The sequence below is a fragment of the Salvelinus namaycush genome, chromosome 31 (genome assembly GCF_016432855.1).
Source record: "Salvelinus namaycush isolate Seneca chromosome 31, SaNama_1.0, whole genome shotgun sequence".
Classification (NCBI taxonomy): Eukaryota; Metazoa; Chordata; class Actinopteri; order Salmoniformes; family Salmonidae; genus Salvelinus; species Salvelinus namaycush.
Genome location: NC_052337.1, coordinates 33,027,259 through 33,171,437, shown reverse-complemented (window position 1 = coordinate 33,171,437; position 144,179 = coordinate 33,027,259). Strand labels below are relative to the sequence as shown.

Here is a 144,179-nt window from a genome sequence, read left to right as displayed (position 1 = left end):
TTCATTAATCTGACAGTTTTATTTGTATGTAGATACGTGGCCTGATTTCAGGGGTATTCTTCACTAATTATACTCCACATCACTGGGGAATACATTTTCCATACAGTGAGGTCACCCACTACTGCACAAGTTACACTTTTTTCAACTAACTATAATTGACTTTGTCTGTCAGTTACACTGTGGATTGACTTTGAACTATAATAATAACGGGTGTAGACTAACAGTGAAATGCTTACTCCGGGTCCTTTTCCAACAACGCAGAGTAAGATACAATATATATTTTTTTAAATAGTGACACAAGGAATAAATCCACAGTGAATAATTAATAGAAATAACAAGTAAAAATAATGGCTATGTATAGGGATTAGGAAACAACATGGTTATATACAGTGAGTATCGAGTACCGAGTCGATGTGCAGGGGTACAAGGTAATTGAGGTAACTATGTACTGTACATAAAGCATAGATAGGGATAAAGTGACTAGGCAACAGGATAGATAATAAACAGTAGCAGCAGGGTATGTGCAAAGAAGTTAGTGAGTTACTGCAAAAAAGGGTCAATGCAGGTAGTCCGGGTAGCCATTTGATTAGCTATTTAGCATTTTGTTTAGAAGTCATATGCCTTGGGGTTAGAAGCTGTTCAGGGTACTTTTGGTTCCAGACTCAGTGAATTGGAACCGCTTGCCATGCAGTAGCAGAGAGAACAGTCTGTGGCTTGGGTGGCAGGAGTCTTTGACCATTTTTTGGGGCCTTCCTCTGACACCGCCTGGTATAGAGGTCCTGGATGGCTGGGAGCTTGGCTACAGTGATGTACTGGGTGGCATTACTATCCTCTGTAGCGCCTTGTGGTCGGATGCCAAGCAGTTAACATACCAAGCGGTGATGCAGCCAATCAAGATGCTCTCGATGGTGTAGCTGTATACCTTTTTGAGAATCTGAGGGCCCATGCCAAATATTTTCATTGTCGTGTCCTCTTCACGACTGTGTTGGTATGTTTGGACCATGATAGATCCTTAGTGGTGTGTACACCGAGGAACTTAAAGCTCTCTACCCACTCCACTACAGCCCCGTCGATGTGAATGGGGGCGTGTTCTGCCCTCCGTTTCCTGAGCGCCACGATTAGCTTCTTGGTCTTACTGATGTTAAGGAAGAGGTTGCTGTCCTGGCACCGCACTGCCAGGTCTCTGACCTCCTCCCTATAGGCTGTCTCATCGTCGTCAGTGATCAGGCCTATCACCGTTGTGTTGTTGACAAACTTAATGATGGTGTTGGAGTCGTGCACGGCCACCAGAGTATGTGAGTAGAGTTGAGCGGTCGGATCACGGATCAGTGCTCGCACACCGCTCCTGCGCTCCAAGTCCTTTCCAACAGCTCCGCTAAAAAAACGCTCCTCGCTCACATGAAAAAAAAACTGCCACTCCAAATTCGCTCCATTCATTAAAATGACCATTTAACCAACAACCATCCATTTTTGTGACTACCTGGACCTACCATGTGGTTTTGAAGTATTGAAACCAAACCATATGATTTGAACGAAAAACATTTTAATAAACATGAAAAGGTGACTGTAAGAAGCGCTCATCATGTTACATGTCGCATTAAACAGCATATAAACACTCTAAATAGGTAAGGAGCCAGACTGGTAGCCTAAGAAGGAAAGAAAATGCATTATTTAGCCTACATTATTAACCTATTATTTCAGTTATTTCAAGGCTATAGCCTACAAAGATATAAATTGGGAAGCATTTGATAGTGCGACACACTAGGCTGATAGGAACATTATAGTGCTAAGCATTTCAACATTTAATTGTGTTAAATCATTATAGTCTATAAATTGCGCACATAGCCTGTGCCTTACTTAGAATTAAATAAAAATGAAACGAAAAATGTCTTATTAGGCTCAGTGCCTTTGAATTAATTTTTAGAAACAGCAGTTTGGTCAGAGTCTGGCTCATGCGATGGTGCCAGCAGCGGAGAATATCCTCTCTGCGCTTGCAGAGCCACTGGGGATGCTTAACACCCTACGGGCCACTCTTGCCATGCTGGCAGGGATACAGAGTTGTATTTTTATTTTTATATAGGTAGGCCTAAAGTTTTTAGGCAAAATAACCCTATCAAAATGGAAAGTCTCCTTGAAAGAGGTAAGGTGTCAGACCTATTGGGCCAAAATCAATGATAGCCTATTATATAGATAATAGAACGAAAATGAAATAAACTTTTAAGAGATCAAATTTTTTGTTTCGAAATACTTTGCTACTATGAAACACTTTGCTAGCTACCCACCTCCTTCCTTTCTATTAGCATGTGCATGTAGTAAGTACACCATCATGCTTTCAGGATATGTGTAATTTCAGATTCCACAATGATTCTTTAATTCTGGACCCTACATCACCGCACTCCCTCTCTTGATCTTGGTACTCCTTATCTTTGTAAATCACATTGATTTTGCACCTGTGTGTTTTATCAGTTTCTTTATGCATGCTCGGCCCAGCATGCATTTGTAGTCTACTTGTGTGCTGCTTGAGCTACTGTAATCGAGTTCGCAAAATATTTTCATAAAGAAACTGATAAAACAGGGAGTACAGGAAGGGTGAACAGGGAGTACAGAAAGGGGCTAAACACGCACCCCTGAGGGTCCCCCGTTTTGAGAATCAGAGTGGCGGATGTGTTGTTGCCTACCCTCATCACCTGGGGGTGGTCGTCAGGAAGTCCAGGATCCAGTTGCAGAGGGAGGTATTCAGTCCCAGGGACCTTAACTTAGTGATGAGCTTTGAGGGCACTATTGTAACGACCTGGGTGTCGGGGGGTGTGAAGTCAGACGCAGGAACAGCAGAGCTTCAATACGTTGATTCTTTAATGCCCAACTGGCAAACAAAATGTCCAACACGGACTTACTGTGTGTCATAAACAACTGTCCAAAAACACGGGAGACAAACCCAGTCCACAATACATAAACCACTCCCGAAATCCAAAGCTACAAACGAACAATCCCGCACAAAGAAGCGTACGGGCTGGCTGACTAATAAAGCCACACTAATTACCAATTACCTAAACACAGGTGATACAAATAAACACATAAGGAGGGGGGAGGAAAAAGAGTCAGTGGCAGCTAGTAGGCCGGTGACGACGACCGCCGAGCGCCACCCGAACGGGAAGGAGAGCCTGCCTCGGTTGAAGTCGTGACAGTACCCCCCCTCTGACGCGCGGCTCCCGCAGCGCGCCGACACCGGCCTCGAGGTCGACCCGGAGGACGAGGCGCAGGGCGATCCGGATGGAGGCGATGGAAATCCCTTAACATAGATGGATCCAAAATGTCCTCCACCGGTACCCAGCACCTCTCCTCCGGACCGTACCCCTCCCAGTCCACGAGGTACTGCAGGCCCCTCACCCGGCGTCTCGAGTCCAGAATGGCCCGTATCGTGTACGCCGGGGACCCCTCGATGTCCAGAGGGGGAGGAGGGACCTCCGGCACCTCACCGTCCTGCAGGGGACCAGCTACCACCGGCCTGAGGAGAGACACATGAAACGAGGGGTTAATACGATAATAGGAAGGGAGTTTTAATCGATAACACACCTCGTTTATTCTCCTCAGGACTTTGAAGGGCCCTACACACTGCGGCCCCAGCTTCCGGCAGGGCAAGCGGAGGGGTAGGTTTCGGGTCGAGAGCCAGACCCTTTCCCCCGGTACAAACACGGGGGCCTCACTGCGGTGGCGGTCAGCGCTCCTCTTCTGCCTTCTAGTAGCTTGTTGGAGGGACTCCTGGACGGCCCTCCAGGTCTCCTTGGAGCGCTGTACCCACTCCTCCACCGCAGGAGCCTCGGTCTGGCTCGGATGCCATGGTGCCAGGACCGGCTGGTACCCCAACACACACTGAAAGGGGGACACATTAGTAGAGGAGTGGCGTAGTGAGTTCTGGGCCATCTCGGCCCAGGGAATGTATCTCGCCCACTCCCCTGGCCGGTCCTGGCAATACGACCGCAGAAACCTACCCACCTCCTGGTTCACTCTCTCCACCTGCCCATTACTCTCGGGGTGATAACCGGAAGTCAGGCTGACCGTGACCCCCAGACGCTCCATGAACGCCCTCCATACTCGGGACGTGAACTGGGGGCCCCGATCAGAAACGATGTCCTCCGGCACCCCGTAGTGCCGGAAGACGTGGGTGAATAAGGCCTCCGCAGTCTGTAGGGCAGTAGGGATACCGGGCAACGGGAGGAGACGGCAGGACTTAGAAAACCGATCCACAATTACCAGAACCGTAGTGTTTCCCTGAGAGGGGGGAAGATCGGTCAGGAAGTCTACGGACAGATGAGACCATGGCCGTTGTGGAACGGGGAGGGGTTGCAACTTCCCTCTAGGAAGGTGCCTAGGAGCCTTACTCTGAGCGCATACCGAACAGGAGGAGACATAAACCCTAACGTCTCGAGCTAAGGTAGGCCACCAATACCTCCCCCGAAGGCTCCCCACTGTCCTCGTCACCCCAGGGTGACCCGAGGAGGGTAGGACATGAGCCCACCGAATCAGTCGGTCCCGAACACCAAGCGGTACGTACTTACGGCCCGCCGGACACTGAGGAGGCGCGGGTTCCGCCCGTAGCGCCCGCTCGATGTCCGAGTCCACCTCCCATACCACTGGCGCTATCAGCCTCGAGGCGGGGATGATGGGAGTGGGTTCGGTGGTCCTATCCTCCGTGTTGTAAAGGCGGGACAGTGCGTCTGCCTTTACGTTTTGGGAGCCGGGTCTATAGGACAACGTGAACCGAAACCGGGTGAAAAACATGGCCCACCTTGCCTGACGTGGGTTCAGTCTCCGAGCTGCCCGAATATACTCCAGATTCTGGTGGTCGGTCCAGATGAGAAAGGGGTGCTTAGCCCCCTCAAGCCAGTGTCTCCACACCTTCAGAGCCCTGACCACCGCTAACAACTCCCGATCCCCCACATCATAGTTACGCTCCGCTGCACTGAGCTTACTAGAGAAGAAAGCGCAGGGGCGGAGTTTTGGTGGCGTACCCGAGCGCTGTGATAGCACGGCACCCACCCCAGCCTCGGACGCGTCCACCTCCACTATGAATGCTAAAGAGGGATCCGGATGCGCCAACACGGGAGCATCCGTGAACAGAGCCTTCAACCTGTTGAAAGCTCCGTCCGCCGCCGCTGACCACCGCAACCGCACCGGGCCCCCCTTTAGCAGTGAGGTAATGGGAGCCGCTACCTGGCCAAAACCCCGGATAAATCTCCGGTAGTAGTTGGCAAAACCCAAAAACCGCTGCACCTCTTTTACCGTGGTCGGAGTCGGCCAATTACGCACGGCCTTTATGCGGTCACTCTCCACCACCACCCCCGAGGTGGAAATGCGATAACCCAGGAAGGAGACGGCTTGTTTGGAGAACACACACTTCTCAGCCTTGACGTATAAGTCATGCTCCAGCAGTCTGCCAAGCACTTTACGTACCAGAGATACATGCGCGGCGTGAGTAGTTGAGTAGATCAGAATGTCATCGATATACACAACTACCCCCTGCACGTGCAGGTCCCTGAGAATGTCGTCTACAAAGGATTGGAAAACGGCTGGAGCATTCTTTAACCCATACGGCATGACGCAGTACTCATAGTGGCCCGATGTGGTACTAAATGCGGTTTTCCACTCGTCTCCTTTCCGAATACGCACCAGACTGTACGCGCTCCTGAGGTCCAGTTTTGTAAAGAACTGCGCTCCGTGAAATGATTCCACCGCCGAAGCAATGAGAGGTAGTGGGTAACTAAACCCCACTGTGATGGCATTTAGACCTCTATAATCAATACACGGACGCAAACCTCCCTCCTTTTTCTTCACAAAAAAGAAACTCGAGGAGACGGGCGAGATGGAGGGCCGAATGTACCCCTGTCCCAGAGACTCCGCGACATATGTCTCCATAGCCAACGTCTCCTCTTGGGACAAAGGGTACACGTGACTCTTGGGAAGCGCAGCGTTAACCTGGAGATCTATCGCACAATCCCTACCCGGTCGATGTGGTGGTAATTTCGTCGCTTTCCTTTTACAGAAAGCGATTGCCAAATCGGCATACTCGGGGGGAATGCGCACCGTGGAACCCTGGTCTGGACTCTCCACCGACGTGGCACCAATGGAAACTCCCAGACACCTTCCAGAACACTCCTCTGACCACCCCTGGAGAACCCCCTGTCTCCACGAAATATTGGGATTGTGCCGGGCCAACCAGGGAATACCCAGCACCACTGGAAACGCAGGCGAATCAATAATATAGAGACTGATACGTTCCCTATGATTCCCCTGCGTCACCATGTCCAGGGGAACTGTGGCCTCCCTGACCACCCCTGACCCTAATGGCCGGCTATCTAGGGAGTGCACGGGAAAGGGAGAATCTATCGGCACAAGCGGAACGCTCAACTTACGGGCGAGTCCGCGATCCATAAAGTTCCCAGCTGCACCTGAATCGACTAGTGCCCTATGCTGGGAAGAGGGGAAAAAATAAAGGAAAAAAATTGAGACAAACATGTGACCAACAGGGGGTTCTGAGTGAGTTTGGTGCTGACTCACCTGGGGTGATCGAGAAGCGTTCCGCCTGACATCTCGACTCCCAGACAGACCCCCCCAGCACCGATCGGCCGTGTGTCCTCTCCGACCACAGCTGGTGCAGGGGGGGCCTCCTCCTCCGGTACCCCTAGGCGCGGCCCCTCCCAACTCCATCGGGATGGGAGCCGGGGCGCTGGGTGGTGGAACGCACAGGACCCTCTCCGAACGCCCGCGGGCAGCCAGCAGATTATCCAGTCGGATGGACATGTCAATAAGCTCATCCAGAGAAAGTGCGATGTCCCGACACGCTAGCTCCCTGCGGACGTCCTCCCGGAGACTACACCGGTAGTGGTCAATAAGGGCCCTGTCGTTCCACCCTGATCCCGCGGCCAAGGTCCGGAACTCCAGCGCGAAATCCTGTGCGCTCCTCCTCTCCTGCCTGAGATGAAATAGTCTCTCACCCGCCGCTCGGCCGTCTGGGGGGTGGTCAAACACGGCACGAAAACGACGGGTAAACTCCGGGTAGTGCTCCTTCGCGGAGTCCGGGCCATTCCAGACTGCGTTGGCCCACTCCAGAGCACGACCCGTTAGGCAGGAGACGAGGACACTCACCCTCTCCGCTCCCGAGGGAGTGGGGCGAACAGTGGCCAGGTATAGCTCCAGTTGGAGTAAGAACCCCTGACAACCTGCTGCCGCTCCATCATAATCCCTCGGGAGCGTAAGACGGAGCGCGCTGGAGCCGGGGGATGGAGAGTCCTGGGGGGGGGGGGAGCCGAAGGTGGAGAGAGGAGCCCACTCCTCTCCCATCGCTCCATTCTCTCCATCATTTGGTCCATGGCTGATCCGATCCGATGGAGGACGGTGGTGTGGTGGAGAACCCGTTCCTCCATCGATGGGAGAGGGTTGGCTGCTGCTCCTGCTGACTCCATTTTAGTGGTGCGGGATTCTGTAACGACCTGGGTGTCGGGGGGTGTGAAGTCAGACGCAGGAACAGCAGAGCTTCAATACGTTGATTCTTTAATGCCCAACTGGCAAACAAAATGTCCAACACGGACTTACTGGGTGTCATAAACAACTGTCCAAAAACACGGGAGACAAACCCAGTCCACAATACATAAACCACTCCCGAAATCCAAAGCTACAAACGAACAATCCCGCACAAAGAAGCGTACGGGCTGGCTGACTAATAAAGCCACACTAATTACCAATTACCTAAACACAGGTGATACAAATAAACACATAAGGAGGGGGGAGGAAAAAGAGTCAGTGGCAGCTAGTAGGCCGGTGACGACGACCGCCGAGCGCCACCCGAACGGGAAGGAGAGCCTGCCTCGGTTGAAGTCGTGACAACTATGGTGTTGAACGCTGAGCTGTAGTCAATTAACAGCATTCTCATGTAGGTGGTCCTTTTGGCCAAGTGGGAAAGGGCAGTGTGGAGTACAATAGAGATTGCGTCATCTGTGGATCTTTTGGGGTGGTATGTGAATTGGAGCTGGTCCAGGGTGTCTGGGATGATGGTGTTGATGTGAGCCTGACCAGCCTTTCAAAGCATTTCATGGCTACAGATGTGAGTGCTACGGGGCAATAGTCATTTAGAGTGGTTACCTTGGCGTTTTTGGGACTATGGTGGTCTGCTTAAAACATGTAGGTATTACAGACTGGGTCAGGGAGAGGTTGAAAATATCAGTGAAGACACTTACCACCTGGTCAACACATGCTCTGAGTACACGTCCTGGTAATCCGTCTGTCCCTGCGGCCTGTTGAAAGGTCTTACTCACATCGTCTATGGAGAGCGTGATCACACAGTCTTCAGGAACAACTGGTGCTCTCATGCATGGTTCAGTGTTGCTTGCCTCAAACTGAGCATAGAAGGGATTTAGCTTGTCTGGTAGGCTCATGTCACTGTGGAGGTTGTGGCTGGGTTTCCCTTTGTAATCTGTGATATTTTGCAAGCCCTGTCATATCTGACGAGTGTCAGTGCCAGTGTAGTAGGATTCGATCTTAGTCCTGTATTGATGGTTTGCCTATCTGATGGTTCTTTGGAGGGCATAGGTGGATCTTATAAGCGTCCAGGTTAGTGATCTGCTCCTTGAAATTGGCAGCTCTAGCCTTTAGCTCAGTGTGGCTGTTGCCGGTAATCCATAGCTTCTGGTTGTGATATGTACGTATGGTCACGTCGATGCACTTAGTAGCCCTTTCCTGCAGTCTAATGATCAAAGCGCCTTCTAGTGGCCTCATGGGTGGATTGTTATTCATATTTTTCATAATTTCTTCATTAATAAACATGAAAAGTGTATTTATGTCAAACGGTTTTGTTATATTTCAGTCTTCTGTGATGTATATAAAGTCTTATACTGGAATGCAAACTCAAATTTTCATATAGTTCAACTCTATGTGTGACATGGTACAGGTGTCTTATTTTTTTTAAGGCCATAACCATGTGTGTGAGGTGTATACTTTTGTTTCGAAGTATATTTGTTTAAAGCTACCAAGAAACACTCTGTGACCCTGATTTAGCCCCCTACAGTAAATTAATGAAGCCGGTGACTGATGTGGTAAATACTGTAATGCCATCCATGATGTGCTAGCAAAACAGTCCTGTAGCTTAGGATCCACTTCATCGGACTGAGCGCGTCACTGGTACTTCCTGTTAAGAGTTTTTGCTTGTAAGCTCAAATCAGGAGGATAGAGTTATGGTCCAAATGGAGGGCGAGGGAGAGCTTTGTGTGCGTCTCTGTGTGTGGAGTAAAGGTGATCTTGAGTTTTGTATGCGTCTCTGTGTGTGGAGTAAAGGTGATCTTGAGTTTTGTATGCGTCTCTGTGTGTGGAGTAAAGGTGATCTTGAGTTTTGTATGCGTCTCTGTGTGTGGAGTAAAGGTGATCTTGAGTTTTGTATGTGTCTCTGTGTGTGGAGTAAAGGTGATCTAGAGTTTTGTATGCGTCTCTGTGTGTGGAGTAAAGGTGATCTTGAGTTTTGTATGCGTCTCTGTGTGTGGAGTAAAGGTGATCTTGAGTTTTGTATGCGTCTCTGTGTGTGGAGTAAAGGTGATCTTGAGTTTTGTATGCGTCTCTGTGTGTGGAGTAAAGGTGATCTTGAGTTTTGTATGCGTCTCTGTGTGTGGAGTAAAGGTGATCTAGAGTTTTGTATGCGTCTCTGTGTGTGGAGTAAAGGTGATCTTGAGTTTTGTATGCGTCTCTGTGTGTGGAGTAAAGGTGATCTTGAGTTTTGTATGCGTCTCTGTGTGTGGAGTAAAGGTGATCTTGAGTTTTGTATGCGTCTCTGTGTGTGGAGTAAAGGTGATCTTGAGTTTTGTATGCGTCTCTGTGTGTGGAGTAAAGGTGATCTTGAGTTTTGTATGCGTCTCTGTGTGTGGAGTAAAGGTGATCTTGAGTTTTGTATGCGTCTCTGTGTGTGGAGTAAAGGTGATCTTGAGTTTTGTATGCGTCTCTGTGTGTGGAGTAAAGGTGATCTTGAGTTTTGTATGCGTCTCTGTGTGTGGAGTAAAGGTGATCTTGAGTTTTGTATGCGTCTCTGTGTGTGGAGTAAAGGTGATCTTGAGTTTTGTATGCGTCTCTGTGTGTGGAGTAAAGGTGATCTTGAGTTTTGTATGCGTCTCTGTGTGTGGAGTAAAGGTGATCTTGAGTTTTGTATGCGTCTCTGTGTGTGGAGTAAAGGTGATCTTGAGTTTTGTATGCGTCTCTGTGTGTGGAGTAAAGGTGATCTTGAGTTTTGTATGCGTCTCTGTGTGTGGAGTAAAGGTGATCTTGAGTTTTGTATGCGTCTCTGTGTGTGGAGTAAAGGTGATCTTGAGCTTTGTGTGCGTCTCTGTGTGTGGAGTAAAGGTGATCTTGAGTTTTGTATGCGTCTCTGTGTGTGGAGTAAAGGTGATCTTGAGTTTTGTATGCGTCTCTGTGTGTGGAGTAAAGGTGATCTTGAGTTTTGTATGCGTCTCTGTGTGTGGAGTAAAGGTGATCTTGAGTTTTGTATGCGTCTCTGTGTGTGGAGTAAAGGTGATCTAGAGTGTTGTATGTGTCTCTGTGTGTGGAGTAAAGGTGATCTAGAGTGTTGTATGCGTCTCTGTGTGTGGAGTAAAGGTGATCTAGAGTTTTGTATGCGTCTCTGTGTGTGGAGTAAAGGTGATCTAGAGTGTTGTATGTGTCTCTGTGTGTGGAGTAAAGGTGATCTTGAGTTTTGTATGCGTCTCTGTGTGTGGAGTAAAGGTGATCTTGAGTTTTGTATGCATCTCTGTGTGTGGAGTAAAGGTGATCTTGAGTTTTGTATGCATCTCTGTGTGTGGAGTAAAGGTGATCTAGAGTGTTGTATGTGTCTCTGTGTGTGGAGTAAAGGTGATCTAGAGTTTTGTATGCGTCTCTGTGTGTGGAGTAAAGGTGATCTTGAGTTTTGTATGCGTCTCTGTGTGTGGAGTAAAGGTGATCTTGAGTTTTGTATGCGTCTCTGTGTGTGGAGTAAAGGTGATCTTGAGTTTTGTATGCGTCTCTGTGTGTGGAGTAAAGGTGATCTTGAGTTTTGTATGCGTCTCTGTGTGTGGAGTAAAGGTGATCTTGAGTGTTGTATGCGTCTCTGTGTGTGGAGTAAAGGTGATCTTGAGTTTTGTATGTGTCTCTGTGTGTGGAGTAAAGGTGATCTTGAGTTTTGTGTGCGTCTCTGTGTGTGGAGTAAAGGTGATCTTGAGTTTTGTATGCGTCTCTGTGTGTGGAGTAAAGGTGATCTTGAGTTTTGTATGCGTCTCTGTGTGTGGAGTAAAGGTGATCTTGAGTTTTGTATGCGTCTCTGTGTGTGGAGTAAAGGTGATCTTGAGTGTTGTATGTGTCTCTGTGTGTGGAGTAAAGGTGATCTTGAGTTTTGTATGCGTCTCTGTGTGTGGAGTAAAGGTGATCTTGAGTTTTGTATGCGTCTCTGTGTGTGGAGTAAAGGTGATCTTGAGTGTTGTATGCGTCTCTGTGTGTGGAGTAGAGGTGATCTTGAGTTTTGTGTGCGTCTCTGTGTGTGGAGTAAAGGTGATCTTGAGTGTTGTATGCGTCTCTGTGTGTGGAGTAAAGGTGATCTAGAGTTTTGTATGCGTCTCTGTGTGTGGAGTAAAGGTGATCTTGAGTTTTGTATGCGTCTCTGTGTGTGGAGTAAAGGTGATCTTGAGTTTTGTATGCGTCTCTGTGTGTGGAGTAAAGGTGATCTTGAGTTTTGTATGCGTCTCTGTGTGTGGAGTAAAGGTGATCTAGAGTTTTGTATGCGTCTCTGTGTGTGGAGTAAAGGTGATCTAGAGTTTTGTATGCGTCTCTGTGTGTGGAGTAAAGGTGATCTTGAGTTTTGTATGTGTCTCTGTGTGTGGAGTAAAGGTGATCTTGAGTTTTGTATGCGTCTCTGTGTGTGGAGTAAAGGTGATCTTGAGTTTTGTATGCGTCTCTGTGTGTGGAGTAAAGGTGATCTTGAGTTTTGTATGCGTCTCTGTGTGTGGAGTAAAGGTGATCTTGAGTTTTGTATGTGTCTCTGTGTGTGGAGTAAAGGTGATCTTGAGTTTTGTATGTGTTTCTGTGTGTGGAGTAAAGGTGATCTTGAGTTTTGTATGCGTCTCTGTGTGTGGAGTAAAGGTGATCTTGAGTTTTGTATGCGTCTCTGTGTGTGGAGTAAAGGTGATCTTGAGTTTTGTATGCGTCTCTGTGTGTGGAGTAAAGGTGATCTTGAGTTTTGTATGTGTCTCTGTGTGTGGAGTAAAGGTGATCTTGAGTTTTGTATGCGTCTCTGTGTGTGGAGTAAAGGTGATCTTGAGTTTTGTATGCGTCTCTGTGTGTGGAGTAAAGGTGATCTTGAGTTTTGTATGCGTCTCTGTGTGTGGAGTAAAGGTGATCTTGAGTTTTTTTCGCCTCTAGTTGCGCAGGTGAGCGTTGTATAGCTCAGTATTTGACATAGAGATTTACTGCACATTTGAAATGGTGTACCGCTGTCGCACATCACACTTCTTTTGGGGAAATACTCAGAATGATACTTCAATACTTCAAAGTACAGTATCTTGAAACAAATGCTGATCCTATGGCACTAGGCACCGACTGTCCAGTCCTGGCCAGCAACCACTGCTGCTGGTGATGAAAGCTCCTATTGAAAGCAGAGAGAGAGAGCCCTAACACCTCGAGCAGATCTTGCTTACGGGTCCACAGGCTTTATCTGTTTCTGAAGCACTCCAGTAAGGGTTGAATAGCCCGACAAAGAGGGGAAGAGGATGGACGAGAGGATGGGGAGGAGGGAAGATGGGAAAGGAAAAGAGAGCTTGGAGGACAATGGGAGCGGGAGGAGAGGAGAAAAAAAGGGTTCCAAAAGGGTAATTTGGCTGTCCCCATAGGATAACTTTTTTTGGTTCCAGAAATCCTTTTGGTTCCAGGTAGAACCCTATTGGGTTCCATGTTGCATACAGCATATCCTACTGTATATTCTTACTAATTTTGCTTTCTGAGCATCACTCAGGGCACTCTTTTATTGGAATGAATGAGGGACATAACATCCCCCAAATTGTAAAGAGATAGGAAGGGCTACCATCTCCTCCCACTGCCTTTACCTCTCTATCTTTCCCTCTCTCTTTCTGAGTTTGAAAGTCTCCTCCCTCTTCAGAGAATGGGAGTATGAGGGATTGCCTCAGTTGTCTTCAGAGAACATATGTACACCTCCCATTCTCTATGTGCCTGTCTATCTCACTCCATCTCCCAGTCTCTATCTCTCCTCCCTTCTCTGCCTCTGGACCCACTGCCTGCCTCTACCACTATTGCTCTCTGCCTGCCTGACCTGTCCTCGGGCTGAGGATAACTCATCAGGAAGAGGAGTTTGTCTAATAAGGGAACATCTACACTGGTGAAAGGTCAGTGTTTTGTTTTGACACTTTTGAGGACTCAGGAGGAGATAGTTGTTGGTGTTGTTGTCCAATGGAATGACCAGGTCTGTGTGGCCCTTGTGATGTTTTAGCTGTATGCCAGGGGTCCATACTGTTGATGTGGCCATGCATGAAAGTATCATCCTTTTGTTCAGATTTTCATGTCCACGTCTTCTAAATTCATTAAAATGCAAACAAAATCTTTGTAGCAAAATTTGCAGTTTGTTCAGAGTGTTACCAACTGGCATTTTCAATCAAACAATTGATTGAAAAAGTATGCCTTTCCAATGAAAGGATACATAGTTGTATTGTGTAGGGTGCTTTTAGTTGAGTATGCAGTGCATCTCTTTAAAGAAAACGCAGTTGATTGTTTTTGTTATTCCATTATTCAGGTGCGCATACGTTTTTCCTAATCAAGTGTTTTTATGAATAAATATTCTCCAGGATAGACTGATGAGTTGCCAGGGTGTATTAGGGATGCAGATCTGCACCTGCAGGGTTCCATGCTTTCTGTGTTCAGGGTCTTTGATGCTTGTCGTGGATGGATTCATCATGGGGAAGAAATGCTAACTTTTGTCTTAGAATAAAATACTTGCTTTCTTCTCAAGATTGTGTGACTATTTTATCATGAAAACATTTGTTATTTTGACTACACACCACATGGTCCAGATTTGCTATAAGAAGAAATAAGCTATTCTTCTTTCTCTAATCTTATCAACCGCATTGCAATGTCAATGTGAGTGTCTGCATGTGTCATTTCAACTGCATGTGTCTTGCTCTGTGTCATTTCATCTCTTCTCCAGTAGCTATCACCAGAGTAAGGGCTGGTCAGACCCATTGGTTCAGGTTGTCTGGCTGTCTAAAAGGTGTGTGAGACACTCCTAGTCCTGTCTGCAGTCATGACCAAAAGTAATGGGGACACCCCCCCGGCTTCAGATTCCCACACTAGGATGCAGCGGATCAGGGAGGGCATCCACATAAGGACCATGAAGGCCAAGAGGAAAGTGGAGGACATCTCTAAGGAAGATGTCCAGGCCTTCTTCAAGAAGAACGCCTTTGTGCTCTTTACTGTAGCGGCCGTTGTTGTAGGTGAGTGAACACACACACCTCCAATACCACACCCCAGTCCACTCACACACACTCTCCTCCGTATTTATTTAGAGAGTGAAGCTAAAATGTGTAAATTTGGCTCTATACACCAACATTTTGGATTTGAGATCAAATGTTTCCTATGAGGCAACCGCACTGAATGTCACCTTTTGTTTGTTTTATTTAAGTATTTGGAAAAATGCATTTACAGTGTATTCAAGTAGTCAAAGGTTTAGTATTTTGTCACATACTCCTAGCACGTAATGACTACATCAAGATTGCAGCTCTACACACTTGTTGGATGCATTTGCAGTTTGTTTTGTTTGTGTTTCGGATAATATTTTTTTGCCCGATAGGAACTGAACGATGAATAATGTATTGTGTCATTCTGGAGTCATTTTCATTTTAAATAAGAATATAAGATGTTTCTGAACACTTCTATTCTACATCAATGTGAATACTACCACGATTATGGATAATTATGAATGAATAGTGAATTATGATGAGTGAGAAAGTTAAAGGAACAAAGCTCACACCCCCCCCCCCGAAAAAACATTCTGTTTTGGGCGCATGATCTTTGTGCAGCTATAACTTTCTCACTCATCATTATTCACGGTTCATTCATGAGTATCCGTAATCATGGTAGCATCAAGATTCATGTAGAAATGCTGGAGTATAGTGACAAATTAAAAGTTTTATCTTCACTGTCCAAATAAATACGTAGGGGAGTGTAACATAGGCCTACATACACAGTACACAGAAATGGGCCAACATACTCACGCCAACACACCCACACACTTTGAAACCCATGCTCTCTTATTGTAATCCCAATCCCATAGGGAGGACTCACCTACAAACCTCATTCTAGATGTGACTGAGAGACAGATCCTGTCATTGTCATTTGCTTTATATGCAGTTGCATGTTCATGTTTCCAGCACACTGATCAGCCCTTTTGATTCTCCAGGTATAATCCTTGGCTTTGCACTGCGTCCCTATAAAATGACCTACCGAGAGGTGAAGTACTTCTCTTTCCCTGGAGAGCTGCTGATGAGGATGCTGCAGATGCTGGTGCTTCCCCTGCTGGTATCCAGTCTCATCACAGGTACACCAAGTCACTATACTGATGCCCTCCGCCAGAAGCAAATTTAGATATGATAAAGAGGAGGGGTAGACTTAGTGGTGTTTGAAAGACAGGTGTGGATACCCAGTGAAAAAGGGGGGATGCCAATGGAGCTCGAGGCACAACTTTTCAGGTACTGTAACTTATGCTTGATCCATGTGAAATTTCTTGCCACCATTTTTCTCCAGATTCCCTTTGGTCCTCTACTTTCTGGCATGGAGACAGTCACTTCATTGTGCTTCTTTGCTATTAAAATGAGGGAGGAGAGACGGAAGGATGAGGTAGCTTTCAGTCGGAAGCCCACTGCCTGTGGATCTGAGAGGGTGGCTTTGGGATGGGTACCCCCTTGCACTTCTACCTCCTGCTTCGCTTCACACGGATAAAAGCACGCAAAGTGCCCCTCCGCCTCTTCCTTCGTAGCTGTATTGTTAAGTGGAATTCCATGCCCACCCAGCACCACAATACCGTAAGTGGTTTGGAGGGTGGTGCGGTAAGAGGTCACGGCCCAGAAAAGAGGCACACTGCCCAGGTACACAAGTGGACATGTAACTATGCCATCTATTATCTGGCTGAGTCCTCCACAAGGTTAGGATCCACATGATGCACCCAGCTTGGTATGATGTGCAGCATGATCGTGAAACTAGACCTGGAGCAGCAAGCTCTAGTCCTTTCTCAAAGGCTGAGCTGATCTGTACTGTACTTCATTTTCTTTTTAAATGAACCTAATTTGTGTTAACACTCACTTGAAAGAAGTTGTGAATGTTTATTAAGTATAATTTGATTTGATCTCACTTGAAACACCTTAAAAACATGTTGTTTTTTTTGCCTTGGAAAAGTAGAACTGTGGAGAGAAAGGCAGAAAAGGAGAGGTATGTGTGGGGTACAGTTTTGTTTCATCCTCCCTCTTTGTAGTAACCCTTGAAAATAAGCCACGTGAGTCAATTCTTTAGTCCTGTGAAAGTGGTCACACAGGCTTGTTTGCAGTTTCCATGGCAATGCTGTTATGGGCACATGGCAAGTGGACAAGTTTCCCAGGACTGAGAGAGAGGATAGAGAGAGAGAGAGCGAGAGAGCAGCACAGTGGAGCAGGTGATTGTGGGAGAGAGAGGCGTGATGAAGGAGAGTGGAAGCTGAAAGAGTGAGAGGGTTTTGTCTAATGGCAGTGCCCCCAACAGGATTAAAAGAGCACATACATCTCGCTTACACAAACAAAATACTTACTCCATCAGCCCCCTGAATGGGGATAACACACCAGAACGGCCCCTGATACCTTGGAAAATCCAAAGCTAACTTTATTGCAACGCTTTGTGAGGTTTAGGTAATGGCTCGTTGTCCGTCTCTCTTCCCCTTGACCTTTTTGTAAGATTGTGAGGGAGAAATGTCAGTAGGCAGAAGCTAACCATAACCATGATCTATTTTCAGATGCAGAACATCATTATTTCACCTGCCTGTATGTTTTGCTACTAGCCTGGTTTGCAATCGCACTAGGACTTCTGTCAGATGACTGTCAAGCAGCCCATTCATTTGCACACCCGTTTACTCTTTGTATTAGGCTACATCCTCCAGCAGGTCAGCTTATATCTTATATATTTATCATGAGATGATAAATATCAAATCACATTTTATTTGTCACATGCGCCGTATACAACAGGTGTAGACCTTACCGTGAAATACTTACAAGCCCTTAACCAACAATGCAGTTTTAAGAAAATAGAGTTATGAAAATATTTACTAAATAAACTAAAGTAAAAAAAGAAAAAAAAGAAGACAATAAAATAACAATAATGAGGCTATATACAGGGGGTACCGGTTCAGAGTCAATGTGTGGGGGTACAGGTTAGTCGAGGTCATTTGTACATGTAGGTAGGGGTAAAGTGACTATGCATATTTAATAATAAGCGAGTAGCAGCTCGGGGGTGGTCAATGCAAATAGTCCGGGTGGCCATTTGATGAATTGTTCAGCAGTCTTATGGCTGAATTTTTTGGGCCTTCCTCTGACACCACCTAGTATATAGGTCCTGGATGGCAGTTAGCTTGGCCGCAGTGATGTACTGGGCTGTACGCACTACCCTCTGTAGCGCATTATGGTCAGATGCCGAGCAGTTGCCATACCAGGCGATGATCCAACCGGTCAGGATGCTCTCCATGGTGCAGCTGTAGACCTTTTTGAGGATCTGGGGACCCATGCCAAATCTTTTCAGTCTCCTGAGGGGGTAAAGGCGTTGTCATGCACTCTTCACGACTTTCTTGGTGTGTTTGGACTATGATAATTTGTTGGTGATGTGGACACCAAGGAATTTGAAACTCTTGACCCGCTCCACTACAGCCTCGTCGATTTGAATGGGTGCGTGTTCGGCCCGCCTTTTCCTGTAGTCCACAATCATCTCCTTTGTCTTACTCACATTGAGGGAGAGGTTTTTGTCCTAGCACCACACTGCCAGGTCTCTGACCTCCCTATAGCCTGTCTCATCATTGTTGGTGATCAGGCCTAGCACCGTTGTGTCATCAGCAAATTTCAAACTTTGTTGGAGTCGTGCTTGGTTACGCGGTCATGGGTGAACAGGGAGTACAGGAGGGGACTAAGCACGCACCCCTAAGCGGCCCCCATGTTGAGGATCAGCATGTCTGATGTGTTGTTGCCTACCCGTACCACCTGGGGGAGGCCCATCAGGAAGTCCAGGATCCAGTTGCAGAGGGAGGTGTTAAGTCCCAGGGTCCTTAGCTTAGTGATGAGCTTTGTGGGCAATATGGTGTTGAACGCTGAGCTGTAGTCAATGAACAGAGGTGTTCCTTTTGTTCAGATGGGAAAGGGCAGTGTGGAGTGCGATTGAGATTGCGTCATCTGTAGATCTGTTGGGACGGTATGCGAATTGGAGTGGGTCTAGGGTTTCCGGTATGATTGTGTTGATGTGAGCCATGACCAGCCTTTCAAAGCACTTCATGGCTACCAACGTGAGTGCTACAGGGCAGTAGTTATTTAGGCAGGTTACCTTCACTTTCTTGGGAACAGGGTCTATGGTGGTCTGCTTGAAACATGTAGGTAATACAGACTCGGTCAGGGAGAGCAATTGCTATTTCAAGTGTTATCATGCCACTACTATGAAGAAATGTTAGAAATACTGGATAATACTGTTCTTCTAAACAACATCTCCCCTGTCTCTCCCAACCAGGCATGGCAGCGCTGGACAGTAAGGCTTCAGGAAAGATGGGTATGCGAGCTGTGGTATATTACATGACCACCACCATTATCGCTGTCATCATAGGCATCATCGTGGTGCTCATCATCCACCCTGGGAAAGGATCTAAGGATGAGTTCATGAAACAGTCGAAGATAGAGGACATCAGCCCTGCCGATGCCTTCCTGGATCTTATCAGGTAGCTGCATGCTACTGTAGGAAGAGGGTCAGGGGTTTAGTGGAGGAAAGATGCACTGTATTTTGCCATTGTACTCCTGCCTTAATATTGGAGTGTTCATTGGTTGTGATGATCATGCTCTTTAATTTCAGAAACATGTTTCCACCAAACATGATCCAGGCCTGCACACAGCAGGTAAAGCATCTAATGACTTTGTTACTAAATTAAACAGATTTTCACATTCAATCAGCAGATAGGGAAAATGGTCTGCCAAATTCTGCCAAAGGAAATGCTTGTATTGAGAGGAAACTTTCTGGTTTTGGCATTTCTGAGCAGCGATAAATCATCACCCTAAGAGACATAGAAACCCAGGACTGAGGGGAGACGTTGACTTACACTGGAGGAAACATTCTGACCACTAGGAACAAATGACACAATCTGAAGAAGAAAGGACCAACTTCCAATAGTAGCATGGTGGGGGCAGGATGGTCCGGAAACGGAGATATAGAGGCTGCTGGGGCAGGACAATATAAGTAATGGAAGACCATGTCTACGGGGGGTTAAATGCTTTGTGGTCCAGACAGGGTCATCAGTGAGGCAGCTGGACCTTACAGAATACTGCTCCAGCCATACAGAGACGGTTGTTTAATTCATGAGGTTGAGATGAGTGGAGCAGGCGCCTTTAGACTTTTTGCTCTCTAGTCTTTCGAAATGGCACACGTCTGACTACAATCCCTCGATACCTTATCTATCAGCTAGGCTTTTTATGAGCTCTACTGAATAGATGGCTGAACGATTATAAAGTCAACATTATAAAAGGCAATATTTCAGTACAATTTTCACCAAAGGAGATGACATGCTATCATCACTTTAACAAGACAATGTTAACCCATCACTTACGACAACTGGCTCTTTCCCTCCAGTTCAAAACCAAATACGGGAAGCGAATCATCCATGTGACGGTGACAGTGAACGACTCTGTCTTCAACATGACCAACCTGACCGAGCAGATCACCAGGGAGGAGGTGATCCCCATCCCGGGCACGGTGAACGGGGTCAACGCCCTGGGGCTGGTGGTCTTCTCCATGTGCTTCGGCCTCATCATCGGCAACATGAAGGAGCAGGGCCAGCCCCTCAGGGAGTTCTTCGACAGCCTCAATGAGGCCATCATGAGGCTCGTCGCCATTATCATGTGGTGAGTATTTGGTGTGTGTTTGTGTGTGGGTGTTTATAAAGATGATGTCTGTGTTATGATGGTCCAATAATCCCCATCTTCATTAGGTGAGTGTGTATGTGAACCCCATACATCTGTTACAGATAAATCTTTCCATCTGTGCTTTGGAAAGCTAAGTCTATGGAGTCCCTGCAGAGTTGGGGCGGTACTATGTTTATCTCTCTCTCTCAATTCAATCAAATGGCTTCATTTAGCCTCTTGCTTGAGGCATTGCTGTGAATTCTCTGGTAACTCTATACAGGTGAGATCTGATATAGGTATTTAGGTCTACTGAGATAATTGCATGAGCACCACCTAATAATTGGCCAACACAGAACCGCCTCAGGACATAACTTCCTGATGCTAAGTGGTTCCACAGCTGAATGGCAAGGCTTTGCAATCAAAACCAGTGACATGTTCACTGTGCCAATTAAATCAAAATATTCCCAGTCAGATATTTGACATATATAAATCAAGTTGTTTATGAATTAAGGCAATTTCATAGCCCGTGCCTGCAGTCTCAGAAGGCACTGATGGTTTCACTAATCGTTTTCCTATTCAGGCCTATTACACAGAAAAATAAGTAAGATCCTGAGAATGTAGGGCCATTTGAACTGTGACCTTATCCTTCCCTGGCATAACCACTTCTCCTCCCTCTGCTCTACAGGTATGCCCCAATCGGTATCCTGTTCCTCATATCGGGGAAAATCGTGGAGATGGATGACATCACTGAGATGGGTGGTCAGCTGGCCATGTACACCATCACGGTGATCATAGGCCTTTCCATCCATGCTTTCATCATCCTCCCAGGCCTGTACTTCGCCATCACACGGCTGAACCCCTTCATCTTCATCATGGGGCTGGTGGAGGCCCTCATCACAGCCCTGGGAACCTCCTCCAGGTAGGTTCCCCGAACACTGCTGCTATTCTCCCTGGCCTACTCTGACTACCGACACTGTAGCCACGCCTCGCTTGGCCGACTCGTATCAAAGTAGTAGGGCCAGGTGGAGGTTCCTGCTCAGATTGTGTGGTTCAGAATAACCTATGAGGCATCATCATCCCCATTAGTAGGATTACTTACGTTTATATGGCGAATACGGATAATAGATTTAATAGAAACAACAACAACCAGTCAAACTCAAACACGACCTGTTTCTCTCCATCTTTATCTCAGCTCAGCAACCCTGCCCATCACCTTCAAGTGTCTGGAGGAGAACAACAAGGTGGATAAGCGCATCACACGGTTTGTGTTACCGGTGGGCGCCACCATCAACATGGATGGAACGGCACTATACGAGGCTCTGGCAGCCATCTTCATAGCCCAGGTTAACAACATGGAGATGAACATAGGTCAGATCATCACAATCAGGTGCGAATGAGTATCTAAGGTTTATAAGCCAAGGTTTATGTTTACAGAATCAAAGGGTGTTGATATGTTTACAACTAAATTACATGATTTATCAAGATTTATCAACATGTAATTTTCTGTTATCAAACAGCATCACAGCCACTGCGGCAAGTATTGGAGCTGCTGGGATCCCACAGGCTGGACTGGTCACCATGGTGATTGTGCTGACCTCTGTTGGACTTCCCACTGATGACATTACCCTCATCATTGCAGTTGATTGGTTCCTGTGAGTCATTTTTCCCATTTTCAGATTGAGAAATTAGAATAAATGAACTATATTTTCTTAATGATTAGGCTATTATGGTGCAAATCTACATAATACTTTTTGTGAAATACAATTTGTCTAATGACTGGAACTGAAACGAAAACCATTTATCTCTCATTTTAAAGGTCAAACTTTTTTATCAACTACAACCCTATTGACACTAGTTCACCAAAATTACAAAATTACATATTGGTTTCCTTACCCTGTAAGCAGTTTATGGACAAGGTATGACAGCAATCAATGCTTTGGTTTAGTTTCCCTGTCAATGTTTACAAATAGTAATATTTTTGCATTTGTGGCACAAATCCTATTCAAGTCATGTGATCAATATTAGCATTTCAAAAGTCCAAAAATATCTAAAATTGATTGTGAAGCTCAACAAAGTCACTTATAGATTATTTGAACATGATGTGTGAAAAATGCTAATATCGGTCCAATGACTTGAATGGGATTTGTGCCACAAATGCTAAAACGTTAGCATTTGGAAACAGTGCCAGGGAAACTAAACCAAAGCATGGAATCCTGTCATACCTTGTCCGTATACTGCTTACAGGGTAAGGAAACCAATATGTAATTTTGTAATTTGGGTGAACTATCCCTTTAACTACTATCCCTAGGGTCTTGATCCACTTTTTTTTTTGAATTACATATTTTTTTGCAATGAGTTTTAACATAGAAACATAATTAGGTTGCCCAAATTAATAATTTCAATTAGAATCCCCTTCACAGAAATTACACAGCTAATTGGGTAGTGAGAAAATACCCCACTCTCCTTAAACTAGGATGGACGGAATGTGCAGACAGAGTCAAAGCTTCATTTACTGAAAACATGGATGTTTCTCACAGTGATTAGAATATGAGATAGCCTATAGGGAGTGCTCTGACTACTCTTTAACAGTAGATGGTAAATATCCCTGTTGATAGCGCTGTGGCCTATTTCCCATCTACATTATTTTGCTGAGAATTCTAAAGAGTTTAGTTTATCTTTCATCAAAAGCAGAAAACAGGTGAATGTTTTGAGTTGTTGACTGTTCCATTTAACATGACCAAACGTCCCAGGGGACATAGTGTTTTATTTTCTAAATGAACGAATGTCCCGCAACCCTCTCTACCTCTCCTTCCACTGTATATGACTCCACCTGGTTAACCTTTTTCTTCTTCCCTTATTTCTGGGTTGCAGTGACCGGCTGCGTACCACGACAAACGTCTTGGGCGATTCAATTGGGGCAGGCATTGTGGAGTTCCTATCTCGACATGAGCTGCAGGCCAAGGATGTGGAGATGGGGAACGCTGTGCTGGAGGAGAGGAAGAAACCATACCAGCTCATCTCTCAGGAAAACGACTATGAGAACGCCAAACGCCCGGGCACTGAAACCAAGATGTAGCTCAATGCTCACACACATATATACACATTTTGGTTCAGTTTTATTTTTAATTCTTTGTCATATTTTTCCAGTTATTGCCACTGTTCCATATTTCCTTTCCTTTGTTATTTTGTCATTCATAAAGTCCCTTTTACAAACAAACAAATAATTATCTCCCTGAAGTGGCCCAATCAAATTGCTTACATCTGCTGCCGCTCTACAAGATAGATAGGCTTCCTGTTTTTGTGGTTTTTCTGGCTATTTCTGTGTTGAGTTAAGTCATCTTGGCCTAGAATAAGTACATGGTATAATGGTATAAGTAAGGAGGAAGTTGATGAGGGTGTTGATGTCAGAAAGGTGTTTTGTAAAAAGATCGAAAGACAACATATGTTTGAATGACTGGACAAGCGATATCCTTCACAAAATGCAACAGAGAACACATTTCATTTGATACTAATGAAATTAGGCCCTAATATACACTACATGGCCAAAAGTATGTGGTCACCCCTTCAAATTAGGATATTTTAGCGACACCCGTTGCTGACAGGTGTATAACATCGAGCACACACCCATGCAATTTCCATAGACAAAAATTGGCAGTATAATGGCCATACTGAAGAGCTCAGTGACTTTCAATGTGTCACCATCATAGGATGCCACCTTTCCAACAAGTCAGTTTGTCAAATTTCTGTCCTGCTAGTGTAACGGATGTGAAATGGCTAGCTAGTTAGCGGGTACGCGCTACTAGCGTTTCAATCAGTTACGTCACTTGCTCTGAAACCTAGAAGTAGTGTTGCACCTTGCTCTGCAAGGGCCGTGGCCTTTGTGGAGCGATGGGTAACGATGCTTCGTGGGCGACCGTCGTTGATGTGTGCAGAGGGTCCCTGGTTCGCGCCCGTGTCGGGGCGAGGGGACGGTTTAAAGTTATACTGTTACATTGATGCTGTTGACCCGGATCACTGGTTGCTGCGGAAAAGGAGGAGGTTGAAAGGGGGGTGAGTGTAACGGATGTGAAATGGCTAGCTAGTTAGCGGGTACGCGCTACTAGCGTTTCAATCAGTTACGTCACTTGCTCTGAAACCTAGAAGTAGTGTTGCACCTTGCTCTGCAAGGGCCGTGGCTTTTGTGGAGCGATGGGTAACGACGCTTCGTGGGTGTCAGTTGTTGATGTGTGCAGAGGGTCCCTGGTTCGCGCCCGTGTCGGGGCGAGGGGACGGTTTAAAGTTATACTGTTACACTAGAGCTGCCCCGGTCAACTGTAAACGCTGTTATTGTGAAGTGGTATGCCACACAAGCTCACAGAATGGGACCGGCAAGTGCTGAAGCGCGTAGCACGTAAAAATCGCCTGTCCTTGGTTGCAACACTCACTACCAAGTTCCAAATTGCCTCTGGAAGTAACGTCATCACGTGAATTGTTCGTCAGGAGCTTCATGAAATTAGTTTTCATGGCCGAGCAGCCGCACACAAGCCTAAGCTCACCATGCGCAATGGCAAGCATTGGCTGGAGTGGTGTAAAGCTCGCTGCCATTGGCCTCTGGAGCAGTGGAAACCGCGTTCTCTGGAGTGATGAATCACGCTTCCCCATCTGGCAGTCCGACTGATGAATCTGGGTTTGGAGAACGCTACCTGCCTGGAGAACGCTACCTGCATGAATGCATAGCGCCAACTATTAAGTTTGATGGTGGAAGAATAATGGTCTGGGGCTGTTTTTCATGGTTCGGGCTAGGCCCCTTAGTTCCAGTGAAGGTAAATCTTAATGCTACATCATACAATGACATTGTAGACGATTCTGTGCTTCCAACTTTGTGGCAACAGTTTAGGGAAGGTCCTTTCCTGTTTCGGCATGAAAATGCTCCCCGTGCACTAAGCGAGGTCCAAACAGAAATGGTTTGTCGAGATCAGTGTGGAAGAACTTGACTGGCTTGCACAGAGCCCTGACCTCAACCCCATCGAACACCTATGGGATGAATTGGAACGCTGACTGTGAGCCAGGCCTAATCGCCCAACATTAGTGCCTAACCTCACAAATGCTGTCGTGGCTGAATGGAAGCAAGTCCCCGCAGCAATATTCCAACATCTAGTGGAAAGCCTCCCCATAGCAGCAAAGGGGGCACCAACTCCATATTAATGCCCATGATTTTGGACTGAGATGTTCGACGAGCACATGTCCACATACTTTTGGCCATGTAGTGTAAATGGCTTCTGTGGAAATACAAACAACTTCTTATCGTGGGTTCAATAAAGAGTAATTGAAATAAAAAATACACAGCACTTGAGGATTGTTATTTATTATTTTCCCTTTTTTCATGCTGTCAATATGACAACTCCAATTTTCTTTTTACCTTATTAGGATTGAAACAATTTGGGAAGGTGGTGCTGTGATGCTGACAATATTGTTAAAATGTATATGAGATGTATCCAACAATCCCATTGTTATCACTATTTTGTAGCCGGCCCTAAGACAAATTAGTATTTGAAATATCCTTCACTATTTAGTATATAATTCTGTTAACATAGCAGGTGTATAAGATTTTTTTGACTGTAGAGAGATTGTATGAAACTATTGTGTAAATGAACTATAGAATACAGTTAACTTGATAATTGTTTACTTGAATGTGTTTTCTTTAATCTAAATGTTGAAAGACATTCATTTTCAGGGCTGAAATGCCACTCCAAAGCCTTGGAAAGTTAAATCAAGGAACACAGTGTGTGATAAATAACAGCATGTGTGAACTAACTCAAATAGAAACTGTGATTTTCTTTTTTTCCCTTTATGTTTTCTGATATTGTTGTTCACTTTCTGTAAATGCATCATTTGTGGTGAAAAAGGAAATAGACTGTGAGATTTTTCTTTGGTGAACACAATTTTGAATAAATGTTTTAAAGGAATCAGGGTTTGATTTGGGTTATTTGTATTCAATGACACACATACAGTAATAAACAGTTACATAACATTTGTTATATAAATTATAACTGTGGATATCATCTTACACAGCACAGAATATGACAATACAGCCATACTAATGGAGTAATAGGCCTAGGTCTTGATTTGAATTGGTTATGATGAGATAATAAAGACAGTTGTACTATGGTATGAACTACATGTCATGTTCTTTTCAATCAAGGGGTATATTTCATTAGTTGAAATGACCGGACACGTACAGACTGTGGCTTTAATAGGCTAATGTAATATACTGTTATGTAATAGTAATGTACTAGTAATGTAATGATGATCATACACTGAATAATCTAGTGGCATAGATAGGTATGTAAAAAGATCAAATAATATTTTTGATGGATGTAAGAAAAAAAAGTAGATTATTTATATCAATGTGACTTTTCTGGCAAAATAAAAGGGAGTTTGAAAGAGAAAGGAGATAGACCGCTGCGCCACTCGGGAGAATAAAGAGGGGGCTAAGGCACTGCATCTCAGTACTAGAGGTGTCACTACAGACCCTGGTTTGATTCCAAGCTGTATCACAACTGGTGGTGATTGGGAGTCCCATAGGGCGACGCACAATTGGCCCAGTGTCGTTAGGGTTTGGCTGGGGTAGGCCATCATTGTAAATAAGAATTTGTTCTTAACTAACTTGCCTAGTTAATTAAAGGTTAAATACAAAAATAAAATGAAACTGTTCTAGGGAAAGCAAGCTGAATCGTTTGTGGACATTTGCTGCCATCTTGTGGTGAGATTTGAGCAGCACTTAATGCAAACTTCTCCCTTTCATCTGTGGTGATAACTTTGGGGGACACCACTAGCACCCCTGGGTTTTTCATTCCTATTATGAACCTTTACCGAAACAACATAATGGTACTACTGTAGGCTATTTCAAGTCAATAATGGGTATGGGCCGGTGATAGCAATGTCACAAGAAATATGAGATCAAAATTCAACATTGGTGTTTTCTTGTCAAAGGTGTAGATACACAGAAATAAAGGAGCAGGGCAGGCCATCTACATACTATAGTTAAATATCTACCGGTATGTAGACTTTATCATAGCTGGCATTTAATTCAAATGTTGACCCAACTCTGGCCGATACTCTGGCTGACAAAGCACCTGCAGAAGGTAAAATCAGATAAAACCATTCATACTTACATGAAATTTACCATATTTCAACTTGTGTTTTTATATGGTAGCGTTATATAGTTGAAACCAGAGAGGAAAAGGCGAAGCCTCAGGAGATGCTGTTGCTGAAACTTTGGTTGGCAACGAGAATTATGTCAGACTCCACCGAAAATCGAAGAGCGCGACTTTTTCAACAACATCCTTCCCTTAATAGAATTATCGCGAGGACAACAATCTGACAGTGGCTACTGGCCAGGCTAGCTAGCGCCTAAACAGTTTAAAACTAGTTAGCTATCTGTATCTGGTTGCAAAATTGTTTTGCGGATAAATTATGAATGAACTTTGTTACTTGCTCTCAATGTCCATTTGTTAAACGTTAAATAAAAAGAAGTCCGTTCTCTGCTTACTTGCTAGCTAACGCGTTAGCTAAAGTTAGCTAATAACGATCTTACTGGGAGACATTTTTGCCAGCTCTCTAGCTAACTGTATTCACAGCAGGCCCATCCATGTTAATGGGATGCCAAGCGTGAGGAAGAAATCAAATAAAGGTAAGACAGAAAGTAAAAGTATTTATTTGTTTATTGATTTTCATAAATCAGACCTGTTCAATCAATTATGTCAGTTCGCACACTTTCGCTTTCTTCCACAAGAGAGATCAAGAGCTCTTGTTGTTTGGGCATGTTAATACCTTGATAGATTCATGTCTGTTGACTCCTTTGCCATTTTCCCTATTTCCATCAATGTTATGCTTATTAAATTAACTTTCTTATTGTTAATTATTTATCATAGGTAGAATGCAGTGTTCGGTCTTACTTGAACTACCTACCTGCCAATCAAAGGTAAGAGTGAAAGTGGGTGCTTGTGGGTGCATGCAGCAGGAGACAACACCAACATATCTGGAATTCTCTGCTACCATGGTGGTCATCATGCTTCTATTTTTTTAGAGAACCTCCATAAAGTAACTGTTCTCTGTGTGTGTGTGTGAGAGTTTTTGTTGATGGTTGTTGAGCCAAGCACTGATAGGTTTTCATGTCAGCCCAGATTCCAAATGTCTTTAAAAAAAAGTTTTACATCAAATAATGCAATTCATACACAACTACTATGTATGTATTTGAATTATCATTATGTTAGTTTTATTTTATTAACAGCTTACATTGGTTTAGCTGGTTGCATACTCAAGGATGACCTCGTCCTCCAAAATATTTACAGTAGCTGTGTGGAATGGATGGTATCGGTGTACAGTAGTAATGCAGAAAGCGGCGGGAGTAACTGGGTTGCTGGCTATGGTTGCTCCTGCTAGTTGGTTTGGCGCCGGTGGAGGGAGTTATTCCTGCAGCAGTTCTTCCGGTCGGCATTTTGTTCTGCAAGAGAAGGAGGAGAGTCTGAGTGGATCCCTTTTATCACCGCGTCAATAGTATTTCTGTTTTTCACATTTGATTGTTTTCCGAAACCCGTTGGAATTTAAACTCATCTTCTGCCGGTGTTGGGGATAAACCGGTGCAAGGACTGGTTATGGGAATGTTTGCCCCTCTCCAAGCATAGATGTTTGCAGTGAGAAGGAAGAACGAACCCTCCCGAACCGGATTATTGTTGTTATATTATTACTCGGAGGAGCTGTTCGAGCGATAGAACGGAGAGGGAGCTAGAGACACGGATCCAACCCCCTTGCAACCATTTCTTTTTATCAACACATCCAGAGGTAAATATGATTGTACAATATAGATTTAGGAGTACCATAACAAAACAATTCCGATTGGCTACACTGGTGTTGTTTATATTCAGTGAAACTGGATAGACGTTGTGGAATGCACCGATATGTGTTTTTAACATTTATGTTGCCTTGTATCCGCTCATATAGGCGTCGGGTCGGGGTTACGCTTCCTCAGGCGAGTCCGAGGTCCAGTTAGCAAGCTAATAGGCCGATGTAGGCCATTGAAACTGAAAATAAAATCATAATCCGCACGCGCAATCATGATAACAAACCAAAAGGGATGGTCATACGGTTGCAAAGGAATGATTATGTGTGGGCGAGTCAAAGCAAACATGGATTCGGTTGCAGTCTCGGTAGCTAACGTTAACTAGCTAGCCATAGCTAACTTTTGTTAGGTATCAAGGGTTAGAATAATATAGCTAACTAGCTGCTACAGTATGTGCGTAGCGTTACCTAGCTAGTTAACGTTACTTGTTAGTTTTTTGTCTAAATAGCTAACAAGTGCAACTTCAATGTTTTCTCAGCAGGGTAATGTTTTCTGACATTTTATCCTGGAGTCAGATGTTCTGAGAAATAGGCTCTTGCTATCCAATGCTACACACTAGCTAGTGGCTAGTATATTTTTTTGCAATGTCAACTAAACTGGTTTAAACGTTTGCCTAATAAACTGTGCAAGCTTGCTATTCACCGTTTAGAGGCTACCAAATTGTACACATTAAGCATAATTGACCTAATCGCTTATAAAGTAATAGCTGCAGCTTTATTATCCACCAAGTTATCTAGCTAGCTACAATCTATCAAATTGAATCATCAGATACACCACAGAGATTTAACATAATAATTTGTGATGAGACCACCCCTTGTCTAGTTGATAACATGTTAAATATACCTTTAGTTATTCCTTTTGCATTGGATTGGCAACTTCAACCAACTTAGATTCATTTGTTTACAGGGAAATTAGCAATCTATCCAATGTTGTAGATATTAATGTAACTTGATAAAGCCAATAAATATAGCCACCTTGCTAGGAAAGCTTGCTAGATCATCAGGAAAAGGGATGTGAAAAACTGGGTTATTGTAAAACACAAACATGAATAAATCAGGACTATGTTAGACTATTGCGTAGTTGATGAAAAGAAAGTTGGTGTTGGATGAGCAATTAGCAACCTACTGTATCTGACCAATTACTGTGTTGCCAGAGAGAGCGAGAGAGACAGATGTGCGGCTATGTTGTCAGCCAGAGCAGCAGAGAGAATAATCATGTCTGTAATCATGAATCCAGCTTGTCAAACGGTTATCCTTCAATCTAGGTGATCATAGTTATACTATAGATGAGCTAACTAACTATGTACACATCCAGCTAACATTACTCAAGGAGCAAGTCTCTGTTGCTGACAATGTTTAGCCTCCTGACTAGAAAATGATGCTTAGAAGGCCCTCTCAACTGACTAAGCCAGCAACATTAGCAAGTCAGCTCTCATTATCTAGATTTTACTATTTTGCACTGCTCGGTAAATTGGTGCTGGTGAATGAGGTAACTGACTAGGTTAGGTTGTAACTAGTCTAAAGATTCAGACCGTACGGTCACTGTAATTAGATCTTCCCTGTAAGGTCTGAATGGTAGGCAGCCGTGATCAGAACACAGTGGAGACGGTGCGAAATATGGCTCGGGCAATGTACCTAAAATCCAGGGATGGGAGAGGGCGCTGTACTCCTAATTATCCCATTATTCAAAATGATACACTGAGAAGTCTGAAATTCTGCTCGTTTTTAGTTAAACTGCCATTTTCGTCAGCATGCTAGCAAATGCTAAAGCAGCCCATTGGATTTGACAACACTTCCAGTAGCTACTCATCCCAATGCTAGGCGTTGCATTTTCATGGAATCTAATGGGCTACTATAGCATTTGCTAGCCGAGCATGCTGCCAAAAACGGCAGTTTAATTAAAAAACTAGCAGTATTCCAATCTTCTCGATTCACCATTCACCATTTCGGGATAATTAGGAGTACAGTGACATATTCCATCCTTGGATTGAGGTTGGTTTTCCAAGCAATACACCGCACTGGGCTCTGGCTGTCCACATTCCGGCATAGCACCGTTCCGACTAGAGAGAAGAAATGAACAGAAGTCGGATTCTGTCAAGGTGGTAACTAGCTAGCTAGATGGTTAAGCATCACTGGGATAAAGCAGAAATACAATTCAGCACCATTCAACTTTGCTAGCTAGATGGCTAATTTGGCCAATGCTAGGCATGTAGCTCAGTTGGTCGAGCATAGCGCTTGTAAGGCCTGGGTAGTGGGTTTGATTCCCTGGACCACCATACATAAAATGTATGCACATGTAATAATAGTAAGTCGCTTTGGGTAAAAACGTCTGCTAAATGTCATGTATTATATATGTTATTATAATATATTAAATATTTAATTCTGCAGCTAGTGCTAGGTAGTTACCTAATAAAGCTTGTGTGCACACCGTAGCTAAATTAGCAACCTCATTATTTATGCACCATGTTTACTTAGTAGTGCATGCAAATGATGGCAAAGATCACCCATCTAAAATGCGGCCGGGAAGAGGACTTGCTTGCTAATGGGAACATAGTATGTTGCTCGCTACAAGCTAGCACTTAATGCACGGATACAGTGTCTATCTTAACTTGAGTATAGCTACTTTTTCAATGTTATCGAATTCATCTACCAAGTACATGAGCAAGCTAAATGACCCATTATTTGTGGAAAATGTCGTGGCTATCCCAAATGACTGAAATTTGTTTACAGCGTTTGCTTTTCATTTACCAACATATTTTAGTCTACACATACAGGCTGCAGGTCTGCTGTATTCACGGCAAATGTAGTTGTATTAAAGTAGGTGTAAAAGTTTTGTATAGACTAGTTGATTATGGGGGAATGTTACTGCTTGAATGATGGTTATCGACCAGAAAGAAATAAACATTAAAATAATAGTAAACAACTATAGTAGTAGGTCATTTCCCATGAGCACCAACATGTGAAGTTCATAGGAGCATATCAAATTGGTTGTCAAATGACAGATCATTTTTTTTCTGGTCAAACTGGTGGAAAAGGGGTTTTAGAAAACATCTATCAGAAAGTCTTAAACGGTATTAGAAATGCATCAAAACATAAATGTTGAAGTAAAGATCTCTGCCAACTAATATCAACACTTATATTTGGATACATTTTTCTGCCTTCTGTAAGTTTAAGAAACATTGCCTTGTGCCTTGAAATTCCGTTACCAAAAACCCACATATTAAAGATATTTAAAAATGTCTCTCTCTTATGAGGAGGGAGGATAATGAAAGTTCACACAAGTAACAAGTAAAGGTAGACCTATCAATTTGTTAGTGTTTTTAATAGAGGTCGACAGATTTATGATTTTTCAACGCCGATACAGATTATTGGAAGACCAAAAAAAGCCAATACCTATTAATCTGACGTTTTTACATTTTTTATATATATTTGTAATAATGACAATTACAACAATACTGAATTAACACTTTTATTTTAACTTAATATAATACACAAATAAAATCAATTTAGTCTCAAATAAATTATGAAACATGTTGCAATAATGCAAAAACAGTGTTAAGTGCAATATGTGCCTTGTAAAAACCTACCGTTTAAGTTCCTTGCTCAGAACATGAGAACATATGAAAGCTGGTGGTTCTTTTTAACATGAGTCTTCTATATTCCCAGTTAAGAAGTTTTAGGTTGTAGTTATTATAGGACTATTTCGCTCTATACCATTTGTATTTCACATACCCTTTGACTTTTGGATGTTCTTAGCCTAATCTCGGGAGTTGACAGGCTTGAAGTCATAAACAGCGCTGTGCTTCAAGCATTGCGAAGAGCTGCTGGCAAACGCAGGAAAGTGCTGTTTGAATGAATGCTTACGAGCCTGCTGCTGCCTACTACCGCTCAGTCAGACTGCTATATCAAATATCAAATCATAGACTTAATTATAATATAATAAACACACAGAAATACGAGCCTTGGGTCATTAATATGGTCAAATCCGGAAACTATCATTTCGTAAACAAAATGTTTATTCTTTCAGTGAAATACGGAACCGTTCCGTATTTTATCTAACGGGTGGCAACCCTAAGTCTAAATATTGCTGTTACATTGCACAACCTTCAATGTTATGTCATAATTGTGTAAAATTCTGGCAAATGAATTACGGTCTTTGTTAGGAATAAATGGTCTTCACACAGTTCACAACGAGCCTGGCGACCCAAACTGCTTCATATTCCCTGACTACCTGCACTGAACGAAGAGAAGTGACACAATTTCCCTAGTTAATATTGCCTGCTAACATGATTTTCTTTTAACTAAATATGCGTGTTTTAAAAAATATACTTGTGTATTGATTTTAAGAAAGGCATTGATGTTTATGGTTAGGTACATTAGTGCAACGATTGTGCTTTTTTTGCGAATGCGCTTTTGTTAAATCATCGCCCGTTTGGCGAAGTAGGCTGTGATTCGATGATAAATTAACAGGCACCGCATTAATTATATGCAACGCAGGACAAGCTAGTTAAACTAGTAATATCATCAACCATGTGTAGGTAACTAGTGATTATGTTAAGATTGATTGTTTGTTATAAAATAAGTTTCATTCTAGCAAGCAACTTACCATGGCTCCTTGCTGCACTCGCGTAACACGTGGATTGCAATGTAATTAGCCGTAATCGGCATCCAAAAATGCCGATTACCGATTGTTATGAAAGCTTGAAATCGGCCCTAATTAATCGGCCATGCCGATTTAATCGGGTCGGCCTCTAGTTTTTACTGATATCAATTTTGGTTATGAATTATGAAGTGATAAAAAAAAAAATCTGTTACCAAATCAGTAACGGAATTTCAGAAAATGTGGTAATGTAATTTTTGCAATTGAGTTGTCTACAATAGAAAATCATAGTAGTCACAAACCACAGTTGGGTTCACAAGTTCGGACAGTAGAGTAAAGAAAAGTAGAGTATAGTTCAGTACAACACAGGAGTTCAGTACAGTACACAGTAGAGTACACTAAAATCTACTGAACTGTACTGTACTCTACAGTACTGAACTATACTTTACTGTATTGTACTGAGCTCTACTGTTCTGTGCTGTACTCTACTGAGTTCTACTGTTCTGTGCTGTACTGTACTCTACTGAGTTCTACTGTTCTGTGCTGTACTCTACTGAGTTCTACTGTTCTGTGCTGTACTGTACTCTACTGAGTTCTACTGTTCTGTGCTGTACTGTACTCTACTGAGCTCTACTGTTCTGTGCTGTACTGTACTCTACTGAGCTCTACTGTGCTGCACTTGGATGTCCAAACTTGTTAAACATAGACATCTTTGTGATTGGTTCAGATTTGGTACGGCCAGAACCAAACAAATTTGGTCTTGTTTGGGTGCAGAGCTCATTAGAATGATAGCCATTGTGTAGAATAATACCCAAATATGCAAAGGAGTATATTGCATATTTATACCATGAAGAGAATGACATTCATATTTATGCGTTTGTTAGGGCTGACCCCGTTTAGTTGACTGGTTGATTGTTTGGTCGATAGGCTGTTGGTCGACTGAGATTTCTTTAGTCAAGCAATCATAAATATACATATATTTTTCACGGCGCACTAGACAGCCGTCTGATTTATGCCTGTTTCAGTGGACTAATCCATTGCTGAGGCCACGGGGATGGCACAGTCCATCGCTCTGACATATGCTACTGAAATTGTATATGGTTATATTATTTAAGAACAATGGTGCAACACTAATAAAAAAAAATATATATTTTATAATGAATGCGGTTTTCCTCGCATTGGATAGCGGTTGATGTCTGCGGTTCTGAAACAATCTTCAGTGGGCTGTTGAATGGGGCGCCTTTTCCAAGACCATGTTGCTATGTGCATAATAGCAAAGTTAACCAGCATATTGGTGTTGAGAACAATGCGGCGGAGGCAGCAGCGGAGTGAGGAGATTTAATTGTCTAAGAAAATTGAGGAGAGAGGAAACCCCAACTTAATTAGGTCTATAATCAATAGCCTATCTGTTAAATGTGCCTGGCTTTATAAATCAACCATATATATCTACAGAAATAAGACAGATTCTGCTTCTGTTGCATGTTTGAGTTTGTTTAATAGCCTACTGATTCCGTGAGCTCCAAGCCTTACGCCACTGCAACACGCAAAAGCAATTTCACAAGTTAAAAAAACAACTCTTTGCTAGGATTTATATCTCTGGTATAGGCTGCTTTTAATTTACTTAGTGCTGTTTACACTGTTCCAAACGGTCAGAAAGATTACCATATTGTAATCGGGGCCTATAATTAACACCCGCCAAATGCAGGTAGATTTTGGCATTGGTGGGTAAGATGTCTATTTCACCAGCCACGTTGGCCGGTGGTCAGGGCTCCACAGTGTGAGCATTTCACTCACATTTGTGGATAAAAATATTCAAGTGTGATCACATTTATAGTAAAATAAATGCTGCAGTAGCTGTTTTCAAAGTATTTCCGTTGTTTAGTTTCATAGCTGGTAAATTAATCGCACGAAATCAAAGAACTACAAATCCTATATAGCCTATTCCACCTCACGCTGCAATGCTGGGGCTGGGATAAAAAATAAATAAAAATATAGAACAAAACACACATCACGACAAGAGAGACACCACAACACTACATAAAGAGAGACCTAAGACAACAACATAGCATGGCAGCAACACATGACAACACAGCATGGTAGCAACACAACATGACAACAACATGGTAGCAGCACAAAACAATGTACAAACATTATTTGGCACAGACAACAGCACAAAGGGCAAAAAGGCAGAGGCAACAATATATCACGCGAAGCAGCCACAACTGTCAGTAAGAGTGTCCATGACTGAGTCTTTGAATGAAGAGATTGCGATAAAACTGTCCGGTTTGAGTGTTTTTTGCAGCTTGTTCCAGTCGCTGGTGTTGTATGTGGAGGATGAGGGCCGCAGTAGATATCTCAGATAGGGAGGAGTGAGGCCTAAGAGGGTTTTATAAATGAGCATCAACCAGTGGGTTTTGTGCCGGGTATACAGAGATGACCAGTTTACGGAGGAGTATAGAGTGCGGTGTTGTGTCCTATAAGGAGCATTTGTGGCAAATCTGATGGCCGAATGGTAAAGAACATCTAGCCACTCGAGAGCACCCTTACCTGCCGATCTATAAAGCACGTGAAGAACTAAGTGAAATGTTCATTTTCGGAAGCGCTACGCACAGGCATAAAAGTTGGTCTAATTTACTTGAAAGGAAAGTCTACTGAAGTGAGACTTTGTCCTTGTGTTTCTTGGCTATTTACATTGTTTGTTCACAATCTAGGTTGTTTCTCTATGTTTGAGATCAACTGCTAGGGAATAGAAGACAATGCTTGTAATAGTCAGACTCAATCTCACAGGCACAAACATGACTCAAGTTGTGCTACCACGGTAACCTCCCTGAACATTTCTCTGGGATATTTTAGTTAAAAGTCTTGGGTCAAAAAAATAAAATGTATCAGTATACACACATTACTTCTTATTAGTAATACATTTATTGTTTTAGAAACATTACAAAGCATGCTCATCAATTTTTTTTGTTTGCGTTTTCTTGGTGTAATTTTAGCGGGGCTGGTGGACCAAAACATTTATTTTATGCCCTGATTGTAATGTAATAGTAGTCTTAGTATAGTAGCCTTGTATAACCACCATACAAGTCATTCATGTTTTGAAATGCAATCAAGTATTTTAGTTTACAAATGATATAACAAAGGGTTTCTCGAATAATTAGCCAAAACAATAAATAAACTGCAACACGTCAGCAATTGCATTCACGGATGCATGCAACTGTTTTTAGTCTTTGCAGTAATAATTGAATTTAAAAAATCCCCGTTAGAACAGACTCTATGGTACACGTAATTTATTTAGCATTATTTACACTGTTCCAACCCGTCAGATTTGTACAAATATTTTTTTCTAACCGCACATGTTTGGCACACGCGCAGTGCTTGCTCCTATACCCTCCTTCTTTTTCTTGATCTCCAGTGGCTTCCGCAACTGTCAAATGTCTTCCATACATCGGACTTCCCCTTTCCCTCCTGAGCAACCAGTAAACATTACCCCATTTCGAGTTTCTTTTTCACGTCCTCTGCATGTCACGTGTTACGGTGTTGGAGTTTGTTATAACCCATTTATTGAAGTGATTATGATGGACAATAGAGCTAGACCTATTGCATATGTGCATGCGATGCATTCATGTGTCACGTACAGAGATCAAGGGTTGAAGGAATAGGTAATGTTTTTCATAAACAAATTAGGGAATTTGGTAATAACTTTTCAGTCAGAGAAAAAGTTTTTTTTAAATTAACTAGGAATGGCTGTAATTATGTTGCAGCTTCAGCACCACGGACAGCCAATAAACACTGTTGCTGTACCTGCTCACTGCAGCGGGGAGGAGAGCGAGGCAACGTGTGCCAGTCACAGGCATGCGCTGGCTCCCTCAAGTCATTTGTGTGTCTTAATTATTTAATCAAATGGTGTGTTTAAAGTATCAGACAAGCTCAGTGAATATAGTTGATTTTATATGGAAAAATACCCTATCAATTGGTCGAAAGAACAGACTACTTTTGGTCGACCAAGATTTTTTTTTAGTTGGGGACAGCCTTGATTTCTTTGTAGTGCAGATCAGGGACACATGATGACATTCTGTTACCGCAATTCCGTTACCGTGTGTAAATCCAGTTCACTTACTCTAGTTCAATAACCAAAGGAGATTTTTTGAAAGCCATTGTGTCATGTTATAGCGGACACCCCATTCTTTCTGCAGACATCGTTGAATCTTACTTCGGAGCTTAATTCAGAACAGATATTTGACATGTTCTTGGAAAACATGGGCACATAATCTGAGGGAGATTTTAAGGAAATCTGTTACCAAACTTTTCATCTGCACAGTTCTTCCAGTAAATGTGTTTTTGTCAAATGTTCAGTGTAATTTGTTAAAAGTACTCCTTGTGCAGAGAGTTCTATGATTTTGTTAAACTTTGAAATCAATAGTTTTTGTTTGACATACAATTTAAATGGAATTCAATTACCATGGAATTGCCCAGTAGCTAGCTGCAAATTCACAGTTAGGGAGCATATCAGATTTTTTTTGTTGCCTGATTCCGTAATTTTCTTGCTCCAAATTCCGTTTTCTGTTTTATTTTTCCAGGTTTCAGTTTCCGCTCTCAAAATCACATTTAAAAAATAAAAGGATGTTCTTAGTGCACAACAATGCTTCAATCACATCAGAAGACCACAACAATTTAAGAAATGTTGTTTTTGGGTGTAGTTGCCCTTTAATTCAACTGTACACCAACCTGAGACGGTTGTTTGGTAAGCGATGTTTCTGTAGCACTCGTGATTGAGAAGGTTTTTTGGAAAGCCTTTCCATCTACCAGAAGACTTGTAATTACATTAAAGTCATTGCTAACGGCTTTGTTGTAGACAAACGTGCACACACAGACAGGGGCCTTTTCTCAATTGGATTTGCTCATCTTCTGCGTCCTCTCTCCGACCTCTCTCGCCTCATTTTGAAAAAGGTCAAAGGTAATCGAAGAGAGCCGGTGGATGAGGACGGAGGTGCGCTTGTTTGAAATGAGACGGTCCTTCTCCACTCGCGCGTCAGGACGTTTACATGGTTTGATCGTAAAGTAATAAAAACGAATGAAGTTAGTTGTGCAAGACATTTTATAGATAAAAACAATAAGTAGCATATATTTTTTGAAGCGTGTGCATGGTTTTCTCCTCTGTGGCAGATATCATAACTTCTCTGCGGTAGGACACATTTTATAGGGGACTACATATAAAGTGTTTTCAAGAAGATCCTGCAGCGCCAGTGAAATTGCCTAAACCAGATAATCCTATATGCTGCTTGCTCGTCCACCTTCCTACCCAACCAGCACAGCTTCAGAGTGACCATGAGCATTTGGGGCCGGAAAGGGGTAGCTGTTTTCATTTAAGCATGCATGGGTTCACACCTCTTCCTAGGATTATCACGGTACTACCCCAGTAACCACTGATAATAGACCTGTGCCATGTCACGTCATCTAGGCCTATTGTTATGTGTTGCCGTTCCTGGTCTCTACTGTCAGTCTGGTGTTGATCATGCAAAAGGGATATTATTACTCCTCCTGTTGCCTTCTCTGACAGTGGCTGTCTTGTCGGTGGCCAAGGATAATAGTAGTGAATGATAATGAGGTGTTCCGTCCAAATGCAATAAGTGCACACACTTTTTAAATGCTCTGCAGTTCACTCAGTCCTAATCAAAAGCACTATCTGCGTGCTTCAAAGCCATTGCATTGTCAGTAGGAAAGGATCTGACTCTATTTTGTATGGGCTGTTTTTGATGACACCCCTGGAACTTGTCAGAGTAAGGGCACCACCAGTACTGTACTCGGGTTTTCTTCAATTCCTTCTCCCCACTGATGCATGTCTGCTAATGTGTTGTACTAGTGTGTTTGCTCTAGCAACCATTGACCAATTTCCCCATGTAACCTATTTCCCCATCTGCACAACGAGGAGCCTATTTCCCATCTGCACAACAAGTAGCCTATTTCCCCATCTGCACAACGAGGAGCCTATTTCACCATGCGCACAACAAGTAGCCTATTTTACTTCACATGCGATTTCATTAATTTATGTTTCTATTGCTCCTGTTTCCATAATGGAATATGCCTAGGTCATATTTATAATGCAAGTAAAATCTTGAGCTGCTGCCCGAGTGAAAGTTGTCAGTGAGTGCTATATGAGTTGTATAACCTTGTACTAACCAGTTTAACCCTCTGTATCCTGTTGCACTACTTTCAAATCTGTGTCAATCCCCTCAGCCGTAGCTTAACAATGGTGCCTAATTAATATAGCCCTGTTAGTTCATCCCTGAGAATTCTTCCTCCATCACTTTGACTTTTGATATGAAAGCCCCTGATTCTATTTTCACCAAGGCTTTGGTTTAACATGCTCCGGCTCTTCTGAGCAGTGTTGCACATTGAGGAGCGTTGTGTGATATTGTGAATTGTCCATGTCTCGTTGCCGCTGGCTGTTCTAATGAAGTCCTCTCTGTTCTGCAGCGGTTGGGAGATGTGAGGAACAGTCGGAGAGCGACGACATTGAGCTACCTGTGCATCGACACGACTCCCCCACCCCCATCTTCAGCATGAATGGGGATATGCCTCATGTTCCCATTACTACTCTTGCTGGGATCGCTAGCCTTACAGACTGTAAGTATTACACTGCCACTCACATATTTACTGATATGGTGGATTCCTGGAAAGCAAGTGAAAAGATGCTGGTGGGGGCCAAGCTAGTTTTGATGTACCGAGTCTGCTGACATTTATTCCCGCTGCAAGCTTTTTATACTAATAAATATTTAGTATACAACGCTGTTTTCAAAATGTATACAATCCTTTAAACAATAATACATCGCAGCCATTTTGCTTGCTTTATGGTCAGTGCTGCCTGCCGCAAAGCTCGTTTATTGGTATTTAGATTATTCATTTACCAAGTTAGCCTGATTTTGAATTGAGCTTGTTTGATTACTCCTTTTTTTTTTCTTGTTGTAATAAAGCATTAACGTTCACTACATGAATATTGCAGTCTTGGTATTTAGGACACTCCTACAACTGAGTATGATTGATGGTACTTTTCCATAGCCCTTGCTTTAGAATTGCATTGGTAGTGTAATATGATGTATAGTGCCCATATCAGAAAGTATCCACCTTTGCATATTTTGTTGCCTTAGTGCCTCAACTTTCAATGCAATACATTACACAGTGGTTAAGTGTTCAAGCCTGGATGTAAATGTCTCTGGGTTACAAATCTAGGCAAATATTCTGTGCATGCATGGCACGTGTTTACATTGTTCGTGGCCATTTGCCTGAGTTTGACAGTTCATAAGGTTGTAGCTTGAATACAGATATGACCTCTGACGACGAGCCACGAGGCTGAAACGTTGGCACAAAATAAACAAGTGTACTTGCAAAGACAGTGTGCCAGGGCATCGTTTCTTTGAATTATTACTCAGGATTTCCTATCCACCTGCCAAACAATCCCTAGATTTGAATTTCACTTTTAGGTTTTTGTCCTGCCAATACGTGGATTTCTCTCAACGTAATGTCTTTATCAGACTGCAGAAGTATTTCCTCTATTATTTAGCCTCTGCTTTTCTCTCTTCATTTTCTTTTGATCATACCAAGTTTACCGATAACAAGCATACCTGTTATATGATGCAGCCACCACAAGAGGTGTGGACTAGAGTCACATGACTTGGACTCGAGTCTGACTGGAGTCACGTTTGAGCCTCAAGACTTGGGATTAGACTTTGACTTGAGACTGATGACTTGAAATGATTTGGCCAGGTTTTGTATAACGTTTTGCCACTCATTTTGAGGAAGAGTCTCGGTGGATTACTCGCCACTCAGCCAGAGACAGTAGCAACTTGCAACAGATTGGCTAGTGGAACGCCCTCTGATTGGACCAGCAAACTGTTAATCAACACAGGTCTGGTGAGCTTGCCAACAGATTGCTGATTTGCTGTACAGCGCAAACGTCAAATTGTAGGGAGGGAGGATTGCCATAAATGGGTAACACTTTATTTGGATACTCCATCTGTAGATGCTCTACAGACTATCACTAACATTTCAACTAACTATCTACTAGCCCTAACCTTAACTCTTACCCTAACCCTTACCCTTATTCTAAGCGTTACCCTAACAAGCAGTTGCTTATCAACAAGTAGTTTGTTGATAGTATCCTTCTGTCTTTAATATTCTTGGTGATCAAGAATATTAAAGACATTCTCCGGAACTTTGGCGACTAGTAAGTATTTTTTAAATCTCCTGCTTTGGGCTGGATGTGCCAATGTGTCGTTCATACATGTGCATAATCTATGAGCAGAATTACTATTTTACCTCAATTAGCCACAAGTACACGTACATAGAGCCAGCCAGATGGAAAAAGTAGTTAGCCAGGCGGCGGGGGTCGGCGGGGGGGGGGTCTACGACAGTGGCCTTTTCTCTACCAAACCAGTAAGTAGTCTTACCAACTCTGGCCTTTTCAATACCAAACCTGTCACAATTGGTACCCTAACACTAGCATTGACTTGTCTTGCCCCCCCAGGGGTCAAAATGTTTTGCCAAAGTAGCTCTATTTTGGTGGCCTCGGGTACATTCTAATGCCTTCTAATGCCTTGATTCCATCCAAAATAGGATACATACCCGACAGATGGCCGCCTCGCTTCGCGTTCCTAGGAAACTATGCAGTATTTTGTTTTTTTACGTGTTATTTCTTACATTGGTACCCCAGGTATTCTTAGGTTTCTTAGGTTTCATTACATACAGTCGGGAGGAACTACTGAATATAAGAGCAACGTCAACTCACTATCATTACGACCAGGAATATGACTCTCCCGAAGCGGATCCTGTGTTTTGCCTTCCACCCAGTACAATGGATCGGATCCCAGCCGGCGACCCTAAACAACGACGCCGTAAAAGGGGCAAACGAAGCGGTCTTCTGGTCAGGCTCCGGAGAAGGGCACACCGCGCTCCACTCCCTAGCATACTACTCGCCAATGTCCAGTCTCTTGACAACAAGGTTGATGAAATCCGAGCAAGGGTAGGATTCCAGAGAGACATCAGAGACTGTAACGTTCTTTGCTTCACTGAAACATGGCTCACTTGAGAGACGCTAACGGAGTCGGTGCAGCCAGCTGGTTTCTTCACGCATCGCGCCGACAGAAGCAAACATCTTTCTGGTAAGAAGAGGGGCGGGGGGGGGGGGGGATGCCTTATGATTAACGAGACGTGGTGTGATCATAACAACATACAGGAATTCTGTCATTCAATGTTCACCTGACTTAGAATTCCTCACAATCAAATGTCGACCGCATTATCTACCAAGGGAATTCTCTTCGATTATAATCACAGCCGTATATATTCCCCCCCAAGCAGACACATCGATGGCCCTGAACGAACTTTATCTGACTCTATGTAAACTAGAAACCACACACCCTGAGGCTGCATTCATCGTAGCTGGGGATTTTAACAAGGCTAATCTGAAAACAAAACTCCCTAAATTCTATCAGCATATCGATTGTGCTACCAGGGCTGGTAAAACCCTAGATCATTGTTATTCTAACTTCCGCGACGCATATAAGGCCCTCCCCCGCCCTCCTTTTGGAAAAGCTGACCACGACTCCATTTTGTTGCTTCCAGCCTACAAACAGAAACTAAAACAAGAAGTTCCCGTGCTCAGGTCTGTTCAACGCTGGTCCGACCAATCTGATTCCACGCTTCAAGACTGCTTCGATCACGTGGATTGGGATATGTTCCGCATTGCCTCCAACAACAACATTGACGAATACGCTCATTCGGTGAGCGAGTTCATTAGAAAGTGCATCAGTGACGTAATACCCACAGCAAAGATTAAAACATTCCCAAACCAGAAACCGTGGATTGATGGCAGCATTCGCGCGAAACTGAAAGCGCGAACCACTGCTTTTAACCAGGGCAAGGTGACCGGAAACATGACCGAATACAAACAGTGTAGCTATTCCCTCCACAAGGCAATCAAACAAGCTAAGTGCCAGTATAGAGACAAAGTAGAGTCGCAATTCAACAGCTCAGACACAAGAGGTATGTGGCAGGGTCTACAGTCAATCACGGATTACAAAAAGAAAACCAGCCCCGTCGCGGACCAGGATGTCTTGCTCTCAGACAGACTAAATAACTTTTTTGCTCGCTTTGAGGACAATACAGTGCCACTGACACGGCCCGCTACCAAAACCGGCGGGCTCTCCTTCACTGCAGCCGAGGTGAGTAAAACATTTAAACGTGTTAACCCTCGCAAGGCTGCAGGCCCAGACGGCATTTCCAGCCGCGTCCTCAGAGCATGCGCAGACCAGCTGGCTGGTGTGTTTACGGACATATTCAATCAATCCTTATCCCAGTCTGCTGTTCCCACATGCTTCAAGAGGGCCACCATTGTTCCTGTTCCCAAGAAAGCTAAGGTAACTGAGCTAAACGACTACCGCCCCGTAGCACTCACTTCCGTCATTATGAAGTGCTTTGAGAGACTAGTCAAGGACCATATCACCTCCACCCTACCTGACACCCTAGACCCACTCCAATTTGCTTACCGCCCCAATAGGTCCACAGAAGACGCAATCGCAACCACACTGCTCACTGCCCTAACCCATCTGGACAAGAGGAATACCTATGTGAGAATGCTGTTCATCGACTACAGCTCAGCATTTAACACCATAGTACCTTCCAAACTCGTCATCAAGCTCGAGACCCTGGGTCTTGACCCCGCCCTGTGCAACTGTGTACTGGACTTCCTGATGGGCCGCCCCCAGGTGGTGAGGGTAGGTAACAACATCTCCACCCCGCTGATCCTCAACACTGGGGCCCCACAAGGGTGCGTTCTGAGCCCTCTCCTGTACTCCCTGTTCACCCACGACTGCGTGGCCATGCACGCCTCCAACTCAATCATCAAGTTTGCGGACGAGACTACAGTGGTAGGCTTGATTACCAACAACGACGAGACGGCCTACAGGGAGGAGGTGAGGGCCCTCGAGTGTGGTGTCAGGAAAATAACCTCACACTCAACGTCAACAAAACAAAGGAGATGATTGTGGACTTCAGGAAACAGCAGAGGGAGCACCCCCCTATCCACATCGACGGGACAGTAGTGGAGAGGGTAGTAAGTTTTAAGTTCCTCGGCGTACACATCACGGACAAACTGAATTGGTCCACCCACACAGGCAGCGTTGTGAAGAAGGCGCAGCAGCGCCTCTTCAACCTCAGGAGGCTGAAGAAATTCTGCTTGTCACCAAAAGCACTCACAAACTTCTACAGATGCACAATCGAGAGCATCCTGTCGGGCTGTATCACCGCCTGGTACGGCAACTGCTCCGCCCACAACCGTAAGGCTCTCCAGAGGGTACTGAGGTCTGCACAACGCATCACTGGGGGCAAACTACCTGCCCTCCAGGACACCTACACCACCCGATGTCACAGGAAGGCCATAAAGATCATCAAGGACAACAACCACCCGAGCCACTGCCTGTTCACCCCGCTATCATCCAGAAGGCGAGGTCAGTACAGGTGCATCAAAGCAGGGACCGAGAGACTGAAAAACAGCTTCTATCTCAAGGCCATCAGACTGTTAAACAGCCACCACTAACATTGGGTGGCTGCTGCCAACATACTGACTCAACTCCAGCCACTTTAATAATGGGAATTGATGGAAATGTATGTAAAAATATATCACTAGCCACTTTAAACAATGCCACTTAAAATAATGTTTACATACCCTACATTACTCATCTCATATGTATATACTGTACTCTATATCATCTACTGCATCTTGCCATCTTTATGTAATACATGTATCACTAGCCACTTTAAACTATGCCACTTTATGTTTATATACCCTACATTACTCATCTCATATGTATATACTGTACTCTATACCATCTACTGCATCTTGCCTATGCCGTTCTGTACCATCACTCATTCATATATCTTTATGTACATATTCTTTATCCCTTTACACTTGTGTGTATAAGGTAGTAGTTGTGGAATTGTTAGGTTAGATTACTCGTTGGTTATTACTGCATTGTCGGAACTAGAAGCACAAGCATTTCGCTACACTCGCATTAACATCTGCTAACCATGTGACAAATATTTTTTTTTTATTTGATTTGATTGAAATGATTTACTTCCCAGATTGGAAAAGTTTGTTGGGGTATTGTGTTGAAAGACATGACTTTACAATTTAAATGACAAAAAATGTAGGAATTCAGTGTATTGTTAGTTGTTTTGGATATCATCTAGGCCTATTTGATCAGAACTATTGTAAACCTTTTTTAAAACATTTAATCTGTCTTCTCTTGATTAGTCTTATTTACAGTTTTACTGCAAGATATGAATTGCCACAATGTTTGCTCTTCAAATTATGTAATTTATTAAAACTGAAAAAGGATCTATATAGGCCACATTATCTTGAAAAATCTATTAAAGGTCAAATATATACAAATAAGAGTTATATCAGTCGTAAGTATTATATCTTTCTGATTTACATAGCCTAAATTATTGAAACATTTTATATTTAGGTAGGTACCTAAAATCTAGTTTTTGCCTGGTTCCGTTTTGTTCTTTCCAAAATTCTGTTTTCTCCATTTAGTTTTTCCAGGTTTATGGTTTTCGCTCTAAAAATCACAATTTTTTATAGAACATCCACTGTTGTTGTTTTTCTAAGTCCACAAGAATGCTTAAACCACGTCAGGAGCTAACTTTTGAGGTCTGGAAAACATTTAAGTAATTTAGATTTTTGGGTGTAGTTGCCCTTTAATTCAAGTGGGCACCTAGTACAAGAGGCTGTTTAGAAGTGTTTTTGTAGTGCACGTGATGGCCGAGTTTGCGAAGTAAATACCCGCTGGATTGATTAAAAGAATAATTATATCCTTCTGCCAGGTAAGCATAGGCTACTTTGTAGTTCATATTTAAATGAGAAGGTTTTTGGGAAAGCCTTTCCATCTACCAGAAGACTGTTTTCATTCGCATCATCGCTAACGGCTACAAAAAGTGGTAGACGTGCACACCACACACAGACAGGGGCATGCTTGTTGCCTCTTTAGAAAGTTGCAGGAAATACGATTCACTGATGCGTTCTGTTCATGTCTTATGACAAACTTGGGCAAATTAATACATTTTCAATACATTTACATTGCCTTAAAGTGTTCTCACACCTTTACTTTTTCCACATTTTGTTGTGTTACAGCCTGATTTTTGACAATATCCCATAATGTCAAAGTGGCATTTAGTTTGTATAACATTTTTGAGATTAATAAAAAATGAAAAGCTGAAATGTATTGAGTGAACAAGTATTCAACCTGTTATGTTATGGCACGCCGAAATACTTTCAGGAGTAAAAATGTGCTTCACAAATCACATAAGTTGCATGGACTCATTTTGTGTTCAGTAATAGTGGTTAACATGATTTTTGAATAACTACCCCATCTCTGTACCCCACACATACAATTATTTGTAAGGTTTCGCAATCTAGTAATGAGTTTAAAGCACAACAACCAATGAGGTTTTTCAGTTCCTTGCAAAGAAGGGCACCGATTGGTAGATGTGTAGAAAATAATCCTTGCTAGTAGTGCAATGACTGGGAGTCTATGGGTAACGCTTGTAAGCCAAACTAACTCTAACTTCCTTCATACTTGACACAGAGATGTAAAAAAATGGTATCCATTAATTCATCTGACTTTGGGGAAGTAGATAAAGGGACTCGTTGCCAAAGTATCCCTTTAAGTAATACTGCAAAAAATTGGAAAATAAATGTACTTTTTGTTCTAACTACAAGCATCATGTTTGGGGCAAATCCAACACAGCACATCATTGAGTACCACTCTTAATTTTTTCAAGTATGGTGGTGGCTGCATCATATTATGGGTATGCTTGTCCATTTTTTACGATTAAAAGAAACTGAATAAGGGCCTCCCAAGTGGCACCGCAGTCTAAGGCACTGCAGTGTTGCTGCGTCACTACAGCCTGGTGTTCCACAAGGAGTCGTATTCTAGCGACTCCTTGTGGAGTCGGGCGCCTGCAGGCTAACTTCGGTCGTCAGTTGAAGTGTTTCCTCCGACACATTGGTGCAGCTGGATTCTGGGTTAAGTGAGCAGGTGTTAAGAAACGCGGTTTGGCGGGTCATGTTTCGGGGGAGCATGACTCGATCTTCGCCTCTCCCAAGCCCGTTGGAGAATTGCAGCGATGAGACCAGATCGTAATCACGAAATTGGGGAGAAAAGGGGGGTAAAAATTACAATAACAAAATAAGAAACGGATTACCGCTAAGCACGGGCAAAATCATTTTAGTCTTCTTTCCAACAGACACTGGGAGAAAAATTCCCCTTTCAGCAGAACAAAATCCTAAAACACAAGGCCAAATATACATTGCAGTTGCTTTCCAAGATGACATTAAATGTTCCTGAATGGCCTAGTTAAAGTTTTGACTTAAATCAGCTTGAAAATCTATTGCAAGACTTGAAAATGGCTACGATCAGCAACCAACTTCACAGAGTTTGAAGAATTAGAAAAATTATAATTGGCAAATATTGTACAATCCAGGTGTGCAAAGCTCTTAGACTTACCCCAAAAAACGTACAGCTGTAATCGCTGCCAAAGGTGTTTTTAACAGATATTTTTTATATATTTTTTTTTTTATAAATGTTGGTATTTTGTGTAGATCGTTGACCAAAAATTACAATTCAATCCATTTTAATCCTACTTTGTAACACAACAAAATGTGAAAAAAGTAAAGGGCTGTGAATACTTTCTGAAGGCACTGTAGTTAATTACCTACTAAAGTCAATACATTTTAAAAATATTTTTCAATTCCGTTTTAATGCCTGGATTCTGCGAGGGCCCTAAATATCATATTTGGACCAAAATGAGGCTCTCCACAACCTGTAGTTTCTGTAGTATTGATTCTTCATCGAATGCTTTCATAAGTTATCTACAGATTCTCGCCCCAAAAGCCTAGGCATACCAATAGCCTATGCAAATTAGGGAGCCAAATGAACGGCTCTCTCACCGATTCAATTCGTTAGGCTATACTGACTGACGAGACGAGAGTCACTCACTTTAGCGTCACTGTATGGAAAGCCCCGACATCCTAGGAAAGGAAACCTAAGAAATCCTTTTGTTTACTAACCACAGCGCGCACCAGTTTTACTGGGAGGGGGAACAGACATCAGACTGTTTCTCCCTGTCCTCACTCGCTTTGTGACTGACAGTCGCCTATCCTATCAATAGATTGCTAGAAGATGCATATCGTTCATTCTAGAGGGAGAGGGTTTGACGGACTAGCGAAATATACTTTTCTAAGTTAAAAGTAGCCTAGTTAATAAGAAGTGGAATAGTAGCTGGCTGAAAATGAGTCTTATCGGCTGATTAGCCTATGGCCGGTGTTTATGGAAAACACTGAGTTTGAAACCAACTGTTTACTGAGAGCTGTGCTGCGCCATTTTCCCCCACGTGGGCCAGCCCCCTAGCAATTATAGTTCCAGCCAATGAGCTTCATCCCCTCAGCATTTGAGTGACAGCTAGCGAGATGCACACACAGCGGAGTGCGAGAGGGCAATGACGTGGTGTAAATACAGTTGAAGTCGGAAGTGTACATATACCTTAGCCAAATACTTTTAAACTGTTTTTCACAATTCCTGACATTTAATCCTAGTAAGAATTCCCTGTTTTAGGTCAGTTAGGATCACCTCTTTATTTTAAGAATGTGAGATGTCAGCATAATAGTAGAGAGAATGATTGATTTATTTCATCACATTCCAAGTGGCTCAGAAGTTTACATACAGGCAATTAGTATTTGGTAGCATTGCCTTTAAATCGTTCAACTTGGGTCAAATGTTTCTGGTAGCCTTCCACAAGCTTCCTACAATAAGTTGGGTGAATTTTGGCCCATTCCTCCTGACAGAGCTGGTGTAACTATGTCAGGTTTGTAGGCCTCCTTGCTCGCACACGTTTTTCAGTTCTGCCCACAAATTTTCTATAGGATTGAGGTCAAGACTTTGTGATGGCCACTCCAATACCTTGACTTTGTTGTCCTTAAGCCATTTTGCCACAACTTTGGAAGTATGCTTGGGGTCATTGTCCATTTGGAAGACCCATTTGCGACCAAGCTTTAACTTCCTGACTGATGTCTTGAGATGTTGTTTCAATATATCCACATAATTTTCCTTCCTCATGAAGCCATGTATTTTGTGAAGTGCACCAGTCCCTACTGCAGCAAAGCACCCCCACAACATGATGCTGCCACCCCCGTGCTTCACGGTTGGGATGGTGTTCTTCGGCTTGCAAGCCTCCCCCTTTTTCCACCTAACATAACGATGGTCATTATGGCCAAACTGTTCTATTTTTGTTTCATCAGACCAGAAGATATTTCTCCAAAAAGTATGATCTTTGTCCCCATTTGCAGTTGCAAATCGTAGTCTGGCTTTTTTATGGCGGTTTTGGAGTAGTGGCTTCTTCCTTGCTGAGTAACCTTTCAGGTTATGTCGATATAGGACTCGTTTTACTGTGGATATAGATACTTTTGTACCTGTTTCCTCCAGCATCTTCACAAGGTCCTTTGCTGCTGTTGTGGGATCGATTTTCACTTTTCGCACCAAAGTATGTTCATCTCTAGGAGACAGAACACGTCTCCTTCCTGAGCGGTATGACAGCTACGTGGTCCCATGGTGTTTATACTTGCGTACTTTTGTTTGTACAGATGAACGTGGCACCTTCAGGTGTTTTGGAAATTACTCCCAAGAATGAACTTGTGGAGGTCTACAATTTTTTATTTAGGTCTTGGCTGATTTCATTTGATTTTCCCATGTTGTCAAGCAGAGCGGCACTGAGGTTGAAAGTAGGCCTTGAAATACATCCACAGGTACAACTCCAATTGACTCAAATGATGTCAATTAGCCTATCAGAAGCTTCTAAAGCCATGCCATCATTTTCTGGAATTTTCCAAGCTGTTTGAAGGCACAGTCATCTTAGTGTATGTAAACTTCTGACCCACTGGAATTGTGATACAGTGAGTTATAAGTGAAATATTCTGTCTTTAAACAATTGTTGGAAAAATGACTTGTCATGCACAAAGTAGAAGTCCTAAACGACTTGCCAAAACTATAGTTTGTTAACAAGAAATTTGTGGAGTTGTTGAAAAATGAGTTTTAATGACTTCAACCTAAGTGTTTGTAATTTTCCGACTTCAACTGTATCTGCACATACTGTATGTAACATAGTATGCCATTTCCTGGGACCACTTTTGGCTTGTGAGCGCTACTTTCAGAACTATTGGCTAAAAAGTATACAAACGTGCCAGAGAATCTCTTTAAGTGTTTGATGCCCCATTGCTGGTGAGCTTGGAAAGTAATCAAAAATTACTAGCATAGGCCTACTGGTCTTTTGTTATGCCAAAATCGCTTGACATTTTTTATTTGCTTATGAAGATTACATGTGTAATTTGTTAAAAGTAATTATTAAATAACCAAAATGTGTTGTAGACAAACTTATGAAAGTGGATGTCTGGTAGCCTCAATAAATAGAAAAAGTCATTGCGTGTATAGATTTTTTAATTTGAAAAAACGTGTGACGTGACTCTTAGAATGCACGACTTGGACTTGATTCGACCTGCTCTACTTGGGACTCGACTTGAGACTTTGGACCCTTTTACAGCTAGAATAGACTTTGTACCATATGTTTTGATTCTTACCAAATATGTTGTCTTCTCACATTATTCGAGGCCCACAATTAATAAACAGCTTATGAAGCTCTCTTAGCCTATAGATCACATATTGCAAACAAATAATCTTGACCTAAAAACTTCTGTGCTTCCTTGACAATCACTAATCAAAAACAACAAACATTTTTCTCTGCAAACCTGCTTATCTTCTCTCTTTTGTGGCACCAATGTGAGGGGTTATGGCAGGGGAACCAGTGTTTCAGTAGTCTAGTGTGTGGTGTGGAAATAATGACAAGCAAACCTGGGTAGCTTTGTGCTCACATTGCCCTAAAAATGGAACCGGACCGTGGAATTCAAGCAAACCGAACTCAGACCACCTCTCCTGATGGTCTCAGTTCGCTTCGGGGTCTCTTTTGAGGGTTCTGAGTTCCTTTGGAGTGTTCACACTGCACATCAAATGAAGTGAACCGCACTGAGCACAAACATTTTAAGGGACCAGGTGTGAAAACACCCTAAAACTATGGATGGTTTTATGCAGTAATGGATTTATCCCTAACTTAATACTTTGCATTTAGGTTGTACAATGTATTTTTTTCAAATACATTTTTTATTTTATTTCACCTTTAGGCAAGAACAAATTATTATTTACAATGACGGCCTACCAGGGAATAGTGGGTCAACTGCCTTGTTCAGGGGCAGAATGCCAGATTTTTATCTTGTCAGCTCGGGGATTCGATCCAGCAACCTTTCGGTTACTGGCCCAACGCTCTAACCACTAGGCTACCTGCCGCCCCATGGGGGAAATGTAGGGAAACAGTTGATTTTAAACTAGGGATTTCATGGCTAATTGAGGTAAAACAGTAATTCTGCTTATAGATTATGTATGTATGAACTACATATTGAAACATCCAGCCCAAAGTGGATGTTCAATAATGTCTTAGTCGCCAAAGTACTGGAGAATATCTTTAATAGTTGAATATAGAGAGAAGCATGCCAACCTATAGGCCAGTGTTTCCCAAAGTTGGTCCAGGGGACCCCAAGGGGTGTACGTTTTGGTTTTTGCCCGAGCACTTCACAGCTGACTCAAATAATCAAAGTTTGATAATTTGTTGATTATTTGAATTAGCTGTGTATTGCTAGGGCAAAAAACTAAATGTCCACCCCTTGGTGTCCACGGGAGCGAGTTTGGGAAATGCTGCTATAGGCCCTGCATGACCCCAATGCATTAAAAAACTACACCATGTCCGGGCCAGTAGAAATTCTGTTTGGGACAGTACATTTTTGTCCAACTGGCCTGACGAGAAAGAAAATAAGTTAAGATTGGACCCTGGCATGGTTCAACAACATCGCAGCTACTCCACAATATTGGTTTCACTGAATAAGGAAGCCTATACTGAATAAGGAAGCCTATACTGAAAAGCCTCCTTCCAAGCCTCCTCACAGATTACTGCACCTGTACATAGCCCATCTATGATTTAGCCCAAACAACTACCTCTTCCCCTACTGTATGTATTTATTTATTTATTTTGCTCCTTTGCACCCCATTATTTCTATTTCTACTTTGCACATTCTTCCACTGCAAATCTACCATTCCAGTGTTTTACTTGCTATATTGTATTTACCTCGCCACCATGGCCTTTTTTTTTGCCTTTACCTCCCTTATCTCACCTCATTTGCTCACATTGTATATAGACTTATTTTTCTACTGTATTATTGACTGTATGTTTGTTTATTCCGTGTGTAACTCTGTGTTGTTGTTTGTGTCGAACTGCTTTGCTTTATCTTGGCCAGGTCGCAGTTGTAAATGAGAACTTGTTCTCAACTTGCCTACCTGGTTAAATAAAGGTTGAAAAAAATATTACAAATGTGGGCCAGCTCCCTAGCAATTTGAGTTCCAGCCAAAGCAGAGAGTTTAATTTTGTAAATCCCTTTCCGTAAAATAAATAAGCTCAGCGAATGTATTATTGTGCGTTTCTTTTTGCTCTGGACAGTTTGCGTGTGCTGTGTGAAGGCATCAGTAGCGTGGTGGTGCTTGAATGAATGGCCAATCATATTGCTTAAATACAACTAGCTTGAGTATTCTGCCTGTGGTCTTCATTGGGTTTCAATGGTAGACTGTGACAGAGAAGGTAAATGTTGAAATGGAACTAAAAAATGCGCAGAAAAGTTAATGGCCAGGTCGGGCCAGTGACTGTCGAGATCCACTGGCCATCGTTACTGTTGAACCCTGCATGCACATTTTTCCCATCTCAGCCTTTGTTGGTTACAGCGAGCAGAGATGACCATGATCACAAATCATAGTTAACTAGTTTTAATGTTGTTCTGCCATTGCTGCACATACACCGCAGGTGTCGTTAAAGGGTGTTGCAAAACCACATCAACAGAGAGCTATAGGTGTTTTATCACCGTTGGCCTCATCCCGTAGCACGCGCTCCAGCAGGTATATTTCACTGGTCACCCCCAAAGCCAATTCCTCTTTGGCTGCCTTTCCTTCCAGTTCTCTGCTGCCAATGACTGGAACGAACTGCAAAAATCACTGAACCTGGAGACCCATATCTCCCTCACTAGCTTTAAGCACCAGCTGTCAGAGCAGCTCACAGATCACTGCACCTGTACATAGCCCATCTGTAAATAGCCCATCCAACTACCTCATCCCCATATTGTTATTTATTTTGCTCCTTTGCACCCCAGTATCTCTACTTGCACATTCATCTTCAGCACATTTATCACTCCAGTGTTAATTGCTTTATTGTAATTGTTTTGCCACTATGGCCTATTTCTTGCCTTACCTCCCTTATCTTACCTCATTTGCACTCACTGTATATAGACTTTTTGTTTTCTTTTTTCTACTGCATTATTGACTGTATGTTTTGTTTATTCCATGTGTAACTCTGTGTTGTTGTTTGTGTTGCACTGCTTTGCTTTATCTTGGCCAGGTCGCAGTTGTAAATGAGAACTTGTTCTCAACTAGCCTACCTGGTTAAATAAAGGTGAAATAAAATAAATATCTTGACATCCCTTGGCAGTTTCCTTCTTACCCGGCAGCTCAATTAGGAAGGAAGGTGGGATATTTATTTTCTGGGTGGTATAATATACTATCCACATCTTCATTATTCACTTGGCTGTGCTCAAAGGGATATTCAGTGTCTTTTCATTATGGCGGATGTCTTCTCGCTCACCCAACCTCCCACTCACTCAGGCTAACCTGTCTCCTCTTCATCTTTGCAGTGTTAAACCAGCTGCCCCTGCCATCCCCTCTCCCTGCCACCACCACTAAGAGTCTGCTGTACAATGGGAGGATCGCAGAGGAGGTCAACTGTCTGCTGGCCTGCCGGGATGAGAACCTGGTGTCCCAGCTGGCTCACAGCCTCAACCAGGTTTCCACCGAGCACATGTGAGTACCTCCCCACCCCTGCACATTTCTGTGCTTGTTTTCCAAACAGCTGAGTAGAGAAAGTTATGAGCCACAGTTGCCATAGTTGATTCATGTATAAAGTTTGTGATTTATTCTGATGTGCTGACTGTAACCTTTCTGCCCCACCCCCCTCCCCTCCCATTGCAGAGAGCTGAAGGACAACTTGGGCAGTGATGACCCGGAGGGTGACGTGCCTGTGCTGCTGCAGACAGTGCTCTCTAGGAACCCAAACATCTTCAGGGAGAAAAGTAAGTCAGCCTGGCATGGGGTTCAGGGTGGTACGGAGAGAGTGTCTTGGACGCTGCTCTGGAGCACATTGTATGGCTTAACACAGCACCGACTGTGTCCCTTCTTCTTAGGGCCTTGATTTGGTGACCTGAGTAACACTTCCTGGGTCAAATGTGTTTTCAGGGTCAAAACAGCTTTTTGAGGCATTGCAAGGCTAAGCTTTGTTGTCTTGGGTGATTTTTAGAGTTAGCGCTGTACTTGTAGCTTGGAAAGAGCTTGTGATACTTATTGCCTTGAGTATAGTTGATAAAACATTTAATTGCTCTGTGATCTATGGACAGATCAAGCAGCGATTTCAGTCAGTGACAAACTGGTGTCTAGTTGCTGGTGCTATAGGGGGAAAGTGGTGTCTGCACAGACTGTTGAGGCTGGTGCCAGTAGGGATCCCCTGTACTGTGTAGTGCTGTGCTGAGATTGGGATACAGCGCAAGACTTGGAACCTCGTCATGTCTGAGACAGTTTGTCATCCATAGTAGACATGCAAATGAGTTTGCTAACCTCTACCCTAGCTGCTGTTGCATTCATTATCCGGATAATTGAAATAGCTTATCACTGTCCCTGTCGTGCTCTGTTTTTCCAAGCAGTTATTTGTGTGTTAATGTTTGGTTAAGGACCTTGATTAGGCAAGCTAAGTGTGTTATGATGATGACACAGACTTGTATCCTGTGTCATCTCTGCTGGCTAAGTGACCCCGACCATTTGCATGTCCTCCAGGGAAATGTCTCCCAAACCTCTGGCCTGACGCTGTGCTGTTGTATTCAACAGTGAATCGTGCAATGTGTTTATTGGACTTTGTTGTACACTCTGTGAAAACTGTTCTGTTACTATAATCTCCTGCACTCCCCAGAACTCTTAAATACTAGTGTTTTGTAAAGAAATGCATTTTGTCAAACCACCAGATAACTGAGTGAGGATCAGAAAGTGATCTCATGCAGTCTCGCTCCTGAAGTAGCTTAATAGTTTTTTGAGTGAGGTCTTCTATCTCCCACTGACATAAACAGGACCCCTCTGTCTTGGACTGGAGGTTGCCTCCGTACTGGTGCTGTGCACTGGCCTTCTCTACTCCTCTTTAATCACTTCTTCTTTTCATCTCAAAGATATAATGCAGCAGCCAATAATGCCGCAGTACAAGATGTCCCAGAATTCCATGCATGGGAGTCCGGCGTCGACAAACTACCAGCAATCCACTATCTCACACAGCCCTTCTAGGTATAACGATACATTTCTCATTCAATTTGGTGTAATGGTACAGTGGGTGCTCTGATAGTTCATTCAATACTTCTGTCAGCCTTTGAGAGTTGCAAGTTCCCTTGGAATTGACATGTTCTTCTCATCCTCTTCCTCTACAGTCGCTTTGCATCTCCACAGATGGGGTCCGGCGCTAGGTTCACACCCCAGCAGAACAGCCCTGTGCCTAGCCCTTATGCCCCCCAAAGCCCTGCAAGTTACATGCAGCAGTACCCTCATCCCCCCAGCTATTCTCAGCACCAACAGATCCAGCAAGGTGAGACTGCACCTCTGCTTTTGTATAGGAAAATGATGCATGAAACCTACGAACTGATTTTCAGATAACCGTACTGTACCTAGCTTTTATGTACAGTACCAGTCAAACGTTTGGACACACTTACTCATTCAAGGGTTTTTCTTTATTTTTACTATTTTCTACATTGTAGAATAATAGTGAAGACATCAAAACTATGAAATGACACATATGGAATCATGTAGTAAACAAAAAAGTGGGAAACAAATCAAAATATATTTGAGTTTCTTCAAAGTGTAGCCACCCCTTGCCTTGATGACAGCTTTGCACACTCTTGGCATTCTCTCAACCAGCTTTTTAAGTTTTTTATTTAACTAGGCAAGTCAGTTAAGATAATTGTTATTTACAATGACGCCCTACGCTGGCCAAACCCTAACCCGGACGACGCTGGGCCAATTGTGCGCCGCCCTATGGGACTTGTTTCTCTCTTTTTTGCTCACTACATGATTCCATATGTGTTATTTCATAGTTTTGATGTCTTCACTATTATTGTACAATGTAGAAAATAGTAAAAATAAAGAAAAACCCTTGAATGAGTAAGTGTGTCCAAACTTTTGACTGGTACTTTGTGTCAGGATGTTGATTCTGTGTTGAACCAACAGACCAAATTGTATTTGTCACATGCTTCATAAACAACAATGAAATGTTTACTTACAGGCTCTTTTCCAACAATGCAGAGTTAAAGATTAAAGTAGAAATAATAAAACGGGGAGTGCATAATGAATAACAATAACGAGTCAAAATAACATGGATATATACCCATGGTTTACCCTGGTGTGTTGTGTTGATGTTCTGTGGTCGTAGAGCTGCATGGTTCCCCTGTCGTTCCGGCTGCACCCTCTTATTCAGGAAGCCCCAAGAGGCCTGTGCAGCCCTGCCTAGAGGTGCAGACCCAGCCCCAGGTCTCCCCCCACCAGAACCCCTCCACCCCAACCTTAGGTACGGGAGTCACCTGGGGACATCATGTCAAACATCCGCTATCCTGCCCCATCACCTCCAAGCTGTGACCCATCGGCTCATGTGTCTGTGCCTTATTATTTGCAGCACAGAATATCCATGCTCTGTCGACGCAAACTCTGTGTGTAACAATACAGGATGCAGTGTTGGTTTGCAATGCACACTTGCTGCAAGATTCCTGTACATTGGCATAATATTTCACGTTTTCTTTGTTTTGTTGTTTTATGTCTTGTTTATTTGCATTCATTCCACCTTTTAAACAAGATTTACAGGTGAACCAGTGGTTGAGTATGGGTTTTGGCTTAGCTGGAAGACAGTTAAACTATTGATAGATTGTATGTGAGATTTATTTGGGTGTCTGTCTGTGTCTGTTCAGTTGCCAGTCCCGTGGTTCCTGCTAGCATGCGGAACATCCACGACAACAAGGTCTCCGGGCAAATTTCAAGCAACTCAGCCAATCACAATGCCAGACATGGCTCGAACGAAGACTACATGAACATAGTCCACAGACTAGGGAATGAGGTAAACACAAGAAATGATTCATACCAAAATGAAACTCTACCTAGCAAAGAGACTATTTTCACATGAAATTCAGTTTCCTCGCGTGGATCCTCATTGCTTGTACACTGCCTGAATGTATTTGTTGTATCCACCATTGCTGCTTTAATGATCTATAATATAGATACTTATGTGATATGTGTTTTCCCTAGGAGAGTGATCCTTCCATGAGAAATGCCTCCTTCCCGCTCCGATCGCCCCAGTCTGTTTCTTCCCCTGTGGGCAGCGAAGGGACCCCAAAAGGTATTATGCATGGAAATCAACCTACTTATTCTATGCCAAGCAGTGTTTCCCCTATATTCATTTAGTAGCCGCGGCCCACCACTTCAAATAATGATTACAAAAAAGTTGGTTAAACGTTTTCAGTGTAAACTTAAACCAGATATCTAAATATGTAGAATAGATAATGGAGCTATATATATTTAAATAAGATCCTATTTGAGAACTAATAATCACTCAAACAAATCTACAGAGGGAGAATGTAAAATTCAAAAAATGTCATGGGGCCCTCATAGATTTTTTTTTTATACCGTTTGAGCTCCCCCACCAAGCTGACTTTGCCACCGCTGCTGCAAAAAAAATCCTTGTTAAAAAATAAACTCACCTTTTTGGTTTTGGCAGGGTCACGACCTGGCCTCATTCTGCAATCCCCTCCACCTTATACTCCCCCCCGTGACTCCGCTCCCGACCTCCTCCTGGACTCTCCTGACCACAAGAAGAAGCAGAAGAAGCTAACTAAAGAGGAGAAAGAGCAGTTGGAAAAAGCTGCCATGTACGACATTGTTAGCTCTCCCTCTAAAGACTCTACCAAGCTGACGCTCAAACTGTCCCGGGTGAAGTCCTCTGAGCTGGACCAATCTGGAGAGCTCCTATCCGGGGTAGAGGACCAGGACACTGACCTGGCCTACAACAGCCTGCAGTTCTCCCGGACGCAGCAGGACCCTGCCCACAGGTTAGCCCCGGGCCAGGGGGAGCAGTCAGGCTACCAGCAGGTCCCTGTGCTCCAGAACACCAAACAGGCTATAGGGGTGATCAGCGGAGCTGTGTACGACGATGCTGAGATGGATGCTCTTGCTGAGATCGAGAGGATAGAACGAGAGACGCTCATAGAAAGGGAGCGCTGCTCCAAAGAGGTTCAGGATAAAGGTGAGTGTGCACATCTTGCTTCATCTAGTTTTACACTTACTGATTTATCACATACTGGCAATATTTTTCACTTAATAATGAGAGACGGGAGAAAGAACTTGATAGTTGTGGGTGTCTGTCAATTTCCTTACCTATGGTTTCCTCATTGTAGACAAGCCACTGAAGAAGCGGAAGCAGGACTCGTATCCCCAAGAGCCTGGCGCTGGAGGTACAGCGGGGGCAACTCAGCCTGGCGTGGGAGGGGGCAATGCTGGCAGCAAGTTGGCACCCCAGGAGGCTAGTGCAGCCAGTAATGGTGCCAGCCGGCCAGCCCTAATGGTCAGCATCGACCTGCAGCAAGCAGGCAGAGCTGACGGGCAGCCAGAGGTGAACATGGGCACCCCCACCCCAGCCGTGGAGGCCCGGCGCTGGCCCGAGGAACGCCTGGGTCCAGAGGACGGCTCCGACTCTACCGGAGTCCTGCGGCTAAAGTCCAAGACTGATGGAGAGCGACTACAGACTGCAGACGGCCGGCCAGAGGTCATCAAGCAGCGCGCCGACACCCCCAAGAAGCTGGGCCCCGACGGCCGAACGGAGACCCCTAAACACAAGCACGAAAACAGAAGAGACTCGTCCAAACACAGACACGATGGAAAACCTGACAATGGCAAGGCCCGACCTGACAGCAGGACGCCTGACACGCCACGACAACGGCACGAGGGCCGCTCAGACTCTGGTCACAGGGAAGACAGGTCCAGCGACCCATCCCGTATCCGCAGGCCAGAGACCCCCAGCAAGTCCAGCAGGGGGGATCACGACTCCAAACATGGACGGGACAGAGACAGGGAGCGGGCGGATAAAGACAGGGAGAGGAAACACAGGACAGAGACAGGGGAACCACGGGACCGTCGGTCTCCAGAGCAGCGCTCCAGGCCAGAGAGCCCGCGGGTTAAGCAGGAGGGCCGAGGGGGGGTGGACCCCAGTGTGCGCCAGAGGACTGACCGGCCATGCCCCAACCTCAAACCCCCTAATAAAGAGGAGAGGAGGAGCGGGGAGGAGAGGAGGAGTGGGGACGGCAGCAGGAACCGACAGGACTCCAAGCAGCAACAGCAGCCTGCTGAAAGCAAACAGGAGTTCCCTGCCTACCTGCTAGGGGGGGTAAAGTCTGGAGGCTTTAAGAACTTTGTGATTCCCAAGATGAAGCGGGATAAGGATGGGCATGTGTTGGCAGCTGAGATGAGGAAGCCTGGGTCTGGTCTGGGGCCTGTAATGGAGGGCTGGAGCGAGCCCCGGGTCAAGCTGGAGCGACTGGGGCTTGTAGAGGAGATGAAGACAGGAGCCAAACCTGTTGTGGTGCTGCAGAAACTCAGCATCGACGAGGTGCAGAAAATCATCAGGGAAAGGGAGGACAGGAACGCACGCGGCTCCAAGTCCTCCAAGAGCAGACACTCTCATGAGAAGTCTGGGAAAGGTAAGAGACATCCTGCTGTATGCGTGACTGACTGGGTCAGCTTATTGTGTGGGTGAAGTTAAGGTTTAACTATGGTTTTGACATCATGCGTTTTTGACTTAATTTGAGAACTTTGAGAGTTTTAATTACTTTGCACATTGATCCACTAGCAGCACAGAATCACGTACTGTATTTCACCCCCTTTGAAGGGATTATGATTTATTTTGGGGTTGATTTGATTTGATTTGGTCATGAGGCCTTGCTAATGATCCTGTATACAAGACACTACTGGTTTTAATTGTGGCGCGTAATGTGTCGTTGTTAGTGTACCTTTCATACAAGGGCTAATAGATGACTGGGTGACCTCTCCTTAGGAGGTCTTGATGAATCAGTGTTGAAAGAACTGCCTCCTCATCTCATTGCTGAGATAGAGTCCACCATGCCACTGTGTGAGAGAGTGAAGATGAACAAACGCAAGCGCAGCACCGTCAACGAGAAGCCCAAGTATGCCGAAGTCGACTCCGACGACTCAGACGACGACTCTGTGACGGAGTGTGAGTGTCACACACATTGCTGTTTTTCCACCCCCACAGCCATATCCAAAACTGTGTTCATTCCAATCCCAGTAGTGCAGGCTAATGGTTGATAACAAACCCCTGATGATTAAAGCAACATCCTGTAACTCGTTGCTCCTTCTTTCTCTCCGTGCAGCTGCACGGAAGCGTCACAAGAAGGAGCGAGAAAAGACGTGGGCGCCTGATGAGCGGGAGAGGAGAGGCTCAGGAGAGCACCGGAGGAGTAGTGGGGGCTCCCAGGAGCGGCGCAAGGGATCCGGCAGGCGCTACCGAGAACGCAGCCCAGAGGAATCGGATGAGGAATCCCCACCACCCAGCATGAGTGACCGTAAGTCTGGCACTGTCTTCGATTGACCATCCAGCATGGGCGTCAGTGGTTATTTTTTTCCACTGTCTGAAGAGTTTAAACCAGCAGGCTATACCTGGGCATTAGATGCAGGATAAAAATGCAGAGGATGAGATGTAAGATCATCATTTGATCACCCTTTTGTTGCTGAGCTTTGTGATTTACGTAAATTCACTGAAAACCACCACGAACACAGTTATATTATCAGTATTGCACTTTTCACACAGCCTACTTTTGGCCAGCTAATAGCCTAACCACCGATCAAGCAACATTATGGACTGAACATTCAAATCCTGTTGCTGCATGATTATTTTGCTTAGACTATATAGTTCAAATTAAGATCTTAAATCTATAGTAATATTTCACTAGGTAAGTGTTGCTGTCCAATGTATTTTTCGAACATGTATCTATCCTGTCCAGTTGCCAGAAAGATGAAGAAGAAGGAGAAACAGAAGAAGAGGAAGGCATATGAGCCCAAGCTGACACCAGAAGGTAATTTCATCCTAACTTCAGCAGTGTCTTTGTTGTATGACTTTTGTCCCATTAACGCAGGTTACTCACTTTCTCTGTGTTTACTCAACAGAACTGATGGACTCCTCCACGTTCAAGAGGTTCTCAGCCAGTGTGGACAACATTCTGGAGAGCTTGGAGGACATTGACTTCAATGCCATGGGTATGCATTATTCATGATCTACTTTTACAGGTGTTTTTTTTATATCCTCGGCGGTTTGAGTCGGTGTTTATAATACCTTCTACCAAGGATGAGACAGATAACCTTGTGATTGTTGGAATTATTTTCAAATGTAATTTGATTTCAGCCGTAGTAATGTTCAGTGACAAATGACGGTGACAGGACTGCTTCCTCTAACTGCAGAACTCTTGTCAACAGATGATGATGAGATCCCACAGGAGCTTCTGCTGGGGAAACACCAGCTGAGTGAGCTGGGCAGCGAATCTGCTAAGATCAAGGCCATGGGCATCACCTTCAGGGTAAGAAAAGGGAACACTGGATGCAGGATGATGTCAGTCTTTTTGGCAATCCTAAATTGGATAAGGTATTCTGTTATGTATTTTCTCATCTGTCTCATCCATAGCTTCCATCTGATAAGTTGGTGAAGGTCCTGAACATCCTGGAGAAGAACATTCAGGACGGTTCCAAGCTCTCCACACTGATGAACCATGTAAGTTGTCCTCTCATATGGTTTCCCGGACACAGATTATGTCTCCTCCTGACTTAAAAAGCATGTTCCATGGAGAAGTTCCACTTGTCTGAACGTCTTCTCTCTCTGTCCCAACAGGACGCAGACGCAGAAGACGAGGAGCGGCTGTGGCGTGACCTCATCATGGAGCGCGTGACCAAGTCAGCTGACGCCTGTCTGACGGCCCTCAACATCATGACGTCGTCCCGCATGCCCAAGGCGGTGTACATCGAGGACGTGATTGAGAGGGTGCTGCAGTACACCAAGTTTCACCTGCAGAACACCCTCTACCCTCAGTATGACCCTGTCTACAGAGTGAACCCTCATGGAGGTCAGCACCCTAAACCCACCTTACTATCAAAAGCAATTGGAGCAAAGCCATAGCATAATGTGGCGAGAACAGGCCATATAAATGTCCAGTCACAGTCTTGATACACTCTGTTCAAAACCAGAGCACCCAGAACATTTGAAAGGCGGGTATTGTAAAGAATAAACATAGTGTGTATATTCAAGGCAGTGTGGTCTGTCTCTGAACTACCGGGGCCACTTATGCATATTCCTGCCCTGACTGACTGTGGAGAGGGTCTTTGCTCTACATTCCTTGTTAACTGTTTTTCTCATTCTCTCCTCCCGTCTCCCACCCAGGTGGCTATCTGAGCTCCAGGGCTAAGAGGGCTAAAAGCTCCACACACAAGCAGAGGGTGATCATCATGCTCTACAACAAGGTGTGTGACATCGTCAGCAACATCTCTGAGCTCCTGGAGATACAGCTGTTGACTGACACCACCATCCTGCAGGTGAGACTCCGCTCCTAGTGCTATCCCTGGGGGTCATGCCCTTTGACCTCTGACCCTTTCTGACCCCTGCTCACCTTGTGACCCATCTCTCCCTCTCTCCTTACCTGAGGTCTCCTCAATGGGCATCACTCCATTCTTTGTGGAGAGTGTCAGTGAGCTACAGCTGTGTGCCATCAAACTGGTGACTGCGGTAAGAATCCAAAACAGGGTTCCCATTGAGTTCTGCCTTTTGTTCTTGAAAAATCTAATCAAATTTTATTTGTCACATGCGCCAAATACAACAGGTGTAGGTAGACCTTACAGTGAAATGCTTACTTACAAGCCCTTAGCCAACAATGTAGTTTTACGAAAATCCCTAAAAAAAGTAAGAGATAAGAATAACAAATAATTAAAGAGCAGCAGTAAATAATAGCGGGGCTATATACAGGGGGTACCGGTACAGAGTCAATATAAATAAAGTTCCCTTTATTGTGCATCCATACAGCCCTTATGTAGCAGGGCCAGGGTTGCTCTTGATGTGGTGCTTCAAACCAGGGTTACCATGGAGGCTGGATTTGTTCTAGAATATATTTCCTTTCATTGTGTATGTATTATGTATAGCAATGTCAGGGTAACTCTTTCATTTATTTGTATTTATTAGGATCCCCATTAGCGGCTGCCAAGGCAGCAGCTACTCTTCCTGGGGTCCAAACAGGATTAGAACAATTACATCAAATAAAACAATTCATCATACAATACATGATTACTCTATTATTACAAATGTACAATATAATCTTTACAATATAACAATATTACCAATGTGTGTGTGTGTATAGAGTGTGTGTGTGTGTGTGTGTGACTCTGATGATGAGCCTTTTCTCCTGATCTCCCTTAGGTGTTCTCTCGCTATGAGAAGCACAGGCAGCTCATCCTGGAAGAGATCTTCACCTCTCTGGCCAGACTACCCACCAGCAAACGCAGCCTCAGGAACTTCAGGTAACTGCACCTGTAGAGAACATGCACCACGAGAGACCAAGCCATGTCATAGTTCTCAAGAAACAGTCCTTATTTTTCAAATGCTTTTCTGGTTCTTTTCAGCGTGTTTATCTGCTGAAATGAATTGTCCGTGTTTCTTTGTCTATGTGTGCGTCCCTAGGCTGAACAGCAGTGATAAGGATGGGGAGCCCATGTACATCCAGATGGTCACAGCTCTGGTGCTTCAGCTCATCCAGTGTGTGGTGCACCTCCCCAACAACAGGGACAGTCACGACGATGAGTACAACAAGAAGGTACGTTAGAGATGCCATGTACTACCTGGGCTAGTGATGATTCGACAGAATTCTCAGCCAAAGACTTCCGTATTTAGTTTGTTCACAAGCGCTCTCTATTTTCCCAGGTGGATCAAGATGTCCAGATCACTAACTCTTATGAGACGGCCATGAGAGCAGCTCAGAACTTCCTGTCCGTCTTCCTAAAGAAGTAAGTTGATCTCTCGTTTTCAAAATCAAACTACATCCTAACTGTTATGAGAAGACGGTGTAGCCTCCCGAGTAGCGCAGCGGTCTAAGGCACTGCATCGCAGTGCTAGTGGCTGTACAGTGTACACCAGCTGTACAGTGTTTCCTCCGACACATTGGTGCAGCTGGCTTCCGGGTTAAGCGAGTAGTGTGTCAAGAAGCAGTACGGCTTGGCGGGGTCGTGTTTCGGAGGACGCGTGGCTCTCGACCTTTGCCGAGTCTGTACGGGAGTTGCAGCGATGGGACAAGTCTGTAACTACCAATTGGATATCACAAAATTGGGGAGAAAAAGGGGTAACATTTTTATTTTTTTTATTTTTAAAGATGGTGTAAGATATCTGTTATGATACTGTAAGCTCTTCGATCAAACTTCCCTCTGTCTGTGTTTCAGGTGTGGCAGTAAGCAGGGAGAGGAGGACTACCGGCCGCTGTTTGAGAACTTTGTCCAGGACCTGCTGTCTACGGTGAACAAACCAGAGTGGCCAGCTTCAGAGCTTCTCCTCAGTCTGCTGGGCCGTCTACTGGTGAGTCCATCCGTCATAGAAACAAAGATTCAGCTAAATCAATCAGTTATTGACTAGCAGTAGAGATAAAAGCACATAGGACTCCTCTGGTGTAGGGATGGGCACGTTTATCCAGATATCCGAACATACATTAGTATTGGATTACTTGTGTGAGTAATCCTAAAAATAAGAAAATAATATAGGACTATTTTAAAAATGAAAAGGCTTTGTCAAAATGTTAAATTGTCTATGTGACATTGTTCCATACAAGGATATATAGTACCATGACGTTTGAAATTCTTAATTTAATAAAACAAACTTTTAACTGTATTTTTTTATGACGTGCGCTCCACAATATAGACATACCGGTAGCCTACACACGTTTCACGCGTGTAGCTGCTTGTTTTTGTCAGCCATTCAAAGCAGCAGAGGTTCCATGTGTAGCAAGAGATCTCTAAGCATTCCAACATTTTATAAAAATTACGTAATAAAAAGTTTGCTAAATGAGAAGGCGTGGGCTACAACCGACAGGTAGGCTGTTGTTTAATCTGAATGGAGTTGTTATTTGTTGACTAGGATGGGGAGCGCCGCATATTATAGCCTCAAGTAGCTAGCTATCTACATCTCTACATTGATTTGATGCAGTCTAGACATACACTGTCGGATAGATAAACTATGGCAACCGTTACAAGTTTGTCTAGCGTGAGATGGCGTTGCTACTTTACTAGTCTCTCTCTCCGTCTCACACCAGTCACTCCCCAGCCCGCTGCTGTAGCAGAAGCTCAGGTTAGAAACACAACACATTTAAAAACACGTGTATTTCGACTATCCGGATATCCCCCAAAAATAGTTACATTATTTAAAATGCCCATCACTACTCTGGTGAGTTCTTTGCTGTTGTGGAAAGAAATAACAGCCTGAATGACACACTTCTCCCTATCCACTGTTCCAGGTGCACCAGTTCAGTAATAAGCAGACGGAGATGGCTCTGAGGGTGGCATCGCTTGACTACCTGGGCACGGTCGCTGCCCGCCTGCGGAAAGACGCCGTCACCAGCCAGATGGACCAGCGCTCCATTGACCGCATCCTCAAAGAGGTAAACGTTCAGTCAAACACAGAACAATCTGAACACGCACACATTTTAGGTTGACCAGGACAATGCTCAACCTCATCCTCAATATTCTTGCTGTATTTCCAACCCAGACCCAAGGCAATGATGAGACCCAGCAGCTACAGAAAGCCTTGCTGGATTACATGGATGAGAACGCAGAGACGGATCCATCTCTAGTTGTGAGTGTGTTTAATGCACATACTGTAGTAATAACTGCCCGTTACTTACATATCAGATGAGAGGTGTAACTCTTCATTTCCACTGCTGCTCCTCAGTTTGCCAGGAAGTTCTACATAGCTCAGTGGTTCAGGGACACTTTGACAGAGACAGAAAAGGCCATGAAGTCTCAGAACCAGCGAGGGGACGAGGACTCTTCTGAAGGCCAGCACCACGCCAAGGACATCGAGAGCACCGGCGAGATCATGCAGAGAGCTGAGGCCCGCAAGAAGTACCTCCGCAACATCATCAAGACCGCGCCCTCGCAGTTCAGCACACTGAGGTAGGACTCAACCCTCGCTGTCCCACTCAGTAACTGAAAGATTGCTGGGTCGCTTCCCTTTGCCGACTAGGTGAAAAACCTGTCGATGAGCACTTGAGCAAGGCACTTAACCCTAATTTGTCCTGTAAGACACTCTGGGTAAGAGTGTCTGCTAAATGACTCAAGTGTAAATGTGGCTCAACCTCAATGTTGGCCTGTCTCTCTTTCCCCCACAGGATGAACTCTGACACTGTGGACTATGACGACTCCTGCCTGATTGTCAGATATTTGGCCTCTATGAGGCCGTTTGCGCAGAGCTTCGATATTTATTTAACACAGGTAAGAGTGTGATTTTTGTTTAATTCCTGCGTGTTGTGAACCAGCGTATGGTAAACTTGGTGCTTTGTGTATGGTTTGTAAAGAATGGATCTCTGTTCTCTCCTCTCAAACAGATCCTGCGAGTGCTGGGGGAGAGTGCCATAGCTGTCAGAACGAAAGCCATGAAGTGTTTGTCTGAGGTGGTGGCTGTAGACCCCAGTATTCTAGCCAGGGTGAGTCTGCTCTACCCAACACGAAAACTGATCCACCTGCAGTGCCTTGCAAAAGTATTCATCCCCCTTGGCGTTTTTCCTATTTTGTTGCATTACAACCTGTCATTTAAATTGATTTTTATTTGGATTTCATGTAATGGACATACACAAAATAGTCCAAATTAGTGAAGTGAAATAAAAAAAATAACTTGTTTCAAATAATTAAAAAATAATTAAAAACAGAAAAGTGTTGCGTGCATATGTATTCATCCCCTTTGCTATGAAGCCCCTAAATAAGATCTGGTGCAACCAATTACCTTCAGAAGTCACATAATTAGTTAGATTGCACACAGGTGGACTTTATTTAAGTGTCACATGATCTGTCACATGATCTCAGTATATATACACACCTGTTCTGAAAGGCCCCAGAGTCTGCAACACAACTAAGCAAGGGGCACCACGAAAACCAAGAAGCTCTCCAAACAGGTCAGGGACAAAGTTGTGGAGAAGTAAAGATCAGGGTTGGGTTATAAAAAAATATCAGAAACTTTGATCACCATTTAAATCAATTATTAAAAAATGGAAAGAATATGGCACCACAACAAACCTGCCAAGAGAGAGCCGCCCACCAAAACTCACGGACCAGTCAAGGAGGGCATTAATCAGAGAAGCAACAAAGAGACCAAAGATAACCCTGAAGGAGCTGCAAAGAGATTGGAGTATCTGTCCATAGGACCACTTTAAGCTGTACACTCCACAGAGCTGGGCTTTACAGAAGAGTGGTCAGAAAAAAAGCCATTGCTTAAAGAAAAAAGTGAGCAAACATGTTTGGTGTTTGCCAAAAGGCATGTGGGAGACTCCCCAAACATATGGAAGAAGGGGTACTCTGGTCAGATGACACTAAAATTGAGCTTTTTGGCCATCGAGGAAAACGCTATGTCTGGTGAAAACCCAACACCTCTCATCACCCCAAGAACACCATCCCCACAGTGAAGCATGCTGGTGGCAGCATCATGCTGTGGGGATGTTTTTCATCGGCAGGGACTGGGAAACTGGTCAGAATTGAAAGAATGATGGATGGCGCTAAATACAGGGAAATTCTTAAGGGAAACGTGTTCCAGCCTTCAAGAGATTTGAGACTGGGACGGAGGTTCACCTTCCAGCAGGACAATGACCCAAACATACTGCTAAATCAACACTCAAGTGGTTTAACTTCTTACGGCTGCGATCCCGTTAACGGGATAGAGAAAAATAGAGAGAGAATTAATCACTAACCTTTGATGAACTTCATCAGATGACACTCATAGGACTTCATGTTAGACAATACATGTATGTTTTGTTCAGTTTACATTGGCGCGTTATTTTCAGTAGTTCCAAAACATCCGGTGATTTTGCAGAGAGCCACATCAATTTACAGAAATACTCATAATAAACATTGCTAAAAGATACAACTGTTATGCATGGAATTTTAGATCCACTTCTCCTTAATGCAACCGCTGTGTCAGATTTCAATAAAACTTTACGGAAAAAGCACACCATGCAATAATCTGAGTACGGCGCTCAGAGCCCAAACAAGCCAAAAAGATATCCGCCATATTGTGCAGTCAACAGAACTCAGAAATAACATTATAAATATTCACTTACCTTTGATGATCTTCATCAGAATGCACTCCCAGGAATCCCAGTTCCACAATAAATGTTTGTTTTGTTCGATTATGTCCATCATTTATGTCCAAATAGCTCCTTTTGTTAGCGCGTTTGGTAAACAAATCCAAACTTACGAAGCGCGTTTACTAGGAGCAGACAAAGTCAAAAAGTTCCGTTACAGTCCGTAGAAACATGTCAAACGAAGTATAGAATCAATCTTTAGGATGTTTTTAACATAAATCTTCAATAATGTTCCAACCGGAGAATTCCTTTGTCTTCAGAAATGCAATGGAACTCAAGCTAACTCTAACATGAACGTGCATGGTCAGCTCGTGGCACTCTGGGAGAGACCTTACTCAATCCACTCTCATTCGGCCCCCCTTCACAGTAGAAGCATCAAACAAGGTTCTAAAGACTGTTGACATCTAGTGGAAGCCTTAGGACGTGCAACATGACCAATATCCCACTGTATCTTCAATAGGGAATGAGTTGAAAAACGACCAACCTCAGATTTCCCACTTCCTGGTTGGATTTTTTCTCAGGTTTTTCTGTTATACTCACAGACATCATTCAAACAGTTTTAGAAACTTCAGAGTGTTTTCTATCCAAATATACTAATAATATGCATATATTAGCAACTGGGAGTGAGTAGCAGGCAGTTTACTCTGTGCACCTCTGGGCACCTTATTCATCCAAGCTACTCAATACTGCCCCCAGCCATAAGAGGTTTTAAGGGGAAACATTTAAATGTCTTGGAATGGCCTAGTCAAAGCCCAGACCTCAATCCAATTGAGAATCTGTGGTATGACTTAAAGATTGCTGTACACCAGCGGAACCCATCAAACTTAAAGGAGCTGGAGCAGTTTTGCCTTGAAGAATGGGCAAAAATCCCAGTGGCTAGATGTGCCAAGCTTATAGAGACATACCCCAAGAGACTTGCAGCTGTAATTGCTACAAAAGGTGACACTACAAAGTATTGACTTTGAGGGGGTGAATAGTTATGCACGCTCAAGTTTTCTGTTTTTTTGTCATATTTCTTGTTTCACAATAAATATTTTGCATCTTCAAAGTCGTAGGCATGTTGTGTAAATCAAATGATACAAACCCCCCCAAAATCCATTTTAATTCCAGGTTGTAAGGCAACAAAATAGGAAAAATGTCAAGGGGGGTGAATACTTTTGCAAGACACTGTATATATACCTATATATACCTGTTTGTCTGTGCATAAGTGTCTCCTCAGTCCTCATCCTCTCCTCTCATCAGTTGGACATGCAGCGCGGGGTCCATGGTCGTCTGATGGACAACTCCACCAGTGTTCGCGAAGCTGCAGTGGAGCTGCTGGGACGCTTTGTGCTGAGCAGACCCCAGCTCACAGAGCAGTACTACGACATGCTGATCGAGAGAATACTGGTAACGAACACACACGGACCACAATACACACCTGAGCAAGCAGGTTATCACACATCTTTATGCACAGATAGAGTCACAGCGTGACACTCTAAACACAGCTGTGAAGTGCAACTCTTTGAGCAATGCGCAAACAAGCTGTTAGAGAGGATAACATGGCTCAGAGCCCTTTCTAGGAGAATGAGAAGGCATCAGCTGAGACAGAGTAGTGAGAAATGGAACTGGGCCGATGACACTTCCCACCTCTAGCTGAGAGTTCATTCCAAGTGTAAAAGTTCACCTAAGGTAATATTATTTTCTCCACACTGCCACCCAGGGCTCTGCTGGAGAACTGCAGGCTTCTCAAACGTAAACAACATGCATTTGAACAGCTATCATTTCTCCTCTACTCAACAAAAGTAACTCAGATTGTCGTTTTGTTAATATGACATTATTTATTTAATGTTTCATTTATTTCCGACAATATATATAATGATCGCTTGTAAGGCAGAGGTAGCCCTGGAGTGAAAATGTGTAAATATATGGTGGATGTTGCATTCCCATCTGAACTCATTGCACCCCTCTTGTTTCTAGGACACGGGTATCAGTGTGAGGAAGAGGGTGATCAAGATCTTGAGAGACATCTGTCTGGAGCAACCCACCTTCAACAAGATCACTGAGATGTGTGTCAAGATGATCCGCAGGGTCAACGACGAGGAGGGCATCAAGGTGTGTATCCGTCTGCGTCTGTAATAAATGTCTGTGTTTCATTTGTTGATGGATACTTCACAGGGCTGCAGAACGTTACCTGTCGTCGTGTGCACATTTGTGTGCAAATTTCAAAGTTTGCTCCACTTTCTTACTTTCCCACTTTCTCACTTTCTTCAGAAACTTGTGAATGAGACCTTCCAGAAACTCTGGTTCACCCCTACACCCAATCACGATAAAGACGCCATGACCCGTAAGATCCTCAACATCACAGATGTGGTGAGTTCCAGGGCTCAAAGCTGAGTACAGAACTATCAAACTGTCAAATAACTTTCCAATGTACATCTTTCCAATGTACATCTCAGTCTGGATTTTGAGGGTTGCCTGTTCAACATGTCTTGACCTGATGACATCATCTTTCCTAGGTGTCTGCATGCAAAGATACAGGCTATGACTGGTTTGAGCAGCTGCTTCAAAACGTGAGTATTTCCAGTTGTCGTAGTGTGTTACGTGGTGGTAGTTGGCCTCGAGTCACATTCAAAACTTTTTTCGCATTGGCTCAGGTTCATTGATGTCCCATTTATTCGTGGTCGTGGAAAGTTTTAAGTACAGGGGGAAGTGATGCTGTTTACTCCAGGTCTACTGTGATTTGTTCATATATATCACTTTTCTCTTGTGAGAGCTGTTACAAACAAGTTCCAGAAAGATTTACGTTGTGTGCCTCACCTCACAACCTCTCCCTTACTTAGCTGCTGAAGACGGAGGAAGATGCTTCCTATAAACCAGCCAGAAAGGCCTGCGTTCAGCTGGTGGACAATCTAGTGGAACACATCCTCAAATACGAAGAGTCTCTCGCTGGTATGGAGGTCACTCACAGTTTAGATTGCGAATCGCCATTTATCCTGACACATCAATGTACTGTTGATTTATGATATGATAGAAAGTCCAGTTGAGACTGAAGGAAGGATCTGTGTTTCTGTTTCAGATATCGAGAACAAGGGGGTGAACTCCAATCGTCTGGTGTCCTGCATCACCACCCTCTTCCTGTTCAGTAAGAATCGAGCCCAGCTGATGGTCAAACATGCCATGACCATGCAGCCTTACCTCACCACCAAGTGCAACGTAAGGACCCACGCAAACCTTCTCTCCTCAATTTGTTGGAACATTGAGACCGGTGTAAGAAAGTTCAAGCAAAAAGTAGCCACTTGATTTTACATAGCGCTCTAGGGCCATCTAGTGGTTGATTATTGTCAGTACACGTTTTATACAACAACATGACCAACAGGTCAAGCTTAGTCTCACATTAGAAATCTCTGTGACTGTATCAATATGAATTTTATCTTGTTTTCAGACCCAGAGTGACTTCATGGTGATCTGTAACGTGGCCAAGATCCTGGAGCTGGTGATCCCTCTGATGGAGCACCCCTCTGAGACCTTCCTCACCACCATAGAGGAAGACCTCATGAAACTCACCATCAAATACGGCATGACGGTACATCTCTAGTAAAGGCTACAGCTTGTAACCAGCTTCAATACTAAAATAACCCTCGAAGGAACCAAATCAAATGTGAAGGACCGGTTTTTAGTTATTCTGTCATCTTTTTTTCCCGCAGGTTGTGCAACACTGTGTGAGCTGTCTTGGAGCTGTCGTGAACCGGGTCACTCACAACTACAAGTTTGTTTGGGCTTGTTTCAACCGTTACTATGGTGCCCTGACCAAGCTGAAGACCCAGCACTCAGAGGATTGCAACAATCCTGTTCTGGCTGCTAACAAACCGGCCTTGCTGCGCTCGCTGTTCACTGTGGGGGCGCTCTGTCGCCACTTTGACTTTGACCAGGAGGAGTTCAAGGGCCCCAGCAAGGTAGGGCCAGGAAATAGAAGGGAGATATATTTTTGTATTGTTGGGGATATTTAAAGACCTGAATACTTGATGTATTGTCAGTCACTGTTGCTTTTTCCCTTCAGGTTGTGATAAAGGACAAAGTAATGGAACTTCTGCTGTACTTCACCAAACATGAAGATGAGGAAGTTCAGACCAAGGCCATCATTGGTCTAGGTAAAGCTAACCTTACTTCACCCTAGCACAGACCACTAGTTGTTCTAACAAACTTCTGTCATCCACCACCAATGGCTTTTGTTCCCCTAGTTCCTCAGTGCTTGGGCTGATATCTTTTTCCTTCTCTCTTACACCCCATCCCCCTCTCTCCATTCTCCAGGCTTCCAGTTCATCCAGTACCCAGGGCTGATGTTCATGCAGGATGTGAAGAGTCTGTACAACGGCATCCTGTCGGACAGGAAGAGCTCCGTCAACCTGAAGATCCAGGTGCTGAAGAACCTGCAGACATACCTGCAGGAGGAGGATTCTCGCATGCAGGAGGCGGACCAACAGTGTGAGTCTCACCTCTGCGTCTATTCAATCTAATATATTCCATTTCCTTATCCAAAGTGACTTAATAGAGTGTATACATGTTCATATTGGTGGCCCAAGCAAAAGTTCATTTATTCACATCAATACAGGTAAAAGAAAACACACAAGCACAGCAATATAATAAAGTGTTAGAATGGGGCACAGGATATTGGGTGTGTTAGTTAGGGCATGCCTCCATGATGTCTAGTGGCTAGTTTCCATACGGCTGAACCAGGCTCAGGGTTCCTAATGGTTCTCGTCTTTGTGCGTCTGCAGGGAAGAAGCTGTCGAAGCAGGAGGACCTGAAGGAGATGGGGGACATCTCGTCAGGCATGAGCAGCTCCATCATGCAGCTGTACCTGAAGCAGGTGCTGGAGGCCTTCTTCCACACACAGTCCAACGTACGACACTTTGCCCTCAACGTCATCGCCCTGACGCTCAACCAGGGCCTCATCCATCCTGTGCAGGTACATAAAACTTCAGAAACCCATACAGCATACCATTGGGCTACTCTTCTCGGACAAATCATTCCTAAACTCTGGCCATGTAAAAAATACATGTGTGATTATAATGGAGAAAAGCATCACTGTTGTCAACAGTTTTGTAACTGCTGTTGATCCATCTTCTTTTTCAGTGTGTGCCCTACCTGATTGCCATGGGAACGGACCCAGAGCCCACCATGAGGAACAAGGCTGACCAGCAGCTGGTGGAGATTGATAAGAAGTACACCGGCTTCATCCATGTGAGTGTCTGTGGGCTGGTATCAGGGTAGAAAGAGCAGCCTGGCCTCTCAACAGGCTGGTAGTGTGATCATCTACTGTATGTTATCAATGTATATAATGCATTGTGTTTGGTTGTGTGTTCAGATGAAAGCCGTGGCGGGGATGAAGATGTCCTACCAGGTACAGCAAGCTATCTGGTCAGCTAAGGGTACGGTGATCCGTGGCTACCGGCAGGACGAGACCACCTCGGCCCTCTGCGCCCACCTCTTCTCTATGGTCCGATCCAACCGGCAGCACCGACGAGCCTTCCTCATCTCACTGCTCAGCCTGTTTGATGACAGCTCGGTGAGCCTTCCCCTAGATAGATACACATTGAGAAGAATCAGTATTATAGCAGTGTACATAGACAGAATGAACAGGTAGACAAAAGTTTGGTGAAGGTAATGGTTGTTATTGTGACTTTTCCCCACTGCAGAAGATGGAGGTAAACATGCTCCTGTACATAGCAGACAACCTGGCCTGTTTCCCCTACCAGAGCCAGGAGGAGCCCCTGTTCATCATGCACCACATAGACATCACCCTGTCTGTGTCCGGCAGCAACCTGCTGCAGTCCTTCAAGGAGGTAGGTCATACACACAAGATCACACGCAGCCACACGTGGACTGGTTTGTAAAAACACGACCTATAATGTGACTTTTAAAGACATACAAGCTATAGTGGGTTTTATACCCTATAATAATCCCCAACACACTTTTGTTTGGTTGTGAATGACTGACTCACTCCTTGGTTTGGTTGTGAATGACTGTCCTCTCTGCAGTCCCTTCTCAAAGAGCCGAGGCGGCGGGAGAAGAAGCAGAAAGAGAGGAAGTACCACTCGGAGGAGGAGAACTCTGAGGAGGAGGATCGTCACAGCAGCCGCTCCAACAGCAGTGACGAGGACGATGAGGTGGTCCACAGGCCCAAGAAGCCCAAACACCGGGCCCAGGCCCACGTGGAGTCTGACTCTGACTCTGACCTGGAGATGGAGGACTTGGACAAGGTGATGCAGCGTCTGCCTGACAACCCCGTCCCCCTGTTGGACTTTGCCAACGCCTCGCAGGGTATCCTTCTGCTGTTGGTTCTCAAGCAGCACCTAAAGAACCTCTATGGCTTCTCAGACAGGTACGTCACTACATAACATCTCACCTTACCGTCTCACTGGACAAGACTGAGCTAGGAAGATCACAATATGATACTGATATGTATTCTGTCTTTTTATGTTGCCATGCCAATTTCGCAGTTAATGAAGAAATAACCTAAACTTAACCTCTTCATCCGCCCACTGTAGTAAAATCCAGAAGTACTCTCCGACGGAATCGGCCAAGGTGTACGAGAAGGCTGTGAACAGGAAGAGTCACGTGCACTTCAGCCCACGCCAGACATTGGACTTTTTAACCTCTGACCTGGCCAATGTTGAACTGACCTACGACATCAAGAGGAGGATCGTCAAACAGTATCTTGATGTAAGAGATCACTCTCACTTCCTTTTTTCTGAAAGTCTCTTGAGTTGTTTTGTTTTGGGTCGTAATAGGGAAATAATGGAGTTTTGGAAAATTGGGTTTGGAATTGAGCCAGATGGAGTTTATTTTTGTAGTTTGTGAAAGGTTTATGCGGTGAGGCAGGGTTCGCAAACTGGCGGCTCGCGGTTGTTTTATTTGGCCCCCAAAGTTTTCTAAGCCCTCCCAATTTTTTTAGGTTATATTGTTGGACATATGACTGTAAAAACACCAGGAAATCAGCTCCAAGTGATTTTAATTTATGAAATATGTTCCCAAGTATTCCCACGCATAATAGACATGTGATCATATAAAATGTAAGCAAGGTTTGAAATTATTATGTTTTAGTCAAATATGATATCTGTTTCGGCTTCTTGCGGTCAATTTGCAGTCTCCAAACTGTATGTAATTATGTTTCCGGCCCCCCGACCATCCGCTCAAGAAAAGGCCCACGGCTTAATCTAGTTGATGATCCCTGCAGTAAGGTGAACTAGTGTTGTTTCTGAGCGCAGCAGACTGGTTAATATTCTTGTCTCTCTCAGTTTAAGTTACTGATGGAGCACTTGGACCCTGATGAAGAGGATGAGGAAGGTGAGGCGTCTGCCAGCGCTAACGCCAGAAACAAAGCCATCACTTCACTGCTGGGAGGGTCCAGCCACCAGGACCACAAGAACCACCACCAGGCTCCTATAGAGACGGACGACGACGAGAGCGACGGAGACGAGAAAACCCCAGGGGTGAGCCCCAAGCAGCCTGTCTTACAGCTGTTATTGTCCCTGTTAATGACTTTTTAGAAGATTGTTGACTGCCATGTTGGCTACTGAAACCTACAGTGCCTTCAGAAAGTATTTATACTCCTGGACTTATTCCACGTTTTGTTGTTACAGCCTGAATTCAAAATGGATAAAATCGATTTTTTTTCTCACCCATCTACACACAATACCCCATAATGACAAAGTGAAAACATGTTTGTTGAAAATTAAATACAGAAATATCTAATTTACATAAGAGTCAATACTTTGTAGAAGCACCTTTGGAAGCGATTACAGCTGTGAGTCGTTCTGGGTAAGTCTCTAAGAGCTTTCCACACCTGGATTGTGTAACATTTTCCCATTTATTATTTTCAAGTTTTTTCAAGCTCTGTCAAATTGGTTGTTGATCATTGCTTGACAACCATTTTCAGGTTTTGCCATAGATTTTCAAGTAGGTTTAAGTCAAAACTGTAACTCAGCCACCCAGGAATATAGACTATCTTCTTGGTAATCAATTCCAGTGTAGATTTGGCCTTGTATTTTTCGTTATTGTCTGGTATAAAGCAGACTGAACCAGGTTTTTCTCTATGCTTAGACCCATTCCGTTTCTTTAGTATCCTGAAAATCTCCCCAGTCCTTAAAGATTACAAGCATACCCATGACATGATGCAGCCACCACTATGCTTGAAAATATGGAGAGTGGTACACACTCAGTAATGTGTTGTATTGGATATGCCCCAAACATAACACTTTGTATTCAGGACAAAAAGTGAATTGCTTTGCCAAAAGTTTTTCAGTATTACTTTAGTGTCTTGTTGCGAAAAAGATGCATCTTTTGGAACATTTGTATTATGTACAGGCTTCCTTCTTTTCACTCTGTCAATTAGGTTAGTGTTGTGGAGTAACTACAATGTTGATCCATCCTCAGTTTTTTTTCTCCTATCACAGCCATTAAACTACTTGTTTTAATGTCACCATTGGCCTCATGGGGAAATCGCTGAACGGTTTCCTTCCTGACTGGGCGTATTGATACACCATCCAAAGTGTAATTAATAACTTCACCATGGTCAAAGGGATATTCAGTGTTTTTTTTATTTGCATTTTTACCCATCTACCAGTAGGTGCCCTTCTTTGCGAGGCATTGGAAAACCTCCCTGGTCTTTGGTTGAATCTGTGTTTGAAATTCACTGCTCAACTGAGGGACCTTACAGATAATTGTATGTGTGGGGTACAGAGATGAGGTAGTCATTCAATTTATGTGATTTGGTAAGCAAATGTTTACTCCTGACCTTATTTAGGCTATCCATAACAAAGGGGTTGAATACTTACTGACTGAAGACATTTCAGCTTTTCATTTTTAATTAATTTGTCGTTAAATTATTTTTTTTAACACAATTTCACTTTGACATTATGGGGTATTGTGTGTAGGCCAGTGACTACAAATCTAATTTTAATAAATGTTAAATTCAGGCTGTAACACAACAAAATGTGGAAAATGTCAAGGATGTGAATACTTTCTCAAGGCACTGTATCTGCTCTGACTGCCCTCGGTGCAGTAGGTAGCTGGGTGTCGTAGTAATACTGCTGCTTCTTTCCCCAGTCATCACGAAGATCCAGGAAGCACGGCGACTCTGCGGAGGCATCAGGTCACATGAACGAGACGGTAGGTTCCATGGACGTCATCGCCCTCTGCTGCCCCAAGTACAAGGACCGGCCACAGATCGCACGCGTCATCCAGAAGACCAACACGGGCTACAGGGTGCACTGGATGGCTGGGTCCTACTCTGGAGTCTGGGCTGAGGCTAAGAAACGGGACGGACGCAAAACTGTGCCTTGGGTGGACACTATCAAGGAGTCAGACATTATTTACAAGAAAATACCCTTGACGAGTGCACACAAGCTGACGAACAGAGTGGTGCAGACTTTACGGTCACTGTACTCAGCCAAGGACGGAACTTCCTAATCGACTATACGGTTACTCTCAGACAGACAAACTCTTTGCAGCCAAACTCTATTATGAGGAACCAACGTTTTTCTAATACAGAAAATACAAAAATACTACAGACACGCAAAACATGAAATGTAAGCACGAGATAGAGAGCAAGTATTGTGAACTTTTGGTCTGTGATGAACATTTAATCTGGATCCAGGATATGTTTAAGTTAAACAGAAAAAACACAAGAAGGAAATGTTTGGAAAACATTGTGTGGGAGCTCCTTCGCTGTTGTGCAGCAAACTCGGTTGTTTGATTTTCCCACTGTATCATAGTTTAACAACAAAAAAAGACAAAAATGTTTATATCGCTGACAAAAATTCTGTTTAAAAAAATAAACAAAGTGAATGTTGAAAATTAGTCTGTTAATGTTCTTAATAAAGTGTTCTTGGAGTTTAACCTAGCACCGGATGGATTTCTTTAGCTTAGTTTCCAGGGAAGCTACTTTTAAAACTTTTACCTTTTTATTGTTTTATTCCCTTTTGTTTACCCATGCTGTACAATGGAGTCTCTTGGATATAATTTATTCGGTTGGAAGCGAAGCATGCAGTATATGTGGCCTACATGCAGGGGAGTTTTTTTGTAAATTTAGATTTTGATGTATTAGGTCACCCAAGAGAACAAAAAGGAATCCCCAGCACTTCTGGCGGAGCAAATACTGCAATAAATTTTTTTACTTCTCTTTGTTACTTGTCTCGTTTGCATTTGACTTTATTTTTTTTTTTTTCATGGTGATGGTGCGCCACCATGAAGTATCTGTTGTCAACTTGTCATTTGTTGTTTGTCATTTTTGTTATAGTTTTTTTTCTGTTTTAGTTTTTGATATTATACGTGGAAGGTCCAGGATGATGGAAAGGGCTACAGTATTTTGATTCCCTAGTAGTAGAATTGTAATATGGTCAATTTTGTCTTGGGGTTATTGTGGTAGTTTAGTAGTCCACGGTGTTTGATTACCTAGGTGTCTGCAACTCCGAGAACTCAAATCCATCGCTTATCAACTCTGTTTCAGATAGGGCCTTGCAAAAAGCAGTGGTGAATCCATCTGTTATCTTGTTTCTGTATGCCACTGACAGTTTCTGTAATGAACTGGATTTAGTATAACCATGTACTCTATGAACGTGATGGATGATCCGCATAAGAAAATTAATATTCAGAAAAATATTAATATGGATTTGTGCCGTAAAGAAAGTTTGTTGCCTGTCCCAACATATCTGTCAAGTGCTGAATGCCAAGCTGTTTTTTTTTTGTTTCAGGCTAAAAAAGTCAAGTAGCTCATTAGGGAAAGGGGGATACCTAGTTAGTTGTACAACTGAATGCTTTGAAATATATCTTCCACATTTAACCAAACCCCTCTGAATCAGAGAGGTGCTGGGGGCTGCCTTAACCCACTGTTGGACGGACGTGGATGTCGATTAACGGCCTTGCTCAGGGGTAGTACAGCTTTTTACATTGTCAGCTCGGGGATTCGATCTGGCAACCTTTAAGTTACTGGCCTAACGCTCCTACCCGCTATGCTATCTGCCGCCCAAAATCAGAGCGCTCTGTTTCTGCCCGAAAGGAGAGGCGTTTGGATATTTCGCACATGCGTTCAGCACTTCAACTGGTATGTATGTACCATGTACAAACCTATAGTTAATACGCTGGCGCTTCTTAGTGGACAGAAATTGTAATTACAGTGTCCGTTGTGCTGCAAGAACAGATTCTATCGACTGAAAAGAAGAAAAAAAGGTCAGTCGTTTTAGTCTGGGCAACGAAATATTATGACAAGTTCAACACTTTTGCAAATGCCATTAGTATAGAGAGCATGTAGAAATTCACTTCTAAAGCGTATTTGAAATTACACAGGAAGTACATCCTATAACCTTTCACCCTCTTCAAAAGTGTCATGAGGCTGGCGGGCTAGCTGCTACACTTGTTTACACCGAAGACTAGAATAATTTGCTTATCACACATTGTGTTAACAATTAATTACGTCCGGACTTCTTTCTGTAGGGTAAGATGTAAGAAAAGTAGCGAGCGTTATTCAACAAATCTCACTTAACGTTAGCTAGCTAACGTTAGCTTGCAGCTTAGAATAAACAGGGTTTAGCCCGCGTTTTTAGCTATTTTAGTGTTAGCAAGATGTGCTATTATGTGCTATTAACCTACTATATAACTAGTTTAGATAGCTAACTCATCCAGTTTCACAAGTTAGTCGCCACACTTACTTTTATAACTTCCAATAGCCTTTTGATAAACAAGTGTTGTGTGTAACTAATTTAATTGACTAGCTAACGTTAACTAGCTACAGAGTCATTGCAGAACGTGGAGACGGGGTTGGACAGGCTAAATTGAGCTTGCTAGTTGGCTACTCTATGTTTGCCATATAATCAACTCCGTCTATGTCCATACTGCTTTTCATCTGTCGTATAGTTTTCAAGTTAGGGGACATGTCTATCCGTAAAGTTGCACCTTCGGTGACAGTCTGGTTTGTTTGTGGTTGGATTTTGACCACGGCTGACGTCACAGTGGTGCTGAAATGTTATTTTCATCTTCTCATGCGAATCTCATCAGTCCCACAGTGTCAAACATGCCGTCCACCTTGGGACCCAGCAGTCCTGCTGCTGCCCTTGCGGAAGCGCTGGAGAGCTCCGGCCGGCTCATAGACAGACACCTTCAGGATGACCGCTGCTTCCCTGATCTCTCAGAGCTTCTTAATGTCCCCTCACACAGTAAGTCAAGTAGTTGGCGGTGCAAGGTTATATGTTCAAGTTTGTCATATCAATTAATCTCACAAGACACTTTAGCCCTGCTATTTTGGCTGTAGCCAGCTTACTGTGTCTAGGGAGGCTTCAGCCACATCTCAGGGCTTAGTTCACTCCCCACTCTGTGTTGCAGACATGCCATCTTTGTCTGGGGGGTCGGACATGGACTACCCTCTTCAGGGACCTGGGCTGATCAGTGTGCCAAACCTCCCTGAGCTCAGTGCAGTCCGAAGGGTTCCCCTACCCCCTGAGCTGGTGGAGCAATTCAGCCGTATCCTTTTCAGAGACTAGGGGGAGGAAAGGGGGATACTTAGTCAGTTGTACAACTGAATGCCTTCAACTGAATTGTCTTCCGCATTGAACCCAACCCCTCTGAATCAGAATACACATAGGGAGCTGTGTCCAACTGTCCAGGTCTCACCCATAGAACTCAGAAATGCCTGTGCAGGATTATGTGAACTGTGTAAAACTAACCACCATTTCAGAAAAGCTGCCCAGCCCTTAACCTTCCCCTAACAGATATGCAGTGCAATTGTATGATGGGAGTTTTTCCTGAAATCTGTCGAGCATGGCTCACCATTGACAACGATATCTTCATGTGGAATTATGAGGATGGGTGAGTACCAAGCACTCATAAATTAAGTTATTTAGTTAAAAAAAAAAAAAAAACATTGCAAGAGCAGTAAACATGGACCCATTTTCATTGGACACTGTCATCACTTTGTTCCACAGGGGGGACGTTGCATATTTTGACGGGCTCAGTGAAACCATCCTGTCCGTGGGGCTGGTCAAACCTAAAGCAGGTAAAATGGCAACACACTTTCACCTGAGCTGTGTTTCCTTTATTCAAAATTACAACCACTCTGTAGGTGTTTGGGTTCAAGCCCCAGTGCAGTCAAAAATGTGATTTTTCTATGTGTATACAGTGCCTTCGGAAAGTATTCAGACCACATTACTTTTTCCACATTTTGTTACGTTACAGCCTTATTCTAAAATGGATTAAATAACAAAAAATCCTCAGCAATCTACACACAATACCCCCATAATGACAAAGCGAAAACACTTTTTACTTTTTTTTTTTTAGCAAATGTATTAAAAAATAATAAACAGATATACCTTAAGTATTCAGACCTTTTGCTATGAGACTCGAAATTGAGCTCAGGTGCATCCTGTTTCTATTGATCAACCTTGAGATGTTTCTATAACTTGATTGGAGTCCACCTGTGGTAAATTCTTTTGATTGGACATGATTTGGAAAGGCACACACCTGTCTATATAATGTCCCACAGTTGACAGTGCATGTCAGAGCAAAAACCAAGCCATGAGGTCGAAGGAATTGTCTGTAAGATCCAAGACAGGACTGTGTCGAGGCACAGATCTGGGGAAGTGTACCAAGTCATTTCTGCAACATTGAAGGTCCCCAAGAACACAGTGGCCTCCATCATTCTTAAATGGAACAAGTTTGGAAGCACCAAGACTTTTCCTAGAGCTGGCAGCCCGGCCAAACTGATCAATCGGGGGAGAAGGGCCTTGGTCAGGGAGGTGACCAAGAACCTGATGGTCACTCTGAAAGATCTCCATAGTTCCTCTGTGATGATTGGAGAAACTTCCAGAAGGACAAGCATCTCTGCAGCACCACCAATCAGGCCTTTATGGTAGACTGGCCAGACGGAAGCCACTCTTCAGTAAAAGGCACATGAAAACCTGCTTGGTGTTTGCCAAAAGGCACCTTAACCTGTTTGGGCTGCAGGGGCAGTATTGAGTAGCCGGATAAAAGGTGCCCATTTCAAACGGCCTCGTACTCAATTCTTGCTCGTACAATATGCATATTATTATTACTATTGGATAGAAAACACTCTCTAGTTTCTAAAACCGTTTGAATTATATCTGTGAGTAAAACAGAACTCCTTTTGCAGCAAACTTCCTGACAGGGAGTGGAAAATCTGAAATCGATGCACTGTTCTAGGGCCTGCCTATTAAAGTCCTTGATATTTATTAGTTTAGATGCACTTCATACGTCTTCCACTAGATGTCGACAGGCAGTGAGAGAAGAAATGGAGTGTGTAACTTGATCTGGGGTCGCATAATAGCTTTCGGCATGACGTGTCACCAGTTTCCTGTTTTCTGGAGAGCGTGTGAAGGCACCTGGATTTGCCTTCTGATAAGCTGTCGTTATGGACGACTAATATCTCCGGCTTTGATTTTATTTGATACATGTGACAATATGATCGTAAAGTATGTTTTTTCAATATAGTTTAATCAGATTATTGAAATTTTTTCGGGAGTTTTGCCGTGTTCCGTTCTCTGAGTTTGTTGACGATGGAGAGATTCGCACCACTTGGCAAGTGTGCTTGCTAAATCGAGAGGGAAAAAGGCCGTTCTAAAACCAAACAACGATTGTTCTGGACAAAGGACCCCTTGTACAACATTCTGATGGAAGATCAGCAAAAGTAGGACCCATTTTATGATGTTATTTCATATATCTGTCGTACATGTGAACTAGTAGTTTGCGTCCAGGTTTTGGGCACGCTCTCGCCATAACGTAAACTGCATATCGTAATGAAGTTATTTTTAGAATTCTAACACGGCGATTGCATTAAGAACTAGTGTATCTATCATTTCCTATACAACATGTATTTTTTAGTTATGTTTATGAATAGTTATTTGGTCAGAATATGTGAGTGCCAGAAAAATATCCGGACGTTGTGGGAAAAAGATGCTACGTTAGCACAATGTATAACCACTGATTTCAGCTCTAAATATACACATTTTCGAACAAAACATAAGTGTATGTATAACCTGATGTTATAGGACTGTCATCTGATGAAGCTTATCAAGGTTAGTCAAAAATTATATATCTTTTGCTGGTTTGTTACGATCGCTAACTTTTGCTGCTGGGGAATGGCTTGTGTTTCTGGCTATTGTGGTAAGCTAATATAATGCTATATTGTGTTTTCGCTGTTAAGACTCTCAGACCATGAGAAACAAGATTCTCTGCTGATGAAACCAAGGTTAAACTGTTTGGCCTGAATGCCAAGTGTCATGTTTGGAGGAAACCTGGCACCATCCCTACAGTGAAGCATGGTGGTGGCAGCATCATGCTGTGGGGATGTTTTTCAGTGGCAGAGACTTGGGGACTAGTCAGGATCAAGGCAAAGATGAACGGAGCAAAGTAAAAAGAGATCCTTGATGAAAATCCACTCCAGAGCGCTCAGGACCTCAGACTGGGGACGAAGGACAAGGACCCTAAGCACACAGGCAAGACAACGCAGGAGCTTCGGGACAAGTCTCTAAATGTCCTTGAGTGGCCCAGCCAGAGCTCGGACTTGAACTCAAACATCTATGGAGAGACCTAAAATTAGCTGTGCAGCAGCGCTCTCCATCCTACCTGACAGAGCTTGAGAGGATCTGCAGAGAAGAATTGGAGAAACTCCCCAAATACAGGTGTGCCAAGCTTGTAGCATCAAATCAAATCAAATTTATTTGTCACATACACATGGTTAGCAGATGTTAATGCAAGTGTAGCGAAATGCTTGTGCTTCTAGTTCCGACAATGCAGTAATAACCAACAAGTAATCTAACCTAACAATTCCACAACTACTACCTTATACACACAAATGTAAAGGGATAAAGAATATGTACATAAAGATATATGAATGAGTGATGGTACAGAACGGCATAGGCAAGATGCAGTAGATGGTATAGAGTACAGACTATACATATGAGATGAGTAATGTAGGGTATATAAACATAAAGTGGCATAGTTTAAAGTGGCTAGTGATACATGTATTACATAAAGATGGCAAGATGCAGTAGATGATATAGAGTACAGTATATACATATACATATGAGATGAGTAAGGGTATGTAAACATTATATTAAGTAGCATCATACCCAAGAAGACTCGATGCTGTAATCGCTGCCAAAGGTTCTTCAACAAAGTACTGAGTAAAGGGTCTGAATACTTACGTAAATGTGATATTGACATTTTTGTATTTGTATAAAATGTGCAACATTTTCTAAACTTATTTTTTTGCTTTGTCATTATGGGGCAAAAACTATTTATTCAATTTTAGAATGAGGCTGTAACCAGAGAGCTGGTTGAGAGAATGCTAAGAGTGCTAAGATAAAGGGACTTTCTTTGAAGAATCTCAAATATAAAATATTTTTTGATTTGTGTAACACTTTTTTTGGATACTAAATGATTCCATATGTGTTATTTAATCATTTTGATGTATTCACTATTCTACAATGTAGAAAATTGTGAAAAATACAGGAAAACCCTGGAATGAGTAGGTGTCCAAACCTTTGACTGGTACTGTGTATAGATATTATGTACACCTATCTAGTACCTGGTCGGACCCCCTTTTGCCTACAGAACAGCCTGAATTCTCTGGTGCATGGATTCTACAATGTGCCGGAAAAGTTTGTTGCCAGGAAAACATTCCTTACACCACCGCCACCAGCATGTACCAATGACACCAGGCAAGATGGGTTCATGGACTCATGCTGCTTTCGCCAAATCCTGATTCGTCATCAGCATGACTCCACAGCATTCGTCGGACCAGGAAATATTTTTCCACTCCTTAGTTGTCCAGTGATTCCGTGTCCACTTGAGCCGGTTCTTCTTATTTTTAGCTTAAAGGAGTGGAACCCGGTCTGGTCGTCTGCTGCGATAGCCCATCTGTGACAAGGATCAACGAATTGTGCGTTCTGATATGCTGCTCTGCACACCTGTTGTACTGCATAATTATTTGTCTGTCTGTGGCCCGCCTGTTAGCTGGCACGATTTTTGCCATTTTCCTTCGACTAGCTGTTTTCACCTACAGGACTGTCGCTGATTGGATGTTATTTGTTTGTTGCACTATTCTGTGAACCCTAGACACTGTCGTACGTGGAAAGCCCAGGATGGCGGCCATTTCTGAGATACTTGATCCGGCGCTCCTGGCACCGATCGTACCGCGCTCAAAGTCACTTAGGTCACTAGTTTCACATTCTAGCATTCAATCAAACATTAAGTGAACGCTTCAATGCCTGTCTGCCTGCTTTATATAGCAGGCCACGGCCAAGTGACTCACTGTCTGTAGGAGCGAGCCTTTTTTGTGAACAGGGTGGTGTACCTAATAAACTTATTTCCACACTGAGGCTGGAATAATATTGTGAAAACGATAATGCCCATTTAGTGTAAGAGCTGTTTGGGGGGGAAAGCCTGATATTTCAACCTGTTGTGACGGAATAGAGTTTTTGCCTGCCTGGTGACATCACCAGGCTGTAAATTATTTAATAGACCAATAAGAAAGTGTTCCAAACCTCTTTGCCAATAACGGCTAGTTTTTCCCTCCCCACTCAGACCACTCCCAGACAGTCCTAGCAAAATTTTAGCTTGAGAAATTCCTCTTTGCTAAGAAGCTATTTTTGTGTCTTGTATTCAATCTAAAATGGTCAAAAATCTAAGAGTAAGGTACTTAATTGTTACCCAAAAACATTTGATATTGAGATAAAAATGGCTGCATTGGACCTTTTTTAACTTAATTTTTTCCACAGGGATTTTCCAGCCACACATCCACTTCCTGTTGGTCCTAGCCACTCCTGTGGATGTAGTGATCCTGGGGCTCAGCTTTCCTAAAGCTCAGGCAGGTGAGTAATGATGATCCTCCTAGACCTGAAGCACACAACCCGGTGTCATCAATACGGCATACAGTTTTGAAATTGGTTGATTGGTTTAATTATGTTTGTGTTTTTGGTATTAGTATTAAAGTCCTACTCCAGTCTCCTTTTCACCTCATTTAACACCTTATTTACTTAAGGGGATACTTTGGGATTTTGGCAATGAGGCAGATTAACTCCTGGACACCATTTTTGTCTCTGATTGTAGTTGCTAACTAGCTGTTGTGCAATTGCTATCTAAGCATGCTAGCGGATACCCATAGACTTCCAATCATGTTTATGCTAGTTAGCATTGGCCCCCGAAACTACCTCTAACTTCATTCATACTTGACAAAGACAAAAATGGTATCCAGGTGTTCATCTGACTCTGGGGAAGTAGGTAAAGGGGCCTCATTGCCAAAATCTCAAAGTATCCCTTTAACAAATGGCACATCTCAATAGGTGTTCCGGGTGTCCTCATGACATGGCACAAGTGGGGGGTGCTCTTTTCCTCTTTTGTTCTCTATTGTTCCTCAAGCAAGATGGGAGGCTAATGACATCACAAAGTCACCATCAGTCCAACTGCTTGAATGACCTACTCCTTGAATTTTGCAGTTGCCTAAACACTAATAAAACATATTTTTTTACCCTTTAGCAGTGTTGTAAAGTACTTAAGTAAAAATACTTTGAAGTACTGCTTAAGTTGTTTTTTGGGGTATCTTTACTATTTTATATTTGACAACTTTTACTTCACTACATTCCTAAAGAAAATAATGTAGTTTTTACCCAATACATTTTCTCTGACACCTAAAAGTACTCAATACATTTTGAATGCTTAGCAGGACAGGAAAATGATCGAATTCACACACTTAACAAGAGAACATCCTGGTCATAGCTACTGTAGGGCTGGGCGGTACACCGTATTTTACTATATATCGGTATTTATGCACGGACCGGTTTGGGTTTTTACTTTACCTTCTATAACGGTATTTTAATGTTTGGTTTGTTAAATGTAATACGCCTTGTGTAACGTCCAATTTTATAGTTTACTCTGCTACTTGAGTCATCTCGCTCCCTCTCTCTCTCCATGCCGCTTTCCACACAGACCTAGTGCCACCCCGTCACTCAAGGAGCGCATTTGTTGTTGCTTGACCACGAGACACTTTCGTTCAGTCTGCATGGTCAATGCAGCACATAAAACAATGTTGATGACAATGATGGTGTTTCCACTTTGATCTTAATATAAATCCACAAGCGTTATATAATTACAATATTAGTTTGTGTTTCTTACATCTAGTTTGTATTTTCTTAGCAAGTTAAGCTTACTTACAGTGTTAGCTGACTAACTAGCTAACAAAAGTACTGAGTCAGAGCAAACGTAGCTAGCTAATACCGCCTGATACCATTACTGGTGGAGGCTTAAATCAGCATGTTTGTGCAACAGTATCTTCTAAATCAAAGCGGAATAGGCGAAGCATGAATATGTTGGCTATATGAATAAAGATTTAATGTAGCCAAAGATTATAGGGTCCCCTAGGAAACACTGAACATCACTTTGGTTCCTACCTATGTCACAATAACTCGTCTATGGCATTTTCATTCGTTGTCATGTCAAACACTGTATTCAAAGTGCCCACTTTTATTTATATTCTAACTATAGAATTATAATAAATTATATTTCCATGATTCCAAAAGTTCACCCAAGGGTTTTGATCGCAATTGCAACAGTTGGTTAAATAAGGCCTAGTATTTTTGCGTATATCGTGGCAGTATGGAAATTCTCAAATGAGTGCAGGAAATAATTTTAGGTGTAAGTTTAAATTGAACAGTATAAAACAATCCGAATGGAGAGGCCCATTGAAGTAATTTAGAATATATGTGTTGTCACACACTACTCGTAAAGCCAACTTTTAATCAAAAGCATAAAATACCATCATACCGTCAAAAATTTGGAAAATGCCATGATATATTTTGGCCATATCGCCCAGCCCTACCCTACTGCCTCTGATCTGGCGGACTCACTAAACACACATGCTTAGTTTGTAAATTGTGTTGGAGTGTGCCACTGGCTATCGGTAAATAAAAAAGAAAATGGTGCCATTTGGTTTGCTTAATATAAGGAATTTGAAAGTATTTGTACTTTAAAACCAAAGTATATTTAAAACCAAATACTTTTAGACTTTTACTCAAGTAGTATTTTACAGGGTGACTTTTACTTGAGTAATTTTCTATAAAGTTACCTTTTACTTTTACTCAAGTATGACAATTGGGTACTTTTTCCACCACTGCCCTTTAGTCTGTGTGTGTGTACTTTACTGTATTTATACTTGGGATATCGCTTTTCAACAGGAAAAGTATAAAAATCACTGGAGGATGTCTTTAACCCACCATGGACTACTTCAGAAATTGATCTACTCTCTCTCAACTTCTCTTTCCTCTGTTCCTCTCTTTATCAGGGTTGAATGACAGCATGTCTGGAGGGATGCAGTTACTACCAGACCCGCTGTACTCCATCCCCACAGACAACACCTACCTCCTGGCCATCACTTCCACCGACCTGGGCCGCATCTTCCTGGCAGGGAAAGATGGCTGCCTGTATGAGGTAGCCTACCAGGCCGAGGCAGGCTGGTTCAGCCAACGCTGTAAGAAGATTAACCACTCCAAAAGCAGCCTGTCCTTCCTAGTCCCCTCTCTGCTCCAGTTCTCCTTCTCTGAGGACGGTAAGGATAGTTCGGAGGCTCCTTGTGGAATTGGAACTTTCTTATGCTCTAGTTCTTGAATTGAATTTGACAACTTTTCTATCTTGGTGCCCCACAGACCCGGTAGTGCAGATTGCCATTGACAACTCCCGTAACACACTCTTCACCCGCTCAGAGAAGGGGGTTCTACAGGTACACAATCCATAAGAGTTTAACTATTTGAATGGTAGCACTGTAGTAAATATCAATATGTTTATTTGAGGATTTGTGGAATTGGATGATGCTTTGGGTAGAACTTTGTCAGACATTTCAAAATGTTCTATTTAGAACAGGGGTTCCCACATTTATTTCATCCACGACCCCATTTTGATATCTGAAAATTATGTGATTAACAGCCGGTGTTTACTTTTTTATTTGGGACTATTGCAGTCAATTGCAAAACATTGTAACAGTATTTCTGATTGTCTTGTCAACTCACCATCACATACTTTTAATTTGGGCCTATAACAGCCAATTGCTAATTGGACTGACATAATGTATCCTATCTCATCACCACTGATGAGATCGGTGTGCTTCATTCATGTCGCATTAGAGCTGCTGAAGGTCAGGGGGCGTGGTCAACAGTGCGCACCTCATTTCTGCTGTCACATCCAACCTGGATCGATATTTGGTTTTAATGCAGAAGAGAGCAATTAATCCAGCTTCACACAGATGTGAGTTGGCAAAGGGTACCATGAGTTTTAACGCTCTGAGAGAGACTGCAGGGTATTCCCTTCTGAGTCAGGAACCAAAACTCCTCCGTGATGGACCTGTCAATGCTTTGTCTGCAGCATATGTCCACATGACTGCTCGAAAGGCCGCACTTGACTGTTGCACTTGGATTATTCTGATTCAAGCGCATTTCCCCACGATCTAAGGGTACTCTGGTTGAGTTTTATCTTTTAGATTTCAATAGTTTAAATTTAGATTTTAAGTTTAACCACGTTACAATGATTTTGAGATACAATGACGATACGTAATTTGAATGCGCAAAAAATCAGGATTTTGGAAATTCTCCCACGACCCCATTTTCATATCAGGCGACTCCACGTGGGGTCGCGACCCCTAGTTTGGGAAACGCTGAATTAGGACCTTGAGTTAAAAGCTGATGTTGTCTGTTCCAGGTGTATGATCTGGGTGTAGATGGGCAGGGTATGAGCCGTGTGGCGGCCATGTCACAGAGTTCCATCGTGGCTGCAGCAGGGAACGTTGCCAGGTTCGTCAGCTACTCCTCACCTCTGGTTAAAGAGTGCTAGTGAATGGTTCAGATGGTCAAAGCTCATCACTGCTTGAGAACAAATCAAAATTAATCTCTTTGTTCTTTTATATCGCTCCATATAGGACCATAGATCGCTCTGTGTTTAAACCCATCATACAGATCTCTGTGATAGACAGATCGGAGTCGTCTGACTGCCACCTGCTGGCTGTCACTCATGCAGGTAAGGAGACGGACTGACATGGGAGAGGATATAGAGGCCATACTGATTTTCTTTTCATTGCAGAATAAGTATGTACAAAGACCTTATGTAGGTCTCTATCTCTGCTTTTAGGAGTGCGTCTCTACTTCAGCACTGCTCCCTTTGCCCCACCACATGTCAAGCAGCCAGGGGCACGCCCTTGTCTGCTTGCTCTGGTCCATGTCCGCCTGCCTCCAGGCTTCTCTGCCTCCTCCACCCTACAGAAGCCTGCCAAGGTCCACAAGGCTCTGCACAGCAAAGGTAAAAGCCACCCTGCAGTGTATACGCTATCCTGTTATAAATGGTCCTCCTAAAGGTTTACTCATGTGTCTCTGGTGTTGATCCCTACAGGAGTTCTCCTGATGGCAGCGTCTGAGACTGAGGACAGTGACATCCTGTGGTGCATCAACCATGACTCCTTCCCCTTTAAGAAACCCCTGATGGAGGCTCAGGTGGGAGCTGAGGGAGTGAGGGTCATAGTTAATTAGAGATGTAAAACCTCATCTGCTTTAGAGCTGACATTAGACACTCTACTATGTGTAGTCAAAAACCCTGCTTACTTTGCAATGCATATGCTATGATTTAGTTTCCTTTTAAATGTCGTATTTGTTTGGCTTCAAAGAATATTATAGCTCATATTGTCTGTGTATATCATTGCAGATGATGTCCAATGTAGATGGCCACTCCTGGGCGCTTTGTGCCATCAAGGAGGAGAAGGCACCTAAAATCTCTACCCCCCTGAATAGGGATCAGGTTCCCCTCACTGACTCTCCTGTCGTGGTGCAGCAACACAATGTCCCTCCGCAGAAATTTGTCCTTCTCTCTGCCAAGGTACGGTCAAGATTTTCCGGCTTAGTTTGTACTGCGTGAATGGCACTGTAAATTCACACGGTCGATGAAACTTGTTCACTCTTGTCTGTCATTTTGTGAACAAACGTCTATACATGGGTTGTTATTCATGGTCTTCCAGGGAAGTCACATCTTCCACAAGTTGCGGCCGGTGGACCAGCTGCGCCACCTACTGGTGAGCGGTACTGGTGGCGAGAGTGAAGAAGTCGAACGCTTCTTCAAACTGCACAGGGTAGAGGAGTCTCTCATTACTCATTGTCTTGTTACTGCAAGCACCGCTACACACACTCTTTCTTTCTCTGTTTGTTGATCTAACCCTCCTCTTCACCTCAGGAGGAGCAGGCGTGTGCCACTGCTCTGATAGTAGCCTGTTCCAGTGCTGCCTGTGACAGAGAGGTGTCTCAGTGGGCCACCAGAGCCTTCTTTAGGTATGGAGGAGAGGCTCAGATGAGGTTCCCCTCGGCTCATTCTGCTCCTAGCAACGTCGGAGCGCTGTTCGGCTCTCCTGTACCAGGTGAGGCGCATCTGAGGAAGGATTTCTGCTTAAAGCCAAATTCCCATTCCCGAATTCCCATTCGTTGTAGCATGCCAATAATGCCCTAGTCGAAATCCCTTGTATAAGTTGTACACAGTGCGTTGCAATTAGACTGCTCATAAAGGAGAAGTTGTCTGTCGGCATCACTTGTCTTACTTCCTGCCTGCCTGTTGTTTTAGGGTCCCCTATGCCGGTTGGTAGCAGTCCAATGCCTAACCCTAGTTTCTTAGCAACGCCTGTTCCAGGTACACTGCCCTTTTTCCTGTCTTTTTTTTGTTGCAGAGTGCCTTGCCCGTCGACAGTACTCAACACATTCACCCACTGAATATTAGCAACATTCGAGTGTTTAATGTGTGTGTGCCCTGACAACAATCTCAGGTATGATGCCCCAGAGTGTGTCTACGCCCTATATACCTGCCACGCCCATGCCCTCCGCCCCCATCACTGGCATGTCTTCTGGGCCAGAGGTGGTCTTCTCAGGGAAACACAATGGCATCAGTGTCTACTTCGCACGCATAATGGGGTCAGTCCCCTCACCTGGATAGCGTACTGTACTCAGGCCTCGCTTCCGTACTCGGGAAATGCAATTTTTTTACTTTGTACTGGACTGAGAGACGTTACTCATATGTTTCACTTATAGCATGGCTTGAGTGACTTCACTAACTTGTGAACGTTATTGATTAACAGTAATATCTGGGACGGGAGTCTTGCTGTTGAGAAGACCATCAGTAAAGGAAATCAGGCTGTCAGTATTGTGAGTATTGCATTAACAGCATATTACAGTCCTCCTTTGCAAGTTAATTTGAGGATGATCAATCTCTCTCTCTCTCTCTCCCCCAGTTGGAGAGCACAGCCAGCTCATCTGATCTGGAGTCAGTTCTTCTGGAGCTCCGTGGTCTGAAGGACTTCCTGGATAAGAACTCCCAGTTCAGCCCCTCGTCTCTGGGGGCAGCCAGGTAAGACAGAGCCTTGGACCCTGCCTCTCCCCATGGCCAAGACCTGGGCTGGCTGCTTTATGGGAGGTACTATATATCCACACTTCTATGGTCATCTAGTGAAATGAATAGTATTTGATTTGCATGTTGAACTCCACCCATCTGCAGTTTCAGCTCTCCAGCCAATCTGCAACAGCGTCTGCTGGGCTTCATGCGGCCTGATGGAGGAGCCAGTTCTCAGCAGGTCCAGCAGGAACTCCAGAGGAAGTACCACAGTAAGTAATGTGTGGATGTTAAACTGTCATTCCAAATCAAGGAGCAACTAGAATGACCGCATTGTTGGAGTAGAATCCTAACACCAATGAGAACACACTATTCTTATATTTTGGGGTCTCTGTACTCTGTGACTACTGTTTCTCTCTCTTCCCCGTCCACAGCCGAGGCTCAGGCCTATGAGAAGATGTCCCTGCAGGGTATCCAGCAGCTGGTGCATCGCTCCTGTCAGACCCTGGCCCTGTGGAAGCTGCTGTGTGACCACCAGTTCAGCATCATCATCTCTGAACTACCCATGGTAAGCTTCCAGCACCAATGACCTCACTGGGGACTGGTTTCCCGGGCACAGATTAAGCCTAGTCCATTCTCCGTTGGGATAGATTTTTAATCCAGGACCAGGCTTAATCTGTCCGAGAAACCAGCGCTGGATATTCAGGATGTGCAGGATTACATTGTGCTGTCAGTCAGACTAATTCATCTAATTGGTTAATCAACACACACTCCCCTCCGTATTTATTTGAACAGTGCAGCTAAAATGTGTACATTTGTGTCTATACTCCAGCATTTTGGATTTGAGATCAAATGTTTCAAATGAGGTGACAGTACAAAATGTTACCTTTCATTAGAGGGTATTTTAATAGATATCTGTTTAACCATTTACAAATGTAAGCACTTTATGTATCTAGTCTCCCCCCCAAAATTGGTAACCTCCCCTATTATTGGTAATGGTGAGAGGTCAGCGTTTTGGTGGGGTATGGTCTTTGTTCCTCTAACTTTCTCACTTCATCATTAGTCATGATTACCCATAACCATAGCAGCATCCACATTAATGTAGACGTGTTCAGAAACATCTATTATTATTTACAATAAAAGTGACTACAAAATGACAATACATTATTTACCATTCATTTGTATTGGGCACAACATAATCCGAAATGCAACCAAAACGAACTGCGAACGCATCCAAGAAGTTTGTGGAGTCACAAGCTTGATGCAGTTAAGGAATGATAGGAATATGGGACCAAATACTACACTTAACTACACTGAACAAAAATATAAATGCAACATGCAAAGTGTTGATCACATGTTTCATGAGCTGAAATAAAAGATCCAAGAAATGTTCCATACGCACAAAAAGCTTATTTCTCTCAAATGTTGTGTACAAATTTGTTTACATCCCTGTTAGTGTGAGCATTTCTCCTTTGCCAAGATAATCCATCCACCTGACAGGTGTGGCTTATCAAGAAGCTGATTAAACAGCATGATCATTACACAGGTGCACCTGCTGGGGACAATAAAAGGCCACTAAAATGTGCAGTTTTGTCACACAACCCAATGCCACAGATGTTTCAAGTTTTGAGGGAGCGGGCAATTGGCATGCTGACTGCTGGAATGTCCACCAGAGCTGTTGCTATGTATGATATGTATGAACATTCCCTCAAATAAAAGGTGACATTTTGTATTGTCACAGCATATGAAACATTTGATCTCAAATCCAAAATGCTGGAGTGTGGAGACAAATTTCTGCATTTTAGCTTCACTGTCCAAATAAATACGGAGGAGGGTGTATTTCTGAAGTCCTTTTGTAAAGATGTCTCCCTTGTCTCCTGTTTGTAACCCGTGTGTGACTTGTAATAGGAGTTCCAGGACCAGATGAAGGGGGCGAGTTTTAAGGACGTGGTGATCCGGGGTCGAGAGCTGACCGGAGCTCTGATCACAGCCCTCATCAACGTCTACATCAAAGACTCCGCCTCTGTAGATGCCATCAGCACCCACCTTAGAGACATCTGTCCTTTGCTGTACAGCAGCGACGACAGCGTCTGCTCAAAGGTAGTCTAAAAACACACGCGCTGTGTTTTTATTTGTCTATATGACAGGGAAGATGTCCATCCAATTTTGACTACAAGGTTAATTCCCCTCTGCAGTCCCTGGGCAAAGTTTCATAGCATCCACTGTTGGCTCTTCAGTCTTCTTTTTCCCTTTACAACTGTATCTCAGAACTAAATCTCCCCCTCCCTCTGTCCCTCCCAGGCTAATGAGTTGCTGCAGGGCTCCAGACAGATCCAGACTAAGATCGATAAGGAGAGAACATTGAGAGAGTCACTACAACTCTACCAGCTGATCAGCCAACACACAGACCTGCCACTGGTCTGCTCCCAGTACAGACAGGGTAAGGCTCCACACACACCTGGCCATCACACTAATACTATTTGAAATGTCCTTGACTCTTCGTGCTTAGTGTGGATGGGACGCTAAGGGTGTTTCTTTCTCTCAGTGCGTTTTTATGAGGGGGTGCTTGAGCTGTGCCTGACTGCAGCAGATAAGAAGGATCCTCAGAGGCTGGGACCTCACTTTTATAAGAACGGAGAACCAGAGGAGGACCAGGCTGGAGCACTGGCCTTCCAGGAGAGGTAACTAACCACATGTTCACGTTGATCATGAAACTGTGGTAATAGAGATCTGCTAAGGGACGTCCTGGCCCTTTTATTTTCTCCCTTGTGCTGACAGACTGACCACCCCCTCGTCTCCTCCTGTAGGTTGTCATGTTATAAGTGCATCACAGACACCATGCAGGAGCTGGTGAACCAGAGTAAAGCTGCTCCTCAGTCTCCCAGTGTCCCTAAGCAGCCAGGACCCCCTGTTATGACCTCTGACCCCAACATGCTGAGTAATGAGGATGCCACCGCCCACGTAAGTGCTGTGTGGAGGAGACTGTTACCCCCAATAACAATAATAGGAATTTGTTTACAAAAATAATAATAGCATTATTTTTTAGTATAAGGCTGAAAATGTTTAGTCCAAAGATTTTGGCCTCAATTCATTCATGCTATGGATGAGCTATCTCATGATCTTCTCGTTCTCCCTGGCAGTTTGAGCAGGTCATTGGTCTGGCCCAGAGGTCACAGGATGAACTCTTCCACATAGCCCTCTACAACTGGCTCATACAGGCTGACCTCACCGACAAGCTTCTGGAGGTAAGAACCTTCTGGCATTGTCCCACAGTCACAGCCTGAGATGCCTGGTTCTGTTCTTTATAGTGGATGAGTCTGTTGCATTAAACTGATCTTTTGTTGTGGTTTATTATCGTCTGTCTCTCTCTCTCTCTGTTTCTCTGTGTGTGTGTGTCCTCTATCCAGGTGAACTCTCCATACCTGGAGGAACACCTGATGCACATGATCAAGCAGGACCAGAGTAAGGTGCGGAACATGGACCTGCTGTGGCGGTACTATGAGAAGAGCCGTAGCTTTGGCAAGGCAGCTCACGTCCTGGCCAGGCTCGCTGACATGCACAGGTACGACCTAACAGCCCCCCGAGTCTTAATGTGCCATTTCCACACACTGTGTGTCTCAGTGGTAGAGCCCGGCGCTACCACTGACATATGAAAAATGGCCTCATTCATGTTGATTCTGAGCGACGTTAAAAAGGAGTACGAACATCTTATACATGTGTCTGTCTGTGTGCAGTACTGAGATCTCCCTGAAGCAGAGGCTGGAGTACATCTCCAGGGCCATCCTGTCAGCCAAGAGCTCCTCTTGCATCTCTGCTCAAGGAGCTGAAGGGGAGTTCCTGCATGAGCTGGAGGAGAAGATGGAGGTACGGGGGAGGGGAAATAACTCCTCGCTGAATTTTTAGGTTTTGACCCCTTTTTGATAAGGTTTAGATTTGGGCTCTGTCAACTCTAGCTGATATTGTTGGTCCTGCCTCCCAGGTGGTGCGTATTCAGGTCCAGATCCAGGAGACTCTGAGCAGACGTTACTCCCAGCATCCCTCTGTACAGGGAGCCATGTCACAACTGGATTCCGAGCTTATGGACATCACCAAGGTAACGGTGCATGGATATCTAACATTGCCCCTCACTCCAATAGTTCTGTTTGGTAATACATTTTCCTCCCGTACAGTAAATGTTTTAATACCCCTGTCCTTTGTCCTATCTAGCTGTATGGGGAGTTTGCAGATCACTTCCGGTTGTCTGAATGCAAACTGGCCATCATCCATTGTGCTGGTCACTCTGACCCCATCCTGGTGCACTCTCTGTGGCAGGAGATCATGGAAAAAGGTGTGTACAGACAAGTGCTCCTGACGTTATCCAACGCGTTTGTCTCTTGCGTAGTTAAGGAATAGACCTAACTACTCCGAAACTGGGTGGTTGGTTACGTGTAGTCTTACAAAGCTATACATGTTAATTTCTCTGATAATCATAAAAATTGATTGTATCCACTTCCTTATTTCCCTTTTTGTCGCATAGAGATGTATGGAGATGGCAAATTCTCTCAATTGTGCTCCCCGTGCGCTCAAGACGCCATAATGGGACAGATTCAACGTTGCGGTCTCCATACATCTCTATGCGACAAACGGAAGTGGATAGAATCTAGATTTTATGATTATCAGAGAAATGAACATATTGGTAAAATATTGATAACGATGTATAGCTTTGTAAGACTATAAATGACCAACCACCCAGTTTCGGAATAGTTAGGTCTATTCCCCTGCTTTTGAGAGGAGCTGGCTACTGTACCGGGAGACTTCACGGAATTGCGTTAAGCTAACAATTTGCTAGCTTCAATAATCTCCAAACTGCACTCGGACATAAAATGGTATCCATGAGTTCGTCTGGCTCTGGGTAAGTAGATAAACAACCTAAATCTCGAATTCTGTTATTTTTCCTTTATTCCAGAGCTGGGTGACAGTGTGGCCATGAGTCCAGCTGACAGGATGAGAGCTCTGAGTCTCAAACTGGTGTCTCTGGGGAAAATCTACGCAGGAACACCCAGATATTTTCCTCTAGGTAAAACCACAGGCCTACTTTCATTTATTCAGCCAATTCTCTGATTCTCCTCTATGTAAGACATCCATGCTTAGTGTAATTACATTAGCAGTTCATTATGTATGTCTATAGGGTCTGGACGTTTAATCTGTAATTGCTTCATTATCCACCAACACCTGTCCTATGTTGTCTCCTACCATTGAACTACAGAGATGGGCAAATTGTTTAATGTACAGTACTTTTCCACTGTCTTGTCTCCAGAATTCCTGGTGAAGTTTTTGGAGCAGGAGGTGTGTCATCTGAATTGGGACGTGGGCTTTGTCACCTTCACCATGCAGGAGATAGGAGTACAGCTCCCCCGTCTGCTGGAGGTCTACGACCAACTTTTCAAGACACGGGTATATCGCTCAATTAAATTCAATGACCATTATTCATCCCTGAGGGGCAATTATTGCTGGCAGTTTTGGGATACAAATAGATAAAGATACTCTTAATAATAAAGGGTTATTATAAAATCATATTTTGCACCTGTTCAACTTGAGCATTATTTGATTAATTAATAAGGTTCTGTAGATATTAAAAGACTGAATGTCTCGAACTGTGGCTGTGTCTCCCAGGATCCGTGTTGGCAGCGTCTGAAGAAACCTCTCCACCTGGTAGAGTGTATACATGTGCTGCTATCAGGATACGTAGAGGACCCCAGCAGAGTACCAACATATGACCGGTAACTAACCAATCACCACGTGTGTTAACCGTCGCTGCTCTCTTCATTATGCAATGCTTCTCATTTGAAAACATATCAACCCGTGTACGTATGTAGTCATGACAATTATTGTTTGTAAAGAGGTTTAAAATGTATCTCTAATTTATCTAATACGCTCAGTCTAACTCCTATTCCTCCTTCCCCATCTTGTCAGACGGCGGTTCACTAATGTGTGTCTGGATAACATCTGTGGTTACCTGGTGGAGCTGCAGTCCCTGAGTCCTAACTCTACCCTGCGGCTCACCATCGGCAACTTTAAGGCCCTGCAGGCCAAGCTGGAGAAAGTTCACTGAGGAGGTTCCCAGGGGTCACAGGAAGATCAGCAAGTAAAGAGACAGAATGAAACTGGTTTACAGTTCTGAATAACATGACTCTTCTGTATATCTCCTGTTCTGGCTGGTGTTTGATAGTGGAGTGATATTGAGAATACAGTTAGGTTTCTCAGACTGCAGTTGCGTCGCAAAGGACTACACCCCCGCATTTCTCATGAAGGGGTTATTGACCAGCTCACTACACCCCTGTCTTCAGACTTTTTACATCCTATTTTTAACTTATTTTATAAGTACAGTATGCATTTGTTTTGTGATATAAGCCTAGAAGTGAAGACAACTTATTGGTGGCTGTCTGAGGGAATAGTATTGGTTTCACAAATTAATGTTAGGCAAACATGAACTGTTGTCATACACAGAATTAGGGGACAATACTTTACAGGGATGGGATCGTCATTTACATATGGAGTTACTGTACTTATGTGGGTAAAATATATAGAATGTACGTATGTAGAGGAGAAATGCACTTACATGATTGCTGTGATGGCTTTGTCATTTGTTTAAACTTGAATCCACATGCTGGATATCACGCTGATATCATTCATGAGTGTCTTTCCTTCTACATGCCTGCCATGATTCAGGCCTAAGTATTTGTTCCATGGACATTAGCCTCTGATGCGAGCTGAGGACGCTGTCTTAATCACTCCACTCATTTAAACCCAGTTTAATCCCCCCCACAGTTTAGATGTCAAGAAGACTGTTAAGCTGACAGTGTTTGGCTTTCTGTACCAATCAACCTCCGTAATACAGAGTAAAATATTGGTACTCCTAACATTATGCTAAGAATGCATTCTCTGCCAAAGGTTTATAATAACTTAACCTTACTTTTACATGTTTTGTTAGTATTTCTTATTTTTCTGAATGACTTAACACCTTAATCAGTGTGTCTGCTTTTGACTGACTAGTTAAATGGCATTTAATTGACTGTATGAGTGTTGTACTCAACGGAGATTTCAGGGATGAGACAGAAATCCTCGATCCATGCCTTGTATAAGGGTGCTGTTCAAGTAGTTTTACTCTGAGAACTCAGGCCTGCAATGAGCAATTTTATAAAATAAGCCAATTTTACATACATAGAATAATTTCAATTCGTCATAGTTTTTTTGTTTAAGATTGTATTGGGAAAAATGTATAATAAAATTTGCAACCTGTTCAGTAAATAAAAAAGAAACACTTTGATTTGAACTCTTTGCACAAGTGAATGTTCACAGATATCCATGTATGGGTCCCGTTGTGATATAAACTGGCCACAGTGTATCTAGTTTATCCATCTAGTACTGGGTGAGCCCCCCTTGCCTCCACAACAGCCTGAATTATTCGGGGCGTGGACATGTCGCTCAATTGGTATCAAGGGACCTAACGTCTGCCAGAAACATTACAACACCGGCACCAGCCTGTAGTGTTGATACCAGGCCGGATGTGGCCTTGGAATCATGCTGCTTACGCCAAATCCTGACTGCCATCGGCATGATGCAACAGGAACCGGGATTTGTCGGACCAGGTAATGTTTTGTCCAGTATTGGTGATTGTGTGCCCAATGGAGCCGCTTGTTGTTTTTAGGTGATAGGAGTGGAACCCAGTGTGGTCGTCTGCTGCAATAGTCCATTCGTGACAAGGACCGACGAGTTGTTCTTCCCCGAGATGCCGTTCTGCACACCACTGTTGTACTGCACTGTTATTTGCCTGTTTGTGGCCTGACTGTTAGCTAGCTCGATTCTTGCCATTCTCCTTCGACCTCTCTCATCAACAAGCTGTTTTCGCCCACAGGACTCCCGCTGACTGGATGTTTTTTGTTTGTCGCACCATTCTCAGAAAACCCTCGACACTGTCGTGCGTTAAAAGCCCAGGAGGACAGCCGTTTCTGAGATACTGGACCAGTGCGCCTGGCACCAATCATAGCATTCTAAAAGTTGCTTGGGTCACTCGTTTTGCCCATTCTAATGTTGAATCGAAGAGTAACTGGATGCCTGTCTGCATCCTGCTTTATATGACTCGCTGTCTATAGGAGTGAACCGTTTTCGTTAAGAGGGTGGTGTACTTAATTGACCACTGAGTGTATACAGTGCCTTCGGAAAGTATTCAGACCCCTTGACCTTTTCCACATTTTATGTTACAGCCTTATTCTAAAATGGATTAAATAAATAAGAATCCTCAAATCTACACACAACACCCCATAATGACATCACAATACCCCATAATGACAAAGCGAAAACAGGTTAAGACTTGCTAATTTATAAAAAATAAACATACCATATTTATATAAGCATTCAGACCCTTTGCTATGAGATCTGAAATTTAGCTCGGTGCATCTTGTTTCCATTGATCATCCTTGAGCTGTTTCTACAACTTTATTGGAGTCCCCCTGTGGTAAATTCAATTGATTGGACATGATATGGAAAGGCACACACCTGTCAATGTAAGGTCCCACAGTTGCATGTTAGAGAAAAAACCAATTTGAAGGAGTTGTCCGTAGAGCTCCGAGACAGGATTGGGTTGAGGCACAGATCTGGGGAAGGGTACCAAAAAATGTCTGCAGCATTGAAGGTCCCCAAAAACACAGTGGCCTCCATCATTCTTAAATGGAAGAAGTTTGGAACCACCAAGACTTTTCCTAGAGCTGGCCAAACTGAGCAATCAGGGGAGAAGGGCCTTGGTCAAGGAGGTGACCAAGGTCCTGATGGTTACTCTGAAAGAGCTCCACAGTACCTCTGTGGAGATGGGAGAACCTTCCAGAAGAACAACCAGCACTCCACCAATCAGGCCTTTATGGTAGAGTTGCCAGATGGAAGCCACTCCTCAGTAAAAGGCACATGACCGCCCACTTGGAGTTTTCCAAAAGGCACATAAAGACTCTCAGACCATGAGAAACAAGATTCTCTGGTCTGATGAAACCAAGATTGAGCTCTTTGGCCTGAATACCAAGCATCATGTCTGGAGGAAACTTAGCACCACCCTACGGCGAAGCATGGTGGTGGCAGCATCATGCTGTGGGGATGTTTTTCAGTGGCAGGGACTGGGAGACTAGTCAGGATCGAGGCAAAGATGAACGGAGCCAAGTACAGAGAGATCCTTGATGAAAACCTGCTCCAGAGCGCTCAGGACCTCAGACGAAGGTTTACCTTCCAACAGGACAACGACCCTAAACACACAGCCAAGACAACACAGGAGTGGCTTCGGGACAAGTCTCTGAATGTCCTTGAGTGGCCCAGCCAGAGCCCGGACTTGAACCAGATCGAACATCTCTGGAGAGACCTGAAAATAGCTGTGCAGCAACACTCCCCATCCAACCTGACAGAGCTTGAGAGGATCTGCAGAGAAGAATGGGAGAAACACGCCAAATACAGGTGTGCCAAGCTTGTACCGTCATACCCAAGACGACTCGAGGCTGTAATCCCTGCCAAAGGTGCTTCAACAAAGTACTGAGTAAAGGGTCTGAATAGTTATGTAAATGTGATATTTACATAAGTATTCTGCTTTGTCATTATGGGGTATTGTGTGTAGATTTGTGAGGGGGGGAAACAATTTTATACATTTTAGAATAAAGCTGTAACGTAACAAAATGTGGAATAAGTCAAGGGGTCTGAATACTTTCCGAAGGCCCTGCAGCACCCAGCCTCATAGCACTGTTGACAATTAAGACACCCCATTGTAGAGGGTTGTTCATACTTTGTTGTGTGCCTGTTGTTTTTGTTGGCATAATTACCCTTAATAGAGGATAATTGTGCCCCAGGGCTGGTTGTTGTCTCTGCAACTTAGCAATAATTGCTGAGATGCTTTTCTCCAATTACTCAGACACGGGCCTTTGATTTTAATGTGCTGGAAACAAAACAATTAAAGTAGACTTCAATCCAGAGATGCAGAATTGATTTCCCAAGTTCATGAAGCACTTAAATAAACTCGAAGTTGAAATGCTTGTTAACACAAACTTTATATAAGATATTACAGCAAATCATTAACATCAAAGTCATGTGTGAGTATATATCTATGGTGTATTTTATGTAACTTAACATTCTACAGGGTTGACAACATTTCCATCATAAACATACTTCTAATTGTCAGTCACCATCACTAGCTCCATCTGTCAGAGAGTAGTTGGAGTTCACTGATATTCACCCAGACGTGATGGTGTATATTCTAATTTGTGTTTACACTAGTATAACTACACTAATGAAATCATGGCGATATGCCAATCTAATTTGATTTATTTTCAGGCAACACAGATGTCCTAAAGACATCTGGGGCGGCAGGTAGCCTAGTGGTTAGAGTGTTGGACTAGTAACCGAAAGGTTGCAAGATCAACTCCCTGAGCTGACAAGGTTAAAAATCGGTAATTCTGCCCCTGAACAAGGCAGTTAGCCCACTGTTCCTAGGCTGTCATTGAAAATAAGAATTTGTTCTTAACTGACTTGCCTAGTTAAATAAAGATAAAATAAAAAAAGAGCAACAATTATTCAAAGCACTTGGTTTGATACCACTAAATAGAAAATTTGTGTATGACTATATCTAGCTACCCTCTGCAGGAGCAAGACAGTTTTTTTACTCCATAGAGGAAGATGTAGGGGATGATGCAGGTGTAAGAGGATCCGATGTAGCTGGCCAGCTCCAACGCCAAGGAGGATGTGTGGATGTTGCTGGCCATCATCAGCAGCAGGTGGATCACCCAGCACACCACAAACACAGTGGCCACAGCTACCACGCTCTTGGCTGCCCTCACCTGAGTACCTGAGCCTGGGCTGGGCTTAGCTGGAGGCTGAGAGGACCTCTTCAGATCGGGTGGAGCTCTGACTATGCTGTCCCCGATCTCGACCTGGTAGAGGGGGGAACTGATCGAGCTGTGTACAACTGAGGGTCCATTGTTAGGTAAAGAATTAGCTGTCCCATTGTGATGGTCCGAAGTCAAGCCCTGGATACGTGTCTGGTTCCTTAGCAGAGTGATCACAATCTGGATGCTAGCAAACGCTATACCAGCGATGGGGAGGGCGTTAGCGAAGGTCAGATACAACGGCTCATAGGTCTGCCTCGCAGTTTGGGAGGGAAAGATTTCTAGACAGTCATCGTGGCTCTCATTTCCACTGTCCACTCGGAGAAACAATAATTGTGGAACACTGAATAACACAGCCACTGTCCAGCTGCCAGCCAGGAGACAGGCTATGAGACGGAGGCTATCCAGCTGGACCGGAGCTCCTCCGCGTTTCAAAGACCCCACCAGTTTCTGGTACCAGAACACACTAATAAACAAGGTGGAGAAGACACTGCTGGTCTCTGACAGGTCAGAGCAAAACTGGACCACACAGCAGTAGGCTTCCCCCAGGAACCAGTGGCCAACAAAGTCAGCCATGGTATCGGGCAGGTCCACCAGGTAGTTGGTGATGAGGTTGGAGACGGCCAGGTTGATGAAGAGGACCTCATTGGTGCGGAGACTGGACTTGGGTCCAGGGAGAGAGCGGAGACAAAGCCAGTTGTTCCCCAGGATCCCTAGCAGACACATCAGCCCTCGGACGAAGGCTTCGATCCACTCCGTTGCATCCATCCCACCTGGGGCATCTATATATGTCTGAGCCTTATTTGGCTCAACATTTATAAGGGATGTCATGCTACAGCCAGGCCCAACCCCTCAACAAATCCTTAGAGACTTAACCTCACATTTGCAGTGATGCAACATACATACATTTCTAGTCTTCAGTTCTTGGACAGCACCAGAGACTGGGACCAGAAACCGGCCCTGGCATTTCAAACACACCGGCCCATTTTTAATTGTTGAGGCCCCCATCAACAGCCAGGTAATTAAAAATAAACAAGTTAGACAGGCCCACTGGGCTAAAAATGGACCAGCCCCTCTGGCATTTGCCCAAAATGCCAGATGGCCAGTTCGCCCCTGCCAGAGACTTGTAGTATCCCAATACAGAAGCGAAAAACCAAACTGAACTTGGATCACTGTAAAGGAGCAGAGTTTGAATAGCCTATGTTTATGTTGTTAGAATATTCAACATTTGTACATTATATACTTTTATCTGTCACTATAGAGCAACATTATTGTCCATTTCTAATGACAGACCCATTTCCATATTGAAGCAAATAACATTTGTAATCAAGAGTATGGCTATGACATGAAATATATATATTTTTTAAATAGTAAAAATAATATTTAGCACTGAAAACATTCACCTCAATGGAGTCTAGCCTGCTATAGTGTAGTTCACGTAAGTCCTCCTTTAAACGGAGTCCAACCAATAGACAGACTCCCGATGTTGTGTCCCAAAGCTACCTTTCCCCGGCGATAGCCCCACCTATCAAATCAAGAGCCGCTTCGCTGAGTTGGTGGTTGGTCGGGCCCAGTCGGTACGGTGGGATTTCCAATACGGGCACAGCTCGTTGGACTTTTTGACCATGGATTTGTTGCATTTGATCCACGGAGACTCCGGACAGAACATAGTGGGAATACGTCGTATCATGGATCATTTATTGTATCTTGGTGTAATCGTTTCGTTGGAATAAACTGCTGATGTTTGTGGAAAGTACAGAATGCCCAACAGCGGCAGGGAGAGAATTAAAGGCAGCGCGTTTATTCCAGTGTCCACCGCTGCAGTCCTCCTCGTCGGGTCCACCACTTTATTCTTTGTCTTTACGTAAGTTAACGATATGCCTCTTTTTGAAAATGTAGTTTGATACAAGACACTAAAGTAGCCTACCCTTTCGAAACTATTATATTCCGTATCTGAAGTAGGCCTAGTCCACATATTTGAATTGCATATACTGTATATAGGCTTATGAAGTATCAGATCCAATGGGCATGCACAATTGCTCCAAACGGTAAAATTGTCTCTAGGAAAAGCTTGTGATAAAATAGCTCCTGTCGCTCACACACTGTGTAGAATAAGGGTCGTTTTTTAATTGATTTGGCATTTGAGTCCCTTGCCTTTGCAACCATGAAACACACATAAAAATGACAAATAAACACATAATACATGTTTTTGTTTATATTGAACGGTTTATAAATTATAAAACATAATTAAAATCCTTCATACTGCAACCCTCTATGTTGATGCATTGTTTAAAGTACTTAGGAGCAGGCTTGTCACAGTAGTGGAGTTGTAGTGACATGTTTTGGGATTTTGAATGCTAGAAAGTGAACAAAAGTATGTCATATATTGTATAGATTAATAAAAACAAAGAAGGCTATTAAAATACCTATTATTTTACCAGTATAATGTGTGACCCTCTGTTTTGTGTCACTGGGGTTACCACCTTGAAAATAACTCATTACAAAGATCTACAAGAACCTTGAGCCTTCTCTCCAGTGGCAAACTCGTTTCAGACCACTCCGGTCTATATTAAAGTAAATTATTAGCTAATCACACCCTTTAAATATGTCATACATTTGAGGATTCCATTAATTAATTTAGTGTCAAAATCCAAAGTGTCACTTTTTAATTTAACTAGGCAGTTAAGAACAAATGACGGCCTAGGAACAGTGGGTTAACTGCCTTGTTCAGGGGCAGAACGACTGATTTTTACCTAGTCAGCTCGGGATTCTATCTAGCAACCTTTCGGTTATTTGGCCTAACGTTCTTACCACTAGGCTACCTGCCGCCCCAACTTGGTGTTAGTCCATTTAAATGAAGGGAAATATCATTGTGAGAAAAATGATTAATCATATCACTTTAGTACAGGATTGATGAACTTAGATTTGATCATTGTGGCCTCCATTTCAGAAAATCTTAATTTACCTAAAATGTCTCATTGGTGTTACCATCATTGGTGTTACTACTCCTACAGATGTCAAAACATTATCATAATGGTACAAAGTTTTTAAGATCATTAAGCTACCATATTAGTTGATTTAGAATGGGAAGATGTACCCAAATCAAATTTTAAAAAATTAAGAAAAATGAAGTACATTTTGTCCAAATGTTACGTCCGTCGTTGGATGAAGACCAAGGTGCAGCGTGGTATGTGTACATTTTACTTTTATTTAAAATGACACCAAAAAACAACAAAATACAAATGAACGTAAAGCTCTGTAGCGCTATTCAGCAACTATACAAAGACAAGATCCCACAACAGAAGGTGGGGAAAAAGGGCTGCCTAAGTATGATCCCCAATTAGAGACAACGATAGACAGCTGCCTCTGATTGGGAACCATACCCGGCAAACAAAGAAATAAACAAACTAGAATGCCCACCCAAATCACACCCTGACCTAACCAAATAGAGAAATAAAAAGGCTCTCTAAGGTCAGGGCGTGACACCAAAATGCCATGTCCAAGTTCCACTGTAATTCAAGAACGACCAATAAACATTTTAAGGCTAACTTCACATTCGGAATTTAGAACAGTGTTTTTTTGCCGTTCAATCTGACAGAAGTGAAATATGACACATTTGTTGTTGAAAAAAGTCCCTTTTGTGAAATTCTGGTGTAGTTTTAATTACATATCAATATGCTATACTATTCATTAAACAGTTCAACAATACTGTACCCAAAGCTGTCTATTAGTATTTACATGTCATTGCCTAATACCATGTTGATCCTCTTAATACAAGCTACTGTAGGCTATATGAATTTGGTATGGGGACTATGTGAGTTAAGAGGCTATTTAACTATTAGGCCTATGTCTAAGGCTGATTTTCTGATATTCCGACTCAAAATATAATGAACACAACCACACCTCTCAGAGTGTATGTGAACATGTATTCCTAAATCCCTTTATCTTCTTCCAGAGGGCAATGATGCTTAGAGTCAGAAATATTTCTTAGAAATCAGACTGGGTCAGCTAGAGCAAAACAGGTTCCCGAATATCACCGTACTTTTATTCTCAAAACAACATTTTAGTCATGTGAGAATCACTGCCGTGTTGTTGGGATACCACCAACAACACTTTCAGCATTATCCCCTAGATTGCTAATAGCGCCTGGGTGAATAGTCCCACTGTACTACCATACCACTACAAAGGGAAGCACAGCCGTGAGCTGCCCAGTGACACGAGCATACCAGACGAGCTAAATAACTTCTATGCTCGCTTCGAGGCAAGTAACAATGAAACATGCATGAGAGCATCAGCTGTTCCAGACGACTGTGTGACCAGGACGTGTACTCCGAGCATGCCCTGAAGTGGAACTTGCCAGTCCCTGTCTGAGTCTGTAAAACCAACATATTTCAAGCAGACCACCATAGTCCCTGTGCCCAAGAACACTAAGGTAACCTGCCTAAATGACTACTGACCCGTAGCACTCACGTCTGTAGCCATGAAATGCTTTGAAAGGCTGGTCATGGCTCACATCAAAACAATTATCCCAGAAACCCTAGACCCACTCCAATTTGCATACCGCCCCAACAGATCCACAGATGATGCAGTCTCTATTGCACTCCACACTGCCCTTTCCCACCTGGACAAAAGGAACACCTATGTGAGAATGCTATTCATTGACTACAGCTCAGCGTTCAACACCATATTGCCCTCAAAGCTCATCACTAAGCTGTGAGGGTACTATGGTGTGCAACTGGATCCTGGACTTCCTGACAGGCCGCCCCCAGGTGGTAAGGGTAGGCAACAACACATGCGCCATGCTGATCCTCAACACAGGGACCCCTCAGGGGTGCATGCTCAGTCCCATCTTGTACTCCCTGTTCACTCATGACTGCACGGCCAGGCACGACACAAACACCATCATTAAGTTTGCCGATGACACAACAGTGGTAGGCCTGATCACTGACAACGACGAGACAGCCTATAGGGAGGAGGTCAGAGACCTGACCGTATAGTGCAAGGACGTTTCCGATTAGTATCCCGATCTTCTGATGGATGCCTTTTGATTCCCACATCTGTGGAACTAGGGGTGACTAAAGACTTGGGGCTAGCAGGGAGGAGTAAACTATTGATGACTTATAAAGGGCAGAATCAACAACCTCTGCATCATCAAGACAGTCGCTTTGTGAGAAGGTGTTAACTATAGAAAGATGTTAACCCATGCTCACACGTAGCTGTTGTTATGTAAATGACAGCTGAAAAGTGCCAGGCCTTGGCCCTAAATCAAAGCATGTCCACTGAGGCCATGGTCCAGTAGGATACAGGTGCCGGTCTGTGGAGATGGAAACAGAAAAGTCTGAGCCTTCTGGGTAAAACACTGGGGTAATTCTCAGGTGGAAACTTGGCATAAGTGTACTAGACTACATGCACTTCTGATTAACTGAAATATTTTATAACGGTATACAATGAATCATCTGATAAGTGAGTGCGTAAAAAAAAAGTTAACTCATTCCATTTTATTGCAACTCTTGGCTGCTGATGTAGCTGCTGCTGTTGAAGTTTAATTGCTAAGTGTCAGTGAGTCAGTTGTATGCCAATCGTATCTCTTCACATAGGCTTGTTTATTGCGTTATTATCTTGGCGGCCTGCTGTTGTTGACTGATTCTGGGGATGTTTTTAATTGGGATTGTAAATCATTGAGGAGTTGACAAGCAACTACCCGAGGTGACAACAGATACTCAAAACAGAGATATTCTTGTCTATAAAAATTGAAATACAAACATTACTTAAAATATAAAATAACATTTGACAATCACCAACAAAAACATAACGGCTTGATTGCAACCAACATAATTTATATATAAACGCAACATGAGCTGAAATAAAAGATCCCAGAAATTGTTCATAGGCACAAAGTTTATTTCTCTCAAATTTTGTGCACAAATTTGTTTACGTCCCTGTTAGTGAGCATTTCTCCTTTTCCAAGATAATCCATCCACTTGACAGGTGTGGCATATCAAGAAGCTGATTAAACAGCATGATCATTACACAGGTGCACCTTGTGCTGGGGACAATAAAAGGCCACTGTAAAATGTGCAGATTTGTCACACAACACAATGCCAGACATGTCTCAAGTCTTGAGGCAGCATGCCAACTGCAGGAATGTCCACCAGAGCTGTTGCCAGAGAATGTCATCTTTATTGATCTATCATAAACCGCCACCAACATCGTTTTAGAGAATTTGGCAGTACATCCAACCGGCCTCACAACTGTATGGCATTCTGTGGGCTAGCGGTTTGCTGATGTCAACGTTGTGAACAGAGTGCTCCATGGTGGCGGTGGGGTTATGGTATGGGCAGGCATAAGCTATGGACAACAAACACAATTTTATTTTATCGATGGCAATTTGAATGCACAGAGATACCGTGACGAGATCCTGAGGCCAATTTCGTGACATTCATCCACCGGCATCACCTCATGTTTCAGCATGATAATGCACGGCCCCATGTCGGAAGGATCTGTACACAATTCCTGGAATCTGAAAATGTCCTAGTTCCTCTACGGCCCCAATGTCGCAAGGATCTGTACACAATTCCTGGAAGCTGAAAATGTCCCAGTTCTTCCATGGCCTGCATACTCATCAGACATGTCACCCATTGAGCATGTTTGGATCGACTTGTATGACAGCGTGTTCCAGTTCCCGCCAATATCTAGCAACTTCGCACAGCCATTGAAGAGAAGTGGGACAACATTCCACAGGCCACAATCAACAGCCTGATCAACTCTATGCGAAGGAGATGTGTCGCGCTGCATGAGGCAAATGGTGATCACATAAAATACTGACTGGTTTGCTGACCCAAGCCTCTACTTTAAAAAAAAGTTATCTGTGATGAACAGATTGCATATCTGTATTCCCAGTCATGTGAAATCCATAGATTAAGCCCCATTTATTTATTTGAATTGACTGATTTCCCTATATGATCTGTAACTCTGTAAAATCTTTGAAATTGTTATATGCTGCGTTTACATTTTTGTTCCGTATAGAATGTGTACTATTAGAAGGCCTATATTTCATCAAAACGTTTCACATTAAATGCCAAAATAGTATATGCCATTCAAAATACATTTAGGCTGTAAACTACATTTTCATTTGATAAAAAAATAGATAGATTATATAACTCAATCACGATTTACTTGATTTAGTCACACAGTATGGACAGTCCAGGGATATTTTACCCTCGATCTTGATAAGAAATGACCATATCAGACACATTTTTTTCCAAAGAGTTGTATTTAATGGATTACATAAATTGGAATGACTAAAATAATAAGTAGCCTTCAACATCAACATTAGTTTTCCAATCATACATGTTCGGTACATTTCCACAGTCAATTTGCCGTGCTAAACAAGGACATGCTTTATTTCAGTTGTACTGAATGATCAAATAGATAAATCGCCCTTACTTTGCTCAAAGATCTAGATTAAAATGTTCTGATGATAAGAGGCTGAAATCATCTTGAAAAGTGTTGGTTGCGATCAGAACTAAAAGAACACCCCGACATCCGTGTTATGGAGCGGTAAATCGATGCGTCAATTGGTGATAATCTAGTGTCAATCAGTGTTTGCAATTGGCCCAACCCTTCTATCAGACGTTAGTCAAAAATCTGACTGAGTTGATGTTTTACGGAGTTGACAAATTGCTTATTTTTCTTCTTTATTCAAGTGCTATACTACATAGCAATTTTGTTTTTCTTCAGTTGCTATAACCTAATTTAAAATGAACATATTTGAACCAACAGTCATATTCTATGTTAATCTATAAAGTAGATGAAGTTGACAGGTTATGGTTGTCACCATGTGATATCTACAATGTATTTTTAAATCTTTCAAAAGTAGAGGACTTTTAGGACCATGAGTTGTCTCATGCTATACCATGGGAAGGGCTTCCCATGGTATGGCTGACCCTACACATGTTTTATTCATTTACGATTTTGAACAAATCTGACAGAGTTGACCAACGCTCTGGACAAATTTTTTAGGAATCACAGTTTTGAGAAACATATTCCTTAAAGTCAGAGAGGGCTATTGCAAGAAACTACATGAGATCCTTTTTCAGTGAATATTCATTTTAGCCCGTTTTAAGAGTTTTAAACACTTTTGGGGGGTGTTTGAAATTGGGATCCTTTGTTCTGGACACGGGTATTTCCTGGCACAGAGCTGACATGCAAATTAATAATATTATAAATATTTAGGAAATTCCAAAAACAAACAGTATTTTTTTTGCTTAAATAATGTAGCAAAAAAATAATAATCGAAGTATAAAAAATAAAGTTTTCACAACTTCCAATAATCCCTGAAATTCTGTGTTGGTTTTTGCAGTCAGTTGATGGATGCTGCTGTATGTGGGTAGCATTACTTTGGCGGCCAGGCAGAGCAAGCAGTCTATCCCTAGTATTATATAATGAGAGTGAGTGGTCATTTTCCATCAATGATCAATAGACTCGTATCTGCATTTCTAAAGAGAACTTCCACACTTCAATAGAACAAACCCCTAGAGCTCCACTGCTCCAGGACAAGTAGCTGTTATTGCAGGTTTGTCTGAAGATCGCCAACACGAGACGTGAAGAACATTGCCGAAAACATTCCCACTGAGAGATGTTTCACGATGATAAAATAGACTATGTCTGAAGTTTCTATTCCATGGACAGCCATTCTTAAAAGATAAGGTCATGTTGAAACAGAGCGTTCCAGCCCAATCACACATGCTCGTTTGTTTGCCCTTTCACTTTGGCAGTAGCAGAAGAAATGGAATCTGTAGGGACAATATTTTGCCGTTGCATCATATGTAGGCCTACATCCCTGTTAGACAGAAGAACTGTCTGTCTGTGTCTGTCTGCCTGTCTGCTCTTTCAGCAGGGACGATGTCTGTGTTTCTTTAAAAGCAGTGATGGACAGATGCCAGATTCTGTCGTTATCTCGACCAAATGCAACCCTACCTTGGTCCTTCTGAGGGAAAGGGACCTTGATTCGTCCTTCGTGCTATATGCTGCTGCAGGGAGTCCAAAGTGAATGCCAGTCAGACCTCATGGTCCCTCGGGTTGTTACTTAGAGTATGTGCGTGTCAAAAGAAATTGCCCAAATACAACCCCAGTCTGTTAGTATGGAGAGTAAGCTGCAGCAGGTACTCTGATGTATCAAAGTACATGACTCACAGACAAACTGACAAACTGGTCTATACAAGATTTAGGACACTTTTCAATATCAAGACAAAAATCCTCCTGTGAAGTTGGCAAGGGGGGACCACTGAAAGTAGGAACCTTTTGGTCATCCTTCGCCTGATAAACAGCCTCATTACTGAGCTAAAACGGAAAGGGTTATCTCAGCCTTCAGAGTGTGTTTGTGTTACATTGTTACATTGTTCCCTCTACATTGTTTGTGTTACTGTGGACAATTCACAAAAGACATGCAAAGACCAGCAGTGGGAACACTACGAACTTGAACCATTATAAGCAAAGATTCTTTCAAGGGTGTTTCCTCGTAACAATCTGCCCTGGCTAATGTCAACATTTGATGTAGCTGAGATGCTATACAGTTTTGTAAGGAGAAGCCTTCTTGACCTTTTACTTTCTTTCTGAGTTAATTATGCAACCATGTGCAGAGGGGAGGATGTCAGATGTGATACACACCCATAGTGGGTCAGATATTTATAGAATAACACTCCTCCCCAAACAAACAGTTTATTTTATGCCCGCATACGCATCGATCCCTGGATACAATGATGTAATATGTACACGTATGTTTCCTTTAAGTAGACATACATAGTTGATATTCAAGCCCGTAGTTTTAATAGTTCAAAGAAGAACTCTCTCCGAACCCTGTTATAACACTGTTATGTGTTCATTCAGTGTTTTCTGAAGCTAAAGACAAGTCATACATTCCACACATTCCTAAGGGCTTATGATCGCATTTCATTCAGGTTTTTTAACACTCATATTTTCAATCCATGAGATGTTTCTAGGAGCCATACACTGGAACTTAAATGGTCCTTCGGCTGTCCGCATAGGAGAACCCTTTGAAGAACCCTTTTTTGGTTCCAGGTAGAACCCTTTAGGGTTCCATGAAGAACCCTTTCCACAGAGGGTTCTTCAAAGGGTTCTCCTATGGGGACAGCAGAATAACCCTTTTGTAACCCTTTTTTTTCTGAGAGTGTAGTTGTGAGCCTCTCTAATGCTCTTCTCTGCTTGCTGCTTGCTGCCGATGCGATAGACACTGGTAGTGATGACTAGCCTACCCACTACTGTGCTTTACTCAGGCAGGGCAGTGTGCAGATTGGACAGCCTCAACAGCAGCTTACCCTTCTGGATGATTTAATACAGCTCTGCTGTCTGTTTCATTAGGCGCAAGGCAGGGGCTTGTCTGCCTGCACCGCCACACTGCAGCATAATGAACTCTCCCTGTGCTGTGCTCCAGATGGTCAAAAAGCAATGATGGGCCGGACGGCAGGCCGCTCATGCAATGGCATCCACAGAAATAATCCATTTGATAAGAAATCAGGCAGTCGCGGATCGACCCTCTATAGAGCGCTGCACCTTATCTGGTGTGTCCTATACGCTCCGCACTCAGCCCAAATTACTTTGACTGATTTCTGATTATTTTGAACGCAATATCATTATCTTCCATATTGTGCTCATTTTGTCCATTTTTTTTGTGATAGATCCATTATTTGACAGATGAGTGAGGGGGAAGAGGATTTGACCATCTAAATAATGAGTTTTGAAAAGAGAATCAGTGACAGTATACCTATTCCTAATTGCCTTTTTGTCTACTTGTTTTCCCCACCACCCATTGGTCTTGCTGGTAGAGGAGGATGGTGAAAGTGGTATGCAGATACATGAACACTACTCCAGACCATGCAGACTGACTTGGCTTGATCCCTCATATTTAGTGCTGCCCCGCTGGCATTTACCCCTAAATCTACCAACTTCATCCACATTCCCTATTTATACTGTAGAGTGGCTAGACGTGCAGGTACAGTATTCAGTGTACTGGGACAAGTACACTATTCAGTGTACTGGGACAAGTACAGTGTGGACTCTGTGTAGTGCAGGGGTACAGTATAATGCGCATATCCGTGTAATCTAGCTCTCTTATGACAATTTAAGTACATCTCAAACATGAACACATTTAATGAAACTTTGCTTCAGAGAGGACTTAAGATATAAATCCCCTCCTCCAGCTGTGGGAAACCACTGTTCTGTTCCCCTCATTAATCTGATTTACTCAGTAGTACAATTTAGTGTTAATGTTTCAATTAAGTAAATCCTTAAAGAGGAGCATTATGCTGACAGATCAGAACTGTACAGAACTGTATTGTATTTGCCTATGAAGGCTGTTTGTCTGTAAAGGCAGGCGTGTCTGTTGCAGCTGTATAGGTAATGGAATATGTATGGTTTGCTTTATCCTAAAGGTATGGAATAGGTTCTGTTGGGCTGTGTGCTGTGTGCTGCAGGCTGTAGGGTCTGTGTGCTTGTCGTCTGATGGGAGGATTCCACCATCGCGGGCTGGCAGAGTGGGCTGTAATCCAGAGTCCCTAATCCTGGGATTATTGAGATTGCAGCTGGCATGGCATTACCAGGCATTCCTTTGGGGGTAACCACCCTTCCCCCATGCTACCCCACTCTCCCCCACGCGCTCATCCTTACTGGGGCTGTTCTGTGGGGGCTGGGGGGCTTGCGCCAGGTTGGGCTGGGCTGGAGTTGGGGCTGGGGAAGGGAGACTCTTGGCTCAAAATGTTGTCAAAATGTTGTCAATTTCACAGTGTTCACAGTCACGGTCAGTCTATTGGGGTTCACACATATACGTTCTGCCTTCGTCACCTCCTGACCCTTCACCTTTGCAACTGTGGGGAGACAGGTTTGGGTTGTGTGTGTGTGTGGGGGATCCACCCAGTATCTGTTTCACACTGATCACGGTCTTGTTACAGTCACTGTTACGGCCATGGTCACTAATACACAGTCTGCACTTCAATGGCAATCCTCACTTCTGCTGTTGTTGCCCCTTAACATAAAATACCTACAGGACGGAGGAGCATTAGGACATGCTGCCAGTTGTGATAATGTAAGAGGTCCAATGCTGAAACACATTCTGCTGTAAACTTTTCAAGTGAAGATAAATTCGCCACAGCAGCATGGCTTTGGACTCAATTCTATACAGATATTTAAAAAAATCGTATATTGTATAGGCTCTTCATGCCGACCTTTAATCATTATAATCCACCGTGCCTTCCCTGTGTCCCCGTCAGTAAACCTGATTACAGAGCCTTTATTTAATCTCACACTGTGGAGATATAATCATAGCATCCTCTCACCAAATCGAATTCTCCAGTTTTAACCACATTTGCATAATGACAGTGATGGTTATGATGGTTTCTATAAGCCCTGTGGACATATTCAGAAAACGCCATGAAGTTGGGCATCAGTCTGAATTTAACGTCGCCGAGTGTAGTTATATTTTCCTGCTGATAAACCAAATCATTTTGACAATCCCTTTTTGATTGATTCCTACACTGAGCCTGAGGGAGATTTATACCCCGTTCAACCAATTCAGCCTAGACATATTACTGTGCATGTTCTACGTCTATACTATGAGTGTAATGTGTGTGTATTGCAAAATGACTGTGTGTGTATTGTGAGTCCACTGTGCTTTAGGTCTCTTGTCTCTGTCCCAGGTGCCCGTGGCTGGCAGTGACCGTGTCAATCTACGTGCCACCATGCAGTGGCATCCTCTTCTTCTTTGTCTTGGCCAACTTCACCATGGCAACCTTTATGGATGCGGGTGTTCTCCCTATGGGTTAGTTACACTATAACTACTATATTATACACTATTACCATCAAAGTCAACTCTGGACCTCAAAGCCAGTTCCACTGCATTTGTTCATTGTTCCCTTCTAATCAGGGACTGATTTAGACCTGGGACACCAGGTGGGTGCAATTAATTATCAGGTAGAACAGAAAACCTGCACGGGTCTATTCACTACTGTACACTATAGTGTAACTAAACAGGACAAACATTACAGTAGGTTGGCAGGCACTTATTCAACTCTATTGAATTATTATCTACTAGTTATAACATACTAGTACATTTCATTACCGTGACAATATATTGATAAACTAGGCCAGATTTATGGTAGTAATGTTAACTTTCTGCCTGAGAAGGAATTTGAAGAGAAAACATTGACATAAAAACAAGAATATCCAGTGTTCCCCAACGCCCAGTGTTGTGCCGGTGACCTATAGTTCATGTCGAGCTGTGCGTTTGGGTTACAGCTAATGAGGACGAGGACAAGGACGATGACTTCCGCGCCCCGCTCTACAAGAACGTGGACGTGAAGGGTGTCCAGGTCCGGCTGAAGTGGTGTGCCTCCTGCCACTTCTACAGACCTCCACGATGCTCCCACTGCAGTGTCTGTGACCACTGTGTAGAGGTGGGAGGGAGAGGGGGAGAACAAGCCAGGGCTGGCGGAGAGCGGGAGGGACGGGTGGATAGGGGGAAGTTGTGGATGTGAGACAGGCTTTGGGGGGGGGGGGGTTGATGGTGGAGGGAGGAGGAAGGGCCTGAGGAGGGATCAATAGTGTGTGTGGCTGTAGGGTAATGGTGGGTGGGAGAAAATTATGGAGGGATAGAGGGGGAGGAAGAGAGAGATCACATTAATCAGGTTAATCCCTTTCCCCCGATCCTTAATGGAGAGAGATGAGATTTGAAAATGGTTGGGACAATCTCTGTGTGTACACTGAGGTATATTTAGACAGCTCAGTGCCTATCAACACTTGTATGATATTTGACTTCTGTTGATAATGTCTTTCCACTGTCCAAGAGTGATCAATACCATGTGGATGTGGCTAGCTAGACCACTCCAGAATACTGTTTGTAGCATGGATGCACAATGTTGGGACAGAGTCATGTAAAGTAGGCTGCTACTTGTCATAATTCTCAGAGCGATTGAATGTTTTATCTAATGTTGTATTCCATTGTGTCATAACCGCATGCAGGACTTTGACCACCACTGTCCCTGGGTGAACAACTGTATCGGGAGGCGGAACTACCGCTACTTCTTCCTGTTTCTCCTGTCACTCACGCTGCACATGGTGGGCGTGCTCTCCGGTGGCCTGCTCTACATCCTACACCATCTGGAAGACCTATGGAAGCTGCACTGTACTGTCACGTATCCTTCCTTGCACAAACCCTGTGTACTGTGTTTGTGTGTGTGTGTGTGTTCATACAATATGTGCAGTATGATCATGGTAATTCATGTCTAAAGGTCCCTAAAGAGAGTCCGTGAGTCTCCTTGACTGCTGTGTCTAGCCTGGTGGTGATGAGTGTATCAGGTCTGTTCTTCATTCCTGTCCTGGGCCTCACAGGGTTCCACCTCTACCTGGTGTCTAGGGGCCGAACCACCAATGAACAGGTCAGACGCCTCTATGTAGCTCATGTTTTTAAACGACTAGATAAAAGGTTTCTGGAATACATGAGGCCACCCTAGGTCGAGTCCTCACTTTAATGAGGAAATTGTTGCCCTCTTTTCCACAGGTTACTGGGAAGTTTCAAGGAGGGGTCAACCCTTTCACACAAGGTTGCTGTGGCAACTTGGAGTATCTCATATGCAGTCCCATTTCTCCAAAGTAAGAAACATTTGACGTTTTTATGTAAACATCATGTTTAATATAACGTATTGGAGCTCATTAGCTTATCTATATGCTTGGACCATACCAGGTATACAGCGAGGCCCATTAAGAAATCAACAGTTCGCGTCATTCCTCCATTCCTGAGACCAGAGACTGACAGACAGATACCAATTATTAAGGTTGAGGATAACGGCATCCAGTGTCATGATAACCAAAATAAAGTAAGTCTGTCCACCCCAAAATACCCTCAGAAGGGAACATCCCAGATTCACATAAAGCCTCAGTATTTAACTAACTTCATTGGCAGATCAGATATGTTTAAGAGTAGGTGCCTTCTCTTCCGCTCTCAGCGCCCGTCCACTGACGGTATGGAAGAGCCAGACATCCGACGTCTGGACACCCCACCACCTCTGCCCCCCAAACCAGACCCCAACGTGCTGAGGAGACACCTAGCAACACTTGAAGGTAGGGTCACATTAGTAATCTGACAACCAGGGATACAGTACCTGTATTTATGCACCTCATACTGTATTATAGAGAACATGAGCAAATGATCATGAAGAAACTTGAAACGGTCCAGAAACCCCCCAAGCTATCACTCACTACTCTCCTACTGCACCCTAGTGGCCACATTATTCAACTGGTGCCCGGAGAGGCAGCCATGGTTTTAGTTGCTGCTTGTGTCTTCGTTGGTTTTTATTTGTTTGTTTACTTGTGGATTTCCAACGAAATTTCACTCGGGATGAGCTACTGAATATTAGAGCAAGACAAATTTAGAATGTAGTTTAGTGTTTATAATGAAGATTGCAGTTCTTAGTTTACAGTGTACATAGTATGCGTACCGCGTATGGATTTGTGTAAACTATGCTGTTGTCTGTTGTCTGTATATTCTGTTCATGGTGGCAGCACCATTTCACCAAGTCAAATTCCTGTTTATGCAAATGTTTCGGCTAATAAAGGTGATTCTGATGACAGACTTGTATTATATGTTAATTACACACATGTTACTGCCTCTCTCTGGATTAGTTCAGTCATAAATCCCAATAGACATTATGGTAATATATTTCACATTTTGTTAAATATTGATTTCCTTCTCCATCTGTGTTTGGATTCCAGAGAGTGGTCTGCATCCCAAACCAGTGACCCCTTCCCCTGGGCAGACCCTGCAGCAGCTCAGGCCATTACCGCAGTCCACATCTAAGGCACCACCCCCCTCACCTGTCCATCAGGTCAGTCATATCATTCACAGCATTGACACCATTCAGATACACTGTGGATTTATTGTGCTGCGTTTTGAGCCGTTTCCACAGATCGTGGTTGTGTGCTGTGTTTTGAGAGCTTTCTAACAGACTGGCCATGTGATTCTGTGTTCTGTCGACCCTCTAACAGACTGTTGTGGCTGTGTTATGTTCTGAGAGCTCTCTGACAGTCTGTTATGTGTTGTGGTTGTGTCTAGGTGGCTGTGGCACCAGAGCAGCAAGGGGGCAGCAGTAGACGTCATGACCTGTCATCAGAACTCATCCTGGGCAGATTGGACCAGCAGCTAGCCTTCCCATCCAGTCCCATGTCCGCTCCACTCCAGCTCAACTCTCTCACCCTCAACTCCCGCTCCCTCACCCTCAAACACGCCTATCGCCACCACAACAAGCTGCCGGTCTTGTACCCAGAGGGTCTGATCTCCCATCAGGTGTCTCCGGGCTTGTTCCCCCCTCACAACCCCCTGTCCAACCGCAACAGCCTCTCCTATGACAGCCTGGTGAACTCAAGTGACGCCCACTACCTGGCCCAGCGAGGGGGACCCCCACTTCATTACCACCCACACTTCATGACCCTGGGACATGAAGGCAGTGTGCTGCAGCGGCCCCCTCCACACACCTACAGCCCCGTGTTCATGGGGGTCACCAGGCAATCTCCCCAGCCCAGGGACACCTCACCCAGGGATCCCTCTCTACGGGACCTCACCCCTCAGGCCCTCACCTCCCGGGACCTCTCCCCTCAGGCCCTAATGCACAGGGACCTCTCCCAGCAAGCCTTGATCCACCGGGAGGCCTCTCCGGTCCGCTATGACAACCTCTCCAAGACCATCATGGTCTCCATTCAGGAGCGGCGGGAGATGGAGGAGAGGGACAGGATGCTGCGGATGCAGGCCAGGTCCCAGGCCCTGTACGGCTGCCCAGACATGGCGTTGTACGACATCCCCAGCAGACGCAGCCTCCCTGCGGACAGCATGCGCCTCCCAGGGTCACGCGGCCCCACCCCGCCCGCATACGGCTCCAGGGAGTTCCTGATGAGCACTGGTATTTTGGGGTACGGGGGTACGAGGTCACCCCTCTCCAGCGCTTCGTCGTCCTCTCTGACCCGAGCCCCCAGGACTTCCAGCTCCCCCCTGCAGAGCAGCAGCAGCCTGCAGAGTAAGGGTCGTTCCCCCTCCCCAGCCTACCTCCCCCCAAACAGGCAGGCCCAGCCCTCATCCTCCTCCTCCTCCACACTGCCCAGCACCCTTTCCTCTGCCTCTCCCCCAGATGCCCCCCCATAACGCTCCTTACTCACCAATGCCATGGAGGGAAGGCACTCAGCACCCCTGGGTGCCCCCAAATAGGACCTGGAGGGTGTATGCAGCCAACCACACTACTCTGCAGTGTTAGCCTGTATATCCACAACTTCCCAGCACTGTGTAAGTGTGTCTGTGTGGGTTGTCAGTGTGTGGGAGGGTGTGGGAGTTGAGGACATCAACATGCAGTTATGGGAATCATTTTGTACAGATATTTGCACTTGGACCTCTCGCTAGACAAGGGTGCGTGTTGAATATATAGAGTGAGTGATAACCAACAGCGTATGCAGATATCTCAGGACAGTGGCCAATTAGCAGACAGTTCTGCCTCTCTATGCAGTCGGGGGAATCAATAAGCTCAACTAGAACAGCAGACATGTACAGAAGACAGATCTTTTATTGTTGGTTTATGTGTTTTGATAATGCTTTTGAGAAATAATGTTATGTGATGATGATGGGACATTCTATTATTTTGCGTCTATATGCTTTAGTAATATTTTGTGGTTGTTTTGACAAATAAAAAAGTCTCTGTTTTGTTCCTTTTTCTGTTTAAGGTGTTGTCATTCAATTATGTATTCGTTTATCCGTTCTTGCCACCAGCTTCATGTCCACATCCTGTTTCAAATCTAACCCTAGGCTCATCCACAACTATAAAGCCTGTCGCATTCTTCCCAAGCAAAGCAGTTTGCGCATTTATTATGATTACATTTTGTAACGTTTTTGTTCGTTTGGGTGTTCGGCTGTTCGCGCACAAATGTTTTTCTTAAGGCAAGTCGAAGTTCGGTAGCCGAAGTCTACGCCCCTTCATCGGTGATTGGTCAACAGTACTACTCCTAGTAAGAGTGGGAACTATGGACGCGATTCTTCAAAGAAGTGTTTGTTGTCATTCAACTGTGAGACGACTTGAGAAATAATAAAACATCTTAGTTAGATGTAAAATTGACCTCCTTGGTGAAAACATCAAAATCAATGACATATTTCTTGATTTATCTTAGATTAATTCTTAATATTTTAAGGAAGTGTATACTGGCTATGTTGTTGCTACGGGGTCTCAAGAGGACAAACAGTAATTTTGCTACTTTTATCGTTTTTCAATCTAAGAAGTATGTGAGGCAAAGAGGTTCACTTCGCCTAGCCGACTTCTGCTAGGAGCAAACAGAGCCTTAACCCTAATAACACTAGCTTCATGTCCACATCCCAGTTCAACTCTAACCCATAACCTTGGTTTAGCTTACTTTTATCCAATATTTCTCTTCTGACCTACAAGGTACTGAAGCTTGGCCCGACCTGGGTCCCGCTTTGACACAAGGTGCAGGAACTGAGCTCAGTTCAGCTTTCGTTCAGAATAGTATGAGGAAATGGTACCCCCTAGTGGACATATGTGTGAGGTGCTGTGAGTAGAATAAAGAACATTCAAGAGTATATTTTACCTTTATTTAACTAGGCAAGTCAGTTAAAAGAACAAATTCTTATTTTCAACAACAGCCTGGGAACAATGGGTTAACTGCCTTGTTCAGGGGCAGAAGGACAGATTTTTACCTTGTCAGCTCAGGGATTCAATCTTGCAACCTTTCGGTAACTAGTCCAATGCTCTAACCACTATGGCTACCTGCCGCCCCACAAATGAGTGTGTAGGTAATCCTATAGGCCTACTTTTTGATGGGAGGCTTGCTGCGCTCAGCTATGGATTCCAGAGAAGTATGTGTTGGATATCTTAAATAAATGAAGCCTTCGCTATTGAGGTAATTCCACTGAGATTGTGTGCTGCACTAGCATTCTGATGCGGTGATATTGCTCAGACTGCCAGTGATCGTTGCCATAGACACAGAGAGATCGAGACATCATTCCAGAACTGCAGGGCTGTAGTGAAAAGTACTGAGAACATCAACAACCGTTTACACGGGGGTTAGGTACTCAGAAAACACGAAAAGAAGGAACAGCCTTGGTTAACAGTAGCCCCCTCCCTGCTGTAATATTTCCGTTTCTATGGTTCTGCAGTTGGCAACGGTCTTTTCTTTCATTCCATTTATCACAGTACCGTGTGACATCACAGAACATGTATTGAGTCCCAAACAATGCATTATTCATGACCGTTCATCTCTTCAGATTAGATCACATAACAAATAGCTTATTGTCTCACTAATGACTGAAGTTTTTCCACCCTTCATTTGACATATCCATTTTTTAAATGTAAAATTCTACCGTTCTTCAGACTCTGTGCATCCTTTCATCTTCCTTTTCTTCTCTCTCTCCTCCTGGATTGACCCGCCTTCTTTATGAAACGGTTCCATCTACAACCGTGACCCTACTGTGTCTATTCAATCTGAATGAGCACTTTTGATCTTCACCAAGCTTGTAGGAATCATGACACTTCCACTGTCTGAAGTCTAGTGATGGGACCGCTTTAAAGGCCATTGATCAAATATTCAGCTTGGTGTTCTGTTCATGTGTGTTTTTAACTTTGGCCCAGTTGCAGACCTCTGAGCTGCTGGTTTTGATGTAGTTCTAATACTCTGTTTCCCTCCCTCCTACTCTCTCCCTCTCTTTCTCTGTCTCTCACCCACTCCCTCTATCTCTCTCCCCCCCTCTCTCGCTCGCTCTCTCTCTCTCTCCCTCTCTTTCTCCGTCTCTCACCCACTCCCTCTATCTCCCCCCCCCCTCTCTCTATCTCTCGCTCGCTCGCTCTCTCTCTCTCTCTCTTACCCCCCCCCATCTCTCCCTCCCTCTCTCTCCTCGCTGTTTCTGTAGCCTGGGGTAAAATGTTAATGAGGAAGGCTGCTGTGAAGAGGAGGGTTTGTGGTTCGTTGAGTACGTGAAGTGGAGCAGATTCTGGTGTCAGAATAGTGCTATCTTACACCATGTTGTGGTTATGTTTGGCTGACCAATGGTGATAAAGTTATATCAGATGCACGCATGCGTGCACACTCACATCAGACGCACGCACACACACACACACACACACACACACACACACACACACACACACACACACACACACACACACACACACACACACACACACACACACACACACACACACACACACACACACACACTCTCCTCCTAATTGATTGAGGGTCATCAGTGCCTTGTTGATTGCCAGGTTCAGATTCCCGTGCCACTGAAGCGTTTCATTTCCTCCCTGGGCTGTTTATGATGAAGCGTTTCCTGTGGTGACACCTGACAGGAAGGCTCAGTATAAATCATAATACCTTGTGTAGTTCAGCTCTCTGGGGGGCCCTGGTTTACATCCATTATTTATCACAATTCAAAGAGACTTGTATCTCATATATTATCTATAGAACTTCAACATTCACTCGGCCCTTTGTTGGACTGTCTGCTTCAGGGGAATTTCCTTTCCTGAAGTTCCTTTTCCTGTTTTTCTGTGGATTATTCTGATTTGCAGGTACTGCTAACTGGAAGACAGCATGTCAGGTACAGTATTATTAGTAGTCGGAGCGGAGAGGCTCTCAAGCTTACTGGCTCCACTCTTGGAAACCCTCCTTCCCACTGGGCACACACTGATTGAATCAACATTGTATCCACGGCGTTTTAAATGAAATGACATTGAACCAGCGTGGAATAGACATTGAATTGATGTCTGTGCCCAATGGGTTCTCTCAAGTCCTAGATATATTTCTTATTTTTAGTTGCCTGGTCCTGCCATAGCCTACATCAGTGTTTCCCAACCAGGGGTACTAGGGGGTACATGAGAAGACTCATGAGACCATAGGTCTACTGGTAAAATGCACACGAGGGGATCCTTTAGAGGTACTCCGGGCAGTGCAATCTTCAGTTGGTGGTACAGTAACCAAAAAAGATTGGTAACCACTGGCCAACCCCAATGACTGAGTATAGATCATTGTCCCTTGTTACGGCTCACTGTTGACCTTTATTGGTATTTCCAGATGTGGCTCAATTTAGTTGGACTACGCTGCTGTTGTGTCAACAGCAATATACCAATTCACTTGAATCTCATTGGTTACAAGCACATCTTATAATTGTGTATTTTAGCTGTCCTTAGATGTTAACTGCTCTGCTCATTAAACTAGCTGGGTTGTGAAGCCCGCGGGTCCTCCGTGTTAATTCTGCTAATGAATTAGCCTCGGTCACATCAGACTTTCATAGAGGTGGCTGGGGGCAGTGGGGGGGAGGAGGGTTTAGAACGGATGAAAGGGAATGTGTCTGTGTGATAGAGAGAAAGTGGGAATGAATGGATGTGGAGGAACGTAACGCTGAGCATGACAGAATGCGTGTCCATTTGAGCGCGTGATCACCCTACTGTACTGTACAATGTACTGTACATACCATACATGCAGTGCTTCTGTGTGGGATGCACGGACATGCTGTGTATTGCTAGCTGTCCCCCTTGTATTTTCATCTGTATGTTTTGAAACTGTCGTTCATAAGCCATGCTATTACTGTAAGATTCAAATCAACGGTAAACATTTGAGCAAGTGCTAATTAGACTATCACCATTTAGTCTAATATTTGTCTCTTTTTTCACTATGTCTAGCTTTCTGCTTTGGATTTGCAAATCACAGAGCATGAGGAGGAGCTTACATCACTCAAGGGTGCTTTCACAGATCACTATAGGGTAAAAATGAGATGTTAGTGCCTCTTTAGATGACTGGGTTTAATATTAAAATGTAATGTTGTCGAATTGAATTGCATGCACATATCTAGTTTCACTCGAGGCTGTTATCGCAGTATGCAGGGTAGCCTTTCTTTGTCTGCTGCACCCTTTGCCTTCCTCTCCTCCTCTCCTCCGTCCCTCCATCCTTCTCTCCCTCCGTCCCCTTTTTCCATCCGTCCCTCCCTCTGTCCTGCACATGGGTGACAGGGCTGGGCTAGAGCAGCCTTCTTCCTGCTCCAGCTGCATCTGTTTGTCAGCCCAGAGGGAACAGTGTGTGTGAGTGAGTGAGAGAAGCAGGCTACTGGGGAGAAAGCACACAGATTGCTTTCCGCTAACTGGATATACTCACCCCTTTTCTTATAGGGTTCAGCAGTATTTCTTTTAGTGTGATTTAACCAACATCACCAACATCCACCTCTAACCGTGGATACAGCTGTTTGTATGACAGCAGAGAGTGGTGTGTAATGATGAGATTGCCTGTTTTTTGTCGTTGATTCAGCATCTCTTTCATGGGGGAGAGTGCAGAATCAATCTGAGATCACTGTGTGAATATGTGTGAGTGTGTGTGTGTGTGTGTGTGTGTGTGTGTGTGTGTGTGTGTGTGTGTGAGAGAGAGGGAGTGTGTGGATGTGCTGCGTGCACGTACGTGCGTTAGTGAGAGCCCGGGAGGAAGGATGGCTGCTCATGTCTGAACTGCCTCCATGCTCACAGGGAAAGGGAAAAGTCGGGGGAGAAAACAGCAGGAGGAGGGGAACAGACGCGGTGCTCTCTTCTCACTGGGGAAGGATTCTGTCCATCAGTTGGTAGGAAAGCTAATCAAAGGGATTTGGCAATGCCTGCAGAGGTGAAAGAGGTAAGTGTTTTGATTTAGTATTTGTTTTCTCTTCACTACCCTCCCTCTTTTCCCGCCGACACTTTTCCTCCAGGAGGCCAGTCCACAGCTGTTCTGTATTCTATTCTATTCGGTTAGCTATAGGCTTCTCTCCTAGTATGAAGGGGGAAAGCGTTCTTTTCTCCCCTCAGATCAGTGTGTTGCAGTCTACTTGTGTGTGCTCAGGGACATGCTCTTAACACCTCTGTTCAGTGTGTATGCTGCAGGACATATGGAGAGGCTGTCAATCATGGTAACATTATGAGAGGAGGCTGAGTGATAACCACCCACAGGGGAATGTGCTGCTGCTGCTGCATACGCTGTTATCACCCAGCACACCACCAGCCAGCCACTGAAAGTTAGAATTACATGAAATATATCCATGCAGTATTGAACTGTTCGTTGTCCAGGGGGCTTCCTGGCTCCTGCATCCTGCATAGACAAAGACAAGAGATGAGCGGTGTCCTCATTCTCAATGGAAATGAGTCTTGGCACAGCGGTGAATGAGATGGGATATCCTGATGTCATCATGCTGTAATGCCTAGCTGCAGTGGCTCTCTGAGGCTGCTGTGACTGGATAATGCTGTGTTTGGGTAATGTGGACAGAGAATGTTTTTCTCTCACGTCTTGACAACAAAACAAAAACAAGCCAACTTCTTGCCCCTCTAATTGGAAACCCTGGGAGGGGGTCCATTGTGACAAGTTATTGCTCGGTGTTTACCGCAATGTTGTGCACACAGTCATTTCACATCAAGTACTGGAGCGATACACATTTCTCTCTCCTCTATCTGATGAAGACAAATTGACTGCATTGTCAGTGGTAATTCCAACAGGGTTGCAGCTTCTCCTCTGAGCTACATTAATATTGAGATAGAGGGCATGCATTTTCTCCCTCCCCTGCATGATTCGTCTATCGTAATGAGCTTGTGACAAGTATTAAATGTGGCTTGCGTCTGGAGTGCCCTTGAGCCGGCCACTAAATCTGAACTCACTCAGCAGAAGATCAGACTGTTGGCCTTTCCACTATAATGTGGTGCAGTCAGCCTTGATTTGACAGTTGGCTGGAACAAGACGCTAATCGTGTCACTTTGTCCCCTGCTTCAGTGCCTCTAACATCTATCTCCTGCATCTCATTTGTAAACAGCAGCAAATACAGTCTGTAGACATATGAGGATAGTTGGTTGATGTGATGGAGGAACAGTGTTGGAAGGCTCTTGATCTGTTGAAATGCTAATCTAAAAACAGGGCCAGGTGGGAATTTCTCAGTCTCTAACCTCACTATACATCCCTCTTTGCCTCTATCAAACCCTATTACCATCTCTCAATCCCTCCATCAAGCCTTCCTTAGAGAACAGAGACACCCTGCCTTTAGCCAGCTAGTTATTTATTTATCTCTGCTCTACAATACCTCCAATCATTTATCCCTCCAGGGCTGTTTAAGACTGCATTCTCTTCCCTCTCTCTCTCTCTCTCTCTCTCTCTCTCTCTCTCTCTCTCTCTCTCTCTCTCTCTCTCTCTCTCTCTCACTCTCTCTCACTCTGTCTCTCTCTCTCTGCTGTGTGTCCACCATGGGGCTTTCATCTCTCCTTCTTTCTCTCTATGACAGATTTATTTGCATGAAGATGAGGACATTATGTTTGGGAAATGGAGGCTGCGAGTGAATCAGCTCTCCCATCACATTAATGAGTTTTATAACTGCAGATTCTGAGGACTATTTTACATGCAGCCCCCTACTATTTCCCTTGGATTCGTTGAAGTTGGAATACTGTTGAATTCACTTTTATGTACAGTATGTTGGAATACTGTTGAATTCACGTTTATTTACAGTATGTTGGAATACTGTTGAATTCACTGTTATTTACAGTATGTTTCTGTAAGGGCTCGATTCAATCCATATTGCAGAAGTTCAGCACTATAGCGAGATTGGAATTGAAAAGCAATGTTCCCATGTTCGTACAGAATGCATTCATGGTAAAACCCTGCATATGTCATCTCAATTGGAAACATCACCTTTATCATCATTGAATCGAGCCCTTACAGGCAAACCTGATATTTTCATTTGTTCCTGCACAGTAAGATTGAGAGCACTTTCATTTAGAACGGTGAGATATGATGCAATGCATTTTATGTCAGATTATCTGATGGCTTGCAAGAGATATTGGCACATAAATCAATTTTCTCCCTTATGGTGAATGGAGTTCTGCTCATTAACATGTTGAATAAGATCTCAGATTCAGACACCCTTGGGTGATCAAAACAGAATCTTCCGTGTATGAACACTATTTAGTATGCAAAAGCACGTCAACATTAATTATGGGTAATTTTGTTCATATTTTATGCCTCTTTAGTCTCTTTATAGATCCATTTGAAGTTGTTTATGTTTTATATTCAATAGATTCCTAGTTTGGGGAAATGCAATCCCCAAGTTAACTTAAATAAATAAGCATAAATCAGTAAATGACTCTGTGTGTCTCAGGCTAGCTGCTGGAGAGGGCTGATTAAAGACAGGACATTGTTATATCTCAGTACTTATGCCAAACCATTCCTCCTCATTAATCCACATAATGGCATCATTACTCTTTTAACAAATCAAGTCTCTCAGCACCTGAACCTCCACAATTACAACAGCCTGCTCCCCTCTTTGCCATTCCCCACACATGGCCACACATCAGTATGGAAAGGCTGAATAGCTTTGTGTCTTACACTATACAGTGAGGGGGTGTTTGAAAGAGAGGGCTTAAAAATGAACAATATGCGAGCAGTCAGCAGGGGAAGTGAAAGGTCAGCAGAATGGCAGCAGCAGAATGGTCAACGGGGTGAGAGGGCCTCAAGAGAGGTCAAACAAACGCTGATTTAATTAAACAGGTGGAGCTCATTCTCACATTTAGATAATACCCTCTCTTGCTCTCACCGGCCTGTCACCTTTAGTTTGTCTTTATTTCTCCCTCTCTTTACAAAGGATACTGGGCACTCTCCCTCTCCTCTCTCTCTCTCTCTCTCTCCTTCTCGCCTCTCTCTCTCTCCCTCTTCTCCTTTGCTAAATCTCCCTCTCTCTCTATCTACCTCTCCTCTCACTCTTTCTCTCTCTCTCTCTCTTGCTTTCTCACTCGTTCACTCTCTTTCTCTGTGAAACGTTCTCTCCTACGCTTCGGATGTCTAACTAAATCTCTTCCCTTTGCTGTGTATCAAACTCTCGACCCTGCACTTGGTCTGTAGTAGGATATGTCTCCAACCCTCTACCCTGTGCTATGTGCTTGCCTGCTGCGTAGGAGTGTGTATCTAACCCGTTCCTCTGTTGTGTAGGAGCAGATCCCAGGGGGGCCCTCGTCTCTGTCGGCTATAACCCTGGAGACCAAGGAATCACATGTGGAGCCTACAGACGATGACCTGAACACACCCACCTCCAACTCCTCTGTTGTCACCTCCACCAATGGCAGCTCCACTACAGAGACAGAGGCACCACAACACACAGAGGTTCCCACTCATCAATATATTGATCCCCTATGGACTATTTACTTCATTTAGCAATCAGTCATCATCTAAGCTCAGCCAGTTGATCTCTACAGTACATCTCTCCCAGGATCATACTGTAATCATTATCTACTGGAATCTGAAGCATGGATTAATCCTCCATTATATCTCCAATAAAACACCATCCCTGTGCATTACGATTTATGTCAGAACAATGGGAAACAATAACTATACAGTGTAATACATCTGCAGCTGTGGTGAACCATGATGTGTTTTTAATCCTAACCATCCGCCAGAAACAAATTGCCATTCAACAGAATGTAAATCTAAAGGCCCCAGACAGCTTTTTGAACTGAAGGCTGTATTGTGCCAAGCTCCCAGAATTTCCCTTGGGGAAGTAGCAGCTAACACTATTGTATCTCAGGGCCAGAGAATGCCACAAAGCTTATCCTAGTGTAGAATTTCCACAATACTATTCATCAGACTATTTGAGTCATCTAACGTCATACATATTTACATCATATTTATAGTTGTGCAAGATAAAAACACAGATTGCGTGTTGGTCTTGGTGGTTGTGAAAATGTTAACATCAAAATCAACTTCCATCAAACAGACCATTTTAATTTCCTGCAATTTACTCTAGTACTCAACAGTAGCTGGACCTCAGCTTGTTTCATCACAGTCCAATCTAAACTAATTTCCAACTGGGGAAATACATTATTCACTGGCAGCCAAGCAGAATGAATTATCTACTCGCCTACTTCAAAGCCAGGAATCTGTTGTAATAAAAATGATGGATAATTCCTGTGAGACGAGAGCTTGTGGGCGATTTTTTGGTTTGTTTAATGCAGGGTTAAATGTTTATCAAACTGTGCCATTTTGTGCTCTCTGCTGTTGGGGAAAAAAGTTAGTAGTAGATTTGGTGGTAGTATTGATAAACGTGGTTGTGGTTATTTGAGGCAGTGAGTGCAGCTTTAGGATGGCGTCTCATAGACTTGGCTGAGGCTGTGATGGAGATGGAATATTAGATCCCCACAGTTGGGGCATTCTGACTGGTGTATTGAAATGAACGATATGCCTTCCTCTCTACAGGACCCCAAGGTTGTGGAACTGGCGAATGACCAGGCAGACACTCCGAACACCCCAGACACACCCACCCCCCAGCTTCCCCCAGCCCCACAGCTTCCCCCAGTCCCACAGCATCTCCCAGTTACCCAGGTTCCCATGTGTCCAGACAACCCATCGCTGCAGCCCAGCCCCCTGACCAACGTCCAAAACTCCTCTGAGTCCCTCACCCCCCTTATCACAACCACTGCTACCATCACCACTCTCCCCCCTCCCTACAACAACACCGACCGTGATCCCAACATAGAGATCCCTGAGAGGCAGAACAACATCTACACCCTCCCTGACCCTCCATTTCCTGGCCTTGGAGGTGCTATGTATTCTGGGTATGGCAGCCTGTCTCGAGGAGGTGTCCACCACAGCTCCCCCCACACCTACTGGCCCTCCAGGAACTACCAGACCCAGCCCGGAGGCCACTACACCCTGCCCCTACCCAGGGACAACTACGGCCAGGTGGGCCTGACTAACCAGACCGAGGGGGAAGGACCAGGGGACGCCCAGGATGTAAAGGCTGACTACCCCACCTCCAGCTACGCCACCCTGGGGGGAATCCACTATCTCAGACCCATCACTACCATGGAGCTCCTGATGGAGCCTTCCAGAACCAGGTTAGGATATGGGCTAGCTAGTTCGGCACATGCATGACAGTAGAACTCCCTAGCAGCATATCCAAGCTAAAAAGACTGGTGACCTTGTTATCTCAGCTCTATGGTAGGTGATGGAATCCATTGATTCAAAGTCAAGTCCTTTATTCCCATTAAAATTAGTTATTTACATTCAGAGAATGGACAGTAGTAAAAGGACATTTAATGTGTGGCGCGCAAATATCAATAACCTCTCTGTAAATTAGTTTACCCTTGACAAAGGCTAATGCTTTCTCAAGACAGGGCATTGATTTTTGCTGTGTGTAGGTAGTCATTTGAAAAGGAGGACACATTCTGTGTATTGTTTGCTACTGACCAATAGAACAGTCCTGTACACAATCATTATCTTCATTCACCACATAAATGCTGTTTTCAGTGAAGAGATAACACTGTAGAGTACACTTCACCATACACTGACCCTCAACATTCGATTATGTAGCTTATGAACACATTTAAAAAAAAGAGGAGACTAGAAAATTCTACTATACGACTCAACACAGCTCAGTATGGCTTGAAACTGCATGAGTGGATTTCTGTATATTGCGTTCCATAGCGTTGAGCCTCAGTGGGAGCTTCTAGCTTCTGTAGTCCATGTGGTGGGGCGAGACAGATGGCCAGCAGTCAAGGAGCAGGTGGTAACAATCAGCGGAGGCCACCAGTCAATAAATAAGGAGGTTACACCTGTATCACTGACTGACAGCAGCACTTTCCTCAGCTTGTAAGCTGTCAATGAGCTGTTTACAGAGGATACTTAACTATCTAGCGCTCTATCGCTTCCCCGCCTATCCTAGCTCTCTCTTTCTCTCCATCTATCTGGAACTCAAGCTGTCGAGATAAAATATCTGTTTGCACAACTATTCAGAGAACATACAAGAGACAATAACGGTGACTGTTCAGCAAACAACATCTAATTGCTTTCTGTGCATTCTGTCTGTCTCTACATATAGGCCCATCTCTTGTCCTTGTCTCAGCCCCCCCTCCCCACTTAACCCCTCCTTCCCTCTCTATTTCTCCAGAGGGGGATACGAGGAGGCCCTCATGTCCCAGGTGGACGGGGACCCCACCTCCTTCTTCCAGGCCATGTCCAGGGCTCAGATGCTACAGTTCCCCCACAAGCGCTGCAGCATGGTCAGCCTGGACAGCATCCGTAAGGACCCCCGCTGGAGGGACCCCAACCTGAGGGAGGTCATCACCATGCTCAGCCACCCCATGGACCCGGTCAAGTCCAACGCCGCCGCCTACTTGCAGCACCTGTGCTACGAGAACGACCACATGAAGCAAGACGTCAGGCAGCTGAAGGGGGTTCCAGTACTGGTGGGCCTCCTGGACCACCCTAAAGCCGAGGTCCACCGCAAGGCCTGTGGAGCCCTGAGGAACATCTCCTATGGGAAAGACCACCACAACAAGGTGGCCATCAAGAACTGTGACGGCATCCCGGCCCTGGTCAGACTGCTGAGAAAGTCCAGTAACATGGAGGTCACAGAGCTGGTCACAGGTACAGTGAGCCTATGACAGAAGATTCACCCTGATTACCCAAACACCTTCTGTATAGCATTCGGACAAATCGCGTATACTTTTTACCTATAGGGACCCTGTGGAACCTCTCCTCCCATGAGCCTCTGAAGATGATGATCATCAACCACGGGCTCCAGACACTGACTGATGAGGTCATCATCCCCCACTCTGGCTGGAGGAGAGACCCTACTGAGCACTCCAGACCCCAGGAGACAGAGTGGACCACCGTGTTCAAGAACACCTCAGGATGTCTCAGGCAAAGTATAGCAGCTACATAGATGAAAAGATAATGGAACCTTACACAACAACTATTTCAGGGTTCATTGCTCCCTAAATTGGACGTTTCTAAATTGGACGTAATGGTAAATGAGATACTGATAGCGGTGCTATGCTAACTTCATCCGCCCCACTAATAGAGCTGTGTTCCCCCAGGAATGTGAGCTCAGATGGGGCAGAGGCTCGGCAGAGACTGAGGGAGTGTGAGGGGCTGGTGGACGCACTCCTCCATGCCCTTCAGTCAGCTGTCGCACACAAGGAGACCGACAATAAGGTGAACGCAGACACAGTTGAGCACATGTAAATCCCAACGAAAACACTATAGCCGGAATGCGAATCAGTACATTAACCAAAAGTATTCTGGACCACATATGAGAATCAGACCCTCCCTACATTCTATGCATCTGCTGTCTGTGATGAGCATCTTTGTGTTGTTTATCCTCCTATCTCTCAGTCGGTAGAGAACTGTGTCTGCATCCTGAGAAACCTCTCCTACCACGTCCACAAAGAGGTGCCGGGGGCGGAGAGATTTCAGGAACCCGTGGCCAATCAGGTGCCAGGGTTAGGAGGGAACCAGAAGAAAAAGAAGGAGGCAGACTGTTTTGGAGGGAAGAAGCCAAAGGGTGAGTTGAATCTGACCTCATGATGGCGCTATATGAATGGTGGTCAAGCAGTTTGCGCAACACGTAATACGTAGTAGAATTGTGGGATTTCTGGTGTGTACTCTGTGTTGCTTTACTAATGTCTTCCTTATTTATCTTTTGTTTTGTTTCCTTCCATTCAATAGAGGAGTGGTTCAGTCAAAGTAAGTCTGAATGAATGAATGATATTTGACAATCTGAAAATCCAGAATAATGTTCTGTCAACAATGAGAAACCAGGACCTCTGTGGTTGCTTGCCCTGTTGTCTGCCTCAAGACTTGAGCTTCAGTGGAAGACCTAGGGTTTTCTGACTCATTGTTAGAAAAGATTTCTACACATTCCATGTCTCTATACACTTTCCATGTTTTGATCTTTCCTATTTATTGTGTGTGTGTGTGTGTGTGTGTGTGTGTGTGTGTGTGTGTGTATGTGTGTGTGTATATGTCTGTGTGTGTGTGTGTGCGTGTGTGGTTGCGTGTGTGTGTGTTTCGTCTAGGCTGGAGAAATGGACCAAGTGATAAAAAATATGGTACTCTGGATTTACCCAAACGCACAGAACCAATGAAAGGTATGGAACATCTTTAGGGATCTGTGGATTGGTCAAGATTCAAGACATGCATTTATGTAACTTCAAGATGCATTCCAAAGACCTACATTGTACAAAGCCTTAACCTTGGCGTGAGGCATTTGGAAAGGGTATTTGTGCATGATGTAGAATCGTTTCCAATGTGTTGTACTGTCAAGAAGTGGTTGGATTGTATTTGAAACATTTAGAGATAACAATAGGTTGCCTGAATGTTTTGGCAGAACTACATGGTCCATACAAACGTACCATGTGTCAGTTACTGTATGAGTACAATACAATATGGAATAGCTTGGTGGGATTGCTGTGGCAACTCAAGAGACTTATATTGTGAATAATGTACTTCTGTGTTTGAGATGGCGCAGTGTAGACAGCTAGTAGAGCTTATATTCAGCATCAAATGAAGGGACGATTGAATGCATTTTGTGTCACAATGTGATGATAAGACACTATAGCTGCCTTTTTAATGTAAAATATAATGTGTAATATCGCAGACTATTGACAGGATTCTAAACTAGTCATTGACATTCAGAAGTTCCAACAGAAGATTATACCTTAGTAAAAAAGAGAGTTGTATAACTGAATAGATTATACCTTAGTAAAAAAGAGAGTTGTATAACTGAATAGATTATACCTTAGTAAAAAAGAGAGTTGTATAACTGAATAGATTATACCTTAGTAAAAAAGAGAGTTGTATAACTGAATAGATTATACCTTAGTAAAAAAGAGAGTTGTATAACTGAATAGATTATACCTTAGTAAAAAAGAGAGTTGTATAACTGATTAGATTATACAACTCTCTTCTATATGGCATTGGAACATAATCAGATACATGAATATACATATACAGACAAAATCATTCCCTCAGCATGGTTGATGTCTTTTGATGTAGACGTCCAGACAGGTTTAAAGGGAAGGTTTGGTCGTGGCCCACCAGAACTTGTGTGAGAAGGTTTCTGATGACACAGGGAACGGGCACTGCTCGATGGATCTGTGTAGCCAGTCAGGTATTATACAGGTCTGTAGAAAATCTTATGCCCTCCACAGAACCTGTGTGTTTGGCTGTGGAGCCATCCCACACTCCTGCCTGCGGCTGCAATCAATGTGATAAGAAGGTTACATGCCTAGGTCAGGATTAGACAGCACGTAAGTCTCTCAGCCAGAGGCAGCCTATCAGCATCTTCGGCTTCAGCTGGCTGAATATCATTGGAAAGCCTCTGGAGGACCGCCTGTGAGAGAATTCCTGAGTATTTGGATTCCTTCTATACTCCAGCATGACTGCTAGGGATGTGTGTGTAGCTAGAAGCCTCTCACTCCAGTAGAATAGTACAGTCTGTGAATATGGTTGAAGTGAGTGGTGGTACCGTTTGTAGCAGACAAGAGCTCTCAGAGAGCTGATAAGAGTTGGAGCCCGAAGCATCCATTGGTTAATAATGCAATAGTGATCCATGTTTACATGTAGTTGGGGTGTTTGCGTGAAAGTTTGGAGTTGGAAAAAACATTTAGTTTTCTTTATGCATTTGTAATATCATGCACAGTCCAAATCCCTTTGCAAGGCAGAATATTCCTTCAACATAAAAGCAGTGTGAATATCTAAAATTTACACACACAAACATGGCTGAGCTTTAATTGGGGGTATTATCTATGTTGTGTACATTATACTGTATAGTCTTTCTGAAACACTAAGCCAATAATAATTTTGAGCTTCATAGCCTAACTGTGTAAGCCTACATATATTCTCTAGAGCAGTGATTCCCGAACTTTTTATAGTCCCCTTCAAACATTCAACCTCCAGCTGCGTACCCCCTCTAGCATCAGGGTCAGCACTCTCTCAAATGTTGTTTTATTAAACATAAGAATGCGTATGAGTTTGTCACAACCCGGCTCGTGGAAAATGACAAAGAGCTCTTATAGGACCAGGGCATAAATAATAATATAATAATAATCAATAATTTTGCTCTTTACTTAGCCATCTTACATATAAAACCTTATTTGTTCATCAAAAATTGTGAATAACTCACCACAGCTTAATGAGAAGGGTGTGCTTGAAAGGATGCACATAACTCTGCAATGTTGGGTTGTATTGGAGAGAGTCTCAGTCTTAAATCATTAACCACACACAGTCTGTGCCTGTATTTAGTTTTCATGTTAATGAGGGCCGAGAATCCACTCTCACATAGGTACGTGGTTGCAAAGGGCATCAGTGTCTTAACAGCACAATTTGCCAAGGCAGGATACTGTGAGTGCAGCTCAATCCAGAAATCTGGCAGTGGCTTCTGATTAAATTCAAGAACCGCTTGTTGCAATTTCGATGAGGCCCTCTTGTTCAGATATCGGTAAGTGGACTGGAGGCAGGGCTTGAAAGGGATAACAAATCCAGTTGTTTGTGTCATCCGCTTCGGGAAAGTACCTGTGTAATTGCGCACCCAACTCACTCAGGTGCTTCGCTATATCACATTTGACATTGTCCTTAACCTTGTCCATTTGCACACAAAAAAATCATACAATGATGGAAAGATGTGTGTGTTGTCCTTGTTAATGCAGACAGAGAAGAGCTCCAACTTCTTAATCATAGCCTCAATTTTGTCCCGCACATTGAATATAGTTGCGGAGAGTCCCTGTAATCCTAGATTCAGATCATTCAGGTGAGAAAAAACATCACCCAGATAGGCCATTCATGTGAGAAACTCGTCATCATGCAAGCGGTCAGACAAGTGAAAATGATGGTCAGTAAAGAAAACTTTAAGCTCGTCTCTCAATTCAAAAAAATGTGTCAATACTTTGCCCCTTGATAACCAGCGCACTTCTGTATGTTGTAAAAGCGTTACATGGTCGCTGCCCATATCATTGCATAGTGCAGAAAATAGTTCAGGGGCCTTGCTTTAACAAAGTTAACCCTTTTCACTGTAGTGTCCAAAACGTCCTTCAAGCAGTCAGGCATTCCCTTGACAGCAAGAGCCTATCGTGGATGCTGCAGTGTACCCAAGTGGCATCGGGAGCAACTGCTTGGACGCGCATTACCACTCCACTATGTCTCCCTGTCATGGCTTTTGCGCCATCACTACAGATACCAACACATCTTGGCCACCAAAGTCAATTTGATGTCACAAAGCTGTCCAGTACTTTAAAAATATCCTCTCCTGTTATCCTGGTTTCCATTGGTTTGCAGAAGAGGATGTCTTCCTTAACCTCTCTTGGGCACGTGAGACGGTAGCGTCCCACCTCTTCAACAGCCAGTGAAACTTCTGGGCGCCAAATTCAAATACAGAAATACTCATTATAAAAATTCAAAAAACAAAACATATTTTACATAGGTTTAAACATTAACTGCTTGTGAATCCAACCACGGTGTCTCATCATACCAGTTCCAATGTATCTGAGAGTTCTCTGTGCTTCTCTCGTTCCCTCGTTCCCTCCCTCCCTCCCTCTCTGTAGGTCTGGAGCTGCTTTACCAGCCAGAGGTTGTGAGGCTGTACCTGTCTCTCCTCACTTGCAGTCAGAACCACAACACCCTGGAGGCAGCAGCCGGAGCGCTGCAGAACCTCGCTGCAGGACACTGGGCGGTGAGTGAAGGGCAATCGTAAAAGCAGTTGATCTGAGGCTGTGGGAGAACAGACTGTTTGTTTCTCATCCCATTTCTCTTTCTCTCTCTCTCTCTCTTGCTCTCTGTGTGAAGGGTTGATTAAGTGTGATTGAATTGTGGTTGAAAAACTATAATGGGTATAAAAGTATGAGTATGTATTAATAATCATAAGTAGCACAATAGGACTTTACAAAATGTCATACATTACACCCTTCTATTATTCTCTCTCTCTGTGCCTTTGCTCAAAGTGGTCCAGTTACATCCGGGCCACAGTGAGGAAGGAGAAAGGTCTGCCTGTCCTGGTGGAGCTACTGCGTTCAGATGGTGATAAAGTGGTCCGGGCTGTAGCTATTGCTCTCCGCAACCTGGCCATAGATCGGCGTAACAAAGACCTCATAGGTACATAGGCACGCACGCACGCACACACACACACGCACACACACACACACACACGCACACACACACACACACACACACGATTTGACCATTTTCTTTCCCCCACAGGGAATTATGCCATGAGGGACCTGGTCAGTAACCTGCCCTGTGGTCAGCAGAGGCCAGCCAAGAACCTGGAAGGGGACACAGTGGTGGCCATTCTGAACACTATCCATGAGATCATCTCAGACAGCCCTGAGAACGCCCGAGGTCTCATACAGGGCCACGCCATCCAGAAACTGGTAGCCATCAACAAGACAAGGTATATTTTCATAGCAAAGTATCTTTGGTGTTGGTTTCAATTGGCTAGATGCTCAGTCTACAGTGCTGTGCTTTCTCCTTTATGCTGGCTCTGGTTTATTCTGTTGTTTCTTTGCTAGCCAATCTGAGCGAGAGACCAAAGCAGCATCTCATGTCCTGCAGACAGTGTGGGCTTACAAGGACCTCAGAAACAGTCTCTACAAGGGAGGCTGGAACAAGAGCCACTTTAAGGTATGGCATGGCATGCTGAAGAAGGCTCTATTCCCCATTCACTACACAGTCCAAATGGGTGGCACAAACACAACTCTGTTATTGATTTGTAACTTGAGCACTGTATGGGACAAAATGAGTTCCTAATGGCATATTGTGTATTCTCTCTTTTTTACTCTCAGCCAACAACTAGTGGAATGTCCAAAAAACCCAAGAGCGGAAAGTCAGGCTATGATGACATCACACTGCCTCTGATGGAGAAAAATCAAGGTCACCATGAGACTGTAGCTTCAGCATAAGTGTGGGTGTGCCTATTCCTTGTTTGTCATTTGAATGTAAAATGGCCTTTGTTTATTGTATTCTCTCTGTCTTTCCCACAGATGGATACTCCACTGTGGAGCAGGGGGACAGAGTGGGTGATGGGCCAGGCTACATGATGGAGAGAGAGTCTCTCCAGGTCAGTAACACTGCACAGAGCGCCTTACTATACGTAAGGTCAGGAGTTCTTCAATGGTGACTCACATTTAACTAAACACACACTCACATTTTGTTGTAGAGTATCCCAGAGAGGAAGCACTTCATCCGGGCTGGAAGGCCTGCAGTGGGCCTGGTGGAGCGCAAACCTCCACCCCTCGACTCCTGGGTCTGAGACTGGTAGAAGGGATTGTAGTGCAGGTAAATCCAATTTCACTGAACTATTTTAGGATTGATGTTTTCCACATCGGTGTGATGCATGTCCTTTGTCTTTTTTCTTTTTTGCAGGAGATGTGCTGGTGAAAGAGGAAGTGAAACGTCAACATTTGTGGAGGTCATTGTGGTGTTTATTCTTTAGATGGACATTCTGTAGGTCAACTCACCATTTAGGACAACATGGTTATTCTCCCCCCAGTAAATCAGAATGGAGTGAATATGGACTTGCATTTACATTTTCAATGTGAAACTCTGACTGTAGTTGATCAGAGCCTCTCCTACTTAGAAAAGAAATAAATGTGCACATAATGGACAGCGGGATGAGTGGAGTGACACAGCTGAATGTAGGCCAGGAAGTTAGGATTTGTCAAAACATTTTTGTTTTATTTACCTGACCTGCCCTACTCTAGAATTAACATGTTGTATTGTTTTACTCCTGCAAGGTGTGCATCCGTTTTATGTGAGAGACTAGTTGGAAATGGGATTGTACATGTGTAATAAAAGATTGTTAATATTCTAAATTAAGGCATTTATATTGTAATATTCATGTTATTTATTAACAGTTGTGAACGTTATCTTGTAACCACAAATACAATGGATACCTCCATATAATAATACACTAAGTAATAGTGCCATTTTATCAGGAGCTGACTCGGTGACTGCTTTATGCAGTGTTTGTTCTTGCATCGCGATGTATTGATAATGTTATCAAATAAAATCCACAATTTCTCATACAATTTCTCAACGTTATATGGACTTAATTTATACTGTATTTTCTGTTCTTCTCGTCTTTCTGTTAGGACAAGGGCGAGGGGTTTATTCAACATGTATGTTAGGGAATTTATCATTCACGCAGCATGTTGCTTAGGTGTTGTGCTATAGTCATTTTACTTTCAGCACTGGACAGCTCCATATGTTTACACTGTATATGGTCGCTGTGCTGGAACGAGAATAGAAACATGAAATGAAGTGTGCAGCAAGTTGGAAAAGCTGCTCGAGCATAATGCATTTTTTGAAGAATTCTGCCGTTGATGATGTCACTTCTTTGTTTACTTTTGCCAATGAATGTCATATTTGTTACAAGATGAAACCAAAATATACCCAGGTCCAGCTAAAGAAGGAGAAAAAAAGGTACGTTTGAATACATGTACTCCAGTTCAGAGCATCAGTTTTGCTAACACTGACAGCTTGCTAGCAACACTTGACCGGTCAACCAAAATGGGCTTGATAGGTATTAATCAATCTCGTGTAGTTAAGTTAGCTAACGTTAGCTAACTTAAGTTAAATGAACTGCGATAGCTAGCTAACGTTAGCTAAAGCTTGAATCTTGAATGCAGTGTTTCATAAATTCAAAAATTTAAATTAGCTAACTACTAATGCTGGAAGAAGTTAAAGAAAAGCACTGCTTTTTTTTTACTGTAGGTTCCAGGAGGAGGGAGGAGACAATGTGAGGGAAAGTTCACATTTAGCTGGTGAGGATTTTAAAGAATTTCGAAGACTATTAGCTAGCTAGACAATTTAACTTAATACAGTAGCTAGATGTCTATTTTGACATCTATCTCTTCTGGCATTTAAATCTCTTTATCCAGCATTCCCAGCTCTCAGTCTTGCAGGAGAAGGGGCTACGCCCCTTCCTCAGAATGCTCAGACCACTGCCCTCCCCCCACCAGGTCTCAGTAGAAAGTACCCCCTATCTCGATCCACTCTCTCAGCCAAGACCAAGATTTGGATGCCAGTGCAAGAGACCTGGAAAGGAGAACCTTATGACAAGCCTTTGCTCAAATACACAATAGCCCTCCCTATTGGCAGGCGCCACTGTAGACCTCATCCAATAAAACGACCCGTCCCCAATCCTTCCCCCAACCTGACGGATAAAAGAGTCAAGTTTAAACATCCTGAGGCCACCCTCCGTTTTATCCCAGTGAGGCCAGACTTAGAGCAGCTCACCAGGCAGAGAACCCTCCCTGGTGGTCAGTTGGTTAGACCTGTGACACCCAGACCACCATCACGCAAGCAGCCCCCCTCTGCAGACCATAGCCCCCTAGACGGTATCCACTCACACAGATCCCTTGCTAAGGTGCAGGCTGCTGGAGGTGAGGACAGGGGAGGCGGAGGAGATGGTGCCTCCCTATCCCGCTCTGTCAGGGATTTGCAGTTGCTTAGCTCCAGCTCCAACGACGAGGATTCTGAGTCTCCTTCTGAGTCCCAGTTCCGATGCACCACTCCAGCCTACCTCACCCGCCGCTACCAGAACAGTTTGAAATGGTACCAGGCGGTGCGCAGCGAGAAGAAGACCAAACATCACAAGGAGAGGCTTGACCAGCTTTGCTATAAGGTAAACACTGTGTTCTATTTTACTAAACTCATGCCTGGCTAAAAAAGATCTAAACAAATCGATTTAGTGACTCTCATATTGGATCTTACTGTATTGTCATCTCTCACTTTTCTTTCCTTAGGAGGCATCAGATGAGTCTAATGCTGAAAGAGGTAGCTAGGGTTTTTAGTCCGCCAAATTTGAGACATCAAATATAATCATACAGTCCTTTTTATGCTATGTCAATGGGAACTCAGTCTTTTCTCTTCTGTCTGTGATTGCCTTTTTTGCAAGCTTACTCTACTAATGATTGTAATTACTTGTTCCCTGCCCTATCATTTGTTACTAGGCCCCTCGGGTGTCCAGGCGAGACACACCGCCCCTCTGGGTGCTGGGGAGGGGAGGTCTGTCTGTAAACCCTACCAGGGAGGAAAGAGGAGAAGGAGTCTGCCGTCAGAGAAAGGTTTTTATTTATTTATTTGTTTATTTGTCAGGGACCATGTACAACATGCCATTGCAACAGATTTAGCTAGATAGCAAATTTACATCTGTAGTCCCCTGGCAGAAAACAATGAACATTAATACATCAACACAATGCTAAAATATAACATCATATTAAAATATTTATTTAAAATAATGTCAAAATATACAACAATAGACAATATAATGATAATATTACATCAGAGTTGACCCTCGGTCCCACTGTGTTTGACATCAGTATCTGAATGTCTTATTGTTCACATGACTGGTTTGCCTAGCAAACGTGCAGCACTCTCACACTGGTTGGCAGGGTGTTCCTTAATCCAGACGCTCTGACTGGAAAAGTTGTCTGACCAAATTTGGTGGACCTAAACTGACTTGAGCAGTCCCCTCTGGTTGAAGCTCTTGTTGTCCTGGTATTGTCTTTGCAATATGTAACAAACTGCTTAAGAGGTGTTGGGGAAAGTTTTTATTTTTTTAATTTTATTTAACCTTTATTTTAACTTGGCAAGTCAGTTAAGAACAAATTCTTATTTACAATAACGACCTACCAGAAGGCAAAAGGCCTCCTGCGGGGACAGGGCCTGGGATAAAAAAAATTAGAACAAAAATAAAT

The 144,179-nt window shown here is 43.8% G+C and overlaps 5 protein-coding genes across 8 annotated transcripts; 4 read left to right on the top strand and 1 right to left on the bottom strand.

Annotated features, from left to right (window-relative positions):
* Nucleotides 1-14,305: 14,305 nt before the first annotated feature.
* LOC120026164 (excitatory amino acid transporter 1-like) lies at nt 14,306-23,241 on the top strand. The gene is made up of 9 exons (XM_038970990.1): nt 14,306-14,495; nt 15,461-15,598; nt 18,787-18,991; nt 19,123-19,165; nt 19,894-20,165; nt 20,851-21,084; nt 21,358-21,552; nt 21,683-21,817; nt 23,037-23,241. Exons 1-9 carry the CDS (start codon nt 14,306-14,308, stop codon nt 23,239-23,241), a joined length of 1,617 nt encoding a protein of 538 aa, XP_038826918.1.
* A 5,478-nt stretch (nt 23,242-28,719) lies between these two features.
* Nucleotides 28,720-79,506, top strand: LOC120025799 (nipped-B-like protein). The gene is made up of 46 exons (XM_038970460.1): nt 28,720-28,988; nt 40,120-40,269; nt 54,527-54,692; nt 54,861-54,961; nt 56,099-56,210; nt 56,351-56,505; nt 57,875-58,020; nt 58,209-58,299; nt 58,678-59,202; nt 59,354-60,652; nt 61,006-61,185; nt 61,343-61,534; nt 61,973-62,044; nt 62,136-62,225; nt 62,442-62,542; nt 62,647-62,733; nt 62,851-63,082; nt 63,397-63,548; nt 63,658-63,738; nt 64,423-64,523; nt 64,684-64,816; nt 64,924-65,006; nt 65,436-65,568; nt 66,500-66,643; nt 66,751-66,837; nt 66,934-67,157; nt 67,373-67,475; nt 67,589-67,687; nt 70,577-70,723; nt 71,294-71,428; nt 71,588-71,686; nt 71,833-71,886; nt 72,157-72,265; nt 72,393-72,529; nt 72,759-72,899; nt 73,021-73,269; nt 73,374-73,464; nt 73,625-73,798; nt 74,092-74,282; nt 74,450-74,557; nt 74,682-74,882; nt 75,013-75,159; nt 75,355-75,698; nt 75,865-76,039; nt 76,615-76,809; nt 78,425-79,506. Exons 2-46 carry the CDS (start codon nt 40,206-40,208, stop codon nt 78,785-78,787), a joined length of 8,013 nt encoding a protein of 2,670 aa, XP_038826388.1. The 5' UTR covers nt 28,720-28,988; nt 40,120-40,205; the 3' UTR covers nt 78,788-79,506.
* A 1,192-nt stretch (nt 79,507-80,698) lies between these two features.
* Nucleotides 80,699-101,036, top strand: LOC120025790 (nuclear pore complex protein Nup155-like). Of its 3 annotated transcripts, none has more exons than XM_038970439.1 (34): nt 80,699-80,810; nt 81,371-81,528; nt 81,695-81,832; nt 82,081-82,177; nt 82,294-82,364; nt 87,106-87,198; nt 89,664-89,927; nt 90,025-90,098; nt 91,070-91,161; nt 91,287-91,384; nt 91,496-91,663; nt 91,754-91,854; nt 92,063-92,233; nt 92,373-92,483; nt 92,585-92,765; nt 92,966-93,031; nt 93,165-93,309; nt 93,474-93,540; nt 93,627-93,742; nt 93,890-93,996; nt 94,159-94,292; nt 95,633-95,824; nt 96,026-96,164; nt 96,270-96,405; nt 96,532-96,685; nt 96,865-96,969; nt 97,132-97,286; nt 97,459-97,588; nt 97,704-97,817; nt 97,931-98,051; nt 98,670-98,780; nt 99,021-99,157; nt 99,377-99,483; nt 99,677-101,036. In XM_038970439.1, the coding sequence occupies exons 2-34, from the start codon at nt 81,387-81,389 to the stop codon at nt 99,813-99,815; spliced, it is 4,176 nt and encodes a 1,391-aa protein (XP_038826367.1). In that variant the 5' UTR covers nt 80,699-80,810; nt 81,371-81,386; the 3' UTR covers nt 99,816-101,036. The 3 variants fall into 3 exon arrangements, with proteins under 3 accessions (XP_038826367.1, XP_038826368.1, XP_038826369.1); XM_038970440.1 differs by having other exon boundaries at nt 80,699-80,817; XM_038970441.1 differs by lacking the exon at nt 92,373-92,483.
* Nucleotides 101,037-104,358: 3,322 nt separating this feature from the next.
* On the bottom strand, nt 104,359-105,381 carry LOC120025560 (alpha-1B adrenergic receptor). Its single transcript, XM_038970118.1, has one exon. The coding sequence runs from the start codon at nt 105,379-105,381 to the stop codon at nt 104,359-104,361; it is 1,023 nt and encodes a 340-aa protein (XP_038826046.1).
* Nucleotides 105,382-106,156: 775 nt separating this feature from the next.
* On the top strand, nt 106,157-122,371 carry LOC120025792 (palmitoyltransferase ZDHHC8B-like). Of its 2 annotated transcripts, XM_038970445.1 has the most exons (10): nt 106,157-106,477; nt 117,324-117,445; nt 117,922-118,079; nt 118,645-118,817; nt 118,958-119,060; nt 119,183-119,274; nt 119,366-119,498; nt 119,628-119,742; nt 120,394-120,506; nt 120,734-122,371. In XM_038970445.1, exons 1-10 carry the CDS (start codon nt 106,374-106,376, stop codon nt 121,811-121,813), a joined length of 2,193 nt encoding a protein of 730 aa, XP_038826373.1. In that variant the 5' UTR covers nt 106,157-106,373; the 3' UTR covers nt 121,814-122,371. The 2 variants fall into 2 exon arrangements, with proteins under 2 accessions (XP_038826373.1, XP_038826374.1); XM_038970446.1 differs by lacking the exon at nt 117,922-118,079 and having other exon boundaries at nt 106,366-106,477.
* Nucleotides 122,372-144,179: the final 21,808 nt, after the last annotated feature.

Coding starts and splice junctions, on each gene's coding strand:
- LOC120025790 (XM_038970439.1), top strand. CDS start 81,387: ATGCCGTCCACCTTGGGACCCAGCAGTCCTGCTGCTGCCCTTGCGGAA. Junction 89,928..90,024: donor GTTCTCCTTCTCTGAGGACG/GTAAGGATAGTT, acceptor GGTGCCCCACAG/ACCCGGTAGTGCAGATTGCC. Junction 96,970..97,131: donor TCACCGACAAGCTTCTGGAG/GTAAGAACCTTC, acceptor TCCTCTATCCAG/GTGAACTCTCCATACCTGGA.
- LOC120026164 (XM_038970990.1), top strand. CDS start 14,306: ATGACCAAAAGTAATGGGGACACCCCCCCGGCTTCAGATTCCCACACT. Junction 19,166..19,893: donor TCCAGGCCTGCACACAGCAG/GTAAAGCATCTA, acceptor CTTTCCCTCCAG/TTCAAAACCAAATACGGGAA. Junction 21,553..21,682: donor GGTCAGATCATCACAATCAG/GTGCGAATGAGT, acceptor GTTATCAAACAG/CATCACAGCCACTGCGGCAA.
- LOC120025560 (XM_038970118.1), bottom strand. CDS start 105,381: ATGGATGCAACGGAGTGGATCGAAGCCTTCGTCCGAGGGCTGATGTGT.
- LOC120025792 (XM_038970445.1), top strand. CDS start 106,374: ATGCCCAACAGCGGCAGGGAGAGAATTAAAGGCAGCGCGTTTATTCCA. Junction 119,061..119,182: donor GCCGAACCACCAATGAACAG/GTCAGACGCCTC, acceptor TCTTTTCCACAG/GTTACTGGGAAGTTTCAAGG. Junction 120,507..120,733: donor CCCCCTCACCTGTCCATCAG/GTCAGTCATATC, acceptor GGTTGTGTCTAG/GTGGCTGTGGCACCAGAGCA.
- LOC120025799 (XM_038970460.1), top strand. CDS start 40,206: ATGAATGGGGATATGCCTCATGTTCCCATTACTACTCTTGCTGGGATC. Junction 63,549..63,657: donor CTGACACCACCATCCTGCAG/GTGAGACTCCGC, acceptor TCCTTACCTGAG/GTCTCCTCAATGGGCATCAC. Junction 72,266..72,392: donor ATACGAAGAGTCTCTCGCTG/GTATGGAGGTCA, acceptor TTTCTGTTTCAG/ATATCGAGAACAAGGGGGTG.